At 43.8% G+C, this 122,444-nt stretch overlaps 11 protein-coding genes across 14 annotated transcripts; 7 read left to right on the top strand and 4 right to left on the bottom strand.

Moving 5' to 3' along the window:
* The first annotated feature begins 13,717 nt into the window (after window positions 1-13,717).
* On the top strand, window positions 13,718-16,592 carry nefmb (neurofilament medium chain b). The gene is made up of 3 exons (XM_028997162.1): window positions 13,718-14,814; window positions 14,928-15,052; window positions 15,141-16,592. Exons 1-3 carry the CDS (start codon window positions 13,810-13,812, stop codon window positions 16,159-16,161), a joined length of 2,151 nt encoding a protein of 716 aa, XP_028852995.1. The 5' UTR covers window positions 13,718-13,809; the 3' UTR covers window positions 16,162-16,592.
* A 2,281-nt stretch (window positions 16,593-18,873) lies between these two features.
* Window positions 18,874-21,559, bottom strand: neflb (neurofilament light chain b). Its single transcript, XM_028997163.1, has 4 exons — window positions 20,444-21,559; window positions 20,175-20,299; window positions 19,677-20,074; window positions 18,874-19,521 (listed from the first exon to the last, which is right to left on the bottom strand). The coding sequence occupies exons 1-4, from the start codon at window positions 21,551-21,553 to the stop codon at window positions 19,301-19,303; spliced, it is 1,854 nt and encodes a 617-aa protein (XP_028852996.1). The 5' UTR covers window positions 21,554-21,559; the 3' UTR covers window positions 18,874-19,300.
* Window positions 21,560-22,810: 1,251 nt separating this feature from the next.
* Window positions 22,811-44,938, bottom strand: asb6 (ankyrin repeat and SOCS box containing 6). 2 transcript variants are annotated; one of them, XM_028997164.1, is made up of 8 exons: window positions 44,863-44,938; window positions 26,289-26,434; window positions 25,763-25,899; window positions 25,503-25,675; window positions 25,223-25,329; window positions 25,038-25,146; window positions 24,866-24,952; window positions 22,811-24,470 (listed from the first exon to the last, which is right to left on the bottom strand). In XM_028997164.1, exons 3-8 carry the CDS (start codon window positions 25,864-25,866, stop codon window positions 23,722-23,724), a joined length of 1,329 nt encoding a protein of 442 aa, XP_028852997.1. In that variant the 5' UTR covers window positions 25,867-25,899; window positions 26,289-26,434; window positions 44,863-44,938; the 3' UTR covers window positions 22,811-23,721. The 2 variants fall into 2 exon arrangements, with proteins under 2 accessions (XP_028852997.1, XP_028852998.1); XM_028997165.1 differs by lacking the exon at window positions 44,863-44,938 and adding an exon at window positions 26,902-26,937 and having other exon boundaries at window positions 26,289-26,431.
* Window positions 27,321-64,571, top strand: LOC114800076 (breakpoint cluster region protein). Its single transcript, XM_028997161.1, has 24 exons — window positions 27,321-27,532; window positions 27,734-29,229; window positions 47,109-47,287; window positions 47,453-47,557; window positions 48,031-48,216; window positions 50,746-50,853; window positions 51,999-52,059; window positions 52,155-52,207; window positions 52,440-52,580; window positions 55,020-55,141; window positions 55,269-55,434; window positions 55,569-55,688; window positions 55,819-55,894; window positions 56,047-56,151; window positions 56,704-56,778; window positions 57,365-57,462; window positions 57,588-57,707; window positions 60,723-60,782; window positions 60,865-60,974; window positions 61,846-61,985; window positions 62,218-62,352; window positions 62,542-62,647; window positions 62,828-62,990; window positions 63,077-64,571. The coding sequence occupies exons 2-24, from the start codon at window positions 27,822-27,824 to the stop codon at window positions 63,164-63,166; spliced, it is 3,927 nt and encodes a 1,308-aa protein (XP_028852994.1). The 5' UTR covers window positions 27,321-27,532; window positions 27,734-27,821; the 3' UTR covers window positions 63,167-64,571.
* A 1,848-nt stretch (window positions 64,572-66,419) lies between these two features.
* specc1la (sperm antigen with calponin homology and coiled-coil domains 1-like a) lies at window positions 66,420-87,258 on the top strand. Its single transcript, XM_028996860.1, has 16 exons — window positions 66,420-66,579; window positions 73,320-73,488; window positions 74,890-75,025; window positions 75,141-76,762; window positions 76,861-77,068; window positions 77,612-77,685; window positions 78,051-78,226; window positions 78,333-78,496; window positions 79,026-79,180; window positions 81,078-81,168; window positions 81,402-81,491; window positions 81,582-81,741; window positions 81,831-81,933; window positions 83,147-83,263; window positions 83,921-83,980; window positions 84,722-87,258. Exons 2-16 carry the CDS (start codon window positions 73,357-73,359, stop codon window positions 84,809-84,811), a joined length of 3,378 nt encoding a protein of 1,125 aa, XP_028852693.1. The 5' UTR covers window positions 66,420-66,579; window positions 73,320-73,356; the 3' UTR covers window positions 84,812-87,258.
* Window positions 87,259-87,683: 425 nt separating this feature from the next.
* Window positions 87,684-95,835, top strand: adora2aa (adenosine A2a receptor a). Its single transcript, XM_028996186.1, has 3 exons — window positions 87,684-87,857; window positions 90,334-91,136; window positions 93,732-95,835. Exons 2-3 carry the CDS (start codon window positions 90,811-90,813, stop codon window positions 94,705-94,707), a joined length of 1,302 nt encoding a protein of 433 aa, XP_028852019.1. The 5' UTR covers window positions 87,684-87,857; window positions 90,334-90,810; the 3' UTR covers window positions 94,708-95,835.
* A 1,430-nt stretch (window positions 95,836-97,265) lies between these two features.
* c8h22orf15 (chromosome 8 C22orf15 homolog) lies at window positions 97,266-99,417 on the top strand. Of its 3 annotated transcripts, none has more exons than XM_028996938.1 (5): window positions 97,266-97,370; window positions 97,499-97,585; window positions 97,905-98,027; window positions 98,308-98,382; window positions 99,097-99,417. In XM_028996938.1, exons 1-5 carry the CDS (start codon window positions 97,346-97,348, stop codon window positions 99,222-99,224), a joined length of 438 nt encoding a protein of 145 aa, XP_028852771.1. In that variant the 5' UTR covers window positions 97,266-97,345; the 3' UTR covers window positions 99,225-99,417. The 3 variants fall into 3 exon arrangements, with proteins under 3 accessions (XP_028852771.1, XP_028852774.1, XP_028852772.1); XM_028996939.1 differs by having other exon boundaries at window positions 97,323-97,370; window positions 97,502-97,585; XM_028996941.1 differs by lacking the exon at window positions 97,499-97,585 and having other exon boundaries at window positions 97,271-97,370.
* Window positions 99,418-99,629: 212 nt separating this feature from the next.
* Window positions 99,630-107,895, top strand: upb1 (ureidopropionase, beta). The gene is made up of 10 exons (XM_028996021.1): window positions 99,630-99,778; window positions 100,147-100,318; window positions 100,452-100,539; window positions 103,708-103,802; window positions 104,479-104,640; window positions 105,300-105,469; window positions 106,394-106,475; window positions 107,086-107,128; window positions 107,502-107,656; window positions 107,737-107,895. The coding sequence occupies exons 1-10, from the start codon at window positions 99,675-99,677 to the stop codon at window positions 107,818-107,820; spliced, it is 1,155 nt and encodes a 384-aa protein (XP_028851854.1). The 5' UTR covers window positions 99,630-99,674; the 3' UTR covers window positions 107,821-107,895.
* gucd1 (guanylyl cyclase domain containing 1) lies at window positions 107,892-112,072 on the bottom strand. The gene is made up of 6 exons (XM_028996022.1): window positions 111,739-112,072; window positions 111,338-111,422; window positions 111,076-111,241; window positions 110,204-110,295; window positions 109,894-110,135; window positions 107,892-109,404 (listed from the first exon to the last, which is right to left on the bottom strand). Exons 1-6 carry the CDS (start codon window positions 111,743-111,745, stop codon window positions 109,313-109,315), a joined length of 684 nt encoding a protein of 227 aa, XP_028851855.1. The 5' UTR covers window positions 111,746-112,072; the 3' UTR covers window positions 107,892-109,312.
* Window positions 112,073-112,349: 277 nt separating this feature from the next.
* On the top strand, window positions 112,350-113,876 carry snrpd3 (small nuclear ribonucleoprotein D3 polypeptide). The gene is made up of 4 exons (XM_028996023.1): window positions 112,350-112,588; window positions 112,856-112,993; window positions 113,146-113,338; window positions 113,704-113,876. The coding sequence occupies exons 2-4, from the start codon at window positions 112,868-112,870 to the stop codon at window positions 113,766-113,768; spliced, it is 384 nt and encodes a 127-aa protein (XP_028851856.1). The 5' UTR covers window positions 112,350-112,588; window positions 112,856-112,867; the 3' UTR covers window positions 113,769-113,876.
* A 2,691-nt stretch (window positions 113,877-116,567) lies between these two features.
* p2rx7 (purinergic receptor P2X, ligand-gated ion channel, 7) lies at window positions 116,568-122,225 on the bottom strand. Its single transcript, XM_028996310.1, has 13 exons — window positions 121,866-122,225; window positions 121,134-121,278; window positions 120,850-120,921; window positions 120,688-120,760; window positions 120,490-120,586; window positions 119,781-119,861; window positions 119,548-119,689; window positions 118,791-118,927; window positions 118,621-118,711; window positions 118,462-118,527; window positions 118,194-118,298; window positions 117,968-118,075; window positions 116,568-117,215 (listed from the first exon to the last, which is right to left on the bottom strand). The coding sequence occupies exons 1-13, from the start codon at window positions 121,982-121,984 to the stop codon at window positions 116,706-116,708; spliced, it is 1,746 nt and encodes a 581-aa protein (XP_028852143.1). The 5' UTR covers window positions 121,985-122,225; the 3' UTR covers window positions 116,568-116,705.
* Between the last annotated feature and the right edge of the window lie 219 nt (window positions 122,226-122,444).

Here is a 122,444-nt window from a genome sequence, read left to right as displayed (position 1 = left end):
ATAGTTTCCTGAAAAAAGTAGAAATATGTTAAGAACTGTACACTCCAGAGACATGAGTCAATACTAAATTCTTTTATTTGTATGCGCGGCTCCGACTTTAGATTCATCACAGCTCACTTCTACCAAAGAAGCACGGGCGCATCAGATAATGAGCATCGGCATAGAAAACAAAACAGCAAATGTCCTAAAATTTCACATTCCTCTTTTGCAGTTTTCCCATGAACTGTAATCTGGTAGTTTTCTTGAGCTCAACGTATTTCCTGCTCCTCTTTTCCGGCTGTGACCCCTGCGCTGCAGCTGCTTTGTGGGGAGAGAAGTTATTATCCCCTTATCCCTATGTCATTCCTTCACCTCACCCAAACCTCACAGCAACCAAATACCACTGCACACAGGTGCCCCCATCAATCACCCTCAAAGCCACTTCTACTCTGGTGAAGTGGGACTTGGGACTGCTTTGGGGGTTTGTGATTTGTACAAATCACTACTCTGACACGCTATAATTTATGAATGTTTTAATATATGTACACACTCTCTCTAACACACACAGATCAGTTTTTACATGTACACGAATAATTATCTTGTCCTTTTTCCACACCGTTCTTGTGTTTTGTCCTGTATGACTGCATTGCTCATAATAATTTATCTGTTTTCGATTTCTTTAGCCTGAACTAGTTCATTACAGCAGTGCAGTGACTAGTATAGTATCTGTGCAGTCTTATATTCCACCATATCCTTTAAAAATCCAATTTAAATGCCTGCTGTAAATTGTGTCACCCCTCACCTCAAAAGAGCAAGATACATACTCAAATACCAAGGTTTTGTACAGTAATACCAAGGTCTTATTGTTCACCTTATGGACGGTAAGTCGCTCTGGATAAGGGCATCTGATAAATGCTGTAAATGTAAATGTTCAGAATGTACTTCACATAACTCCTGGCGGGGGGGGCAAAACTTTTATCCATCTCATAAAGAGATGAGCAGAAAGAGTATGTGCCGTGTCTAACAACATTGTGCTATTCTAAACAGTTCTTTGCTGTAACGTTTTGTGCCACGGTGTCTCAGGATTGTTTGCAAGAGTCTGAAGGATTAAAGGATTTGTGCCCTTGAGATTTTTTTCTACACCCTTGATTCTGAAATATATTTCAGATTAATATTTTTTTGAAAAATAATTGCTATATGTTATGCAAGGACACACATATAATGCACACTAAATGTATTTACATGACTTTATATCACTTTGTAAAACTCTTTTGAAAAAAGTTTTGTTTTTTTTTTTGCCTGGGATAGATTTCAGGGATATTTTGAATCACACTAACGCCACCCAGTGTTGAGTTTCAGCAACGACAAGTAAAACGTTTATTTACCTCTCTGCTGACACCATTTGCAATGATTTGCCACAGACAGTAGTGAAAAGTTGACCCCACGTCCTCACTGACCTCACGTGAGCAAACAAAGGCGTGCGACGCTTCCTGTTCTTTGACAGAAGAGCGCCATTTCATGCTCCACTGATGTGTAATCCCATTACCAGTTTAAATCTGGATGTTGCACAAGCTTGTTGAGTCAAGCTCTGATTAGCAGAAATCCCATCAACTCCTCTCAGAGCGAGGCGGTTTATGTTTCATCATCTACTCTGAATCAGTTCTTGGCCTTTTCTCCTTTTTGGCTTTGATTGGTTGCACGTTAATACGTCACAATGGAAGAGGTCAAAGGTCAACAATATTCTGCTGGGTGCCGACTAATTACTTTCAAATTCAACTTTTATTTGTCACATACACAGTCATACACGATATGATATGTAGTGAAATGCTACAGTGAAGTATACAGTGAACCAATATGCAAGTAGTACACTTTTATGTTTTTAACATAAAATATCTGTAACAGGTAGTATGAAGGTGTGCAATGTGTAAAGTAAAAAAAAATTGGAACAAGATTTTGGGGGGATAGAGTCCAGAAGTGATTGAAAGTGCTGGAGTGAATTAGTGTTTTGTCCTATGTATTGTTGTTGTTGAGAGCTCGTTTAGTCTGCGGGAAGAAGCTCCTCCTCATCCTCTTTGTGTTGGACTTCAGGGAGTGGAAGCGCTACCCTGATTGCAGCAGAGAGAACAGTCCATTGTTGGGGTGGCTGAGGTCCTTTAATATCTTCCATGCCTATGCACATGCCATGCCACTATGCCTCAATGCAGGCTGTGAGATGGCCAGCCCGGCCCACACCAGCCCTGTCCACTCATTCTTGATTGGACAAAAACTACCCTCTCTCAGATCCTGATTCCTTCACCATTTTCTCTACTTACTTCTGCGTGTTTTTACTCCATGAAGATGAATGCCTGTTTAGTGAAAGGAGAGAAACTGGAACAAGAGCGGCAGCAGAATAACACCAAAACCAGCAGCCAGGGTACTGTTGGTTATGCGGAAAGAGCCAATCAATTCAATCTGTTCTTTAATAGCTTTGACAGCAGGCTTGTTTCCAGTATCGCCATCTCCTGCATAACCCCCTCCATCACAGTCAAGCCAGACTGCAGCTCCCTGTCCCTGTGTTCCCACCATCACACCAGCAAGAGTCTACACCCCCTCCCTCTGAAAAGGGAAAGTGAAGTGATGGTCATTGTGAAACACAGAAAGCACAGCAGTCCATCACCCTTTGTGAGCAGTGGGCAGCCATGTCAGATGCCCAGGGAGCAGTGTGTGGTGACGGTGCTGTGCTCAGTGGCACCTCAGTGGCACCTTGGTGGTTTTGGATTCAAACCGGCAACCTTCTGATTACAGGTCCTCTTCTTTAACCATGGACCATGTGAGGAACTTTGCAGACTCCATCCTACTAAGGTGCCAGGTCCAGAGGGCTTAAAAACACAGGGACTAAAACTGTGCCCTCTCGGCTGTGTATCCCTCAGACTATAGGCCAGTAGCACTCACCTCACACTGCATGAAGGTTTTCGAGACACTGGTCCTGGACACCCTCCGCTGCCTGGTGAGGCCAGCGCAGGATGCCCTCCAGTTTACCTACCAGGCAAGAATTGTTCGACTTTTCTGGTGCCTTCATTCACCCAACTATCTGCTATGCAGGAGCATCTTCCCCTGGTTTGACACGGTGTTGTGTAGCATTGGAGCTCCTCAGGGAACTGTTCTGTCACCAGTCCTCTTCACCCTGTACACATCCAACTTCCAGTACAACACAGAGGGCTTCCATCTACAAAAATTCTCAGATGACTCAGCAATAGTTGGATGTATCAAGGATGGGGATGACTTGGAGTACAGGATGGCTATGGGCAGTTTTTTGGACTGGTGTGAGTTGAATCAACCTCAACTCAACATCCAAAAGACTAAAGAACTGGTAATGGACTTGCAAGATCACAATATCCTGTTGCTCCATTAGAGGGGATGATGTGGAGATTGTTAAGGACAACAAATACCTGGGTGTACACATTGGCAATAAAACTTGTCATTCAAAGGAGCTGTGAGACCCCTGCAAACCTCCTCGGCTACATTTATGACGAGGAGACAAAGAGATGGATGAGGAAGAGGACTTCATCGACAACATTAAGAGAAACTGAATTGGTAATAATATCCGCTTCTCAATACAGAGCGTATCAAGTTCAGCCTCCAGAGTCTGCTTTTGGGACAGTGACCGCTTCTGTTCTGCATGTTTTATCTGTACCCCTTAGATTTTCTTTTCTTTTGGTTTTTCACGTCAGCACACCTCCTTTTATAGGGACATACGTAAGACATATATAGTTATAACATATTGGAATTTATAAAATTGTCACACACACAATCACACAATATTGACACTGTGGTTGTGATGGCTGCTGGCTGATCCTTTTTCTCAGACACAGTTAATCCCATTAAATGTGGCTGCCCCTTCACACTCAAGATGACTGCCTGCCTGCTGCTGCCTGACATCACCGCTTTCCTGCCTGCCCCGCCCTCGAACAGAGCCCATTGTGGTCGGTTGCTGGAACTAAATCTACATTTACTTATCTGAGTTGAGTTCCCAATACGAACCTTCCAATGTTCTTTTGTCTTCTCAGATCCCATCAGAAAGATCCGGACTGGCAGCTCCCGTATACTACAGATTAAGGCAAGGAGTTTCCATGTGAAGAAGGGTGGATCGCTGTCATCCATTTGCCGAGTGGGTAGCCTGAAGAGCACAAAGCTGTCTCGTCAGAGAGCAAAGGAGGCATTGGTTAGTCCAATTTTCCATCCCACAGAGCTCATGCTTTATATACAATAACCCAATGTGTCCACCTTCAGTTCTGCCTTTCTATATACTACACTGAAGACTGAATTGGATAACTACCCTCAACTTTATTGCCTTCCTTTTCCCCAGTTACTAGACTGTAATGTAGTTAATCAGTAGCGATCACTTTGGTAAGAAAAATATCTTCTCTAGTCTTCGCCTCCTATTGCACCCTAAATAACAACAGCATCAAACTGTGAAACTTGTTTTACACAACGGTCAAATATTTGTCACCAATGATCGGAATTGTCAAGGCTTTCTCTATATTGAAAGAGTTCTTAATATAGTTTTTGAGAAATCTGTGTGTGTTGATACTGCCATTTTGTCGTTAGATGCTAAAAGAGTGGAGTTATAAGGGTACATTTCTTAGCTGGATTAGACTACTTTATACTTTTGAACTGTCTTCCTCACCTCTTCAGCTGCAACAGGGAACAAGGCAAGGATGTCTCCTTGTCTCCTTGTTGTATACCCTAGCCATTGAAACATGGCGAACAGATTTGCAGGAGAATATAACAGAGGGAAAATGGTCAGAGGCATGTGTGACAATATTTTACTTTCAAAATATGGCATCATAGTTTTGTATTTGACATTATATGCAGACTGTTCTTTGATACACTGGCAAACTATTTATTTGTAAAGTGTATAATCATACTACATTTACATTTGCAGTGGTGGCCTAGTTGTAAGGAAGCAAACCCGTAATCGGAATGTTGTGGGTTCCAATCACACATACGGCTTCCAAGCAAACCCGTTCAAGTGCTTCGCTGGAGAAAAAAGGGTTAGATGAGGTGTTGTCAGGTTTGATTCCAGCTGGGCTTATCACCTGTACCCAATACTGACAGCGCTTAAAAACCGCAGATGTCCGCCCCTTCGGGAGGGACGGCATTTTCGTGAACTTCACCTGACAACCGTGTGTATGTTTGTATTTTGAGTTCTGGCAATCGGCACACGCCTACGGGTTAGTTTTAGTTGTTCCCCTTTTATTTCCCGTTTCCGCGCCATTCTTTATTTGTGTTTATTGTTTATTTTATAATAAAACCCCTTTACCAGCAGGTCAAACCTCTGCGCTTCCTTTCCCCGTAAGTCCGTAGTCGTGACAGGTGTACGTATATTTTTAAACCAAAAACTTGTGCCGACAGCCAAAGTAAAGAAACACAAGCCTATAAGTAGAGGGCTGGTAGTAGCCTAGTGGGTAAAACAGACACCTATGAGCCAGAAGTTTCACAAATTCACAGGTTCAATGCCACTTATCCCATTACCCTGAGTGTCTTCAGGGGGGCTGTCCCTGTAACTACTGAATGTAAGTCACTCTGGACAAAGGCGTCTGATAAATGCTGTAAATGTAAGATGTAAATAGGCGGCTTTAACCTCTGGCTAGGGTCTGGCTTTAAGCTCTGTTGAAAGGTGTGTTCCCACACGGAAGCTGATGCATTCACTGCCTGATTTCGATTGGATAAAGACCCAAAAAATATGATGGTGAGAAATTCAGCTGTAGCAATTCTGGCCAGGTTTCCCATCTTCTATATCTAACAGACTAAATTGTACAGAGTACTCTGGTCCTTGTCTTTTTACTTTCTTTGAACAATTTTTTTCTCTTGAGCTTTTTTTCCTGCCTTAAAGATAATAACATCTTCAGTGAGAAGCTGGAGCTGAAGGTGCAGACCTTTTAGAGCAATTACAATCCCTTTTCTCGTTTTTTCAGGACACTTCTACAGATATGGTAATATGGTCAAATTATATCCAGTACAAAACAGGACTTTGTGTGCGGTTCAGTGGCTTGGTTGTAGGGTCATTTGGACCACATAGGCCACATGGGGATTCAGTGTAAGTGCTTAGCTGAGGGTTTCGGTGGCATTTAAAGAGATGGACAATAGATGGACCATAGATGGACCCAGGTCTTTCATTGCTTGACAGAAGTAGCTCCAATGATCATCCAGCAACAAGGCACTGGTGTTTTCACTGCATTGGCTTCCTAAGGAAAAATGCATTTAATCAATTTTGGAATAAGTCTGTAACTTAACCAATTTTTTTTTTGTTTATTGTCGTGTAAGTGTTAAATATTATCATATCAAGATTTTCATGAAATCAGTGGAACTTTCAACAAAGCAACATTTATCCACAAGGACCAACTTGTCTACATTTTTGTATGTATGTCAGGAGGCACAGGCCCATGACATGGAACAAAAACAAAACACAGTTCAATGGCTAGGAGCACACACAGAAAACAAGCACTTAGCATCACACCGGCCAACGAATGACAGGGGAATGAGGGGTACCACCAACACTTATCCACATGATATGGGTGACGTGCACGGTTGCCCAGGGCAGCATCATGGTAGGGGCATCACAGGCATCTGCAATATTTTTTTTGCGCAAGCGCCCATGTTGCCCCGATGTCATGCCAGCGCGCTTTTGGGATTATATGGACACTGATTGGTTTTCTATACCTCGTTTTTTGAGGTGCGTCTGCTGCTTGCTGCAGAGGGAGGAGTAGGGGGCGGGGCGGGAGATTCGCTGGCTGGACTGGCTGGTGTGGCGTCTAGTAATGACCTGCTCTCAAGATAAAACAAAATCACCAGACATTACGATATATACTTACAATTTGCACCGATGTGTTTTCTAAATTCTATCACACCCATATGGAAGTGGGCGTGAGGCATCGGTACAGCGCCTGCTTGCTGCTGCTGGTCTCACACACAACCTGTTGAAAGGGGAGAGGGGTGGGGCTTCCAAATAAAGCAGATTTCATTCATAATATTGTCAGTCCAAGCTCCTTATGTCACAATAAAATTTTCCTGGTTTGTGTGAAATTGTAGAAAAAAATACAAACCAAATCTGCGTACTAAAGTGTCTATTATTTTACATTCGCGTGATCCTCGGGTTGGTAGGGTGGATGCAAAATTTACACTAATGGAAGTTGGACAATACAAGATCTGATCGAATTCAGTATGGTTTTACAATAAAATATATTAATATCCAATTCTAAATATGTTTTATGTTTCTGTGTGTGTGTTTGGGGGGATGCAATGAGTGAGTAATCACGACATTACATGGTGAATGTAATTCACATGGTGCATCATTTATTTAAAGGTCACCTGACATTAATTTCACAAAGTGACATTTTTATGACAGTGGACCTTTAAGACTTAATAAAATGCACCCAAAGAATTTACGTTATGTCTAATGATGTGTATATTCAGTCCAAAAACTGGTTAAAACAAAGAATGAATGTTGATTGTCACACTATGATGTACTGTAGTGTAAAGTGGGCAGCCATGAAAGGTGCCCAGGGAGCAGTGTGTGGGGACAGTACCTTGCTGAAGGGCACCTCAGTGGCACCTTGTCATTTTGGGACATGAAATCTTTTAATTATGAGAGTCCATCTTTCCTAAAAGTTTCATTCATTTCAAAAGATAATACATTTTTATTTATTTCGATGCTTATATTTTAAATATTTACATATGTGTTGGTTCAGCTGTATGTACAGTGTGTTTCTGGGGTTGCATGTATATATGGAGAATGATTGAGGCCAATCTGTTGGCATCCCTCTGTATAAATCCAATATTTTGCATGTTCTGTTAAATACAAACCCTACAACACTTTTAATAGCATAAAGATCTTGATTTCTGTTGTTGATTTAATCCAACGGTGTAAATGTCCATCAGAAATGCATACAATTATTTTTATAGTTTAAATAATTCCAAATGAAATGTCTGCAAAAGTGCTGAATCATATCTCTTTAGGAGAATGTCGGGCCGATGCAATAAGGCATTTTAAATTTAAATGAAGACACAGCTAAATAAATCAAAACAAAGGTCCAGCCAGGGGATAACTTATTATTCCTCAGGCCACAACATTCCCTTTCTGTGCCAATTAAACACAATTGATCATCAGCAGAGCAGACTGCAAACCAATCAGTAAGTGCTGGTGTATCGAGAGCCAATGCATTTGGCCAAGGTTGAGCGTTTTCTGCTAAAATGTTTTTTTTTTTTTTTTTGCTGAAGCCAAAAAGCTCAGTACCGTGATCTTAAATCTTGTCAAGGAAACGCAAAGCCTCCCTGTCTGAACTGCTGATGGAGTCGATAAGGTTCCACAGACCAGCGACTGTCTTTTGTCTCACATCCTAAAAGCCCCCTTGGCAAACGGTGTTTCTCCTGAAACCTGCAACTGAACACAGTTTGAATACCATTTGGATTTATCTCTGGGACATTATAGAGTCAATCTGTCACTTTTAGTTCTGAAGAGGCATTTTTTTTGCTCATGCATCATTCTCCTGGATATGACAACGATCCTTCAGCTAATGGTTTCATCAGCGCTGTGTTTGTGAAGCACCTTCCCAGTGATTTAGGTTGAAGAACGTCGATCTAGTGACATGCTCAACTGTCCCCTTATCTCCAGTCAGAACTGAGATTTCCAGTCAGTCAATGAAACTAATAAACAAGTAATGGGAACAAGTCCTGCAGCGCTCTAATCTTGATCGAGTCCTAACGTCCATGCTCAGCCCTAATCTGCAGCCCAATGCTGCGTATTCAACATCCTAATCACTGTTAACTTCACACAATGATATTTTACTGCACGTCTGGCCCCTGCTATGCTAGTGGGCTGGGAGTGGGTGTGGCTTGGGTGCAGTGCCGCAGTGGGGTGTGGAGCATCAGCGATGAGCTGAGCTCCAGACCCTCGGTCGGCCGAAAGAGGGAGTGGAGTGAGGGAGGACAGAGGAAGGGCTGGGGTGGGGCGTGGCAGCTCCAGACCAAAACAGCAGTAATTTGAGGACGTGGAGGACTGGAGAGGGGGAAGCACTGCAGAATCGGGGCGTTGGCTGAGGTTAAAGGTCAGAGGAGAAACAGTAGATATGAAGGAAGTGAGAAGAATAAGGAGAAACAACGCAACTGTTGTTTTTTTTATGGGACGCACCGACCTAAATGTGATTAATTATTAGTACTTACGCATAAAGACTCCCACACAAACAAATAAAATGATCACATTACATCTTGTTAAATAATTACCTGTCACTTCTCTACTCTTAAACGCCATGCATTCATCATGCATTTTTAATTGCAGGTCCGCCTCTCACCTTCTGTCATTTTGAACAGAGTGAGATGAATGGCTCACAGACGCAAGTGTCACGTTGGTCCCTGTCAGGAAAAAGTGATGTATGGGGACAGTGATGGAGGTAAATGCTAATGCACGAGCCATTTTTCTTCTCAGACCAACACAGTGACATTGTGTTATGGAAGATGGGGGTGGGGATAGAGACGCTGCTGGCCACATGCAAAGGATTCATTTGTGCTGCAGTGATTAAGATGCACTTGCTCTGTCTTCATCAGGCAAAAATTATATATATATAAAAAAAAAAAGAGTAGTGTTAGTGGATACGGTATCACAGGGTAGCAGTACATCTATTTTTCTAAAAGAACGTAAATCCGAGAAATTAAATCAAATGGAAGTAAATAGAATGATGTAAACCTCATTTTATTTATAGAAAATTATGTAAATATAAATAATGTAAATTATAGTTGTGCCATATAGTATTTTAATAATTTTTGTTCATGTTGTATTAGAATTTACGCTTCTATTGTTGCTGGTTTATCAGTGATAAGCCCACAAGGTCATAATCTCCACAGCAGGCGTTTGGCATCATGGCCAGCAGAGGGCGGTTCACTGGCAGTGGCAGGGTGCTGCTGCACCAGCGTTTAACGGCTCCACCCTGCGCTGGTATTGAGATGCGGGCTGGTATTAAGATGTACTTCTATCCATCAGTCTAAACAATTTGTGCAGATCAGACCCTATGTTTGTGTTCCAAGTGTGTATATGTGTCATTCATCGTCATAGAGCAATGCAAAGAAGGGAGTGGTGTGCAGCAAATCAAAGTCCAGTTCACTATGTATATGTATGTTTGTGTGTAGACAGTAGTGCCTACAGAACCTGGGAAATCCTTTTCTGAAAGGCCACATACGTATTTCACTAGTGTGCACACTTTGGAAACACTTTATTTCCATCCCGAGCCTGGTTCTGCCGCTTGACGCCCTGCCAGGTCTTTTTGGTGCAGAGCTCCAGCATCGGCCATAAAGGCTTCAGCAGCTCCTGATTTACACTCAGTACCAGGGAGGGCCTGGAGAGGGAGGGACGTCTTTGGAGTGAGTCCGCAGAAGAAGAAAAAAAAAACAAAACAGTGATGTCAGCTTACTGATCGGCCAGCCTCAGCTCATGCTGCTGGACTGGGCTGAGAGAGAGGTGCTGACGAATTGGATAGGGGTGCGTGTAACGCATTGTAAAATGGCCACGGGGCAACCTAGTCTGAAATTTTTTTTTTGCTCGTGTATCACATTTTCAGTGGATTAAGCGGTAATTTATGCCTACATCTAACTTCACATTCTGATATGCCCATGTTATTGTTATTCCCATTCTGGAACAGCACCAGTAAAGCTGCAGGGGTTGTGCAGATATTTTGCCCTGCAGATTTGTTATCCACGTACCGGCCCTTTAGAGCCAAAGCATCCATCCAAACGGAATTAGTGTACACACGGGTAATCAGAACAAAGTCAAATCCTTCCAGGATGGATTTTGTAGGCTTTGGAGGGGATATGTCTGGTTACATGACAATTTACTCGCTCACTTTCTATCACTGCTTGGTTCTATTCAGGGTCGCGGCTGCCGGACGCCGTGCCAGGACACCGGCACTGGGTGGGGACTCAATCAGGGCGGGGCACCATCCCACTGCAGAGCGCACACACACCGTTCACTCACACACTCACACCTACAGACAATTCAGAGATTCCAATTCAGGGTGTATGGAAGGCGGGAGGAAAGCGACGAACTCAGAGGAAGCCCTCAGCAACATGCAAAGGCCACACACAACCTCGGGCCATGTCACTAATATAGCAACTTTTACATGTTCTTATAATACAATTTATGTTAGAATGCTTTTTGCTATATTTTTTCTATAGTGAAATTGTGTGAATAAGTGAAACTTTACAGAAATAGATTTCACAAAGAAAAGAAATCTCCTAACAAAATATGCTTTATTTGCAGGAAATGCACCTTTGGGGTATTCCACAAAGCGTCACTTTTCACCTTTCTTTATTGCTTTAACAGTCCTTGAGGAAGTGATACTGTTCATTTAAGTGAAAAAAATTGGGATATCTTGATTATAATCGTGCCATAGAGGGAAATTGGTTGAGAAGTTATCCTATTTAATACCATTAATTGTTGATGTGAAAGAATCATCATTTAACATGGACACATCAATTATTAATGTAATGCCTCATTAGAGACTGATATGCAGTCAGACATATTCATTTAATATGTATATTAATAACTCTATAATAACATGAATATCTCTCATCCACAAAAAAGTGTTTGTGCTTACTAGGCAAAAAAAAATTGAGATTAAAAGGCATTTTGCATTAAACATTTTAACGTGGTCGCTGAGGAAAGCCACTCTCTGACCGCCTGGTGCATTTCTTCTATGTGCTGGTGGTGGATTCTGCAGTTCTGCTGGCTGCACCTCACACAGAGAATCATTTATATTCTGCTCTGGTGGGCAAATTCTATTAGCAGGATTTTCATCTGGCTAATGGACCTTTCTGCTTCTCTCTATTAATCTGAAACCTGGAAATCACTGAAAAAAATTAGTAATTTCTCCCAAAGATTTCCCCTTTGTGTGCTTATTAATATATAATGGCATAAATTCCCACATGCGCAGGGTGGGGCCGGTGACCCTCTCGGACAGATTCTGGCCCCTGTGCTTCTGGAGTCCCGCTGGACCTGACTCAGCATCCCCACAGACCTGCTCTATTGGCTTTCTGCGTCAAATACTTCCTGACCCAACGCAACACGATGGGCCAAAGACATGATCATGCAGTTTCCAAGGCAACCGAGGTTACTGCTGCATAACCTTCACTTCAGCTACACCTCTTAACCTCTTCACATTAAAAAACAAAGCAGTGTGAGAGTTAAAAAAAATCATTTCACTGTGCTGATCCAGAATAAGTCGAGAATAAGACCATTCATAACCAAATGTATCAAACAATTATGATTTCCAGTCGTTTCGTTTAAGGCAGACAAGCCCGGCCAAATGCAAAGGGCTTTTTTGTTGTTGTTGATGATGATGATGCAAATGAAAAGTGGCTCTTGTACTTCACTCCCCGTAAATGTACATCAATGTTGCTTTATAGGCCACGTTTGTCTTAAACATCTTATTTAGCCTAGCGACCGACCTGACAGCACAGGGTTTACTGTAGCACATGCAGATAGGTCCATTACATAAATTACATGCCTCTGTGAGCTAAGTGCTATTGATCTGATCCTGCCTGTTTTATTTTTTTATTTTTTTGACTCTAGTCTTTGGATGAGAGAGTGATCCTCCAGTCAGACACTGTAGGAAATGGAGTAATAACACGCCGCTTAATGTTTCTATGAAGTATCATTTTGTCAGTAATCTAGTTCAAAATTATCTCATATCGTCTGCAATTTAGTAGCATTAAGTAGTTACAGACCCTGGCACTAGAATATATTATTCAGCATTTCATATATTCTTATTGAGTTTGATAATTTGATAATTATTGTGCTTTGGAAAATTTCTGCTAATTTTTTATGTAAAACATCTCTGAACTGACATTTCAGCAATGATGAAAGGACAGTATTTTGCTTTTGGCTTTGCTTCACCAGGTTTTGAATTAATATTAGTTAACATGACATTGTTTGGTAAAAAGATCAACACTCTGACCAGCTTGCTTTATTTCATTTTGGCCATCCATTGATGATGGATTTGTTTTCAATGAAGGTGATTGCTGGTCGAGGTCAATAAGTTCTATAAGATGAATAAGGTCATTAATATTCTTCTTTTTGTGCTTGCTGATGTTAATTGGAATATTATTCCTGTTATTATTAATACTATTACACGTATTACATCAAGACTCTTCACCAGGTTCGATTCTATGGGTGGAATGAGCTTCCACTATATGTTAGATCAGCTTGCGTCTTAAAATGCAAGATAAGAACCTTCCGTTTTAGAAAATACTTACATTAAAAAGATTCTTGTGCATATTTATTGAGATATTAAGCTAATGATGTTCTATGACTGACTTTTTAAAGTGCTTATGTGGGTGGTAGTAGCCTTGTGGGTAACACACACGCCTATGAACCAGAAGACCCAGGTTCAAATCCCACTTACTACCCCTGAGTAAGACTCATAAGCCTAAATTGCTCCAGGGGGGGACTGTCCCTGTAACTACTGATTGTAAATTGCTCTGGATTGGGGCGTCTGATAAATGCTGTAAATGCTGCGAATTTAAATATTACACATTGATATTATACGACATATTAATGCGTGCTCTCGTGCATGTCGTCAACTGAACCGTCTCCGTTGCGATTGTTTCGTGGTTTGGTTATGGTGTTAAATGCATCGCCCCCCCCCCCCCGCACACTGCTGTCTCCACACGGGTTAACGGTCCCTGCTGCCTCATCGATTGCTGGGCTGCGGGTATAAATAGAGCCGGGACCACCACGCCTTGTCTGTCCGCACCGCTGCTCCCCACCTCCTCCGAGAACATCGCCCTGCCGCGTAGGCTACGATGGAGACGATAGGGGACCTGTCCCGCAGGAGACTCTTCGGCGCTCAGACGCGCTCGTCCCACAGCAGCACCGCCAGGTCCCACTCCTGGAGCCAGAAGAAGCCCGGCGCCGCGACGTTCTCCCACAAAAGGACCACCAGCGTGCCGCTGAGCAGAGCCCACCCCGCCTCCCCGGACAGCCTGGAGCTCTCCGGCGCGCTTAGCGGCGCGCAGGCGCGGGCGAGCGAGAAGGAGCAGCTGCAGGGGCTGAACGACCGCTTCGCCAACTACATCGACAAAGTGCGCTTTCTGGAAGAGCAGAACAAGAGCCTGGAGGCCGAGATCCAAGCCCTGCGCCAGAAAAAGTTCTCCCAGTCCCAGTTCACCGATGCGTACAGCAAGGAGATGGAGGAGCTGCGCGCCGCGCTGGAGCAGCTGCACATGGAGAAGGCGCAGATCGTCCTGGACGCGGACAACGTCGAGGACGACATCCACCGGCTGCAGGACCGGTTCGAGCACGAGGCGCGCCTCCGGGAGCAGACCGAGGCCGGCATCCGCGAGATGAGGAAGGAGAGAGACGACTCGGCCCTGGTCAAGATGGACCTGGAGAAGAAGATCCAGGCCCTGCTGGACGAGGTGGACTTCCTGCGCAACAACCACGAGGAGGAGGTTGGCGAGCTCCTGGCGCAGATGCAGGCCGCGCAGGTGACCGTGGAGCGGAGGGACGCGCAGAAGACCGACATCACCGCCGCGCTGCGCGACATCCGCGCCCAGCTGGACGGCCTCTCCACGCAGAACCTGCAGCAGGCGGAGGAGGTGTTCAAGTGCAGCTACGCCAGGCTGAGCGAGGCGGCGGACCAGAACAGGGACGCGATCCGGACCATCCGCGACGAGATCGGCGACCACCGCCGCCAGCTGCAGGCCAAGAGCGTGGAGCTGGAGGCGCTGCGGGGCACCAAGGAGTCCCTGGAGAGGCAGCTGCACGACATCGAGGACCGACACAGCAACGACCTCGGCAGCTACCAGGTGAGCTTGTAACCCAGTCGACATTTTCACCGAATAACATGAATAATGCATTTTCTATTTAGTGTTGGGACATATCTCGACCAACTGCTGCATGCTTCTGCTTGTGTCTGCAGGAGATGATTCACCAGCTGGAGAATGAGTTGAAGGGGATGAAATGGGAGATGGCCCGTCACCTCAGGGAGTATCAGGATCTTCTGAATGTCAAGATGGCTCTGGATGCAGAAATTGCTGCCTACAGGTTCTTTTTCAGTTGTTGATAGACTCTGAAATTACAATTGGTAGATAATGATAGTTGATTTTTGTTTTTTATTTTTTTTAATGTCCAGGAAACTTCTGGAAGGCGAAGAGACTCGCTTCACGGATGCCTTGCCGAGCCCCTCCTTCCCCTACCAGCATCCTGTTCCTTCATCTAAAGCACCAAAGGCAAAGGCGGTCAGGGCCCCAAAAGCAAAGTCCGAAATTGATGAAGATCTGGCTGCCGTTGCAGAGGAACTGTCTGGCAACGTCGCTGAGGAAGAGGAGACCATAGAGGAGGGGATTGTCTCCTCAACTCAGGCCAAAATGAGTGGAAGTCCTCCTGAGGATGAAGAGGAAGGTGACAAAGGGGAGAAAGAAGAGGAGGAAGAGGAGAAAGAAACAGAAGAGGGTGCAGAGGAGGAGGAGGCAGGCGCAGAAGAGGATGAACAAGAGGAGGATAATGAGGAGGGAGGAGAGGAAGAGGAGGGAGAAGGACAGGAAGAGGAAGAGATTGAGGAGACAGAACTGTCCAGCTCTAAAGCTCCAAAAACTGAGAGTGAAGCCAAGGATGAAGAAGATGGCAGCACTAAAATGGAGGAAGCTGATGCCAAAGGAGAGGAGGAACAAGTAGATGAGAAGGAAAAGGCTGAAGTTGAGGATGCAGAGGAGGAAGCAGGGTCCGATAAGGGATCTAAAGACGAAGAAGAAACAGAGACGGGTGACGAGAAGAAGGATGAAGGTAAAGAAAAGAAGAGTGACTCAGAGGGTGAGGAGGACAAGAAAAGTGACAAAGACCCAAAAGATGACGCTAAGGAGAAAAAGCAAAAGAGCACAGAAGCCTCACCCACAAAGGCCGACAAGGACAAAGGTTCCAAGGACAAGAAGGAGGAAGAAAAGGAAGCCAAGGAAGATGTTGCGACCAATGGAGTTGAGAAGAGTTCCAGCAAGGATGAAGTTGTCCTTACAAGGACAGTGGAGACCATAACCAATGGAGAGAAGACTGTCACCAAGTCTGTCACCGTCACAAAGACCAAAGCAGGCGAGGAGAAAACAGAAACAACAGTGACCTCAAAGAAAGTGGAAGCCGTTCCCCCACAAGCAACAAAGTAAATCAAGTTTAGGTGAAGAATGATGGCAGGTGCTCATTATAATTTAGTATATTAAAAAACAGACTTTTGCATGTAAATGTTCAGAGGGGGAAGAAGGAGCGTATCTCAGATACTTGGGTGAAAGCAAACTTGCATGCAGCCAAGCAATGAAGGATCTTGCCAAGCGATTTGTGTAGTTGGAACAGAGCGTGGGTGAAGTGACAAAGTGGAATGCATGAAACAATAAAATGAACTTTTTTTTCTCCTCCAAATAGATGTGTGACTGTGGATGGAGAGAGTGAACATGTTTCTTTAAACTGGGGTCCTAAAGGTGCTAACCTAAACAATTCCGTTAATCATGCAATGCTGCACAGCTTTTTGCCTTAAAAGTGATTGTTAACCAATGGACGTTCAGAACAATTCCAGCAACTGAACACCTTACTCTTGATAGTGTGGGAGTACTCTGTTTGATGAACAAAAGCACTGCAGTTTGCCACAAAAACGCCAATTAGCAATACCATTGCCTCAATAAAAGCAATACAAATCGTTTTAGTGTACTGTACTTTCTGTTTGCTGCCATTTGTCCAACCAAATAACAGTAAAATCATGAGTTCTAAGTTCTCTTTATGGTCTTAAAAATTGCAGCCATGCCAAAAGGTTGCTGCATTCTAGATCACATATTATTTAACTAGCGCTGATATGAGGTTTTACAGGACTGAGCCAAACATTTTATTTAATTGGCCAAGGCTTTAAAGCTAAGGGCTAGAAGTATATTTACAGCATTTATCAGACGCCCTTATATAGAGCGACTTACAATCAGAAGTTACAGGGACAGTCCCCCCTGAAGCAACTTAGGGTTAAGTGTCTTGCTCAGGGACACAATGGAAGTAAGTAGGATTTGAACCTGGGTCTTTTGGTCCATTGGCAAGTGTGCTACCCACTAAGCTACTACCACCCATAATATTCACCCACAATATTCACATCTACAGCCATACTTTACATTTTCAGTCAAGCAATTCATAAAGTAATATGTTACTGTATGTACCAGGAAACATAATAATATAATTATATAATATGTATTTAAGATAAATAATATATAAAATATAATATAACACATTTGTGCAACAGATACAAGCCTCCCTTAGACCTACTACCATTGTGTCCCTGTCAAAGGGTTTCATCCCTGTAACTACTGATTGTAAGTAATTCTGGATAGGAACATCTACTAAATGGCAGAAATGTAAATGTAAATTTAATTGATACACATGCTAATATGCTAAAGTACCATCCCCACACACTGCTCCCCGGGCGCCTGTCACGGCTGCCCGCTGCTCACCAAGGGTGATGGTTAAATACAGAGGACACATTTCGTTGTGTCACGGTGTGCTGTGTTGCAGTGTTTTACAATGACAATCGCTTCGCAACCAATAGATTTGATCATTTTGCTATTGCTTGCTAATGCCAATTTATATAGATTAACAAGCTAGCTGGTGATCAGGTAATGGTACAATTGTTTTCAGATTTATAATATGGACCTACATAGACAAAGGTTTAGTCAAATAATGTCATCTTACATACATGGTCTAGACACATTAATTGTCATAAGAACATTATGTTTTGTAACAACTGTTTCTTAATTACTCTTGAAATAAGGGGGGGTTCTCTTATTTTCAGGGTCATCTCATATGTGCCATACGGTAATTTGCCTTTATTTCATCGGATAGAAGGTTAATGAAATAGGCAAGCATTAACATGCTGTAGCTGTTTTGCTGTCCTTCAGAAGACACACAGCGCAGTCTCCATAGGTGAGTGCCTACATATGCGGGAGAATATTGTGCCGCATCTCTGAAAGTGCCTGCATATGAGTATTGTGCAACAGTTGCACTACTGAAATTGATTTTGGAGTGGCTGCGGTTTCCATCGAGTCAGCGGACGAACGTTTCACTTTGTCCTCACTGGTACGACTGCTTGTGGTGATGTAAGCACCTTCAGAAAACTGCAGAAACCAATATTCGACCACTGCATGAAAAATTTAGCGTTTTTCAGGCACGTGGGACCAGGTGGAATTACGTCCCATGGTCAAAAAAAGGCCATGAACCCACATCTTGCCGAGTTTAATGTAAGACATTTTTAAAAAAGCTTTTTTGGCCATAAAGCTTAGATTGGGTCGAAGGGAGGTGAGCCATTAACCTGCAGCCCCCGTACTGGCAGAGATTCTGTTCCACTCAGAGATATTAATGTTTGCCTTCATTTGCTTGACCTGCAGATACATTTTTGTGACTTTTACAATATAAGAGGTTAATGGAACAGGATGTCTTATATCACTGCCAGTATCGTGGCTAATGTTCTATTGCATGACTTCAGAATCGATACACCTGCAAAGGAGAATGTAGAGATGTTGCTCTTTCAAGGTGCTTTATAGGAGTGAAGTCTTGTGAAATCCCTTTGTTTGGATTTTACTGGTTGCTGCAACTCGTCTATGTAGCCGATCTTCCTCCTCAGGCCATTCATCAGCAGCAAGACCAGTCGACAGCAGCATTTACCTACACTGAGTGCAGCAGCTAAGTGCTCTCCATTGATCAAAGCTGTCATGAATCAATGATCCAGGGCAGCGGCTTCAGACCTAGATGTTACCCGCCAGTCTGAGGTAGGAGAACTGCTGATAAGAACAATATCTCTCTTCTTGTCGCAATCAAAATTCAGCTTTCAACTGGACAAGTCAATGACAGGACAGTGAAGCAGAACAAATCTTTATTTTTAATCATCACAGATCCCCCCGAGAGGGTTCTGTCTAAGGCATTTTCATTCACATAGTAAGCACACTTGTGTTCGTCTCATAGGCAGGTTGTGGTTTCTGACTGGCTAGCAGGCTACACGGTCTTCATACGTGGACTAAATAAAAACTTGTGGCCACCAGGGGCTCATTGCAAAGCACACATCAAAGCCATTTCACCATGCACACCCCAGCATTGTTATAACAGAGCAGTATGTTGGAGAATTGAACCGGGCATATTGAAAGACTGAGACGGAGCACCATGGCAGAGAGGCTGATATGTGTGGATGCTGCTGTAATGTGTGTTTCATTCATTTTCTTTTTCTTTTTTTTTTTCACTTTTTAAATCGACTAGCACCTGGGATGGGGTTCCAAATTCTTGGCCTTTTTATTTCTTCTTTGGCTTGTCTTCTGCCCCCTTACTTTCTTTCTCCTCTCCGCCGTCTTCCTTTGCTCCCTCTTCGTCACCCCCTTCTTCCTCTGCGGCTGTGTCTCCCTCCTTCTCTCCTTCTTCTCCCTCCTGAGACCCACCCTCATCTCCTTCCTCTGCATCTTTGCCCTCCTCTTCTTCACCCGCCTTGTTGTCTCCTTCCTCTTCTTCAGCTTCTGCTGTTGATGAAGAAGGAAAAGTTAAAAAGGTATAAAAATTATTTTATCTATGGATTCCTATCAATTATGCAAATATTTATATTCATATTTGTATCGGTTATTAACAATATTTTCATTGCAAGAAAGTAACTACAGTACATTCATCCACCACTGACCTTCACCACCTTCTTCTTCTGCCTCCTCTTCATCACCTTTCTCTTCTTCTTCTTCACCTTCTCCCTCTTCCTCACCTTCCCCTTCTTCCCCACCTTCTGCTTCTTCTCCAGCCTCTTCTTCGGCCTCCTTTTCCTCCTCCTCTTCTTCCTCCTCTTCCTTTGGAGGGCTTGCTTCAGCTTGCTGAGACTGGCTGGCCATCACCACCTCATCGACGGAGAAGGACGAGCTAAGGAGCCGTGTGCCCAGCAGGTAAGGGGCGCCAGAGGTCAGGCTGGACTGCACAGAGAAAACGGGGCGTCCGAAAGAGGGGCTGGCCGAGATTGTGTGGGAGAAGACACTGGACATTCCCCCTACTCCTCCAACATTGAAGCGGGTCTCCTCACCTTCTAGAAGCTTCCTGAAAATGTCCAAATATAAAAAGAAACAACACATTACAGTAGTAAGAAGTAATGAGAAGACAATAAATGGTCTACTGCATTGTTTGCTGGAACGCTGACCTGTATGCTGCAATCTCAATGTCGAGCGCCATTTTGACGTTCAGAAGGTCCTGATATTCTTTCAGGTAACGTGCCATTTCATTCTTGATTGATCTCAAATCGTCCTCCAACTGGCCAATGGTGTCCTGTTCAGGGAGATAATCAAATGATTTTATTCTTTATTCTGTCCTAAAGTTCTCCGTTTTATTTATTGATTTGTTTTATTCCTGACTGTTCGATATGAAGGCAATTACTGGTCATTTTGGTCCAGCACTGTCACGGTCACTGACCTGTAGAGCGGCAACCTCAGAACTCTGCTTCTCTTCCACTTCTTGCAGTTGCCTCTCAAGAGCCTGAACCAGACCCTGGCAGGCCTCGATCTCCAGGTCTCGAGCTTTGAGGAGGCGTCTGAACTCCCCTGCTTCGTCTTTAGCGACGCGCACGTCGTCCGAGTGCCGGGCCGTGGTCTCCGCCATGGCGCTGACCTTGCCACGGAACCATTCCTCCGCCGACTGCAGGTTCTGCTGTGCCAGGCGCTCGTACTGGGAGCGGATGTCCCGCAGGGCAGCTGACAGGTCGGGTTTGGTGACCTCCATCTCCACGGACACCTGGGCGCTGTACTGCACCTGAACCTGCAACTCGGCGATCTCCCCCTCGTGGAGCCTCTTCAGGAAGGCCAGCTCGTCCAGGAGGAGGTCCACCCTCTTCTCCTCCTCCGCCCGGGCCAGCGCGGCCTCGTCCGCCCCCTTCCTGGCCTCGGCCAGGCGTCCCTCGGCGTCCATCCTGCCCTGGACCTCCTCTTCGTAGCGGCTCTCCAGCGCCCTCAGCGCATCCTCCAGCTGCTCCCGCCGGTTCTGGGCGGCCTGCCTCTGGTCGCGGGCGTCCTCCACGGCGGCCTGCAGCTCGCGCACCTCCTGCTCGTACAGCCCCTTGAGCCGGGACGGCTCTCCGTGCCTCTGCCTGAGCAGCAGCAGCTCGGTCTCCAGGGCGCGGTTCTGCAGCTCCAGGTGGTGCACGCGCTCGATGAAGCCGGCGAAGCGGTCGTTCAGGTCCCGCAGCTGGGCCTTCTCCTGCGTGCGCACCGCCTTGTACTCGGAACTCACCTGCGCCGCCTGGCTCAGGTCCAGCTCGGCCGCGGCGGCGGCGGACAGAGTGGAGGAGAAGCCCCGGGAGACGCCGCGGGACAGCGGGTGGGAGGACGCCGGCGGCGCAGAGTAAGAGGAGTAGACGACTCGGGACCGGGGGGCGTCGAATCCGTAGCTCCGCGCTGGCACTCTCCTCCGGTGGGAGGAGGGGTAGAACGGGTCGTAGCTGATGGAGCTCATGGCTTCAGGCGGGCAGACAAGTTGGACTTGTTGGATGGTTCCGCTGAGTGGACTCCTGTGAAAACGCATCTGCATCGCCGCTGCTTTATATACAGCCGGCGGAGACTCTGACGTGAGCAGTTTTCTCTGACAGGATCATTAACATCTCCGCCAATCTGGTGTAAGCTTACATCAGGGCGGTCAAGAGAGGCGGTCGAGAGAAAGAGAAAGGGATGGGAGGGGTTCGGAACGGAGGGAGGTCAGTCAGGACAAACAAATTAAGATTTCACATCGATGGAAAGCGTCATTATGGGGCGCTTTTTTTCTTCTTCTTTTTTTTACCCCCTCACGCCACCACTACAGTGGCTCATTGGGAGCAATCCAGAAACATTTTTGCCAGACATTAGATCCTGTAATGTTACCTCAGCACTGCTGGGGTGTTTCGGCACAGAGGCACTGCGGAGGCAGAGCAGACAGCTGCAGCGATGCGGCGAGGGGCTGCTAACGCGCCACAGTAATACTGCTGACTCACACAGGACCGGGCTGCAACGCTGCAATCACCATGGGCTCGCTGGTTGATGCAGCGTTTATATTTAACATTGAAATGATTCATTAGGAAATTGTTATTAACAGAAAATAACGTTGTTTGCAACGTTAGTTGATTTGGCATCAGCGAATTAATTTTGGGATATTTTCTTTTTTGGGATATGCATCCTATTGCACTAGAGCATCAGTATCAGTAGTTATTCAAATATTACCCAAAAAAGAATTCACATTCTAAAAATGTCCAACATTTGAAAAATAAATTTACATTTCTACGTTCAGTAAATGAGGCTGAATTGTTCCTTTTATTAAGCTATGAAAACAGATTACTCACTCACTCACTCAGTATTCTCTACTGCTTAATCCATAACAGGACTGCAGGTGCCAGAGCCCATCCTGGGTTACTGGGCGGAGAGCGGGGACCCACCCTGGGCAGGACGCCAGCCCACCAAAGACAAGAAATACTTGCACTTCTCAGATTCCATATCCCATTTAAATAAATGAACTGAAGTTCATGTATAATACATTTCTATTACATTTATGGAATTGAACCTGTGACCTAGGTTCAGAGGAGAGTGTGTTACATACCCTGTAATATTAACATCGACTTCACTACAAAAAGTATGCATTTACACTGTACTTCCTAATCTTAATAGAATTCAGAGTTTCAACAACATACTGAAATATGTCATTGTGATGGGCTGGAGCAAACCGGATGAGGACTAAGCGTTTATGGTAAATGAGGGAGTGAGAGTAAATCATTGCAAGCAACCACGTTTTATTCATACAAATCATCTTGCACAACAAAAATTAGACTTTCCCATTGTAATATGTTTATTTCAGTCAACATTAAAAGTCAAGTTTAAGTCACTTAGGGAAAAAAAATGGAGAACAGCAAATACGTTTACATTATTCTCTCACAAAATCTGCTGGTATCAATAATTTTAACTTATTATAACTCACAGTGACTGTTAATATCCAGAGACTATCCTACATGTATGTACAGTCACAAAACTACACAGACCTAGGCAAAACATCAAGGTACAATAACGTGTCTTCAGTCATGGTCATTTGACAGGCATCAAGCCAGACACAGGCAGCCGGCTCGATGCAATCAAGTGCAAGTAAGTAGGCGGTAAAACCATGGACTAGCTGGGCGATGTGATGTCCAGTGGCTGATTAAAAGCCGTAAAAGCGAGCATTATTACAAGTAATAGTATAGATGAGAGAATGTTCGGTGTGATCCACTTAAATTAGCATCGCCGAACAGCACAATTGACATCAAATTATCAAAAAACACTTAAATCTGTGTTGAAAAATGCCAAGAGTAAGCAAAACTCCTATTGTCTGTTTAATTTTAAGGCACAAATCATTAGTTCTTTTCTTGATTGACTAACAGAAAATAATTCTATACATATTGATATACATGTGTACACATATGGCATTTTACACCCAATAATTACTGAAAAGGCATTTTGTCCCATTCTCACACAGATATTTCAGATCACAATATCAACATTAAATATCCCAGAAGTGCAATGCAAGTGTGGCAGTGAAAATAAACGGTATTCTGGAGATCTGGTAAACACAAGTAAATTGTACAGAATAAACTGTTTTGAGGCATCTTTATGTTAGCACTACACCTACGGTGCTACAGATACTGGACCTAGGACAACGGTGCAGAATTCTGAGAGCCCATTGACAGGATGGCTAGTTGCTAATTAGCGCAGGGTGCGGTTGGGCTTGCAGCAGTCCCATCCTGGCCTGCTGAGCAGTTTCTGCTCCGGAAGCAGGTACTCCTTCAGCCTGTCAGGTAAGGGCAGGGCCCTGACTTTGTCCTCCAGGGGCCACGGCTGGAGGCAGTGACGGATGAAGGCCCTGCAGAGGCAGCGCAGGGGAAGGGGCTGCGCCTCCTGATCCTTCAGACGGCTGTGGAGGTCTTGCAAGACCTGGGCGTGAGGGTCCTGGCCTACCAGGGGAAGCTCGATATTTGAGGAGAGAGAAGGTAGGACGGGGCAGCAGACCAGCGCCAGATCCAGCAGCACCTCAGCTTTGGCCAAGAGGTCGGCCACCCCTGTTGCATCCAAGTTCTCTTTCAGGACTGATGCCAGTCGACCAAAAATCAACCGGTGTCCCGTCCAGCAGGACACTCCATGACGAGTGCAGAAGAAGGAGGCTCCCCTCTGGAGAACCAGGCAAGCCAAAGGAAAGAGGAGGTCGAAGTGCTCCAGACAAGTCTGAGTGAGGGAAGGCTCGCCCTCCTCCTCCTCCTCCTCCTCCACCTCGGCTCCTGCTGCCAGGCAGCAGCTGGGGTCGGCCCCGTGGGTCAGCAGCAGCTGTGCGGCGCGCACGCAGAACTGACCGATCTCGGCGGCGTCCTCTGGGCTGCCGTCAAGGGCCTCCTTCACCAGAAACACCAGCAAGGACATGGCGGTCTCGCCATCGTGCGTGGACGCGAATATGTCGGCACCTCCCGGGGGACAGAAGCCACAGATTAAACTACAGGGTGGGCCATTTATATGGACACACCTTAATAAAATGGGAATGGCTGGTGATATTAACGTCCTGTTTGCGGCACATTAGTATATGTGAGGGGGCAAACTTTTCAAGATGGGTGGTGACCATAGTGGCCATTTTGAAGTCGGCCACTTGGATCAAACTTTTGTTTTTTCAATAGGAAGAGGGTCATGTGACACATCAAACTTTTTCTTTCATGAGTTATTTACAAGTTTTTGACCACTTATAAAATGTGTTCAATGTCACCAACCATTCCCATTTTATTAAGGCGTATCCATATGAATGGCCCACCCTGTAGAAACAAACACCGGCCATTTCAAATTGAATAGAGAGTGGGGCGGCGCATACCTCTTTCCAGAAGAAGCTGAATGTTGTCTGTGTTGTTAACTATGAGCCCGTCACTGCTGGCCAGAGCGTGGAGCAAAGCGGTTTTACCTTTGGCAGAGAATAACAATGAGAGAATAATACAATTGCTGCAGTCACGATCATGGCGCGATCAACGTTTTAACCGTTACTCTACCATTCCGGTCTTTGGCATTGACGTCGGCTCCCAAATCTAAAAGTGTACGCAGGCAGGGCAGTCGCTCAGCCTCTTCACTGGCAAGGTCCAAAGGACTACTCTCATGGATCTGCAACAGAAGGAAAATGCGTTAGACACATGACAGCAGTTACATGACAATTTGTACTCAATTCGTGCGAACCTACTCTGTCTCGTTTATCAATGTCTGCTCCGTGTTCAACCAGCAGCCGTATCATATTTGGTCTGTTTCTTAGCACAGCAATGTGAAGTGCATTGTAATAAGAGACAGGATCTAGATAGGAAAGAAGGAAAAGTCTAGACCACCAGTGCCAGAAGCAACAAAGTCAATACGTCTCCGTTTAGGTCATTTCAGAGCATCTGCATTAATAATAAAGTTGTATTGCGCCGGCTGGGAAGGCTTTGAAATACTGCGTCCACTATGAGCAGCTCAACCCGTGGGCTCACCTTCAAAGTCCACTTCTGCCCCGTTGCGCAGAAGCACCTTAGCTGCGGTGAGATTCCCCCGCTCGGCCACTTTAAAGAGGGCACAGCTGATGCCCTTCACAAACACTGCCGACTGACACTCCCTGTCCAGCAGATCCTGCAGGGACCTGCACACCTCATCTTCACCAGCTGGCCTGTTCATTCACAAAACAGCAGCATTCAACTGGCATTAACTGTGGACCGATCTCTTGACAAGATTATCTCCAATGCGGCCAACTCACTGCTCATCTTCACTTTCCCCTTCCAGACCCACGAGACACATCACTTCATCCACAAGAGGCTGGTACTCGTAGACAATCCGCCTAAAGCCATGTAAGAAGGGCATGCTCGTGGATCTCTGCACAGCCAACTCTTCACGCTGCAAAGGGAACAAGGTGACACAACATGAGGCCACTGGTTTTATTTCAGAAAGCCTCCAGGAGAATTTATTATGTCAGCCCAAATTGATCATTAGATTATATAAACAGATGGAAACTGACAAATTGGAAGATGGAAAGCCTGAAATCATGCTCTACACTATTTCCTCCGGGGGGCAGATATGAGAGATGATGAAATAAAAATAACTGTTGTTGTCCCCAAGTCGTACGATTTACGTGACATCATCATGTATACATCGGCGGGGCGGGGCTACGTGAACCGCGTACAGAACATCTGTCGGCCCACGGAGCGTTACCGAGACAAAAAGCCCGCGCTCCGCTAGAGTGGAGCAGTGCGGCGTGGAGAACGACAACAACAACACCAACTCACCCAGTGCAGGACCGGAAGTAAACGCTTCCACGTCGCTCCTCCTTCTCCTTCTCCTTCTCCTTCTTCTTCTTCTTCTCCTTCTTCCCCTGCTCCGGCGCCCTCTGCAGCCAACAGCGACGCGGCCGACCACTCCGGGAGTGCAGCTGCTGCGCAACGATTAATATTTAATCAGTTTTTCAAAGGAACCCCACCTACGACAACATTATGGACAAAATAACAATGCTATTACAATTCAGAATGCTACTTCTACTACTGCTAAAAGTAACATAAATTATATTGTCAACAACAAAAATACAATCAGATTTATTATTACTATTTCAATAAAAAAAAAAGATTTTGTGTTTTTTCTTCTTTTTAATTTTAATTTTAATGACTGTTTTATGTCCCACGTCTGAACGTCCAGGCCAGGCTCGCCGCTCTCCGTGTGAACGCTAGGTGGAGCCAAAGAGCGTATTTTTATGTATATTTCTGGAGCCACACAGTTTAATGGTCTAAACTATATAAACCAGTATACAGTATATAATACATAGTACAGACAATAATAGCATTATATTGATCGTAATATGTGTTTTTCTCTTGGGCAGAATTGCCTGTCCACCATTCTTACTTTCACCTTTTTTATGTATGCTAGTCAATCTCTTAGAACAACCAAGTCATGAAGTGGTCTTTTATAACAACTCATCCATCAGACAAAGCACAACAAGAAGCTTTTCTTTGTGAATAGATTTCTGGAGTGACCAGCTGGGGGTGCTCAACAAAGCAAGATTTTTCATCCCATTGTTCTTCAGTTTGGACATTGTGAGTTAGTTAGAAAAGCGTGTGGAAGGAGTCAATCACCAGACCTAGAGAAATACGATATATGTCACGATACACACTAGAATCCAGGGTCAGTGCTGGTTAGCGCTTCGTGTTAGTAGTGGGGAGCACTAGGGGGGGAGATGCCGGTGCTGTGCCCCCTCGTCCTCCGACGCGCAGCGCGACGTGCGCTCCGCAGGACGCGCATGCGCACTGCGCCCCAGCCGCGCCGTGCGCCTGCTGCTTTAAACCCCGCCGAGCAGCCCGGCCGCCCACCGGAGCGGCTCCAGACCCTCCCTTTCCTGCAAGCGGCTCTCCGGAGCCGCCACACCAGGAGCGCGAATCGCGGCGTCGGCCCGGAGGACACGGCGAAGCGCGGAGGTACATGGCGATGTAGCGGCGCCGCCGAGAGCCGCCGGAGAGCTTCATCCATGAGGAGACACTTTCAAGTAGGTTGCGGGTTCGTCCCCATCGGGGCGACGTTACTGCTCAGGGGAGAAAAAGTGTTTGGTTAAAGTTGATCTAGGCTTTCTTCTGTCGAGAGGTTCCTCTTGGACCATCGATGAGATCTTGGCGCGTACAGAAATCTCAAGTATTTGTGGAGCAGATGCGCTAATACAAAAATTAAAATACATTTTATTGTTCAAAAGGATGATCCATAATATTCTCCGCTGGAAAGATTAAGGATACGTTGTTCTGTTTTATTTGACTCATATAAAAGAATAAAAAACCGCAAACATGGTGGAGTCTTTGGGCTTCGTGGAAGCCTGGAAAGCCCAGTTCCCAGACTCAGAACCCCCTGTCATGGAGTTAAACTCAGTCAGGGACATTGAGCAGGAACTGGAGCGATGCAAAAACTCCATCCGGAAGCTGGAGATGGAGGTGAACAAGGAGCGCTTCAGGATGATCTACTTGCAGACGCTCCTGGCGAAGGAGAAGAAGAGCTATGACCGCCAGCGGTGGGGGTTTAAAGGGTCGTCCCGGATTGAGGAAAGCCAGCATCCAGACACAGACCCTCAGTCTGTAGAGAACATGGGCACAGCAGATAAAATCCAGTCCAGGCAGTCCGGAAACAGAGGCCCGTTCCCTGACTATGGCGGTCCGCGTTTGCAGAATTCCGTGGAGGCTTTGGATGCAGACAGACCGAAGCAGAGACCGGTGGAGGTGGATGGGGTGTCTCTGTCCAAACCAAAGAGCACGAGATCCTCACGTAGGCCCATACCTGCCCCAGTTCGCGCCTCTCAAGAACCGGAGCTGCTTCAGGACTCTTCTCCGAAGCAGAGGAGTCTGGGAGTGGCGGCTCTGAGATCCAACTTTGAGCAGCTCAAGAGGGCCAACTCACAGACGGCTGATGGGAGAGCAGGAACGGACCGACCCTTCTATGTGAACATGGAGTACCATCATGAGAAGGGGCTGGTGAAGGTCAACGACAGGGAGGTATCAGATAAGATCAGCACCTTGGGGAGCCAGGCCATGCAGATGGAACGTAAACGATCCATGCATTCTGTACCGGGCAACCTGTCGAGGGCCACGGGGGAGGTCAGAAGACCCGTGCCCAGGGGAAGGTCCACAGAGGGGAACGGCAGCTTTGACCGGGAATATGAGGATGCTGAACTCAACCCGCAGTTTCTCAAAGACAACATCATTCCGCTTAACGGAGGGAAGCCCGAGCCACAGAAGCAGCCTCCTCAGCAGAGCTGGCCTCAGTCAGACTGCCAGCCTTACACCACGGTCTACGTCGGTGGCCTCATGGGAGACGGTGAGGACATGCACCTGACGTGGCCGAGGCGCTCCTATTCCCCCAGGAGCTTCGAGGACGGCTACACGCCGGACTGCAGCTCCAACGAGAACCTGACGTCCAGCGAAGAGGACTTCTCCTCCAGCCAGTCCAGCCACGTGTCTCCAAGCCCCACCACGTACAGGATGTTCAGGGAGAAGAGCCGGTCCCCCTCGCAGAACTCCCAGCAGTCGTTCGAAAGCAACAGCCCCCCCACGCCGCAGTCCCAAAAACGTCTCAAGCAGCAGGTGGTCCTGTCTGAAGCGGCCATCATGGGCATGCGCAAAGCTGGCCCGGCTTGGCCCAGCGATGGAAACTCCACTACATCCAGCCGGACGTCACATGACAACAGTTTCCATGGAGATCTGGGTAAGTCATTTACCTTTGTCCATTTACATTTACATTTACAGCATTTATCAGACACCCTTATCCAGAGCGACTTACAATCAGTAGTTACAGGGACAGTCCCCCCTGGAGCAAATTAGGGTTAAGTGTCTTGCTCAGGGACACAATGGTAGTAAGTGGGATTCGAACCCGGGTCTTCTGGTTCATAGGCAAGTGTGTTACCCACTAGGCTACTACCACCCTGTCCACGTGTTACCTTTTTGTAGGTCCGTGGCTTTTACAAGTACGGTTAAATTCAACCTCGCCATGAAAATAGTCCCGGCAGGGAATGGACAGGGTTGTTGGCCGGATCTCCCGTTTGACTAAATTATCCGATGGTGACTCTATTCTGTCCCCGAATTTTCTCCCCCAGTCGGTCTTTTGCCTCCTGCCATGAACGTATAACTTCAAATTCATTATTGACCCCGTTTGGATCTTTTTCAGCATCAGCCTTTGCCTTTCGCTTGTGACTTTTTCAAATCTTCACTTTATTTCTCACTTCATTTGCATTTATGTCTTGGGAACACCGGCCGACTCCTTTCTCGCGTGCACCCACTTCCAAAGCGGGGAGTCGAATGTTCTGCGTCGTCAGTTTCGGTTTCATGGAGCACTGAACCAACCAGAAGACATTCGTTTTTTGGAACCGAGTCCTTTCCCATGAGCTGGCTTTCATTTTGATTTTAATTTGGTCAAACCGCTGTTTATTTTCGACAACGAAGAGAGCCTGAGACTTTCGTAAGTGCGGCTGTCCCTCCCACACGCACCCCCTGCTCACGTTCTCATCGAACGCAGCTAACGTGGAGATGCTGGGTTGGAGGCCAGTGCTCCCCCGGGGCAGCTCGGTCGTTGGCTCTGTCCTCCCAGAGTGTTTTTGTGTCAGCGCACATCAGCGTTGTTGTCCTGGCACAGACTAATTAACTTAAAGGGGTCACGTAGCGTGACGAATTTAGGGAGGCTCTGTATTTGGGGGCGGGGGAACGGTGGGGCTGCCGACAGGCCTCACATTAAGAAGAGGGAAATGATCGGTCTGGCGATTCTCTGTGTCACATGGCTTTTCATCAAACCGACGGGCAATAATGTCCCCGTAGTCTCCCTGGTTGGTTCACACAGTGGTGAACATGCCGAACGTTCACTCACTCTGCAAAATATGGCATTTTTATGGGGCCGAATGGCGAACGACTAAATTTTGCAATCTGTAAAAAAAACTCTCCGATTGTTCGCTCTCATTGTTCACACATCACAATTTGTGCAGCGCTGCAATTGTGCGGCACTACTAACGCGTGGTTTCCAATAGACTAAACGGGCGGGTGGAGTCAGCATGGACGTTGCCTTTTTAATTCCAAGTGTATGGCTTCCGAGCCCACAGACCAAAGTAGGAGTCTGCCTAACATTCAAGCTACTTAATTCAGCCACCAGAACGGAACAATTCTATTCATGGCTGTAAGTGAAGTCCATCCAGACGGCGGGGAAGTGTGGTCGTCCTGGAAGAGGACGTTTAGAAATAAACACGGTTTCCTTTTTGAAAAATTCACAGGGCCACACTTGGCTATTATTTCTGAGTCACGTCCAGCATTGTGCTTCATTTTTAGACACTGATGTCTACATACGCATTATTATAAAGAGATGTGTTATAACATAAGTCCGCAAATGCTATATGTATCTTAGGGTCAGTATGATTCAATAGTTTGATTCATTTAAGTATATATGAGGGGAAAAAAGGGTAGTTCCCCAGAATAGCATAGCACTGTTCCTCTTTCTAACATGACTCAGGAGTCGAGTCTGGAGTCCTGGAGAAGACCTGACGGTGGTTCAGCCTGGGCCGTGGTTACGTAAGGTAATATGGGGTGGAGGACCGAGCTGTAAGCCCAACGTGCCACCAGCAAATCGCTGCTGGAAAATAATCAGCATAAAAGCAGTAAGCCGCTGAGGCACCCCATTCACGGGGACGTCCAAATCCGCATGATGCAGGCAAAACATGCGGCTCCGGCACACGGTGGGGTTCATGACTGAGCACGAAGTTCGGCGCATTACTGAGCGAAGCACCGGGACAACAAGCAAAGTCTTGCAGTGCTCTGGGTTTTATCCAGAATCCCTCTTTCCAGCTTTAAGGGGGATTTTGGGCAGAGATTTAAGTGGCGGGATTTTGTCTCCGGCACTTACAAAGGATTCTTTCCCGTGTTCAGAGGAAAAGAAAATATAGACGGTGGAGTGCTGGTTGAAGAACCTTGCTGTTTTTTTTTTTTTTTTGTTCCATTTGTGTATTTCTTAAAGACTTATCGCTTAACGGTGGAAGCGCTCTGGACAGGTCACCTTAAATAACCCCTGATGAATATCCGTGGAGGATGAAGTATTTAGATCAGAAGCTCAACTATCAGATTTTATCCAGATGTCATCTTTGCCACTTGTTAGCTAGATTGTACCACGTCTCAGCTGACATTGGAGACTGGAGACTGTCAAGTGCTCAGTCACAGGATCAACACGCAAGCCAGCAGATTATCGCTAAAAAGCCCAGCCAGGGGTTTATTCCTGAAATGACATTGAAATGTTATTGTGCTGCTGCAAGGCGAGTAGGGTCGGGCAATATGGCAAAAATACCATATCATATCACCGTTAAATCATGATTTTTACATTGATTTGAAGCTAAGACTGTTACTTCAGAACAAAGCCAGTTTTAAGCAATACCAATATAATAAAAAACTCCTATAGCAACTCTTATGAACTAATGCAATGCCTAAACTGTTACTGAAACAGTCATTTTAACATGACAGGACCATAAAGATGTTTTAAAAGGGTCAATAAAGGGTATAAATGTGAACTTAGAGGTTAAAATAAACTGCAATACTGTGGAATTGCTAACCCTCAGAAAGTTTCCCTTATGTAGTCTCCACCATTCAAGAGGATCCATCGCCGCTGGGGAACAATGGGATGCGATGTACTTATATATAGATTGAATGTAGTTTATATAGACAATACCACGATCGCTCTGCTTCAGCAGACCACAATCTTATATAGCAGCATCATATTGCCCACATCTAACGGCTAGACCCTGTTCTTCTGCAGTGTCTTTATTTGTTGAGGACAAGGCTTTTAAAAGTCTGTCGAGCCCTTCACTTGACGGTGTTTTGTGCCTACAAACCTTTTTTTTCTTCATATAGGCCATTAGACATTGTTTTTTAGATTATTGTTGTGTGCCAGTCCCCCTGTGTCCTGGTGTGAGGTCATATATTCGAACATTTTCACAATATATGCATAACTGAGCCTATAACATAACTGTTATAAAAATAATATTTATTATTGATATTCAAAGTATTCAACTGGTATTCACTTTTAATTTTATCTTATCAATATCATGCCCAGCCCTGAAAACGATGTTCCTGTAACTCTATTTAGCTCATGAACATGTGTTTATTACACATTAATACACATGAATGTACAGGACCACAACATAATGAATGGTGTAATAAGGCCTGGAGTGTTTTATGGCTTTGTTTCACAAACAGACATGAAAAGAAATTTTGCATAACATTGAAATTAGCTCTATCTATGATCTAGCAGTTGACATTTTGTCAGAGGTCAGATCCAAGTGGAATTTTTTTTATTTCATTAAAAAATAATTGGCATTCACTTCATCGTCAGGGAAGATTTAGGTAAAGTTTTCCTTTTACAAGAGCCACCCGTGTTTTTGTGGAAACATCGAACACCTTTCCCACTTCCCATTTCGTAGGAAGTGACGACCTAAACCGACTCGTGGAATAATGCTGAAGTGATTCACCCCGACTCCTCACGTAACAGGAGCAGGGGCCAGGCTGCCAGGAGGCTTTGGACTTCGCGTGGAAAGCTGACCCATAGAAGGACAAAGAATCGGCAGCCACCCTTCCCTATTGTCTGATGTCAGCACTGCGCTAATACTATTTTGTTCTCAATTTGCTTGCATTTGTTTGGTTCTATTCAGTAGGTGTAGCTGAATGGATCACAAATATTAAAGGAAAGGTTTGTGCATTATTAACCCTTTCACTTCCTCTGTTGTAATTGAAAGGAGTGCAATCAGTATTTTTTTTTTATCTCCTATTGGGACTGGTTTTCGTGACGTGCAGAGCAATTCAGTCCCGCCAAGGAGCTAAAAGAATGTCTGAATTCTTCAAATTATTCCTTCTGTGTGTACATTCCAATGAACTAAATCCACGTTTTGATCTGGAATGCATTGAGAATGGCACGGAGTGGTTGCTTTAGCTTCAGAGTAGAAACCAAATGAGCAATTGTTGCTCCCATTCCATTCCGTTTTTTTTTTTTTTTCGCCTTCCTGATCCGACTATGCTTCCTGCTCGTCTTCAGGCCTGTTGCAGCTGGCTCGCACCAGAGGCGTGTGTTGGTTCAGGAGTTCCATTTGGGGAACGCCACAGTGAAATGCTAAATGGCACCCAGCGCCTGCCTCCAGATAGGCCACGCCGCCCCAACGCGTGAGACTTTCATCTGCCCGACTGCCGTGGTCTTCAGCCATAAATACATGTTTGCACGGCCATGACGTGTTCCCCGCTTCATTATAGTCTCCTCCCTCTGCCTCTGACTCACGCGACCTTGCTCTACCTGTTGCCTCCCCTCTCCTGTTGTAAGGGGAAAGAAGGTGGTAGCCGGTTGTCGTGCCAACTGGCCATGGATCTGAGTGTCTGGCCGCCGCCAGATGCAGAGTTTAGGGGGTCTGCTGAGAATGCCCCACTCCACTGGGAGGATTTCTTAGATCTTACTCACACAGAAGGGTGTGTTGTTCTGGCCTGTCTGTATACTACATTCTGTGGCGTTCCCGCTTCTGTTCTTTTTCACATTTCCTTTAATTTATAAACTCAGTTTAGTCCATTTTTGCTCATTAGACTGCGTTAAAAAAATAAAAATGGAACATTTTCTTTCTATGGTGTCAGTGGCGTCAGGGAGCTGTGTTTCAAATGCATCGTAAACTGCTGTAATTTCACGACCGTCTGGTCCCGGTAGGCTCAGGGTGTCATTCTGCCTCCTAGAATGAGCAGGGGCTGCTGCTGGCGCAGCACGGTGTCACGTGAGGAGCGGGTGTGCTGTCTGCGGTGAAGTACACAGAATGTTGGAAAAAAAAAAGAAGCCCCCGCTGACTTCAAAGCCGAGTTCCGTCCGGAGCTCACGGCTATAAACACGCTCCATGCGGCAGCACTGTACACCAGGAGCCACATTTCGGATTTTATCCGGATTTAATAACATTTCTTAATAAATCAAACGTAAAGATATTTGTAAATATGTACCCTTATGAATACATTCTATGTATCTGTGTGTCCTAGATGCATGCTCACTTCATCACATGCTCACTTCAGGGAGGAATAAAGAGGTCGTGGGAATCTCACTATCATGCTCTACTGATGGCTTCGTTGTCATGTGTTTTGTTGCCCCAGACCCCCGAGGTTGTGTTCTGGCGAAATTGCAGCTCCTTTTCGCAACACCTCGTCATTTAAGAGTAATATTTTCCCAAAAAACTGTTCATCGCCGTTATTGAAATGTTTTTCTTAACGAAGAAACTGTTCTCTGCCGTATACCAGCCCCATGTACACGGCATCAGTTTCTTAGTGCTGATATAAGAATTTTTACTACGTCGAAGGGCCGTTAGGAGCAACGACAACAAAAAGCCAGGATGAAACAGCTTATCTGAGTCAGGCCTCATGTCTGAGGTCTTTTTGAGGTCAGAAACTGTTGGGAAAGATCTTTCTTCTGCAAAAAAAAAAAAAAATGAGACAATACATAGTGAGACAGCAGTCTGAGAATTCTGGAAACTCAGACCCAAGATCACTAGGCCAAAGACTGGTGACTGGTGTTTATTTAGAAACTCAATTAAATCTTCTTTTCCTTTGGATCAGTATCGATATCACAGTGACATGTGAAGCAAGTCTGATGATTAAATATATATGAAAGTGAAGTGATTGTCACACGTGATACACAGCACACAGTGCACACAGTGAAATTTGTCCTCTGCATTTAACCCATCACCCTGAGTGAGCAGTGGGCAGCCATGACAGGCGCCCGGGGAGCAGTGTGTGGGGACGGTGCTTTGCTCAGTGGCACCTCAGTGGCACCTTGGCAGATCGGGATTCGAACCGGCAACCTTCTGATTACGGGGCCGCTTCCTTAACCGCTAGGCCACCACTGCCCCATATTATGGTCAATGGTTGTTGGGGCCGCGGAGTGTGTACTTTTTCATTTATGGCATTTATCAGGCGCCCTAATGTAGAGTGACTTACAATCAGTAGTTACAGGGACACTCAGGGACAAAATGAACCTGTGACTTGGTGGTCTTCTGGTTCTCGAGTGTCTTACCTGCTACCCTCTAGCTACCTGCTACATCTGAATTCAGATGGCGCCATCAGAGGACAACATCTCCTTTGTGTCCCTTTGGAATACAGCAATAACCTCCGACCGTCCCGGTTTCCACAGGCACTGTGGATTCGATTCTGATGCACTCCAGCTCCTGCACACTTTGCTCTCGGTGGAACACGCCCATGCGCATACCTGCGCTCTACCTTCCCAGGCACCCAGCGACCTCGCCCCTCCTACTCCTCATCCTGTGCCAGCTGTGTAATTCCAGTCGAGTTTCCAGCTAAGCGCTTTTCACCCCTCCCCCTGCGCTACCCTCCACCCCCGAAGGCAACCACCTGCCACAGAACCGCCTTGGACTAATTTTTTGAGCAGCTTTTTCTAGCCTCTAGTAGTCCGCTTCATACTGCTCACCATGGACACACACACACACACACACACACACACACACACACACACACACACACACTGCAAGCCTCAGGGATCCTCCTCCCCTTTTTGGGCTGAAAGGGCCCTCTATGTGGCTGTGTGTGTGTGTGTGTGTGTGTGTGTGTGTGAGGAATGCCTCAGCTGCTTGAGGAGTGTGGTCGGGAACACGGCTAATGAAATGTGAAGTGCTTGCTGAGCTCCCGCCTCCACTGGAGGGGTGTGGACTCCGAGGGGTCATTCCGTTATCGCCTCGGTGAAGAACCCTGGTAAATATAGCCCTCAGGGGGGATCTTCGGCGACCAATGTGATTTGCGGTGTCTTGTCTTTTTACATCTCTGCAGAAGGGGTCAAAGTGCAGGTTTTATCTCTGTTAGTGATGTGTTGGTCCAAAAGTCACCCCATTTTACGTGAAGACAATTGAATCATGTTAATTGCCTTAATTGCCATATTGACCCAAATATATGATAACCCTGAATATGGCACGACACCCCCCCCCCTTCCCTTTCCAAATTAATTAAAAGGATTGTTACTAGTATTGTGGTTTTTGGTCCTGGTTCAACACGTTTTAATTTAAATTTGGGCCACCGTGGTACTTAGTTGAAGACGGTACAGTAGACGAGCGCTGTTGTAACGCTCTCTTTGTTGCTTTTTTAGTAGAGTTACACAGAATAGTTTAAGAGAGATCCCGTGAATTCATCAAACATCTGAGCTGTAGGCCCATGCGTCATGACACCTCTGGCCAACATACTGGTTTAACCATACATAACCACGGCCCAGGCTGAACCACCGTCAGATCTTCTCCTGAAACACACTGGTTTTGCTCAGCTGACGGGAATAAAACGCTGGAAATCCCAAACCAACCCTGTACTGTACAGGACGGAAACTAATCCTTCACTAATATTCTCGTCACTCAGCGGTGCTCACAGGAGCCCAAGTGCTCCAGTAGCAGTTTTAATGCATGTGGCTTGTGTGTGTGTGTGTGTGTGTGTGAGGGGGAAGAGAGAACAGACTGGAGCAATTATTGAGCTTTGATATCCCCTCCCGCACGCTGCGCCCCTGTGGCCGCTGTGCTATTTAAAGTGGCTAATGATTAGTTGCGCCGGCCGTCCTCGTCACCGACTCGCCTCACACTCGGCCGCCTGTGACAGCTCCCCTGATAGGATGGGGCCGCGCTTTAAAGCCCGTCTGCATGGGCTGGTCCAGATCCTCTCTCCCTCTCATCACCCTTAGAGTGATGTGACGCCGGAGGAGGCGTGTGCGGGGTTGTTTTGATGGGGGGGGGTCTCAGAGTGACTGTGATTTGCTTGACCGCCAGACGGCCCTGCCCGAACAGATGTGCTCCTTTCGTCTCGCGGGCCAGTTCAGGCCATTGTTTATGTTCTGCGGACCCGAGTATGGATAAGGTGGCGATATAATGAAGCGGACAAAATGCCTCTGCACAAGTGTGTCACTGAAAGGTCATGTCGCGGATTTTTTAGCGGGTGTTTATGTAGGATTAATGGATTTTCTCGTTTTCCCCTTTTAAGAGTGTTCTTTTTAGGTCATGAACTGCCTTAAGGGACACAAATGGAAATGCATATCCGAACAGTTGAGGTAGATCTTGCTTGCTTGATTTTAGGGTCCACACTAGAACACATATTAGATCACATTGGTCCATCATTGTTCAGAAACAGAAGCATAAGGATTATATTATATTATGCAAAATATTATATTATCTGGTTTAATTTGAAAGCTTCTTAAATATACGGATATCACATTTCTGGCGGTAAATGTGCTGCCCTACATAAACAGATGTTTATATGATCATGTTGAACATTTGTCCCGAAGCTCACACCATTTTTTTTCCTTGTCATATTTGATAAATTAGACGTAGGACTCAGCAGAAATCGGATTGTCATTGACTAAATGCATTTTAGCAGCCGTGCCCAGACAGGAAGGAGGGCCCTCAGCGGGCTCCGCTTGCTGATAAAAGCCATTACTGTCGGGATTTGTGTGACCGTCCCCCCCCCCGATGAGCACACTGGGCAGACTGGGATTGATCCAGTGGCACAAATCCTTTTAACACCGCACTGCCATCACCCCTCCTCCCCTTTTTTTTTTTTAGAGGGGTGAGATCGATGTCAGAGGTGACAGAGATCTTTTTCCTGAAGCCAGGCTACACATTTAAATGAAGGATTTTGGCACAGATTACAACTGATCATTAAACTAATTATTGCCCCAAATGTCCCCGTGACATCCTTGGTAGCAACCAGTGAGAGCAGTGATGCTATTCAGTGTGTCTGTGGTGTATGTGAGTGTCCAGATGGGCCGGAATCTGTGTGTGCTCTACCCCACACTCACAGTGAGTGCTCGCTCTGATTAATAAAGTTAAATATAATAAGCGCAGCACTTTCTCAGAGAGAGAAGCACACACTTGGCTCTAGGGTTGCGTAATAAATCATATTAATATTAATATTGTTGTCGCTGAAAATCATGACAAAGCAAAGACCATTTCCCATGTATTAGTCATGTACTGTCAGAATTATACCCTATTATAATTTCAAATTGTACACCAAGACCATCTGGCACAAAATAGGAGATCTTTTATAATCTGTGTGTGGAGTCCACAGTTACATAACTTATGTAAGGCAACTTTTAATATACACTCACTGCCACTTTATTAGAAACACCTACCCTCTTGTGTACTTTAGAGGTTTAGAAATCTACTGCCCATCACTAGTCTAGCCAGATCTTTCTCAGCACAGCAGGGACACTCACGTGGCAGTGCAATGTTGGTGTTGTGTCAGAGGGAGATTTTTTTTTTACACCGTTGGTATGACTACTGGCTAAAATGACGGCCAGAATATAAAGGCCTAGAATATGACAAACACAGTCTGTAGAAATGAAAAGCAGCTACAAAGTCTGTGTGTGTGTGTGTGTGTGTGGGTGTATAACGTGACCTGTGGAGGTGTGTTAGGTATCACATGTAAGGAAATCCCTGGTGCCGTGAGATCAGTGTTATGCTGTTTTGCCCGGATCGACCCGGCCTGACACAGACTGTACTCCCTCCCTCCCATTCAGCTGCCACTAATCTTAAATTCCTGTGAAAATAAAAGTGCACAAACGTGGCAGAGAAATGTGAGGGTCGCTCTGAAATCCCGCCAACGCAGTCGGTGTTTTGATAAGTAAAAAAATCAAGCTGAAGTGGATGAAATGTGGATGAAACAAATCAAACTTGTGCAGGGACCCTTTAACCTTCATATTGTCTTGATGGTGAAATGAAATGTGATCATTAATAGAGGTGTTAACCTTCTCTGGTCTCACTATTCGATTATGATTATCAATACCCCTATTATCGCTGCATCACGACACATCCCATTCATTCTTCGACATTACTTCACATGATGTCTTCAAATACAAGTGTCAAGGTCTCATTCATCCGTGTGGACGCTTTGATTTGCTGCAACGAGCAAAAAAACTGTCGCCGTACATCATTTACATTTACAGCATTTATCAGACGCCCTTATCCAGAGCGACTTACAATCAGTATTAGAGGGACAGTCTCCCTGGAGCAATTTTAGGGTTAAGTGTCTTGCTCAGGGACATAATGGTAGTAAGTGGGATTCGAACCCGGGCCTTCTGGTTCATAGGCGAGTGTGTTACCCTCTAGGCTACTACCACCCCTCGATAACCATGCCATAGGCGTGGTTATCAAAACTCCCAGTAACACTATAATGTCGTGTTGTAGATCTCTGTACACTCAGACACTGAGACACTCAAGAGATCAGCTTTGTGTGTTTCGAAGGGTCAGATCGAACACTCGCCGAGTGGCGCAAAACTCCTACCTGGACCGCCGCAGCAAGCAACCTCTTTATGATATAATCAGTTATGATCTGCACTGCATCGATGCAGAATTATCCACGTCTGCATCACGATGCAGCAATTTCAACAACCCTAATCACTGAAGAATCACGCTTAGAAATGTGCAGTATGATGTGCACTAGGATAAGATTGGTTTCTGCAAATGCAGATTTTGACCTGTTTTAATGTCGTCCTTGTGCCCATTGATTTCTGGGATATGATCCATTACGGCTGTAGGGGTACATGTATTCACACTGGACTGTCAATGTGCAGTCACTTGCAGAATGCACAATGAATGTATGAAGACCCAAGTGAGTGTCAAGAGTCAGCAATTTACAGGACCTTTACAGGACTTGAGCAGGAATGGTCGTAATATGTAACTGAGGCACCGTTACATCCCTGTCCCAAATATAACACAATGTCCCATTTTTTTTCGGCCCTACTCGACCAGTATTGTTTTTGAAAGAAAGTGAAGTGACTATCATTGTGAAACACAATGAAATGTGTCCTATGCTTTTAACCATCACCTTTAGTGAACAGTGGGCAGCTATGAAAGGCGCCCGGGGAGCAGTGTGTGGGGACGGTGCTTTGCTCAGTGGCACCTTTGCGGTTCGGGATTCGAAGCGGCAACCTTCTGATTATGTGTCCATTTACTTACCCGCTAGGCCACCACTGCCCCCTAGACAACTACATCTCATGTTTGGGCCAGTATACCCTAATGTGAGAAATGTGACACAGATTTGGTGACGTCACTTTCTTGCTTTGGTCAGATTCGCGCAGTTCTGTATTGATCATCAGTGACTGAGATGCATCATGTTGTCTGATCCTGGTAGAGATGTGCCAACACCAGAGTGCCTCTGCCAAGTGAGATTGATGGAGCCGTTGTGCTCATAAACAGGAAAGTCTTATCAGGAATAGAAACACTCAAGGTAGGGTGACTCAAGGTAGGGTGGTCAGGCCCAAGGACCTAAATACACACAAACTTTTCATCAGCTGATGCCGGGAAGTCGAGGATGTGTCCTCGCTGTCCCACAGATCAGAAATATTTCCTGTTGATATTCTGTCAACCGGCTGGTACTGGCGAAATTGTGTTGGCTTACTATAATGCTACACCCCATGTGCAGTTAAAAGCTATACTCTATGTGATTAGTATTATGTCCCCATAGTGAATGGGATGCACTGATTCACTGTATGGATGACCCTGCATAATTTCAGGATGAATGCCGGTGAGCCAATCCCTCACCATTTTGTAGTTGAGAAGTAGTATTTTTCATACTTTAACTTTTTGTTCTTGTAATCTGGTTTGACACCAGCAGTGGTGGCCTAGCAGACTCGTATCCGTATCCTGAAACATCAAGGTGCCACTGAGGCCAGGCTTTAGACTAACTTTTTGCCTCAGGTGCACCAGCATAAAAGTTGGTTGGACCAAATATTCGACAGAATTGCATTTAACAACACAGTTTTGCAGGTTCACTTTTTTTTTATTGTTGTACATATAGGCAATAATAACTTGTAAATGATAAACTAACCATCTGGTTAACATAAGGTTCATGTGACCTATAACCTGTACAATTCAAAGTATAGAAAAAGCCGGTTTCACGCCGGGAAAATAATTTGTTGAAGCAAAGCATTCAGTCTTCATGGGTTCAAACCTGCCAGCTTTTGAAGAGACTCGGATTAACCTGGAATAAAGGTCACTTGCCTAGTAAGATTTAAAGTTCCGCTGGTCATTTAGAATTTACAAACCAGAATACCACAAAGTCACAGGTTCAAATACCACTTACTACAATTATGTCCCTGAGCATGACACTTAACCCTGAGTGTCTCCAGAGGGACTGTCCCTGTAACCACTCATTATAGGCTCTGGATTAGGGCGTCTACTAAATGCCATAAATATAAATTGTTGAAAGGTATCAGTCAGGACAAGGGTACAAAAATCTCCACAGCATCGGATTTATCATGGAACACAGTGAAGACTTCTGTAAGTGGATTTCGATTGTATGTTTGGTACTTTCTCCCAACTCCGTATGATCCCCTCTCAAGCCACATGAGGTCACAGCTCATGTGAAGGCCACAGACTTTTTGTGCCATTGTGATTTTATTTTATAGTTTGTGGGCGTTTTCAGAGCTAACCTTTTGGCACATGTATAATGTATTATGTCTATACTATGTTTGGGGTTGAACACACTATTTTAATAAAAAAAAATTAATTCCTGAATAACACTTACGTACAGCCAAAGCACAATGGTTTAAAGTGACAGCGCAGCAAGATTCATTTCAACTCTGAGCACACTGGCGACCCCGCGTGAGTACAGCTGTTGCACTAAGTCTCATTATGCAATGTTATTAAGGTGCATTTAATCCAGCCCTGATTGCAAAATTAAAACAATGTTAAGCTCACAGTGCAGGGCTTGCGGTGGAGTTGTTTTAGTGAAAAGCCAGTGAGATCATGTGCCTTTGTGTGGAGTTGGGCTTCAACTCTGTTCATGGTCCTGTCTTAAAAGATTACAGCCTGCTGGATTATATGTGAATGCACAGTGTTAGAGTAAGAGTTATCACTGGAGGGATCAGTGGACTGTCGGGCCATGCAAAAGACGTTTTATAAAGAGCTCAGTTTTAAAGCATGTGAATCGTGCCTGCTTGGTTATCGTGAGCTCTGCTTGGGTTAGAGGGTGGGTTCACACTTGACTGTCCGTCTCTCGGAAAGTGACCTTGCACCGAGTATCTGTTTCCGTGTTCAGTTGATGGATAGCTGAATACTCTGTTAGGTCCTGCTGCACACTTCCTGAACACTAGATCTGGTTGTCAGGGAGTCAGGAGATCATGGTGACGGGCGGATTAAACCCGTAATAACACACACATAACACATAAAATGACTTATCTGGAAATAAGACTCAATAATCTATTGCTGTAGATGCCAGGCTTGCATGCATTAATGGTCAAAGTGTTTCCATAAAGAGAACTTTTTGGAGGGTTTCATTGAAGAGGGACTATTTCCCTCCCTCTCTCTGCAGATGTGACTCCCTCCCATTCAAAACGAAAAGCCTCTTCAGCCAGCTCATGTGCCTAGCCGACGTGAGAGGAAGTGTTTTTGCCTCCGCTCGGCGACTACTGGGCGATCTTGGAGGGGAAAAAAAAAAAAAACCCAGGCTGCCCTTTTGGCACCTCTTCCTCCTCTGCATTCACAGGCTGCCACGACCAGCTCTCTCTCTCTCTCCTAACCCAGCCCCGCTGGGTTTACTGAGCCTCTGTCTATTCTCCCGCCGGTGCCAGGCCATCCGCCAGGCCCGCTTCCGGAATCCTCTCTTTCCTGTTTCCCTAGGACAGGGCGATCTTGTAGGCTGCGCCCTCCCAACACCCACTTTTATTGTCCTGTTATTTCACAACCGGGATGTCGCAACTTAAAAGGAACTTTTTGGGTGATGTGATGTTTACTTAAACCACAACCACTGAAAAAATTTCCTTCTGAGCAAACATTAGTCATAGCAATTAAGAAAAAATACGTTTTGTGGAAAAGCCAAGACCCTTGGACATTTGGACATTTACTCTAATAAATAACCACCAGAACACTTCAAATATACTAAAGAGCATTTTAAAATGTTCGAGTTGGTTCCTCTTATTGCTGTGTGATATGTTTTTGGGCTAAAGTCAGATCATGTCAACGTGTAAAAAATTGCCGTGCTGCATCACATGACCGCGGCTGAATCGCGAGCCAGAAGCATCTAGATCAGATACGGCCAGAAAATGCCGGCACATGCCCATTCATTCAGATAGGTCAGCTGGGCTGGGAAGATTTCATACTTTTCCAAAAAGGCCTGTCGGGTGTAATGAATTACTTGTAATACATAGGTAGTCGTAAAAGTTTTTTTTTTTTTTTTTCTGACGCCTGTTTTTCCAGGAGAAGAAGAAGCCAAATTATAATAGGTCAATAAAGTCCTTTGCGTTGCACAAATGTTAATTTTGCAGCAGTTTACAAAGAGCAGACAAAGAATGTTTTTCACCTTTAGAGAGACTACATCTTAAGACTGGTGCAATGTGGAGCCTGCTGTAAAGACAGTTCAGATTTAGGGATAAAGGAGCTTTGCCTCCTGACACTTCTCTGTGTCTGACCTCTCTCTCACATACACGTTACTAGAAAAAATTTCTTCATCTAGCACTTAACAATTTATGAGCATGTTCTTTTTCTGACAAGTTAGGCCTTATCAGGGCTCTTAGTTTCATAAACTCAAAATCTATTGAAATCGAACGAGAATTGCTGGTGTCTTCCTCTTGTAAGTCACTTTGGATAAAAGCGTCTGCAAAATAAAGTAAAATAAAGTAAAGTAAAGAATATGCCAGTGGATTTAATCAATCAATCTGACAGGGCAGTGGTGTTCTAGCAGTTAAGGAAGCGACCCTGTTATCAGAAAGGTTGCCGGTTCGAATAATGATCCGCAAATGATCCGCAGACGACACATTTCATTGTGTCACAGTGTGCTGTGCTGCAGTGTTTCACAATGACAATCTCTTCACTTTTTGAAGTTTATAATGCTGAGACCAGATTACACAATTTCAGAAAGATTTGGCATAATTTTTCATGGCCCACACAGTTCCTTCACTCGGACCTATGAATGGCTCATGCAGTTTCTTATAATGTCAGATCAGTGAGAAATTGATGTTTTTATCACTAGTTTGACAAATCCTATGATGTTCCTTTATAGTCATAATGACAGTCAGTGATAGCCACCCCCTTTCCCATGACACGTGAATATATTAATTAACGTTGCAGTGTTGACAAGACATGTCAAGGATTTATGGCAAAAAATTGCATGGTCTAATTCAGGCAAATGTTTTATAATATTTGTACATCTTTTTTAACAGACTTGAATTACACTAATCTGATGTGTGTTCTACTGGAGCTGGCCTTACTAGGAGGGGGAGAAGGGAAATAGGAAACCGCTGTTTGGTCGAGGAATGAGGAAAATGTACTTGAAGGCTAAGAAGCAATATAGCAGAGCTGATAAGGTACGGGGTACGCAGACGTACGTGTGGCCAAAGCTTCATCCTCAGAGGAAGAAGAAATCTGGGATTTAATCCCCGTGTGTTGTCCCTCGCGATTCTTGAGACACGAGAAGATCCTTCCTGAGTGTCCTGATGGAAAGATAAGACAGAGTCATAGTTCGGATGCTTAAGCAATTCCTGTTCCCATCACTGTCTTCTGTTTCCTTCTGGATGGGTCAGTGTTATTACGCTGGATTGGGTGAAGTCGTGGAAGAAACAGAGCGAGGCTGTCGTACAAGTGAATGAACAATGACAGAGCTGTGCAATGAGATTTTTTTTTAACAATTTGAAAGAGAAAGTGACTCATTACATGCAGAAAAGATTAGTAAATAGTTGGAGAGGAGTAAAATGTGACCCAATTGTTCTGCTATTCACCAAATATGACTTTTTTTACAGTCTCACTTTTCTAAAGGTCTTTGCCTCTTTTTAGAAAATTGATTTGTTGATGGAGATGGAAACGTAGGTGTTGGGTTGTGTTAAGATCTGGTGACTGCAGGACACCATATCATGTGATTCTCATCACTTTCACAACATGCATCATCCACTCATCCAGTCATCAGAGCACATAATGATTTGCCTTGACCCTTATTAGACCAAAATGTTACTGAAGCCATATAAAAAAAAAAGTTAGTCAAAGTGAACATTATTGTCATCTCAGCTCTACACAAGCATAAGGAGAGATAAAATTGTTCAGATTTTGTTCAGATATGGACAAGAATGTATTAAAAATTGATCAAGACAGTGTGCTTAAAACCTATACAACAAAACAAATATAGCTATCAAGGCAGTAAACAGTACAGTAGACAACATGCCATTCAATTTAGACAGAAATGATTCTGAATAGGCAATATGTATTTACAGTTTGGCTGATGCCATCTACACATGTATTTGTATACTGACTGTACAATATCAGCATGGGTAAAGTAATTCTCCTGTCATAGAGGCAGGAAAGATGCAGTCTCTGTTTTGAGGACGTTGCTGCACAATGGAATCAGTGTTTCTTCTGGGACTTTCATAAATAAAGTATTGGATGCACTGGAAAGATTTACTTCTCTTATGTTCGCTGCTTTGGATGTGTGCCTCCTTGAGGAAGAGCTGGTTACTTCCATTCACCGAGGCCTAAAATCACAACTCAGCTGCAGCAAGCATTTTGCTGCATGCATTTTTTATCATTAAGCCAGTTTGTCATGAATTCATTATGAATAGGATGCATAATTGAGTCTGGGATTTCTAGAGATGGAAGATAATGCTCCAACAGTGTAAATTAAAATGGATGCTTCAATGACCCTGCCTTTCTTCACTTGGCAGATACGCAGCGTGCATTTTGCAATTACATGCCAAGGTCTATTTGGAGCAGTCATCGAGCTATTGCCTCATATGACAGCTTTGGTTTCATTTTTACAGAGAAGTGTTCGCTGGGTCAGAGGGGTTCCTCTCCTGTCGGTGTAGATTTTGTTAAGCAAGTGTCACTGAGATATTTAAAGCTGCTCCAGAGCTGTTGTTATCAGTCCAAAAGTCATAGATGGAAGTAAATGCAAGGGTGGTAGTAGCCAAGCAGGTAACACACTAATATTTATTGTCATAATCATACATACCACAATTTCAAATTAGCTTGAACAGTCTTATAGTTTTATACATTACTATTCCTTGATGTACATGATTCTCATGGATCACTATTCTTGTCGTTTCCCTATCTTGTTTACCTCATATCATGCTTGACTATTTGTTCTGATGAAGAACATCGTAGAAAACTTTTTCTGTTTGGTATTAATAGCTGCTTCATAATACAGTATTGTAGTTCCAGGGTGAAGAAAGGTGACAAAATCTATATCTCAGCCAACATTTGTCATATATGTCACAAATATGTTCCAGAAAAGTAATCATATGTTGTTAACGTGAATAAACTATATTTACAAGTACTAGGCCTATAGTGCAAGACTACCATCCATGTGTGCAGTTTACTTTGGGGATAATGATTGTGTGTGCAGTGTGTCAACGGTTCATATGCCTGATGGCTTGTGGGTAGTTATCAAGACCATAACGGTGTTATGCAGAAACAGTATCTCATAAAAGGGAGCACACCCCTGGAATACGATATTTACAAAAATGTGAGGGTTTACTCACTTTTGTATATTGATATATTGACCAAAGCCCCATATTGCTCATCTTTATCTCTGGTTCATGTCCAACATCAACTCTCATAATATATGTGCCAATCTATGCTTTTGCAGACATCCCATTTGGTGGCACACCGCCACCAGCATATTGCTACGATGGTGAGCGGGGAGAGGAAAACCGGCCGCACCACGAGCTGGTGCCTTATACTGATGACTCCCCTTCATCCTCACCACGTCTGCGATCCAAACCCCATGGGATGCCCTCCTCAAGCTCCATGGATTCCCCTAAATCGGTGAGAAGAAGTCATGTGGGCAGATCTGCTCTATTCAGTCTGTTCCTTACATTTTTATTTAGGATCCCAAATGGTTATTCTGTGCATTGTTTGAGATTTTAGGTCATTGTACTGACTGAGAATATGCCTCTCTGTTCTCTTCCCTGTCATCTTATACTTTCTCAGAATGACTTAGACATAGAGAAGGAGCTGGAGATGCGAAAATGGGTTCTGTCTGGGATCCTGGCCAGTGAGGAGACGTACCTCGGCCATTTGGAAGCCCTGCTGCTGGTGAGATGTGGCTCTGGAATGTCTTCTCTTTCATGCTCACGTACACTAAATCTCATCACACCATCTCTTATACACAGAGTGGTACAGTCAGTGTTACACATTCATTTGCAAACAGAACATGACAACTGTCTTGCACTCAGTGTTCTAATAATGTGGCCTAAAAAAGGTTATTTTTCTTTTATGACCACATAAGATGAAAACACAGCTCAAATATGCTTGGCATGTTAACCATTCATCATTGTGCGGATGCAGCATGAAGGAGTGAAAAGTACAGCATTTTTTATTATTTATGAAGAAAAAGCCCAGGTTTTCATCAACTGGCTTCATTATCATGATTTTATCATGAGGTACTTTTTGGGTGTGATCAGAGCAAAATAGTTTTTTTTTATGCAGTGTTGCAAGAAAAATATCATTTAAGGGCTGCGCTTGGTTTGGTTGAGTTTTTTCTAACAGCCATGTCTGCCCAACCCCAGCCCATGAAGCCTCTGAGAGCAGCAGCCACCACGTCTCAGCCTGTCCTCAGCCTGCAGCAGATCGAGACCATCTTCTTTAAGGTCCCTGAGCTCCACGAGATCCACAAAGACTTCTATGATGGCCTATTACCCAGAGTTCAACAGTGGAGCCATCACCAGAGAGTGGGAGATCTCTTTCAGAAGCTGGTGAGATTTTGGTTCACCAATAGAAATCTGATCTTTTTTAGTAGCCCCATGTGTGTGTGTGTGTGTGTGTGTGTGTGTGTGTGTGTGTGTGTGTATGTGTATATATATATATATATATGTATATGTATATATGTATATGTATTGTTTAGCCCCATAGGCTCAAACTATTGGATGTTGAACAAGACAAATCAGTTGTGTGTTTAGTGCGCTGGCATTTACTTTGCATGCTTGAATAATGTGCTGGTAGGTTTCAGTCACAAGTTATTTCCGAACTTCTTATTTTGATGAATCTCATGCATCTATTACATTAAAACATTTGATGCAAGAATTTATGAAGCATATCATTTATTTGTTAACAAATCAGAGGGTGGGGCCAAGCTTTAGTCCTTTAAGTACTTAGCCTGTGTATTTACATTTGAGGCACGCCTTTATCAAGAGCGGTCTTCTGGTTCATAGGTGCTTCCCACTAGGGTACTACCACCCTCATAGCTTGCTGTAACATGAGGAAATTTTAAAGGCCTATTTGTTCAAATAAACCTCAGAATTATCACACACAAGATACAGAAGATGAACTTTGACCCCCAAAATTTAGAGGATGGATAGCAGATATGTGTGTTGAAAGCACTGCTGCCACCTGATGGCCCATCTGGTGGCTCACAAACTGTGAGGCTCTCACTTTTAAGAGCTGTCCTCATGTCTTTGTTGTGAGGCAGCATGTCCTTCCCTCGTTGTAATTCCAGAATTCCAGATACTGTGATTTGCCTTTGACTGGAATCTTCTGTTGTGAAGATACTTTAGTGCAGCATGTTGGTGCACTGGGAACATCACATTTCTGCTGCATGTGTGTGCATGTTCCTGTCTTTGTTTTTCTGTCTGTCTCCCTCCCCCTTCTCTGATCTCCCTCACTTGCTCCGCCTGCATGTGCTTGTGCGTGTGTGTGTGTGAGAGAGGGAGGGGGAGTGTGCGTTATTATTCATACTTCGGCGTGTGTTCTTAACCCAGCTTGGGGTAGGTAAACAGGAAGTCTGGTGGGGTGTTTTGGTGACAGTGTAATGCCCGAGGACAGAGGCTCCAGTGTCTCCCGCAGCAGACGCAGGCCCATGATGTCATACAGCAGGACTGCCCCGGCTTTTCGCCGCAGGGTGTTCTCGTACACCGTCCATTAAAACGTGCCCTTGTAAACTGGGCACCCAGGGTATTCCAGTGAATGCCCATCACCCAAATGTGGCTCAGGCTTCTAGAAGTAGACGGAGTAGTTCCTGTTGTTTGCAGGTAGCATGTGCAGAGATGGTTGCTTAGCGCCTGTGCCCTGTTAATGCTGTCCCATGTGCATTACTGCCCTGTTAATTAACATCTTGTGTTATTCTACAGATATGCCACGCTGTTTAAAACCACATATCTGAAAAAGCGTTACTGAGATTCTCATGGCTTGAGTGTTCAGGATTTTTTCTGGGGGGGGTGGGGGGCATAAATCATTGCTCAGTCACATACTGGAGCCACCGCTTAGGGTGACCCTGCCTCTAATCCTTTATTGCTTTAAAAGCATCATTGGTTCTACCCTTCCATTGTGCTGGTGTACTGGTCCCCTCTCGAATTCTGGCTGTGACGGTTCAAAGATGAATGGCTGTATTGGTCCAATCTTTCAGCATCTGTCCTTCAGATCGTACTTGTAATAGACACTTGAAAAAGTTTCAATGCATTCGACCCATCATCTGATGGTTTTTAATAATCGTGGCTGAATGGATGAATTTCATGATGCTGTATGCACTGCTTTACAAGTACTTTTTTCCATCTTTTCTTTTCATTTGCCTTATAATCAACTCTCCTCCCCTGAGAGATTTTTATTAGCCTCAGTTTTGGCAGCAACTAACATGTTGCCTGGGAGAGAATGCCCGCTATCTCTGCCCAACGGGCAACTGCTTGCCTTGAATAGTGCTGATTCAAGAGAAAACAAATGCCCATTCACTGGGTGACTCAGTGAAACCGAACACAAGGCGCTGGCCTTTAATTTCCAAAACAGATAAAGGCATCTTAATTTAAGGTCCTTTAAATCCCCTTTGAAGCATGCAGTCATTTATAATGCGAAATGGCAAATCAATCTCGGCGCTGCGTCTTATCTCGGGAGTCTGAGTGGCTTAAATGAATTTACAAATTGTGGAGCTGCAGCTGCCCTGGAGGATGTTAGAGGGCCGCTGTTCAAAGCCTCTACTGTCCTGTTATTGAGAGGACTGGCCTGGGTCCAGAAATCTGGGCCCGCGCGGTACTGTTGCCGCTGGCCTGTCACTCAGCGTCATTACAGTGACAGCTGAGGGGATCTGTTATGGTTCCGTGGAAGAGCTGTCAGATGGTTATGTGGCATCTGTTCGGGCTCTGAGACGGGCCTGTTAAACCAGCCCTGTGTATTCTGGCAAGTATGTACAAGTGTGGCACTGCAGAATCATGTGCATTTTTTTTTTTTATTTGTTGGAGAATTAACGCTTTGCATTTTGTGTGTCTTTTCTCGTCGTCTCTCTCATTTTCTCGTTAAAGGCCAGCCAGCTTGGCGTGTACCGGGCCTTTGTGGACAACTACAAGGTTGCCGTGGAGACCGCAGAAAAATGCTGCCAGGCGCACCCGCAGTTTGCTGAGATCTCAGAGGTAGGGCCTGGGGCCGGACTTGTACGTGTGCTGCACTGCTCTGCCTCACCAATCCTGCCAACCCTGTTGTCAATTTGTTAAATAATTGCCAATATTATTTGTTTGTTTGTTGTGATCATGCACACAACAAAATATGTCCTCTGTATTAAACTCATCACCCTTACTGAGCAGTGGACAGTGGGAAAGGCTCCCGGGGAGTGTGGGGACGGTAATTTGCTCAGTGGCGCCTCAGTGGCGGGTTGGGATTTGAACCTGCAACCCTTCGTTTTCGAGTCTGCTTCCTTTACATGCTAGGCCCCCAGTGTCCCAATATGAAATAATTCTTACTTGTAAGATTTTGTGTGCTTTAGGAGCCATAAAATGCATATTCCTTTGATTTACATGGTAAAGGGACAAATGTATTTCTCAGCTCTGTAAAATTCTATTTTTCCTGTAAGACTTGCTATTTAGTGGCCATAAAGTCGAATTGCCCTAACTGAAACTCATTGCAATTTTGGATCATAAAGTACAGGACTTTAAAGGTCCCCTATCATGATAATTTCACTTGTGAGATTATTTAACATTAATAATTAATAATGTTAATGTAATTAATAATTAACATTAGAAATGGCGATAGGTGTATAGAGTGCTTTGGCCATTATGTTTCGCCGTTCAGAGAGCGGCAGCTCAGACAAATCTGGAATTTGTCCCCTTAAAAAAGTAACTCCACCGACTGTCATGGCTTCCAAATCATTGGAGTTGCTTGGTTTTTTTTTTTTTTTTTTTACTGGGTGTAAAAATTTATTTTTTTAGTTCCGTCACGTGAGACTCTGAAGAACCAATGGGTTAATTAAAAATGTTCTTGGTGAATGGTGTGGATGACATCATTTCCGCGAATGCCCCCTCACTACTATAGGCCGATCTCCTCCTCGCCCCGCATCTCTCCTCCTCATTAGCCTGTAGCATCCTGGGGAAATCTCATTTTGGGACTGGCTCAAAGTGGCTGTAATTCTGCACTGAGGCTGAATTTTGGAAAGAGACTTCAGATACATTATTAGTGGACCACTAAGCACGATATAAACATAAACATTTTCATGTCGGGACCTTTAACAACACAAAATTAACTCTTGGTTTTGAGTACGTGTACTGCTCTTCTCTACTCTCAGGACCTTAAAGTAAGAGGCAATAAGGAATGCAAAGACCAGAATGCCAAGAACTCACTGGAAGGTAACAGACAATGGTAACGGGATGGCATTTTTCTCCTGTTGTGTGGAGGAGTTCAGCATGTGGTAATGCATTTGTCTTCTCTCGCACCCCTACAGCACTTCTTTACAAGCCAGTAGACAGAATCACCAGGAGCACACTTGTGTTACATGTAAGTGAAAGGCCCATATAGTACAGTAGCCGGAAGTGCATACCTGGTTCATGACACAGTTTTGTTTTGTTTGCCATTTAAGGTGAAGTAGTAAAGCTCACAAAGCATCTCATGAATTAAATATGGCCCCTAAGTATTACATCCAAAAATAAAATATCTGTGGCCTAAAAGCATCATCTTTGCTGCTCAATGAAAGATTCACGCAGGAAAATGCTCTTCCTTTTTCAAACAGGATCTGTTAAAGCACACCCCCTCCTGTCACCCAGACTACCCACTGCTGCAGGATGCACTCAGGATCTCACAAAACTTCCTGTCCAGCATTAATGAGGAGATCACCCCCCGTCGCCAGTCCATGACAGTCAAAAAGGGAGAGGTGAGGAAAAGCTTAATCATAAAATCCCATAAAGGTTTGGGTGCATGCAGGTTTACATTATCTGTGTCACTTGAATGGAGACCTTCATCTAAGTTTTCGATCAATCAAGAACCAGGCTTAATCCATACTTTATAACACTGCCCTCAAACACAACAAGTGTCAGAAAGCAGTTAACAGTAGACCCATGAGTTGAAACTTGGGGTTTGGAGGGGTTGAAGTTTGATTGGAGCAGGCGGGGGGGTTGTAATTGATAGGTATTTTGCTACATCCTGGGCCCTACATGCTGAACAACACTAATGACACACACTAATGTCAGGCCGAATGCTGATGTGTGCGCTTCAGGCCTGAGAGGACCTGCCCTGCCATTTGCCCTCAAGAATGGGGGGTTAAAGGGTCACCTCAGCTGCAGACGGCTCGCTTTTTAGCACAGAATTGCAATGGGAATTGAATGGGACAGCTCATACATCTGGATGTGAATTCAATTACATACATATACCATACATATAACATGTAAAACACAAATATGTCAGTCAATCCCAACATATAAACTGTTCATATATTGACCATAGTTTGTGTGTGTGTGTGTGTGTGTTTGGTAGTGTCAGTTCCTCTGTATGTGCAGGAGGGATGTTGTAAGAACATTTCCAGTTGCATCCTCAGTGTAATGAATCAGGGTAATCATGAGTCGTATTTAAAATGAAAACAAAAGGACGCTCCAGACCACATTTCTCCCCTCTGGTATCAGCCATGAAAACAGGCCACACCCTCTTCCCCTGACCCTCCCGTCCATTTTATACCCCACCAGAGCTGTGAGTCATATGACCCCGGGTCACACTTCCTCCACAGTTACTGGAACTTGGTTCAAAAGTTCTGCTCGTCAGTGGGCCATCGACTCAGGCTACATTGTTTTTGCAATGAGTGGCAAGACCTATGAATGACCTCAGGAACATCATGATGATCTTTTGGTGTGTACTTTCAACTAATAGAGCCTGAGACCACTAATGAAAATGTCGCATTCTTTTCTAATTCAATGCAAATACGTAAACATGTATCTTAGTGTTAGAAATATAGATATGATGATAATATTTTTTTTTGTAACCCACAATGAAGTGGAAATACATTTATGAAGATATAGAAAAATGTATGCCATATAAAACAAGTATGATTGCTTCTGAGAGCTAAATAATGCTGTTCTGAGATCAGAATGGTTCTAAACATCCTACTTTTTGTGTACAATGGCTCTCAGTCTACAGGCTTATAATTACTGTCATATATGATGGATGCTCTTTCAACCCAGTGTTCTTTTTTTACAGGGTAAGCTTGTCTTTCTAGATGTTTCAGAGTAAACAGGAAACATGGCCAGGGCCGATACATAAGAGCCACAAACCCAGCAGGCCCTTGCTTGGCCAGAGCTTTAGTTGTTTGCGGATAGCTATGTTTGAAGCAGGTTAGTTAGTCTACCAAAGAGGGGGGGGTCAAGGGTCTTCATAAACATTGCGGCTGCCCACATTCCCACACCAGCCAAAGGAAAAACCAGATGTGGCATGAATGCATCCAATAAGATAGCCGTAGAGTCAAAGGGAAGTGCTCAGAATAAACGGCAGAATAGACAGACAGCAGGGGAAAGAATGAGATCTAGGCTTTACCCAAAGGCACCACTGGCTGCAATTATACAGACAAAATTAGCTCAAGTAGCTTGATCCATGCGGGAACGTTCTGGCACACAAGTGCTTCTTCGACATTGAAAATTCGGAGAGATTCTATATATATTGTCTAATTAAATTATATTCCTTGTTATATAATGCTAATCATTCAGTGACGCCATTTAGGCACCATATTAAATACAGTGCTTATTCGATGATGGTGGCAGCAACTGGTTCAATAAGGGTCTGTGGAAAAGAAACTGACGTCTGTGACCTGGCTGGTTTCTGTTCGATGTCATCTTCCCCTTCACCTACTTCACAAGTGACCTCATGCTGTTGGAGATGTAGTCCCCATCCACTTGGCCCTTTAATTGAATGGGGTATAAAATGGCATGTGAGCACCCCCTTCTGGAAATCCATCGACAGTGGCTAATGTCTACTGTTGTTGAATTTTTTTTTTTACACTACAGTACCCTTGTTATACCATTTAGGAACAGGGTCATATAGCGTTAAATAATATGTAGCACATAATATACTATGGTACCTAGACACATCTCTATGTTTATGGGACAGAAAAAAGTTTGACCCTGAAACAATGTACATTGTGGCATAGATGGGGACCCTATATTTTCAACAAACTTTTTAATACCATTAATAACATTTCAACTGTAATGCTCATTGTGATCAGGTGGTCTCACCTCAGCAAAGTTTGTACTGTTTCTGTTTTAGAGGCTGGTCTTGACATGATGCAAGGCCATTGTTGTAGTTGAAGCGTACGCGTGTCTCTCCCTCTCAGAATCGACAGCTTGTGAAGGACTGCTTCATGGTGGAGCTGGTAGAGTGTGCCCGGAAACTGCGTCATGTCTTCCTCTTCTCAGACCTGCTGCTCTGTGCCAAACTCAAGAAGCAAACTGGAGGGTAAGTTCTTCTGTGGCAGCACAGCTAGGGGGGGACCTGTGCTCTTTATTATATACGCTATCTTCTGGGACAAGATGTTTTTACACCCCCTCCTTAATGTTTGTTTTGCATAAATGTCTCATGACAGGAAGGGACAGCAGTATGACTGTAAGTGGTACATCCCACTGGCCGACGTCACTTTCCAGTCCATTGACGAATCAGAGTCCTCCCCCGTCCCACAGATCCCTGAAGAGGAAGTTGAGGCCTTGAAGATCAAGATCTCGCAGACAAAGAATGACATCCAGCGAGAAAAAGTAAGAGTGCAACAAAAAGGCAACATTTTCAGATTAGAGCCAGAGTGATGTCCATTCACCAAATACAGACCCCCTGATGCAAAGTAGGATTTATCAAACTGTGTCTGTGTGTGTCTGTTTGTGTGTGCACGTAGAGAGCCTGCAAAGGTGGCAAGGCTTTGGAGCGATTAAAGAAGAAGCTGTGTGAGCAGGAGTCCCTTCTTTTGCTCATGTCTCCCTGCATGGCTTTCAGAGTGAACAACAGAAATGGCAAGGTAAAAAAAAAAAAAACTCTTTTGGACAGAAGATCATCAGTTCTGCAAGACAACATAAAAGTCTTTAGGTGTTTCTTAACACTTTTTAGGTGTTTTCATCTTACATCTTCTGTATCACACACATTGTTAGGGTTACACCTTCCTGATCTCATCTGACTATGAGCGTGAGGAGTGGAGAGAGATCATCCGGGAGCATCAGAAAAAGTGTAAGTTCACAGCCTTTCAGGGAGTAGGATACATGAGGTAAAAACTGATCCTCTCTCTAGAAGAAAAACACAATGACTGCATCAAAATGTTGTTATTACATGGACTGCAGTTTTTAAATTGAGCAGATTAGTTCATTTTTTCTCTCATGCAGGTTTTAAGAGTTTTTCCTTGACATCGGTTGAGCTTCAGATGTTGACCAATTCGTGTGTGAAGCTCCAGACTGTCCATACAATTCCACTGACGATTAACAAAGAAGGTAGGAAATCCTTCTACTTCATCTGGGACTATGAAGACAAATAGTTTTTTTTTATTTATTATATTCTGTTGTTACATTGTTATTTAAAATGTTACATTATTATTATTATTATTATTATTTAAAGAAACATTGAATATATGCTTTATTTAAAATATATTCTTATATGTCTGTATATTTTCTTAATTAACACATTTTTTACACAAATATACATATATACTGATCCCAACATCCTTCCAGAAATCCACATTCCTTTAATAAAGGTCCTCTATAATGAAAATTTTACTGTGAGATTATTTAACATTAATACGTTGTCATAAGGGGAAAGGTTACCCCCTGTTTCTCATGCTTTGTTTGCATAGACAATTTCCTACCCCCACCTTAAAAGGGAGATATAAAAAAGATACAAAGATATTTTTAAAAATTAATAATATGGGACCTTTAATGAAAATCAAGGCAAATTAAATTAAATTCTAATATAGTTATCAACATTTTTGTTTTCAATATAACATAATTTTTGATTGTGAATGTAATATTTCCCCAATTCCCTGTCAGATGATGAGCCCCCTGGCCTATATGGTTTCCTCAACGTTATCGTTCACTCTGCATCAGGCCTCAAGCAGAGCTTAAGTAAGTCCTGTCACTCTAATTGACCTTATTATAATCATGCCACTCACCACTAGGCAGTGGGGATAGCTGTGTGTATTTTACAACCCCACCCCCAGCCTGTCTCTTTTTTTTTTTTTTTTTTTACTGCCCTGATTCTGTCTCACTGCATGTCACCTGGCAGACATTTTAAATTCCCACAGTGAGCAGCTGCTGGGAATGCAGCATTCACGTTTTGATGCGATGTGTCTGTCATTCCTTTGTTTTGAAGTGTCTTTTTTTTCCTCACTGGAGACGATTTCTTCTGTAGTCATGCAAAGATTGAACAAAACCCGGCATGCATACTGTACACAGATCACACATAATCATGATCATGATCCTTCATGTCATAGACACTTCCATGTAGCAGCATGTTCATCATTATCAGTACATAATATGCACTAAGCTGAACCCTGATCTTCTCCTTAGTGACCAACAATATATGTGTGAACTGTTCTCCTGATAATGAAATTAATATAACGAGACTATTTATTCATCCAAATTCACATTCCCTTTGAAGATCCTATTACTAAGATACCATTGACAAATGTTTGACCTCTTCCTGCCCCAGATCTTTACTGTACTCTGGAGGTGGACTCCTTCGGATATTTTGTGAACAAAGCAAAGACCCGTGTGTACAGAGACACCACCGAGCCCAACTGGAATGAGGTATGTGACAACGTGGCCCTATGCAAGTTTGGGGAGAGAGAGATTAAAAAATGCAGTAAATGGTTAATGTATGGATTCTTAAGTAATGTTTCATTCCTCTCCACTTTCTCTCCCTGTGTGCTCAGGAATTTGAGATTGAGCTGGAGGGCTCTCAGACGCTCAGGCTGCTGTGTTACAGTAAGTCAATGCTGTGCAGGGACGATGGGGAGAACACAGACAAGATGGTGGCTAAAGGACAGATCCAGGTAGTTTATTTAGGAAGCATTGTAATGTGACGGTATACATTTTGGAGGGGCTGCTTTTATTAACTGGTTGAAATCTTAAATATTCATTCAGGTAAGAGGAAGTGTTGTTAACCCTAACCTGAGGGAAAAGTGACACACAGTGTAGAGAGCGAATGGTATGTTGACCCAGAGCATTTCACAATTATGGATTATCCCACCCAGAGTTAAAGAGGAAAACTGCTGCAGGTCAGAGCCAGGTCACATCAGCAGTCCACTGATTGGCTGCTGTGACAGAAAGGGATTACGGCTGTTGTGAAGGGGGGGACGAGAAGGCAAAGCAGCTCCAGCCAATCAGAGAAACTGGGACATGACACACTGAGGGTCCCCTGTGGGCAGGTGGGACTCTTGTTTGTGCTGGATTTGTTAAGCCGGTGGCGGGCTGGTGATTATCATTAAAATAAGGCTGTTGTCCTGCATTCTGCATCAGAATGCAGGAGTTCCTGAATGGAGTCAGGCCTTAAAAAGAAACCTATTCACTACTATATCTCAAAAAAGGTAAAAATAAGGTAAATCAAATCAACTTTCCTGCACTTACATCCTCAATACATTATACAGTGAGGGCTTTATAAATTGCCTATTCTAATAACATTCTAGTAATATTAAAAAAAATTAAGCTGTTAGATGTCACATTCCAAAATATTTCACTTTACAAATAATGTATATGGCATCTGTGTAGGTATACCATATACATGTTCTCATTGTAATTCTGATTATTTGTCTATGTTTTACAAATATGACATGGACCTAGTTTAAAAGAAAATAGAGGTTGTTTCTGAGAAAAGTAGATTCACTTTCAATAATTTTTCCATTAATAACTTAATATTTGAAAAAGTATCAGTATTTTGCTGACAAATGCAGCAGTGCAGACTTCAAAACATTACATTAGGATTGGCACCATGACTTGGAGGGTGGAAAGGTGATCTGGATTACCAAGAAAAAGTAACTTAGGCTCCTTAAAGGATTTGTGTAAGGACACCTTTGTGCTCCACCTGTCATGAGTAAGCCTCACATGAGGAGAAATGTTGAAACCAGCAACTTGTGCATCGGCCGCTTCAGGGTGGCTTTCATTCAGCACAACTGGTGCTCAGCCGCTCTGTAATCAGGGTGGGAGGGGAATCCCTCGGTTTAATCCACTGCTCCATCTGGAGAGTGGGATGACTGGGACAGTTACTGTCGCGCTGGACAAAGGCGTCACTGGAAGGTTAAGACAAAAAAGCCGGAGTCCAGCAGAGAAGACACACTGGGACAAAGTCTTGCCAGGACCTCAGTAGGATGGATCCGGAATCGTTAACTCTTTGAGAAGCGTGGCTGGAACTCTGTGCCGTTAACAAGCTGCCGCACGCTCGCTGGCCGATGGCAGCGAGATTGACAGGAAGGATTACACATTTCAGCCCCCCCCCCCCCGGGTAGCCTTGGAAACCAGTGAGGGTGATTGAGAGCAGGGGGTAATCGAGCAGATCTGTCGAGGGGCAGGATGGGTGAGAGCGGCCGCAGAAACATGACCCTGGACCAGATCGGCAGCAGATGCTCCCTGCAGGAGGATGAGGAAGAGCCTGGTCTGAGTAAACAGCCCGGCACTGGGGCCCGGCTCTGGGGCCGGGTACGCAGTACACTTTTGAGGCAGAAGGTAAACAGATGTGGGGAAAGTAAAGATTGTTGTTTGATTGTCCTTTCTTTACTTAAATTTGAAATTTTAATTGAATTTACAAACTTAGGTATTTCCTGATACAATTGGTGATGATTACACTCACTATTATTATTGCTGTGTTTTTTGTTGTTATTTAAATAATGATGGTTTAATACAACTTTTTAGTGCATGACGAGACTGTGACAATGGCTCTATAATTGTGAAGTTGATTGTTATTAGTATGATTATTATAATTACTATTAATGATTTGATAGATATTACTGTTGTCGTTATTGTTATTTATTATTAATGACCCAAATACATGTACCTGATAATCCTGATAATGGGATGAAAAACTTAATGTTACTTTTGATGATTGAGTTTTGGTTAATGCCCAGAAACAATAGACAATCAGAATATTGTCTATTGGGGGAGGGGACATTTAATGAAGTTGGACATCCCTTGTGTCTGTAAGCAGGATGGGATGGAGTCACTTTTTAATATAGCAATATTTACACCAAAAGTGTGGGGATGTACTTTATGCACTCAAAAAAAGGATTTGTTGGGTTAACTTAATTCAAGTACGACACCTATTTCCACACATTTGAATTATGCTATTTGAAATTAAGACAGGCAAATAGGACCCTTCTATTTGTTTCTAGTTTCAAATAGCATAATTCAAATGTGTGGAAATAGGTGTCAATATTGAAGTAAGTTAACCCAACAAATCATTTTTTGAGTGTGGTGAGAGGACCGATTTCAGCCATTCTGCATTTTCAAAGTTCATCAGCTATTAACTCAGTTTTCCTTGTTTTATATTAATAGTACATTTATATTACATAATTACAATTAGAGTTGTCCATATTTTCTTTATTGTAGAAGCTAGAAAGAAATGCCATCTCTGAATTGGAAGAGGTTTTCTCCATAGGAAATTAAATCTTCTCTGGTTTGACACAAGAAGCATTCTTGCAGATTGCCTGCACACAATCTGTTGCAATTGTGCAGATTATCTTGTAAAATGTGACCTGTTTAAGGCATACTGCTGTTGATTCAGTTTTCCTGGATACACAATGCTTTCCTTTTTTTCATGCTTTCTCTTTCTGGCTGTTCTACAGTGTGCTGCATACATAAAACAATGCACTCTTCAATAATCGGCAGTGACAGACAACGCCTTCTAAATAACCGTACTGACATGAGTTTAAAATGACCCTGATTATTAGATCCCCTGACATATTTGAGATATATTACAATCCAGAATATCACAAACTAACACAAGACACGTCCATGGTATTACCATGAGCTTCTTTGTGAATCAGACTCAGATTATGATGTTTTTTCTTTGCCAACAGCTGGATCCACAGACACTTCAAGGAAAGGACTGGCAAAGGACTGTCATCACAATGAACGGGGTCAGTGCCACAATGATTTGGTCACTTTGACTTTTACTGTAAGGTTAAAGCCCTTGTGATCTATTTCTTTATTGTTGTTCAGATTGAGGTCAAACTGTCTATGAAGTTCACCAGCAGAGAGTTCAGTCTGAAGCGAATGCCGTCACGGAAGCAGTCCGGCGTGTTCGGGGTGAAAATCGGAGTGGTTACCAAGTGAGTGAAGGAAATGGCCGTGCAGGAATCCTTTAAACACTGGAAACACTTGGGATTGGTTTACTTTAAATAGGAGCTGACAGGCTTTTTCCTTCCCAGCCACTTCTCTCACCACTGGCCATGCTTTATACTCCAAATTCTTCCACATGTTGAAATGGTCAGCTAGGGTGTCACCTACAGACATGTTTTGCTAAATTTCAAACACGTCAGCAGTTTTTCCTCAGCATACAGAGATCCATCTTTAGCTCAGTGTTTAGGCTCTGATGAAGGGAGCCATAAAAAAAAATATCTGCAAATCCCTGTGGGGGGGAAAGTGCTGAGGACCATGGTTTGGTCCACAGTTTAGGTCTTTCAGTTTAGTTTAAAAGCAGAAAGAAAAACAGGAAGAGGAACAGGCAGAAGGGCCCGTCAAAGACGTTCTGTTCTGCCTTGGTTATATGGCCTGTAATATAAACAGCATGTGCAGAAATCTGACTCTGCATATGATTAGAAGGTTAGAAAAGGAAGTAATGAATGGCCCGTTACATGGCACATATAAAGTGAAAATATTTTCAGTGACTTCTCGGCTACTCAACACGCACCTGCCACTATATTAGAAACACCTGCCCTGTGGGCACTCCTATTTCTAGAGTCAGAGACCTGTAGGCCAGATGTTGCCATGTATAGTCTGTTCTGGGCATCTTCTAGTCATGCATTGAGTCATGCACTGCTATGAACTGACTGTTGGTGGATTGATGTTAACAATCACTTGTTTGTAATGGGAAGTGTATCAGTGAGGTTTACAAAGTCAATAAACTTGTATTGGGTAATCTAGTGCATTTGAAGGAGTTTAGGTATATTAGCATGATCCCATAAATACTATTTTTTGCAGGCGGGAGCACTCCAAGGTCCCACTCATCGTCAGGCAGTGTGTGGAGGAGATTGAGAGGCGGGGCATGGAGGAGGTGGGCATCTACCGAGTTTCAGGTGTGGCCACAGATATCCAGACTCTGAAGGCTGCTTTTGATGCCAGTGAGTTTTTCTCCTTACTATTCGTAACATATGTTGGATATCCCCACTTTATGATGACTTAGTATAATATACAGTGGCCTGACAAAAATGTTGCAATCTCAGTAATTAACCAGCCAGAGCTTCTTGCCTATTTGCTCGTTTGATGTTTTTGCAATGTAGTATCACATTTGGCTCTGTGTGACTGCAACATTCACCTAAGCTCTCGTGTTCTATGTTCCTCCGTGATCTACAGACAATAAAGATGTGTCAGTAATAATGAGTGAGATGGATGTAAACGCCATCGCTGGAACGCTGAAACTCTACTTCCGTGAGCTCCCAGAGCCGCTCTTCACAGATGAGCTGTACCCCAACTTCACTGGAGGCATCGGTTAGTCAAAAGATTGCAATCATGTGACAGAGAGTGCTTTGTGTCTTCAATTTGCTTATGAATATTGAGTCGATGAATATTGCTCCTGTATTTATGACCCAGTTATTATATGGTTGTAATGTCGCTCATGTGTGTACCACAAGAGTCCGTGATTAGAGAGTTTAACGGTGAGCCTGTTCTTCTCAATAGCGCTGTCTGACAGCGTGGCCAAAGAGAGCTGTATGCTGAACCTGCTGCTGTCACTGCCTGAGCCCAACCTCCTCACCTTCCTCTTCCTGCTGGATCATCTTAAGAGGTAACAGCTTCATTTTCTGCTCTATACATTACGTTTGTTAATTATCTGAGGGAGTCTGACTGTTAACTACTGCTGTCACTTATGTAGTAGATGTGTAGTGGTAGATATGCTGTGTCATTTGTAAATTGTTTGTCAGTTTGTCCTATGAAGTCATGATGTTTGTTCGATCGTTTTGGGAAGGGTTGCTGAAAATGAGATGTCAAATAAGATGTCCTTCCACAACCTGGCCACAGTGTTTGGCCCCACCCTCCTGCGTCCATCTGAGAAAGACAGCAAGATTCCAGCCAATCCAGCGCAGCCCCTCTCAATGTGTGACAGCTGGTCTCTTGAGGTCATGTCTCAGGTAATGGCTCATGCATTAAAATTTACGTCCTTTTCAGAGTCCTTAAATGTTAAAATCTTTCTATTTTGGTTTTTCTGTGCTTACAGGTGCAGGTGTTGCTGTATTTCCTGCAGCTGGAGACAATTCCCACCCCAGACAGCAAGCGACAGAGTATCCTCTTTTCCACAGAGGTATAGGGGAAGCACCGATTTGTTGGGAATGAGAAGGACTGAATGGAAGAAGAAATGCAATGGGATGGCTTCTTGATGTAATTTGACTGGAGCGCGTAATCCTGCGAAAGCGTCCAATTCCGGAACTCGACAGGAACTGTAAATGGTTAACCACTAGAGGGCGCTAGCTTCATACTGCAATCTCATGGTCGATGTGCTGAGCAGCGAACGCTTATAGCAGCCTTTATGTTGCAACTTCTGACCACCTGTACAGGCAAACATGCATTTGCACTTGAAAGTGATTTGCTACACTGACGATTCCATGTGAAAGGCTTTGCAGAAACCCTCGTCTTAGGAAATTTATAATGCCAAGTTAAAAGTGAGGGTTTGGAAAGCAAAATGTCTTTTCATGGAAAGACATTCCTGTTTACGTATGACCAAGGTTGAGTCGGACAGTGGGCCCACCAACAATTTATGTGCCCGGTGGCTTAAGGTAATGGAACATGTGAGACACACAAATCGCCGAAGCAGACGCATTTACACAGGCCCTCTGTAATGAGTAACACACGTTCACGGTGAAGGTGGAGGTGAGTTATCCAGCAGCGATCTGATGACTTATCGCTGGCAGATGTGTCTGCGCTGTGAGATTCCAAATTTCAGTTGTCTGCTACGCCCCGGCACTGGATGTTTAGTAGTAATCCTTTAGTTTGCTTGCGTAAGCGCACATTCCGCTTTATTCTATGGGCACGGTTAGTCTTGTGTTCACTTTATTCACATAGTACTTCATTCCAGAAAAATAATCAGAGAGAAAAAACAACTTTGCTGGCAGCGTTATTCAGCACTCTGATGGTTTTGTCATTTTGCAAGGCACATTCAGCGTTTCACATTGAGACTTGATTTTTTTTTTTTGTTTTTTTTGTACTCTGCCTCAAAAAGTCTTGTGTTGCATCCAATGCAACTGGATGTCATTTTCAGTGCTTAATTAATAGGACCTAATATCACTGTTACTGGACTGAACATTACTGTAGTATGAGTGTCTTTGCTCCCTCATGCTTTTAATGGGATATGATGTGCTACCTGACCTTATAAAGGTTGCTTTTTATTATTATTATTATTATTATTATTATGTGTTGCAATCCTTTGTTATGTTGCGTATAAGCAATATTTAGTACAGCACAATCAGCATATCTAACGATGCAATGTTTAGAAAATGTCTTTCATGAGTTAATTATTTCTTGTTTTAAAGTCAGTAGTTACTTCTTGAACCGTTTTAGGGACAGACTTCAGTTGTTCAATGTGCCAATGTTTTTTTTCTGTTTGAGTTTAAATGTAATATCCTCTTTTATTTGATTTAGATAAAAAAATGTAAAAATGATTAACCCTAGTTCACCATGTAACATGCAGGCATGTTGATTTAAAAGAGTTCTTACCATGTGTGTCCTGTACTATTTTTGTTGTCTACCTTGTCTTCCAAAACTCCTCAGACCAGATGGGTTTTTTTGTGAACAATATACTAATAATGTTAATATGTTTATTGTTTATTGTATTTTCCCCTGATCAGATTCATTTGAATCAGTTCAACCAGGTTCAGATTGGAAGAATAGGTCAAAAGGGCAGCTTGGCAGAGCCTTCAAATAACAAGTTTACTTCACAATGAGAGGAAATGTGATGTGAATGGAATGATGTGTGCGTGTGTGAGAGACAGAGAGAGAGAGAGAGAGAGAGAGATACAGGCACATCATGCTCTGTTCAAGTCTGGAGTGCAAAAGCAAAAAAGGTTTTAATGCCATAGTAAATGTCGACATACGACTGAACCATGAAGACAGCAGTTTAGAATTTAGAATTCTTGTTAAATATCCATGATACCATAGATTCATACTCCAGACCACAACAGTAAAAGGCTTTAAAAGTGAGACGTCATTACCAGAAATAGACCTTAGCTAATCATTTGGAAGCACACTTGAGGATTTTGTGGGGATTTTATTTCTTTCCCGGTTTATCAAAAATGGATTTTGCTCTGTAGTTAAAGACCTGCTGACATCTTATGTAACAATTTTTTAAGGTCAAGTTCTGTTCAAACTGAGTTATAAAGTGCTTTGGGTCGAGCTGTGGCTGAATATGATGCAAAGAAACTTCCCAAGAGGTAAATGACATTTTTAATCACATTATTTTCCATTCTAATGCATATACATTTAACCAGCTTTACAATAGACACATTTAAAATGTACAGTTACAGATAAGTGTAGCCTATGCACAACCAATCGTAAACAACGACAGCAGCTTTACCATTTCAAGAGATATTTACATTTACATTTACAGCATTTATCAGATGCCCTTATCCAGAGAGACTTACAATCAGTAGTTACAGAGACAGACCTCCTGGAGCAATTTAGGGTTAAGTGTCTTGCTCAGGGACACAATGGTAGTAAGTGGGATTTGAACCTGGGTCTTCTGTTTCATAGGCGAGTATGTTACACACTAGGCTACTACCACCTGGCTATTTGTCAATTGATATTAACACAAGTCTGTAAAATTGCTATAAGAGTTAACGATGAACTCTTCCAAGTGATTATAAGTCAGTACCAACAACAACATCAACAACAACAAAATCACATACGGTATGCTACTGGTCCATATGTTATGGTGGTGGTGGCTGTGGTGACCCTCTGGTTCGTCCTCGTTTAGTAGTTGTCAGGAACCAGGGTTTTATCTGCTGGTCTCTTCACTGGAGTCTGCCAGTAGTCTGTGGGCTTGATTCAGTGTCTCGGAGAAAAGTAAACAAGCGGCGGCAGACGGTAGCGTTGTACGACCGATTCTGAAATATTTCTGCAACAGTGGCCCGGTACCCTAACCAGGACAGCCTAACTCAGGTGAATTTAACAATGTCTGTGCTTAACAGGGTGACTGTGTGATAAAGTGGACTTCATAATTGACTTTGACAGAAGGCCAGAGAAAACAGATGTGTTTTAAGTTCACTGAACACTGAGCTCTGTAGAAGGATCAGCTTTGGTATTAACTATATTAATTGCTGCGAATAACGTTTGTATGATTGTATGAAGAGTCAGAGAATTGTCCGGTCGCCAATATTGCATATTATTATTGCATATTATACACATGCAGTGTGCATGTACTCTCACCGGCCTCTTTATTAGAAACACGCTATATCTTGTACTAAAGGACCACTGCAGACCAGCGTCGCTTGCGGAGAAAACACGGGGAAGAACGGGGTGGGGTGGGGAGGGGGTCTCTAATAAACGCCGAGCCCGAGTCCGCCCACGCGGCAGATACGTGACAACTGCAGTCGCCCAGCGCCGGGGAGCCCATGCAGCCTGCCGGGGAGTACCGCGTCCCCCGTCCGCCGAAAGAGCTCCGCAGCGTCCGGACTCCCGAGACCCTGCAGTCGCCGAGTTTACGGAAGAGGACAAAGGGCGGGACGCGAGGTAGGGAATGTGCTCCTCTGTGAGTAAAACGCGCTAATTAGCCCGCTAGGCTACTGGCGCTGCTAGCTGGCGGGGCTGAGAGGGTGACAGAAAACTGCGCTGCACCTTCTTTTCGCTTTTTTATTCTGAGCGTGTGTCTTTTTTTTTTTTTTTTTTTTAGAAATTATGTGTGACGAACGCCTCTTGCGTTGACATAGCATTAGCTGACACTTGCGCGTTAGCTATTAACGTTAGCGTTAGCGGCGTCAACTTTGTCGGCAACCTTTCAGTGCTAAATAGCTAGCCTCCTTCTCGTCGTGTAACCGGTAGCCCGCGGTGACACTTCACACAGCAATGTAGGCAAAACAGGTCGAAAATAATAAAACATTCAACCAAACATTAAGTTTTGGGTGACTGTAACCCTGGCCGTTCTGTCTGTCAAGCACACACACACGCCGACAACATCTGGCATTAGCGAGTCATCATATATTTAGAGCGATTACCTCGGCTGAGGTTTGCGTTACGTATATATATATATATATTTGTTTTTTGTTTGTTTCACTTAAGCAGAAATGATTTTGTTACTGCATGATCAGAATGGCTCACGGGTCCCCAAGTGTAATTACCGCATAATTTCACCTGTCAGGTATTGCGCCCTGTTATTACGCCAGACAGATGTGCTGCGTGTTGCCAGGTCCTGCTGTTTCACGCCACGTCACTGTCAGCACAGAGTGATGTTAACCGGTGCCTGCTCTGACGCCAACGCGCTTGAAAGTTAAAAGTTGACTTCTGTGTGCATTTATCCTACGATGACGGGCCATCTTAATATACAATTTATTTTATTTTTGTGCAGTGGATTTTCTTTTAAACCGGAGTCTATTTAGTCAGTGTTCTTCCAAAGATGGAATAATTTGAGCAACATTTCATAATGCTGCGATCTGTCCAAAGAATGTGACTTATGCAATAGGAATTTCAGCCTTCTTCTGCAGACCTCCTTTTAGTGGGGGTTGGGGGGGTCCTGTGAAAAAATATGCCGTTCTTGGAGCTCCTCATAGTCATAAAAATTGAGGCTTCCAAACAAAACACATTCTTGGAGCTGCTAGCAGCGGGAGGGCTTCCCGTGTGATGTGTGTGTGGATTCACGTGTACGGTTTGTGAAAATAGATCGGGTTTGAAGGTTGTATGAAAGAAAGAAATCATTTCTTCTGTTATTATTAGTTTTTATTATGTCCTTGTGAATATTTGATGTTTCATTTCAGATCTGCAATCACATACATATAGTATCTGTTTCATACACAGTCATTCGGAGTATATGACAGGCGCCGGGGAGCAGTGTGAAGGGACGTGCTTCTCTCAGTGGCACCTTGGCGGCTCGGGATTCGAACCGGCAACATTCTGATAACGTCTCCGCTTCCTTACCCTCTGGGCCACCATATACAGTTTGTGAAGTGAATAACTCTTAATTGAAATAGGACTATAGGTGAAATCACCACTATTTATGTCCTCTGTCCTGAACCTGTCCAGTCTGCATGTGTCTGAATTGGTTGGCCGGTCCAGGTGAAAGGTCTGCTCTCAGCTCTCTTAAAGTTCTCAATTGCTCACTTACAGAAAGCACACACACATACACACGTCCTATAACTGTTCCTAAAAGGGGGGGCAGCAGGACAGGAAGAGGCTGTTATGGAAAGGAAGCGACTCCTGCAGTCAAAGCAGGGTGGAAAAGGGAGGTGGCAGAGAGGACCTGGAGAAGTGAATGAGAAGTGGGTGATTCCCTCTGTCCTGCTCTCTCTGTCTATGTAGTTTTAGCTCTCTCTGTCAGCACGCCGTCTAATTTTTCTGACTTTTTTTTTTTTTTTTTTTTTAACCACACCGCCCCCTTTCCTCCCTCCATGCGTTTCCATGAGGTTACACAAACACAAAGGCTCACTAAGGCAGAGTGGACCTGCTGTGCCGGCTGGGCCCTGATCCAAAAGACCCCATGCTTCGATGAATGGGCCACTAAACAAACCGTGGCGAGTATGACCCAGTTGGAGCGCTGTTTGGTTGTTTGGACGGTGGGAAACAGGAGTCTACTGAACAACGTAAACAAGGCCTGTAGGCTGGGCATGTCTTTAGAGATGTATAGAGATATAGTATAACCTGAAACAATAATGGCACTATGTTTTCATGATCATGTGTGTTCTGATCATTAGAACGGTTCTCCATACATGCGAAATGCAGAAATAGGAGAGAAATCAAGCATGCTTGGGTTTACATACTAACATTTATTCCGTTGTGAACAGGGAAAATTATTTCAGTTCATAACAACTTGAAAGGGTCAGTTCACCCTGAAGGTACTGTAAATTATCGGACTTCACGCTTTAAGGAAACTGTTCGTGTGTCTTCTAGATGGTCTGGGTGGAGTAGGCCCGTTGTAACATCATACTTAGGGGTGGGTGTGTGAGCCTATGGGGAAAAGTATAATTCAGAGTTTCTGACAGCATGCCCTGGCTTGTCATTCATCAGAATATGCGTCACACCCCTCCCCTCACTGCTTCTACCCCTCTACTTGAATTATTTGTTAGTACGTATACCTCTCTGCTTCTGGTAAATGCACAGTACCTTTCTGAGCACATGGCAGCAGCTTTCTCTTGCACTTTTCTCCTGACATGCTGGGACCCGGGTCTGCTGTATGAATGTTGTTCCTTCTAATGTCAGGATTGTCTGTAACATAAACCGCTTACTGTTTGTGAAACATCTGGCAGAGTTGAATCTCGCAACCTACCTCAGTGTTTGATAGGATTTCGCCCATAGCAAACCTTTTCACATTGAGGCAAGGGGGCTAGGATGCACTTGCACACCTCAGCATAATGTGAGGTAATGCACGCCAGAAAAAGAGTTAAAACGACCCTGGACTGGGTTTGACCTCATCTGTGCACTTAGGTCATCTCCTCTGATCTTCGTATGAGCGTCTTTCAGGGCTTAGCATGAGAGTCTGGATCCCCACCATGCACAGCTTGCCCTGTTCTCCTCTGACTTGTGAACAGGGGTCACATGAGGGTGGCCATACACACGTGCTCTCTCATCCCTTCCAGATGAGCCCAAATACATCCTTCTTTACTACAGCTCTTGGTTGAACATAAATGGAACATGCAAAGTTGTTTAGCATAGATTAGAATTGTATTAAACATTATTACCTACTAGTGTACCTACTGCAAAAAGAGGGTATTTAGAGTTAATTGAGTTAAAGAGTTAATTGAACTTCAATCATGATCACGATTTTGGCTGCCATGATTAAATTAATATGATTGTCGGTGATATTTACATTTAAATAACCAACCACCAGGGAGGGGGAAGTGAACAAAAGCATAGACTGAACGGCAACCTTAAATTGTGACAGAGTGAGATGTGCACCTGCAATAAAGTGTCTCTCTTTTGGGGTTTAAAAACTATAACCCTAATTCATATAAACCAAATAGATGTCGCATTCAGCCTCTCAGCATGTGACAATAACGCCGTTGTATTTGGACATTCATTCTAGATAGACTTAGTTGCCTAGTGGAAGTAGCCTAGTGGGTAACACACTCGCCTATGAAACAGAAAACCCAGGTTCAAATCCCATAATGTATGAAGCTGGTTAGCTGGTGGTAGAGGGTGGTAGTAGCCTAGTGGGTAACACACTCGCCTGTGAACCAGAAGACCCAGGTTCAAACCCCACTTACTACCATTGTGTCCCTGATCAAGACACTTAACCCTAAGTGTCTCCATGGGGGGACTGTCCCTGTAAATACTGATTGTAAGTCGCTCTGGATAAGGGCGTCTGATAAATGCTGTAAATGTAAATCACGCTTCTCTAATGGTACAAGCGAAAATACCGGACTTTTGCTTCACGTACAGCTGTAATAACGAGCAAACGAAGAATCAATGCCTAACATTTTATTAGGTTATCATCTTGAATGTTACAAAATTTCGTGTTCAACAAATAACTTTATTCATGTTACAGACCAGAGCATCTGTCTTGCCACCCCCACCCCCACCTATATATATTGCATAGTTAGTTCATTGTTCATAGTTCTTGACAAATCTATACAAAATATTTTTTTCCAGATAAGCAGGTAAATGGATGTTCGTCTTTCATATTTAATATAAAGAAATAAAGTATTTTCAAAGTCAATTAGGTATTTTTGTCTCTTAAGTCAGAAAATATTTACAGGCTTTTTTTTTTATTGACAAAAATCTGAAAAATAATCAGGATTATCATTTTGGCCACAATCGTGCAGGCCTATTTAGAGATGCTTCTAGTAGTTGAATCAGTTCACCACATGGTGAACAAACACTCTTTACCTCACCTGCGTGTCTCTAGAATGTGGGTGGACAGTGTAGCCTCTAGGTAGATCAATATGTGGTGATACTGTGAAGCACAAAACAATCCACTGGTATCCAGCATGTCCGATGGTATCAATTTGAAATATTACCTTCAGTGGAAAATATATAATTAGTAGTGTAATTTAGTAATGTAATTAGTGATGCATCGGTCATACTTTCTTAGTTACAATACCAGGAATTTAGATATCGGCCGATCCCGAGTATTGTTCCAATACCAGAATTTAATGAATAAACTGTCTTATTGTGGGGAGGGGACTGTTATTCTGTTACGTTTAAGGAAACGCAAGACCTAAATAATCACTTAAAATCTCTTTTCAGTACTTGAAAGCCAATAGAAGAATTACACACACTTATATATGCTTATTAAATTTGCAAGTGCCACTTTGCAGCGTCACTGACCACTTTGCTGGGCACAGGGAAAGATCGTTCTTCAGTGGGTTTTACAGCGCAGCACTGCATTTGCCGTGTTCGTTCTGCAACCGGCTTTAACTGAGCTCCTGGGGAGTGTGGGGACGGTGCTTTGCTCAGTGGCACTTTGGTGGATCGGGATTGGGGGCAGCGTATAAGACTCTGTGACGTCCACCCGTGTGGAATGATTTCATCGCATAATGATTTTCAATTATGCTCCATTCAGTTAACATTCTTTGTTCAGTAATATTCTGCCATTTGGTTTCTTCACACCAGGCTCTTGACTATAACACCCAGGTTCCACGTTGGGGTGTAATCCTGTCCCAGCACTATGTCTCTGTTTACTGTTCTTGCTACATGGCTTGCTTTTCATGCTGATTTAGGGTTGGGCCATATTTGAAGATGTCTCTGCATGGGAGTGTTTGTACACTGGGCATATTTCAGTCGGGGGGTCTTTGCAAAAAGCAAATGCCTCTAAGCCCTGCAGTCATGGCGGTTTCAGCCATAGCGCAGCTGAAAGACATTAGGTCTTATTTTCTCTTTTCTTGAGCAGAAAGTAGGTTCTAAGGCGAACTACAAATGAGGCCAGATAGGACAATGGGGAGCAGTAAAAAACAAAGGTCTGGAAAGGACTCGTGCTTGACTTCCAAAACAAGTGCAGACGGTCAGGCGAACCTGAGTTTTCCGTTGTGCGCAGTGCTCTCCTGCGCTTTCATGGAAAATAGCTGCTTTACCTGCCAGTTTTTCACGTCTTGAGTCCAAGACTGAGCTTGGGCATTGTCAATCACCTCGACTGTAAATATGTCGGCTGATCATTTTGACTGCTTTTTCCGTCTCTAAACCATTTTTTTTTACCTGAAACTTACCTGTTTTTTTTTCTGAGAACGCCCCCATAATTTTTTGTGGAATAAATTGTCAGAAAAGGTCCAGAACTAATGTTGCTCAGCTGACAGCCCCAACACCCCCTCCCCTCTACAACAGAATTCCAACTATGCTGATCTCGGAAAATGCCTAGTCTTCCCTTGAAGTCTATCTAGAGCTTAATCAGGCCTGGACTTTTGGCCTTTCAGAGTAGGCGGCCTCTCCAGCTCTAAATGCCTTTTGTTCTTGACTGTCTAGGTTTGGGGAAGTTACGTCCTCTACTCATGTCTCAGCAGCCTTCATGTCCTCTTGAGTTTCCACACAGTCTTTTGAGGCAAAGCGCAAGAACTCCAAATGCAGAGCGGCGCCGAATGGACCGACTTCTATTAATCATTGTGACTTCCATAAGAGTGCATTTATCTGAGAGAAGCAGTGCACATCTCCATGAGCAAAGCTCAACCAGTTGAATGAACAGCATGCACAAGAAGAATCTAATGAGCTAAAGAGGATTGTTTACTGTCTTTAATTAAGTACTAATATGTTAATAGTTCTGCTATAATCATTTAACAAGTGATTGTTTATTGTAGATGCTGACATGACTTCTGGTGTGCTGTCGTTACTTTTATGCAATGAGAAGGGAGTTTTTTACACTTCTGTTTTTGCAGGCAATCATCCCAAATATATGAACATGTCTGCCATCTAGTGGACTTCAGAACTCAGGCTTGTATCTGAAGCATGTTATGTATAAATGGGAATATACTTCAGATCACAAAGAACCAGAGGGTTTAATCGTCTTATTGTCACGTAGCGTTGTTGTAACATGGCCAGATTCATGCCAGATAGTTTGTTTAATCAGTCAAGTAACTGAAGTGCTCAAACAACCCTCAGGGTCTCATGAACCAGCATCAGTTATAACAACTCTTACCAATACTACAAGTAACTAAGGCTGTAAACTGTGTCCTGTAAGAGTTGTTGGGGTGCAAAGGATGGCAGAAACGAGTGTTTTGTGCCCATGTCATAACAGCGTGACATCTGTTGTACTTCATCCCACCTGGCTTCGACTAAACTTTTTGCCAGGGTGCACCTTTCCTTACTTCCTTACACTGTTTATTGTTTCCCTTGCCCAGAGAGTGCTGTAAATGCATCGTCTATTGAGAACACACTATGAAGAAAGCGGGCAAGTCTGGGGCGAGTAAGGCTCCAGGAGGGGAGCGCGGCAAAACGGAAGCTGCTGCTGCTGCTAACATTGCAGGGAAAACCACAGCCAAGGCCTTGACCTCAGCTCCTCTAACCAAGGTAATGTATTTCTGTAACTAGATTAACATTAAAAAGCACTAGTTCCAAACTGGTGCTAAGCACAGCATTGTTCTCTAAACATGGGGCTTGTTCACTAGTGCAAGGTTATCTTCAGTATTATATAAATCGGTCATTACATAAATCAATAGATAATACAAGAAAACACTACAACGATGTTTACATGTGACGTATTGAAGGACGCGGCCTTAAAACATTCAGAATGAAGTAGCCTGTGTGAGAGCTGTCAATCATCAAATCAGTCACCTTGACATCTGTGGTCATTAAACCCTTTGAATGTCTGGTTTTCGCCCATCTAAAGAATGCTACAGGACACCAACTGGACCCCCAACAGTCTTCCTAGTCAGTGGATGATACAGTGAATATGGGCCTGCACTATCTGCTGCAACACATCCAGGGACTTATGCAAGGATCCTGTTTTAGGACTTTAGTTCTGCTTTCGACTCCATTGTGCCAAATCTCCTCTCCTCCAAACACCCCCAGCTCAACGTGTCACCTTGTCAGTGGACCAGTTTCCTGACAGACAGACAGAAACAGCAAGTAAGGTTGCGGCAGACCACTTCTGGAACACGGTCCCTCAATATTGGTGCCCCTCAAGGATGTGTTCTGTCTCCACTGCTCTTCTCCCTCTACATCAATTACTTCACCTCCAGAAACTCAGCTGTTAAACTCCTGAAGTTTGCAGAGGACACCATCATCATTGCACTCATTCAGGATGGTGACGAATCTGCATACTGATCGGAAGTTGAGCGGCTGGCACGCTGGTGCAGTCAGCACAAGCTTTGGACTGTAGCAATCACAGTGGACTTCAGGAGACGTCCAGCACTGCTCCCACTCTCCATATCAGACTCAATCTCGTCTATGGATATTTTCCAAGTTGTTGGGTACCACCATCTCCCAGGACCTGAACTGGGAAAACGTCATCTCTTCCATCCTCAAGAAGACATGTAGATTATGTACTTCCTGAGACAACTGAAGAAGTCCAGTCTTCCACAGGAGTGGCTGATCCAGCTATACACTGGAGTTATTGAGTCCATCCTGTGCACAAGAACATGAAGTATGAAGTATGGATGACAAAAAAGAAGAATCTGTGTCCCCTCCCGCCCTCCTGTCCCACTCAAGAACCAGAAAAAAGGCAGGGTCCAGATATAGAATTCTGCAAAATGAAAATATATCTTTAAACGTCATGAAATAATCACACACCAACAAAAAGGATAGTTTCTCTTCTTCAAGATACGATCTTTCACTAGCAAACAAGCCCTAAGATGCACTTGTTGCCATTTCAAAAATAGTATCTTCTATGACACAGACAGGAAATCAAAACCAGCGTTATTGAACTTTAACTTGTTCATGTAACCTTTATTCTACATTTGTCAATTCTAGGTCAAAAGCAATGATGATCTGTTGGCTGTAATGGCTGCGGGAGCTCCAGTGACTAACAGCACAGCTGTCAAGGGCAAGAAGAGCAGTTCTGGAGCAAGCTGCACTAACATGGAGAACAAGGCAAAGACCACTTCAGGTACATCATCACAACTACGGTATTTGAAAGAATGATTTTCATCAATTTGCTATTATATTATATGTAACTGCCAGTCAGTCTTAGAACTTTTAGTCTGAATTCACTTTGTTACTAGGCCCTTCAACCAGACGTGCATCATCTGCAACGACCAAGGAGTCTAGCTCATCTCGTGACCGTCTGAGACCAACTCGATCCAACACTGGGAAGAAGCTCTCATCTTGTGGATCAGATGGGGTTCTGCCCAAACGCTCCCGTGCTCCATCTCTGGCCACAGAATCAGAAAGCCGCATGAGCAAATCCAAGTCTGATGGGCAGCTGAGTGACAAAGTTGCCCTTGAGACCAAGGTGAAGGACCTTCTGGGAATGGCCAAGAGCAAAGATGTGGAGATCCTGCAGCTGCGTAGTGAGCTGAGAGACATGCGTGTTCAACTTGGTCTTCCAGAGGAAGAGGAGGAACAGGAGGAGAAGCCCCAGGAGAGGGAGGCTCAGGCAGTGATCACTGCAGCCGACGTGGAGTCCACCCTCCTCCTTCTGCAGGAGCAGAACCAGGCGATTCGTGGGGAGTTAAACCTCCTTAAGAACGAAAACCGCATGCTGAAGGACAGACTTAATGCTCTGGGTTTTTCTCTAGAGCAAAGGCTGGATGGGGTGGACAAGATATTTGGGTATCCTTCACTGAGCCCTGACCCAGCCTCATCAGGGGGTGGAATTGGCCACGTGGATGCAGGTGGGGCTCTAGCATCCTCAATGGCAGGGTCTGCTCCTGGCTCGATGGAGGACCTCCTTACTGGCCGCCAACATAGCGGCTCCATGGACAATCTGGACAGTGAATCCAGTGAGGTCTATCAGGCTGTGACCTCCAGCGACGATGCCTTAGATGCCCCATCAGGCTCCTCTTCCTCCTCCGAGTCCGAAGGCGCGCCAAGCTGCGAACGTTCCCGAAAGGGCAGTAGCGGGAATGCCAGTGAAGTGTCGGTAGCTTGCCTAACCGAGCGCATCCATCAGATGGAGGAGAACCAGCACAGCACAGCCGAGGAGCTGCAGGCTACGCTACAGGAGCTAGCTGACCTGCAACAGATCACGCAGGAGCTGAACGGCGAGAATGAACGGCTGGGCGAGGAGAAGGTCATACTCATGGACTCCCTGTGCCAGCAGAGCGACAAACTGGAACACTGCGGCCGGCAGATTGAGTACTTCCGATCGCTCCTGGACGAACACCACGTGGCCTACACGGTAGACGAGGACATTAAGAGTGGCCGCTACATGGAGCTGGAGCAACGCTACGTGGAGCTGGCTGAGAATGCGCGCTTCGAACGCGAACAGCTACTGGGTGTGCAGCAGCACCTCAGCAACACGCTGAAGATGGCAGAGCAGGACAACGCAGAAGCACAAGGCATGATCCAGGCACTGAAGGAGCGAAACCACCACATGGAGCGCCTGGTGGACTCCGAGCGGCAGGAGCGAGTCGCCATGGCCGCGGCCCTGGAGGAGTACAAGGTGGCGGTGAGCAACGACCAAGCGGAGCTGAGCCGCTGCAGGGCCCACCTAGAACAAGAACGGCAGAAGGTGGCTGAGCTCTACTCGCTTCACAACGCCGGAGACAAAAGCGACATCCGCCAGCTGCTGGAGAGTGTCCGGCTAGACAAAGAAGAGGCTGAGGCCAAAGCTGCCAAGCTGCAGGAGGACCTGGGGCACGCGCGCACTGAGGTCACTCGACTGCAGGACACACTCAGCAAGGTTCGTTACTGGATTTGCCCATCGTTTCTGTTCCATACTCTCTCCTCTGTCCACAACATTGTCCTCTTCTCGTGTGACACTCTCTCCGCCTCACTCAGCTGGACGGGGAGTACCGGGACTTCCAGGGGGAGGTGCAGAAAGAGCTGGCTGAGCAGAAACGTATGCTGGATAAGCAGCGTGGTGACCTGCAGGAGAAGGACACCGAGATCGAGGACATGAAGGAGACCATCTTTGAGCTGGAGGATGAGGTGGAGCAGCATCGTGCTGTCAAACTTCACGACAACCTCATCATAAGCGATCTGGAGAGTGAGTTTAAGTTATTTACCAATAATGGATTGATGGTGACGTGGTGGATAGCATTGGAAGATGAGACTGAGGTGTGGGGTCACCAGTTATGGAGTGTTTGTAAATGAGAAAGAAATGGTGTACATGGAGGACTACAATCTACCTGTGATGAAAGAAGGACTAGGGTGAGCAGTTGCCCTTGGTCTGCTCTCTGTGTAGTGCCCTTGTCTGGCCACTTGGGGGTGCAGTAGACCTAATACACCTGTATCTGCAAAGCAAGGCCATTTACCATTGAGATGTAATCAAGTACACTAGGCTGAGAAGCTATTTATTAGGTAAGGTTTCATTTCAGTCGTCAATAGCTTATCTTGATGCTAAACGCTGATTACCTTCAATGTTCTCAGTTTACATCGCAATTGAATTCCGCAGGAGCAGACCTTCTATTGCCTAATGAATTGTGCTCGATGGCACAGTTCTATCGCTCTCTCATCCTGTTGTTTGTGTGTACTCCTCTCTGCCTCTGTTCACATGGGCCTTTCTTCCGTGGGCCTGTTTCCTCCTCAGGCTCGGTGAAAAAGCTGCAGGACCAAAAGCATGACATGGAGCGGGAGATTAAGATTCTGCACCGGAGGCTGAGGGTGAGTGTGACAGGGTCATCTGAGGACAAGACCCTATTGTTTGCTCTCTTAAGACACAAGGGTCTCTATTCATTTCATAAGGGAGACTGATATTGAGACTGATTTTAGCCAAAATCATAAAATGTGTAATCTGTATAATCTATAACCTTCATAACTAATATTAAAAGGCACATCTTATTCTGATCAGTTTTGTACAGATTATTTCATAAAATTTAATTGCAATAAATATCATAACACAAACAGTTGAAGTAAATTATAAAAAACATGCATTGCAGTAAGAAATTGATGTCTGTTTGTATTATTATTATATTTTGTCTGGTCATGCGTCCGTGTTCAGTGATTTGTGTACATATACACGTTTTCAGGAGGAATCTGCAGAGTGGCGTCAGTTCCAGGCAGATCTGCAGACAGCCGTGGTCATTGCTAATGACATCAAGTCGGAAGCACAGGAGGAGATCGGGGACCTGCGGCGTCGCCTGCACGAGGCTCAGGAGAAGAACGAGAAGCTGAACAAAGACCTGGATGACGTCAAGAACCGCAAGTGTGTGTTTTTCTGTGCGGTTTGTGAAAGTTAGCGTAGTGAACTCTGTGTGGTTATAGAATGTGTGTGTAACAGTGTGTTGGGGGGGCTGCTGTGTGTGTAACAGGCAGGAGGAGGAGCGTGGACGTGTGTATAACTACATGAACGCAGTGGAGAGGGACCTGGCTGCATTGAGGCAGGGCATGGGCCTGAGCCGCCGCTCCTCCACGTCTTCTGAGCCCTCCCCCACCGTCAAAACCCTTATCAAGAGCTTTGACAGCGCCTCACAAGGTACACAAAGAGAATTCAGCTCTGTTTCTGTTTAAAATATCAAGGCTGCAGTACTATCTAGTTGGCGTATAATGGTTCAGCAATGGTTCTCTCTTTTATTTTCTCTGAGAGTATGACGTTAATTAAACCTCTGGATGTAAGACAGTCAAAAATGTTCTCATTTATTGTGTACTTGCTAAAACCATTCGCGTGTGAAATTGGTTTGGATGCAAAAATGTTTTTTAAATTCAATCCCTAATGTTTGTTGTGTGCCCTTCTTCTGTTTTAAAATGTATTACTATTACAGGAACTATGCCCAAGTCCCTTGTACTAAAGGCTGAGCTTCTTTATATTCATGGAAATACTATATAGCAAAGTGTCCACCAATATAACATTGTTTTATTTATTTATTTGTTTGTTTGTTTGTTTGTTTGTTTATTGTTGAAAACAATAAAGCCATGTATATGACCTTGGTAGCCTGTCTTTATCAATTAAGTAAATGCAGTTTTCTCATAAACAGATGCTTAAAGAGTTATCATTTGCCCTGTAGGTCCCGTGGTCAGTGCTGCTGCCGCTGCTGCTGCTGCTGTTGCTGCTGTAGCTGCTACCACAGCAACTGCTGCAACGTCTACCACACTACCCCGCACTCCGCTGAGTCCCAGCCCAATGAAGACCCCTCCTGCTGCTGCGGTTTCACCCATACAGGTAACACACACTCACGTGTGCACAGCAGCCCTTGCTCTTCACCAGCCCCAGACTGGAGATGATTGGTCCCTGTACGCTGCCCTTTTTTTAAACACTACACCTGTTTTCTTGGACAAATCATCACCAACCCTGCACTGACACCAATTGCAGGCTCATTCTACCTTCTCTGTATCACTCCTTTCCAAGGTTTTTTCCTTTCTTTTTTCCCCTTCTTAGAGTTTTTCCATGCGTGCAGAAGGGTCAAGTGTGGGGGGTGTCAACTGTAGGGTCTGTCAAAGCCTAGTGAGACACACTGTATGTCATTATGGGCTATATAAGAAATAACTGTTGTTGTTGCTGTATACATTTACTGTTCACTAATGAATCAAAGACCACCATAGTGCTGGCCAGGATTTTTTTTATATTTGGAAACACTTCCTGTGCACAGAATTTTCCTCCTGTGATTCAGTACTAAAGAGATAATTCTGCTTCCTGTTCCTGTGACACGGTTAGTAGCGGTAGTTCTGATATTATGATGAAAACATCCGCTATATATTTAAATATTTACTTACTTACTTTCATCCAGCAGGGCAGCCTTACTTCACCCCGCATTGCTTACAATGCTGCGCTTTCACCTCCCATCATGCACACTACAGCCTCGTGCTAGATATTAACTGAAGCTGGCTCTTCGAGCCACTGCTGAAGCAAGCCCGGAGGTGGTTTAAACACAAGAAGTGCACTTTTGTGCTTTTACTATCAGCATATAATAACAAACATTGATTTTAAACAAGTATTCAAATCTTTAGTGTTGACTTTCCCCACACTGAAACACATTCCTCTCAAATTAATGACAGATAACATTGTTTATAACAAATTACAAAAATGTCACGATGGCACAGCAGGGCAAGTTAAAAGTGCATGCAAACGGTCGACTACAACGAAAGGATTTTTAACAACAACAAAAAAAAAAACAGCACGTAGAGAGACCGGGAACAACCAATGACCCGACGAGGACATGGCACAGCAGGCATACATTTATACACAGAAACACAGATGTACACAATCAGAACATCTGGATTACATCATCTACAACAAGTCAGATCATGACGAAGAATGGTTCATGCTTAAATATAATATTCAACAATGTGCTGTTAGTTTGAATCGGGAACTGTCATGGTGCCACTGAGCAAAAAAGTAGTGTCCCCACACACTGCTCCCCAGGCACTTTTCATGGCTGCCCACTGTTCACTAAGGGTGATTGGTTAAAAGCAGAGGACTCGTTTTGTTGTGTGCACCATGTGCTGTGCTGCAGTGTATCACACTACGATAAAAGATTAACATAATTCACTAGAACAAAATCATCAAATAATTATTCAGAAGAACAAAATCATTAACCCAATAAACAATTTTGAGTTTTTTAATCATCTTTTTAATTATCTCAGTCAGTTAACACTATATTATTACATAGTGAACACTGGTGCTTCCACAATTTTTTTTATTACAAAAAATGTGTCTATTGTGTTCTTACATTTATATGTTATGTGTTATTACTAAAAAACGTGTCTCAGAGACTGAAGACTGCACCTCTGCTGTCCTTACCTCCAAGGCAAACACAGCCTTCTCAGAGGCTCACATTGTACATAAATGTCTTTCTGAACAAGCCATGACAGGTTGATGGTAGACAAGGAACGTCTCCCTGACTTATGAATGAATGGTCCAGCTTGAGAATATCTATTTTCCTCCCTGCCAGATCGGGTGCACCACTTTATTTCATCTGACAGTCTCCGGGCTTAAATGGATTTTGCTTCGAACTGTGCGTCCTTGAAACTCCCTTTCTGTCAGAGGACTTCTAGGGCCCTGAGTGCTGCCCATTGCTTTGGCTCTGTTAACATGATGACCGTCCTCTTCTCTTTTCCAGAGGCACTCCATCGCAGGCTCCATGGCTGCAGCCAAACCCCTGTCCTCTCTCACTGACAAGAGACCCAGTTATGCAGATATCAGCATGCCAGGTGAGTCTGCATACTGATGCCCACCAACCACCAACACTGCCAGTGAACGAGTTCCACTAAATAAAATCATCATTTCATGGATAGGGTGGGATGATTTTTCATAATTTTTCAAATTGTAGTCAAAATTCTTCAAAACTGGTTTTTACTTGGCTTTCATGAATGTCAGAAGTTTTATTCATTATAGAGGTGCATCAGTACTACCAGGGGTCTGAACACTCTCATGCCTCTCCTAGCTGAGCACCTCCTGCGTGCCGCCCCTGGGGGTCGTCCTGCCTCAGCACTACAAAGAGTCTCAAGCATGGACTCAGCAAAAGCTATTTCAGGTGAGCCTCAAACGTCCCAGATTTGCACTTTAATACATGATCTGATCTGATCTTTTTTTAATGTATGTTTGAATTATATATGTATTTCAGTCTCCCGCAGGGCCAATGAGGAAGTAAAGAGGGATATCTCGGCCACCGACAGCGGGCCTGCCTCCACTCTCATGACCATGGGCTCAACAGCATCATCCCTGTCTCTGTCCTCATCTTCCCCCACGGCATCAGTCACCCCCACTGCACGCAGCCGGCTCCGGTACCTACCCCCTTCCCAACTCTCTATAGACCACGGTACTTCCCTACCTACCTAATGACACGACAGTTGTTCTATATTCCCCTGTATAGAGAGGAGCGGAAGGACCCGCTGTCAGCATTGGCACGAGAATATGGGGGCTCCAAGAGGAACGCGCTCCTGAGGTGGTGCCAGAAGAAGACAGAAGGTTATCAGGTGAGTGCTACATGTGAATATTGGTTGCAGGGTATGTTTTTGTACAGATTAGGGGTAGCAGTGGTTCAGCAAGCCCACAGTTTGTTTGTATTATGTTCACATACCTGTTCATATTCTTTGCATTCTGAAATACTTTAAAAGCCGCATTCTTGGAGTCGACATTGGGGTGGACAAAATATTTTATGATGTTCTGATGGAGGACATATTTCAGCATCACATTTATGGCATTTAGCAACGCCATTATCCAGAGCAACTTACAATCAGTGGTTACAGGGACAGTCCCCCTGGACTGTCCCTCAGGGTTAAGTGTCTTACTCACACAATTAGGACACAATGATAGTAAGGGGAGTTTGAACGTGCGACTTTATGGTCTTCTGGCTTATAGGCGAGGGTGTTACCCACTAGGATACTACCGCGATACTACCGCTACCACTCCTCAATTTAAATTGTGCCGTTTTAAAGTGTTTGTTCATAGCTTTTATATAATAGAACCATTGTAACAAATGGTGGTTTTTATTTAACTCTTGAACAAAGTTTATTTACAGGAAAAGCTCTCTTTTTATGACCTCTCTGTGTGCAAAAGTGTTGGTTAATGCAGTGTTTACTACACCTGCTTTTTTATTGTTTTATTGTCATGGCACCATTAAAGTATTAAAGCCAGGATTTCTCTGATAACCCTGATCCATCCTGAAGGGCAATTACCGGTATTTACATGTTTGGATATTTATATTTTTATATTGAGTGGCCAGCTCATTTCAGGGTATTAATTTCATTGTTGTGCTCTAGTTTAAGGCCCAGCATTCTTGGCAGATTCATGAAGCCATTTACGTCTGTCAGGAAGCTAGCATATATCTTATTTTTTTACAGAATGTGACTGGCAAGGAGGGTTTTAATTGTCCTCTAACCTCACTATGAAACTTGAAACTGTAACTCCAGTTACAGTTTACATTTCAGTTTTATATCATGTAAATCATTGTCATCGCATCTTTGATGTAACTCTGTTAAGTTAATCCCATTTTCTTCTGTTTAGCTCTTTCTTTCAGTTTTCACAATCTTGTGTTTATAAGGGTCTAAACCTGTTTTGTTGGCACCGTAGGGAAACATCCAGTTCTATCATCCAGCATACCTCTCAGTATTGGTTAAAATTCTGCGTTAGAGACAGGAACAGTTTCAACCATTCTGCGTTACCCTGTCACATAATTCTACCTTCTAGAACATCGACATCACCAACTTCAGCAGCAGCTGGAACGATGGGCTGGCTTTCTGCGCGGTCCTCCACACCTACCTGCCTGCACACATTCCCTACCAGGAGCTCAACAGCCAAGACAAGGCAAGTGAAATGGGATTGAATGTTACGCAACATGTCTTAAGTGAACTTTGAAACACTTTGCAGATGATCTCATAAACAGATCGAGAGCTGAATGCACTATGTCAGTCATGATCCGCAGTTCGGACCGGAGTTTCATGTTGGTCCTGTGTTATTAGTGAAAGTGAAGTGATTGTCATTGTGAAACACTGCAGCACAGCACACAGTGCACAAAATGAAATGTGTCATCTGTGTCCTCTGCTTTTAACCCATAGTGTTTAACTATGATAGGCGTGTGGGAACGGTGCTTTTTTGCTCAGTGGCACCTTGGCAGATCGGGATTCGAACCGTAAACTTTCTGATTACGGGGCCGCTTCCTTAACCAAGGAAAAAAATGGTGAGACATGGCGAGGAAGAAGGATGCCCACACACACACATGAACAGGGCAGCTTTATACAAGCAAACACGGGTGAAAACAATCAGGAAACAAAATAGCACAGGACGAACATGAAACTCCAGTCCGAACTATGGATCCGGAGTAGCCCCTGCCAGACTGGATCATGAAAAATGTCAGTATTGTGCTGTTGCATGATAGTGAGCCACTGATTCTGAAATTGTGTTTGATCGATGGCTTTTCATGTCTTCTTATTTTATATACTTGTTTTATTCTGTTATGTGTAGAGGCGGAATTTTTCCCTGGCTTTCCAAGCTGCAGAAAGTGTGGGCATCAAATCCACTTTGGTAAGAATCCCTTGCCCTTCAGTTAGTTTATGTGGTGACTTTAATTAGACTGGTGTGCACAACCAAAAGCTTGTTATCTACATTATCACTGCATTTATATTGTATGATAATATACTTAGTTTATGCTGCAGCGGTAAAACATCCATCAAGGTCAGGAAGAAATGATGTGGAAATGCATATTTCGCCCAGCTGCATGCATACCTAGCTGCAGAGAATGCATTAATCATTTAAAGGGGAAGTTTCTGCTTTTTTTACTCCCATCCTGGGCGGAGCGAGAAAAAAACTGGAAACCCTGAGAACAACTTTATCGTTTAATGTGCCCTGAATGGGGTTTTTGTTCTCAGTCGCCACTATTTATATCCAATGCAACAATATGCAGCATTCCATTACTTAATGCCAGAACAGAAGTACCTTTGGTACTTCTAACTTTGAGCTCATGTTTACAGAGTGGCTATTCAAGCAACTGGCCAATGCTTTAAAGCCCATGTGAAGGAAATTCAGAGATTGATCTCTAAACACCTACAAATTAGAAAATGAAAAGCTGAAAAGGACTGTAAACTGCGTAGTACTTTGGTGTAAACAGTTTTTCATGATTTTTTGCATTTCAGGGTCATGCTAGGTTATTACTGAGAGGAACATGGTTGATCATCAGGTTGTTTTTCTGTGGTCAGATTCTGTGCTCTCATTGGTCAGGTCATATTTCTGACCTTTTATGTTCTCATGTCTGAAACCCTCATACAGGACATCAATGAGATGGTTCACACCGAGAGGCCGGACTGGCAGAGTGTCATGACCTATGTTACAGCCATCTACAAGTACTTTGAGACCTGAGCTCATCCTCGTGGGAAAAAAAGGACAATCCTGAGCTCACCGCGCCTTTCAAAACACCCCACCATTTGACTAAGCTCAGTATACTTTTAAATCCATTTTCATCATCATTCTTCAACCTGGCATGGTTTTATTGGTGGTGTGGTCACAATTTAGCTGGTCCCTGCACCACCACAGCACCAACACTGCAATTTCCCAAGAACAGCAACACTAACCTTTGTGCCTTTCTCCCTGCACTAAATCTCTGCTTTACAATGAAAGCTTGAGCCAAACAGTTGTGAATGTAAATAGAGATGGGAACGAGGTACATCTCTACATTGCTTTTGTGCCATGCCATCATGCAGTCATGGGTGGCTATGTAGATGCCTGATCCAGTGCCTGATTGAAACACAATGCGCATGAAAATCACATTTAAAGACAATAACGATCCTAATGAACCATGTTTATTGGGCTGGAAAGGATTCTCCAAGGCACTTGGGTATGCATCCAGTTATTGACAAGTTACCTATTAAGCATGCATCAATACCTTTTTTAAGCCTATTATAAGCTTTATTGCGACCCGTTGGACCAGCTGGCAGTGCCACTTTACCGGGGCCTGCTTTACTGGACAGGTCGAGCAAACAGGATGAAGTGGCCGTTGTTGTGAAACCGAGGTCCTGACATTCACTTGGATTTACTTGGTAAGCAGCTAGTCGCATTAAGGCGGCCGCATGATCCTTGCTGGTGTGGTATAAAAATTCCACAGGAATCAACCACTCGCCCCCTCATGCTGGCGCCAGTTCGTAATCTGCACACTATAGAAGTAACGTTGCAGGTCCAGTGACGAACCCTCGTTCCGTAGCGAGCATTTAGCTCCTGTTGTCTCGCATACCAAATAAGAGTATAAAAAACAGCGTAGCTTCGCACCGAGCTGTATTGTCACGTATGTCATGTAGCATTATTATAGGGTTTAGTGAAGCACATATAGTCTGCGGCAGTCATTTCTTTTTGGTTGGTATGTTTTTGTTGAAGCACAAAAACTGGGATTAACGAGATTTGAAGGACTGCCTCCAATCTTGACTACATTCCAATGCCTTATTCATCAAAGTCCACCAAAACCTTTGGACAATCTCAGCGCCGGTGGCTGACAGTGAGAGGGAATTTTAAATGGCAAATATCCGATTTACGTCAGATTTATTGAATGAACCTTTCCTTACTTTGAAACCATGCATGCAACCATCTACAACAACAAATGACAGATTTGTTTATGTACTATATTACCACAGTCATATTTAGTTTATGCTTTAAAATTTCATATGTTTAAGAGGCCATGTCATTTTGTGAAACTGAAAACAACAACCTGCATGTTAAAGGAAAAGTTGTGCAGGTGAGGAAAAAATATTATCCGGTTGTGATTTGTCTATTGTGGTTTTATGGTTTAGTTGTTATAACCTGTAAAAATATGCACTGGGAGGTGTGACTTCAGTAAGAACCAAAATGCACATTTCAGCCGCCTGATGTGACAAGATGTCACAGACTTCAGTGGACCAAACTGTGTTGCAGAGCTCAGTGGTTTTGGGTGCACAATGTGAATAAAAGCCACTCTCAGAGGTACCTGCACCTCAGTGCTTTACAAATGACACTTAGTGGAACACTTGCACAGTGTGTTTGCAAGGTAATAGTTACACATTACACATTGTTTGTTGCAATTTATGTTTCATGTCTGATCACTTTCATGTCTGAGACGCCTTCCCACCATCAAGCCTTTAATATTTATAAAAGTAATAATACATTTGAGTGTAAATGTTGGAAATATTTGGAAGTGGAGTGTTCCGAACAAAACTGAACGCTGTGCCGTCATGGCAAGTTGTGTTGTGTTGATTATGCATATTATGATTTTTTGTTTTGTTTTTCTGCTAGATATGTAATGTGGATGCCTTCAGTCTGAGAAGGGTTCCAACACTGTCAGACATGAAACATGAAGCTACACTACCAGTCCTCAAACTCAGAATGTCTTGACTGTGGCTTGAATGGTGTTTTCAATGCAGATCTGTTCACTGATGTTTGAATGTTACAGTTGTTTACTGGTACATTTTATGTCATTTTTCCTTTATTTTGCCAATCTGTCTGGAATAGACGTACAATTCAATTCACAGTGAATGTAAAAGGAAGCTTGAAATTTCTGTGTAATTTCCAGTTTGAATGTTTATTGCTTTCACCTGCTTGCATATTTATCACAATGCTGTCTGCCTTTTTTAAGCAAACTGAGTCATGTATTATTTTATATTGTTGTGTTGAGTTGAAATGGTAAAATATCAGTTTTTAAATCCGCATTGATGGTTCTTTGCAAGTGTGAAAGAGTAGCCTGTTAATGGTTCTGGAACCAGAGAAGTAATTATTCTGTTTTGAATAATTAGCAATGATTTTAGAGTGTGTGACTGTATTTATATTTAGTATTATTAAATAACTACACCACCAAATGGGTTTGTAATTATTTCTTGGGTTTAAATCATCGTTTAATGTTTAAGGTCTGTATAGACCTAATGGCAAATTTGTACATTTCTTAGTTCTAGGTTAATTATAGTTTTAAATATGTTTACATATTTAATTCAGTTTATATATTTTTTTAAAAAGGCAGAACGTTACATTTGAGGTGAATTACGTGTCATTCATTATGAAAACTTTATTTAAATTTTTTATTTTTATGTTTTATTGTAATTACATCTTAAATCAATTACCGATGGGAATTCCATCGGGGTCCGGCGAGGAAACATCACAGCTCAGCCGCCTTGACCGTGTCATGTGGTCCCGCCGCGGCCGCTCATTGGCCTGCTCGTCGGACGCTGGGGAGGGCCGGGAGCGCGCCTGCGTGCGCGCGCGGCGGGACTGAAAGCGCGCGGCTGTCGCGGGAACGTGCACATCTCAGCTCGGCATCGGTCGTAGCATCACGAGTTCTCAAAACTTTCATATTTAATATATATACATATTTTATTTTATTTTGCCAGTTTTTCGTTTTACAAAAACTTTTCTTTTTGCACTAAGAAAAAAGAATTATTTTTAACCATGCAAGGTAAGTTAAGCATTTCTGTTATTACGTCTGCATTTTGAAATATGAATATTTGTAAGAAGATATAATTAGGCTGACTTCCGGCATGCAAGTACGTGTTGTAATTTGAAAAATTCCGAAACTCATCAGGAGCTCATTAAAACCCTACTTGAATTACGCAGGAAGTTTTATATTAAATAAACTGTCTAATCGTGATCCTAATCACCCTTCGTCGTGACTGAGACTAATTAATTGTGGTAACAGTTTGCAAATGTTACGTGATTTCGGTCACGTGGCCTCCTTACCCGGCACATTAACCTTTGCGGATAAATTATTCTTGGAAATTGCACCCCCCCCTCTCCAAAAAAAAAAAAAAAAGGTGGCCCATGCCTCCAGGTTGAATTTTAATAAGCTGTGAAATTGCTGAGAAGACTCACCTGAGTTCTAACCTCGCCCTTGCCTTGACATTGTGCAGTTAATCACATGCACAGGCTGGGGTCAAGAACCAACAACAAAAAACCTGATCACTGTTGGCTTTGCTGTAATTCTCCTGTTTTCCACTCCATTAGACCATCCACCACCCCCCCACCCTTCCTTCTCAGCTCCATTACCTGTGTGGCTTGTAGATTTGCCAAAATGTTTACTACTGGCACTGGGCTATTTTAAGACGCCCATAAAAGCAGCGGATTCTTTGTGGGGTTTTGCCTCCAGAAACCGATGTGTTTTTCTGCCATTCAATGTGTGCGCTGAAGACCGGGGAACATTAAGCCGGCAATAAAACTATCAGTCTCCTGGACAGCTGAGAGGCAGCTGTTGGGTCCCTGACCACCACAGACGCTTTTTTTTTTTTTTTAAGCCGAAGGTCTCCGGTCTTCTTATTAATCTTGTGGGGATATTCAGAATATGGATACAACCACATGAACCTGGTGATTTAATGGGCTGACTTTCTTTCAGTCAATCATGCCAGCTGCATAGGTGCAATCCCATTTTACAAATCTACAAATGGCATTGCACCTATGCATCTGTATGATTTGCTGCCACGGGTGAGTATATCTCATCAGTATATCTCATGATCAAGCAGTTACACAAAGCATGTCTGATGAACTGGATAAGCAAATGAATAGCAATTAAAGAGCATTTTTCATGCAAGCCTGAGAGCCAAGACAATGTGGCAAACTGTTAATTAGTTAAGTGTGATTCATGAGAAATTAATCTTTCTCAAATTAATTCGTATTAGGATTGTGTTAGGGCTGTAGGCATGGATTAGCCTAAGTGCACATCTTCTTGCATCCTGTAAGCGCTGCATCCTTTTCCTGTGACCCATTTTCACACCTGCTGGCGACACCTGCCCTGTGTGTTTGGCCAGCATGAGTGCTTCGGGCCATTGTGGCAAAGAATCACTTCTTTTGCATTTTCTGGTGTAGAACAGTTCAAAAGGGAGCATTAAATACAGTGAAGTGATTGTCATTGTGAAACACTGCAGCACAGCACACGGTGACACAACAAAATGTGTCCTCTGCTTTTAACCATCACCCTTATTGAGCAGAGGGCAGCCATGACAGGCGCCCAGGGAGCAGTGGGCAAGAAAGGGACCCGGGGAGCAGTGTGTGGGGACGGTGCTTTGCTCAGTGGTGGTTCTGATTCGAACCGGCAACCTTCTGATTGCGGTTCCGTTTCCCTACCCATTTGGCCACCACTTAGGTGAAGAATCAGAAGTTCTAAATATAAAAAGAATTCACTCTACATGAGATTTACATTTAGATCAGTGGCCTGCTTAACATTCAATGAATAAGAAGGTTGCAATGCGCAAAAATGAAACATATTTGAGGGCAGACTCCGTTTGTTTGACTGCAGCTGCTTTCACCCGAAACTCTGAAGATCCTTAGGGATCATCTCCACTTGCACTATGGGAATTCATCTGAAGAAGAGGCATTTTAAGCAGCGCCATTTGAAATGCCTCCCCCACAAAGAAATGCTTGGAAATTCAGCACACATTTCTTAAATGCCGTCAGAGCGAAGGACGGAACAACTGAACAACGCACTTTCCTGCTTTTGTGTGTGAATCGTTCACAGTATACAAACAAGTAATCTTCTACCGGGCAGTCAGGGTTGAAAATTCCTTTTCTGGAAAGGCTCAACGTTCCACCTTCCTTATCAGCTGCTAAGCATTGAGAATTTCAGGCGGTCCCAGCGGGGACACAGTAGGTGGTGTTCACTGCAGAATTCCTGAATTGCCACGGTATTCTTCCATTAGACATGACTGAGTCGATAATGGGACTTGAGGTTTTTGTCAATAACTCCCGCTCATTGGTCAATAATCATCATTTTTTTTGTTGTATGTATTTCAGGGAAACGCGGTGGCAGTTGCTCAGCATCTCTAAGTGCTTCATCAATCATTCATTCCCATTGAAGAAGAAATTCCATAATTGGCAGATAAGATAGGGTGTGTTTTTTTGTTTAGCCTGACTCAGGTCTGTTCTTTGTCACTTTTTATCTACAGGAGTCACCTATGTGATAACTTTCTGTCACTGCGCCGGCCTTCTGGATTCTCTGGAATAGAGCGTGAAACGGAATTGTGGGAGAAGTAAGATATCCGGAATGAGGATGAGGAAGTTGAGACACAATACCAGTGATGTTGGACGTGGATGACTATAGTTTTCCATGAGATAAATGAAAGCAAAAGCCTGATGATTCTTTTTTTAAACGTGCCCGTACATTATCTGGAGGTTGTCAGATCATCACTGGAAGCACAGATGCCCTGAACATCTCAAATTAATGTGACTCTCCATCCTCCTTCACTTCTTAGTCAAGGAATTTATTTGTGTCCTGGTGTCACAAACTCATCTCCAGATCAACCTTCCGGTGTGTTTGGAGCACTTGGGGCTACCCAGTGCCCAGCAGGGCGAGGCAACCTCTGCTCAGCCGAAGCAATGGACGTTGAGGCAAGGTGTCATGCCTCCTCCCCCGTGGCCACACCATGTCGAGTGATGTCCTCTACATCGTGCTGGAGCTGCTGATCGCTTTGCTCTCCATTCTGGGTAACGTGCTGGTCTGCTGGGCGGTGGGCCTCAACAGCAACCTGCAGAGCATCACCAACTTCTTTGTGGTGTCTTTGGCTGTGGCGGACATCGCTGTGGGAGTACTGGCCATTCCCTTCTCCATTCTGATAAGTACGGGCTTCTGCGCCAACTTCTACGGGTGCCTGTTCATCGCCTGCTTCGTGCTGGTGCTCACTCAGAGCTCAATCTTCAGCCTGCTGGCTATCGCCATTGACCGCTACATCGCCATCAAGATCCCACTGAGGTGAGTCACGTGTAGACAAGGGCATTAACGACTTCGGACTTTTCAAATTGATTTATTCATCATGCACAATTCCAGCGGTCAATTTTGCATTTTAGATCCCCATCTCTAGCTGTCCTTCAAACCTCCCCTCAAAAAAAAAAAATTACACACACACACACACACACACATATATATATATATATATTTATTTTAAGAAAGTAGAATATAAACATGTTTTCAGTTATTTCACCTTTTTTTGTTAAGTACATAACTCCACATGTGTTCATTCATAGTTTTGATGCCTTCAGTGAGAATCTACCAACGTAAATGGTCATGAAAATAAAGAAAACACATTGAATGAGAAGGTGTGTCCAAACTTTTGGCCTGTACTGTATATGTGTGTATTACAGTATTAAAGTTTTAATATCTATAATATATTTTTTAACATTAAATCAATATTACTGTATTACACACACTTCATGTCATTTGCAAAAAAAAAAAGACATGACTTGTCGACTTCTCTCAGGGGTCATCGACAAACCGGCTTTTCTGTTAGTGTAGAAGTTGTTGGAATATGACCAATTTTAACCATTGTAGGTCACTGGTTAGTGGAGCAAACTTTTTCCCAAATTATGATTGTGTTTGGCAAAGTGCAGATGTCTCAATGTCTGACAATATTTCACAAAATGTCATACAATTGTGGTCTGCATATACCATGTAATAGAGGTGCTGTCATTACTGACCCTGATATATTGTATTTACCTTTTTAAATAACGTACTTATTTAAAAAGTACTTACCATTCCACGGATGTAAACCTTGACGTTAGATGGTAGGAGCTATTGATGTATTATATACTGTACAGGCCAAAAGTTTGGACACACCTTCTCATTCAATGTGTTTTCTTTATTTTCATGACCATTTACATTGGTAGATTCTCACTGAAGGCAACAAAAATATGAATGAACACATGTGGAGTTATGTACTTAACAAAAAAGGTGAAATAACTGAAAACATGTTTTATAATCTAGTTTCTTCTAAATAGCCGCCCTTTGCTCTGATTAATGCTTTGCACACTCTTGGCATTCTCTCGATGAGCTTCAAGGGGTCGTCAACTGAAATGCTTTTCCAACAGTCTTGAAGGAGTTCCCAGAGGTGTTTAGCACTTGTTGGGGTCCAGCTCACCCCAAACCATCTCGATTGGGTTCAGGTCTGGTGACTGTGGAGGCCAGGGTCTCTACTTTTTGTTTAGTACATAACTCCACATGTGTTCATTCATAGTTTTGATGCCTTCAGTGAGAATCTACCAACGTAAATGGTCATGAAAATAAAGAAAACACATTGAATGGTGGTAGTAGGGGGTGGTAGTAGCCTAGTGGTTAAGACGCTCGCCTGAGAACCAGAAGACCCAGGTTCAAATCCCGCTTACTACCATTGTGTCCCTGAGCAAGACACTTAACCCTAAGTTGCTCCAGGGAGACTGTCCCTGTAACTACTGATTGTAAGCCGGTCTGGATAAGGGCGTCTGATAAATGCTGTAAATGTAAATGTACATGAATGAGAAGGTGTGTCCAAACACTGCCATGTGTTTTATATTTGTTAGGGAGTCTTAGAACATCAGGTTTGCAGGAACAGCAAAGTCATCTGTTATGGACTGTCTCCTAGAATACATCTCCACTTTAAAGAGAAAATAATGAATTCAAGCTATTCCTGAATAAACGTCTAGTCCTATAAGTGAATGGGAAGATCTTGCCTTGATAGTAATTCCCAAGAGGTCAACTCACCCAGGAACGTTCAGGCTAATGGTTATGACATGCGACGTACCCATGAGACATCCCGTTCTGTTTTTAAGATTTTCCAGTTCTTCAAGCCCACTATGTCATCATTTATTCATTGAACATTTAGTTTTCTTTCCCTTTTTCAATTAATCATGAAGCTGTGCTCAGTCCACCATCTCCACCCACCCATCTTCTGAGTGCCGTTTAGCTCCGCGCTCTGTATCATGAGCTCGCACGCACGTTGTAATGTGACACAAAACAACACATCAGATTCTTACTCCCAGCTCATTTGATTGCCTAAAGCGGAGCGGCAGAATGTGTGAAACGCCGGAGAGCGCGATTGTACGCCCCGTCTGCATGACTGTCTGCCTGTCCCTGAGGCCTGAGGCTGTTTTCTCAGTCTTTCCTCTCTGAACTTTAACATCTCGAGAATGTGACAGAAGCAGGCCAAGGAACTCAGCTGTGCTCCCACACTGACAAAAAGGCCCTCTGAAAATAGATCCTTCCTCGAGCCGCTGACATTTTCATATAGCGTTTCTTAATTTTATTATCCCAACGAGAGCAATTCGCCACAGGATTTGCCGAATAAATTACAAGTTTGTTGGTGTTTTTTTTTTTTTTTTTTGGTAAAAAAGGAAGACATTTGACTTCCTGGCTTGATAGAATTTTCTCAGTCCTGTTTGTTTTTGCAGCCTGTGATAAATCTACTCCCGTCCTCGCGGCTGCGCCCTCGCAAGCTGTTTCCAGTCTCGGTGTGTGCTTTGGCATAATTAAAGTGGGTGATAGATGAGAGCCGAGTTTGGGAAGCGAGCTGAGTTCCTCTCGTCTCTCTCTCCTCAGGTATAACAGCCTGGTGACCGGACAGCGAGCCAAAGGGATCATTGCCTTCTGCTGGGTGCTGTCTGTGATCATTGGCCTGACCCCCATGCTGGGCTGGCACAGGTCAGCACGCAGGGCCCACGCGAACTCCAGCTGTCCCCAAGGCATGATGAAGTGCTTGTTCGAGGAGGTGGTGGTGATGGACTACATGGTGTATTTTAACTTTTTCGGCTGTGTCCTGGTGCCATTGCTGCTCATGCTGGCAATCTACTTGTGCATCTTCATGGCGGCGCGCTACCAACTCAAGTGCATCGAGCTCAAGGCCGTGCCAGGAGACCTGAGGTGTCGCTCCACCGTGCAGAAGGAGGTCCATGCGGCCAAATCGCTGGCCATCATCGTGGGACTGTTCGCAATCTGCTGGCTACCACTGCACATCATCAACTGCTTCACCCTCTTCTGCCCCGAGTGTGCCCGCCCTCCGTCCTGGATCATGTACAATCGCCATCATCCTTTCCATGCCAACTCGGTGGTGAACCCTTTCATATATGCGTACCGCATCCGCGAGTTCCGCAGCACTTTCCACAAGATCGTTCGCACACATATCCTGGGCCACCGGGACCCGTTGCCCACCAGCGGCAGCAACCGCACCTCAGTCCGCACCAGCGTGGCCGATTCCTGGAGCCTGAAGGTCAACGGGCTTTCACGGGACCTCTACGCTGAGTGCAGCAGCACCACCAGCAGCTGCGAGAGCTCAGAGCCCTGCCACAGCCACCGACCTACTGGGGACGGCTGCCGGGGGGACGCCGGGCCGTGTCCTGCGGCTTCGGTCCCTCACAGGCCGAGAGCTGGCGCCCTGCCGGAGTCTCCCCTGGCCGGACAGTGTCTCCAGCTCTCCCCCGACGTGCAGGACGGCGGGGATCTCAGGTCCTCCATGCAAGCAAATTCCCAACCACACACACTGTCCGCTCACTGCCCAGAACTCGCCAAAGTTTCCTAATAGACCTGAGAGCTTCACTAGTCACGTAGCTTCTGTGAGTGGAAACAAGAACACTGTGCATACTGAAGCCTACTGCTGCTTTCTTTGTCCGGGATTATTCCAGCGTTAGTCTTGTCCCTCTAAGGAACTGTACAAAGCAAGGTCCCTAAACCACTAGAGACATTTCAGCACAGCCCATCCCCCCCTGGACCCTGGTAATTGTCTTCAGTCAATTTTTGTATATCTGCATAGTGACCTTTTTTTGTTGTTTGGTATGTGTAACTTGATATATTATATTTTTTTCTAGTTTGGTGATTTGCACCTGGTTAGACTGCAACATTTGTTTTATATCTCTCTATTTGTCCTTAATTACATGACACTCGTTTCCTAAGATGCACATGTTGTCAGATGCTTTTATCGTATATCAATACATCCATTTTAATTGATGGCACCTAACTAAATGCCTGGTTTAAAGACACTTAAAATTAATTGCTTTTCAAAACAGTGGTGCGTGTGTTGGTGGTACGGTTTTCACAGTTGCATTCAGATCTGTCGATCTTCTCCATCCTTAAAAGTCAAGTTAAAAAAAAAACTGCACTCTGTATCAGTTTATGAATAAAATTCATAAATGGCCCAGTGATGAATCGTGTAGGTCCGGAGGAAGTGTTACCCATAGCTAAAGGACGCCACAGTTTACAGTGAGCTCTGTCTGTGGCCCTCATCCAAAAATGGTTGGAGTTTCTGCCCTGAGGGACACTTCCTCTCCAGGGTTTATGTCCACAATCACACGCTTTAGGGTCCTATGGACTTTTGGCCTCCTTTTCCCAGCCTTTCCCAAACCCCCAGAAGATTCCAGGTTACAGTGTACTGCATCTAGTCCCCATGGGCAAAGCGCGTGCATTAGTGAGTCAGGTTTTTATTTATTTATTCCTCTCGAGTAATCTGTTAATCCGGAAGCCCAGGGTCCCAAATATTTAACTAAAGAGCCTTATTCAGAGCCTATGAGATTACAGAGCTATAGTCCACATTCGTTTGTCACAAATAAAGCTTAAGATTTTATTGAATGTTAGCCAAAGCAGTATTTGTTTGTCTCGTTTTCCTGACAACAGTTTTAGTGCCTAATTCTGAATGTTTATTGCAATTACCGTTGGTTTTGTTGATATTAGGTTATGCTGTGATTAATGGGGATGGAAATTGCTCTCAATTTTATCTGAGAATGCAGGCCATTAAATGGCTAATGATATTCACAGAACATAAATAGATATTAATCCATTAAGGATTTTAACTGCCAACAAAAGCTAATTATATCTCAGCACAAATGATAGTTAACAGAACACGAGCCCGTGTCCCATGACAATCACAGCAATGCTTACAATGACGCAGATGCCACGGGGAACACACTCTCTCCCGGTTATGATTCTGCTGACCTGAAATGATCTTTTCATATCAGTTAAAGGTCATCATCAAAGGTCATCATCAACTGACCATATGTGTGTAAAACCCTGCATCATGAGAGCATAACACAGTCCAGTCAAGTGTAAAATGGGCAGAATATTCAGATCCTCCCGCACGTTTATGTCAAAATCATCAAAAAACAACCAATAAGAACACAAACAACACTGCGCTACTGAAATGGTTCAAATCTTTCCAAACATGAAGGATAGTGCATTTACATTTCCAGCATTTATCAGGCGCCGTTATCCAGAGCGTCACGGGGACAGCCCCCCCCAGGAGACGCTCAGGGTTGAGTGTCTTGCTCAGGGACACAATGGCAGTAAGTGGGGTTTGAGCCTGTGACTTTGGTGTCTTCTGCTTCACAGGCCAGTAGTGTGTTAGCCAGTAGGCTACTACTATTCTACCACCTTGCCTATGTCATTAATAGCCAAGGACAGGGGGAAAGGTTTTTTTTTTTTTTTTTTTATCCATCCTGATATTTAATACCATAAGTTTAGCATAAGAAGTAGCGATAATTCACGCTGTTACATTGCAGCCTGCTGCATGTCATCATTATGTCACCTCAGCTCAGACTATGACTTGTGTCACTCTGCTCTGTGAAATATGGCTAAATGTCAGTTAGCTTGTTGTATTTTTGTGAGCCACAGTTTCTCAAAAAAAAAACAAGCTATTAGCGTTAGCAATGAGCCAAGAGAAATACTGAAGCAAATTCAGCTTCTGTGTTTCTCATTTAACCAACGCGAGGGGCTCCTTCTTTCTTTTTTCCCTCACTATTTCCTTCGCTGGATTCACTATTGTGCAATGTTGTCTTCACCAAAAACATGCCAGAACTCACTGACAGTAAAACGAGCAACAAGGACCCATTCGCTTCCCAAACTCGACTCCATGGAGACAAACAGGCCTAGATTTTCCACACAAAGGAGAAATAAAGGACATTGCTCTGTGAAAAGGAAGTTTTTAAGCAACACGATGGCAAGCTAAGTAACATTCGCTTGTGCACGTACTACGCACAGTGTTGCCATTCATCGCAGAGGCTATTCAGAGTTAGCGGCTCTTTGTCGCTACGTGTGCTTGTAGTCAACAACACAGATTTAACATCTCCCCCATTGTGCCAATGTGTGCACAGAGAAGAAAACACACGGGAGCGCTGCTGTGAAGTCATTTCGTCTACGAGCGGCCACGTCGTAAATGACACGACGGGAAGATGTTTGTCGCTGTGCTGTTCGGGGGTGAGTGTAATGCTATTTTTTCAAGGAAATACGCTTCAGTGTTTATGCTTTAGGCTGTACTGGTGGATTTCAATGCTTCATTTATCACGCGTCAAATGAGTAAAGAAACGTTCTTGTTCATTTTGAAGCAGGTAGAATGGAGCTATTCAACGTCAACTGCAGGACTGTAGCCTTCGTCCATAATTTAAAAGAGAGGTGTGGTGTCGATTTGCAAGGTATGCATCATGTTTGCATCAACTGTAAAGAAAAGAAATACCCTCCTAACTAACTATCAAGTCGTGATGCACATGTCTCTGCTTCAGGTAGAGCATTATAACAGCTGTAAAAAAAATGCCTGCTGGTGATTTCTGACTAGGCACCATAAGCACCTCCAATACTGACCACTGCTTATAGTATTTTGGGACTGTGTAATTTGTATTGTTGAGAGTAGATCATTTAGGTCAAGTGCATGTTAGAATACTGTTTATAGATTGAAGCGATTCTTGTTTGTCCGGAAACAGACCCGTGAACCTCTGAGTGTTTTTTGTTCTGCAGACAGTGTCGATCTGATGGATAAAACTGGAAAGCTGATGAACCTGAACGAGAAAGGACAGAGCTCAGAGCCCATCGGCAGCATTCTGATGGAAAGGCAGACCTACATCCTCATACGAGTGTCTTGTGAGTCACACTCTCATATTTTCCTCGCATAAATCTCAGAGGAATCTCAGCGTCCATGTGTTTCTCATTCATTTGTGTGTCTACTGAGACAACTACCTCTTCCATGAATTGGAAGCGTTATTTCCCTTAGGAACATAAACTTTGCTTCCTCTTTTATTATTATTCCTCACTACTTGGATGTCTATGTCTCGTCTGGTCTGTGCATGGAGAGCTCATGTGTTTAACGTAAATGGCACTGCCAGTGGGTTTTATTCACTGAGAATTTCTTTCTTTGTACTAGGTGGCGATGGCCATGGAGATCTTAAGTATGAGCCACTTCTGAAGGACATGAATAAGAGCTATCCAGAGCTAGCAGGTGCGAAGTCATACGCGCATGTGCCTTGCGTAGTTCAAATTCTATATTAAATGAATGTGTTTTACATATACATTACACATATCTCCCGTGTTTTACATAAATAGGCACATTAACATTATTGATTAAGTAGGTCCCCCATTTTTGGGTGGTGGATCACTCTTCTCAGCGTTAGTGCCGCTGTATTGATGATGGCCTTCTACCTAAATAAATTTTGGTCTAATTTAAATACAGTGTTTATTTGGGAGAATTTATTACTGTAGGGTGCTAGTAGCCTAGTGGGTAACACACTCGCCTGTGAACAAGAACACCCAGGTTCAAATCCCACTTATTACCATTGTGTCCCTGAGCAAGACACTTAACCTTAAGTTGATCCAGGGGGGACTGTCCCTGTAACTACTGATTATAAGTTGCTCTGGATAAGGGTGTCTGATAAATGCTGTAAATGTAAATGTGTAATAGTCTACAAACAGGTGGCGCCACATATCCACTCATCTAGGAGAATTGAGAAATCTGTTTTACGTTATTTATGAGAATTGGCCACTGCTGTTTAGTGCACATACAGATATTGTAAGTGAAATGTGAGTGCAGTCAGTTTAACGTGCATCTAAAAGGTGCTTATAACTAAGAAAGTGGTCAAGTACGAGAGCAAAGTTCAAAGTAGGTGTTACATAACCACCAGTCTGTTATGTTAGATTTTGTTGCCTTTTGTTGCAGAGGTGCTGAGAAAACTGTCAAACCCCAGTAAGGAGCAGGACAGAAGAAGCGGTCCTCCCAAAAAGGGCTCCGTCAGTCTGAGCAAGAGCAAGCCCGGCGTCGGCTCCAAGAAGAGTCAGGAACACTGACAAGCAAACATCAGATATTTACACTTTATGGACGTCCAATGTCTTTTTTTTTTTTTTTTTTTATGCCTGTGGGTAGAATGGAGTTAATGAATTGTCACGATCCAAAACCATTTACATAAATCACACAATTGTACATTCCTTCTATTCCTTTAAATACACAGTGTTTATATACAGATTAAACAGCAGTATGTGTCCGGGGTGTCATTATTCCTTCATAACTCTTCAGTGTGCATTATCATTCATATGTTGCATATGTATCTGTATGCACTGTTATGATAGCTTGTTTTTACATTTGAATAAAAAGAACACTTGTTGCAGCAGTTGTTTGTGCGGTGCATCTGAAATGAGGTTACATATTGAGGGGTGGGTGGGGGAAACGCTGCAGTTTGTCTTTAACCGGCAAGTGCAGTCAAGACCACCCACTCACCCAGAAACCCGCAGCGAGGCACCATGTCGGCGTCCGAGTTCGAGTCCGTGGAGGCTTCACTCAGCAAGTACATTTCTCCGGGAGACCTGGACGAGGTCCGCCGCATCCTGTACGGGAAGCAGACCAGGTGAGGGAACCCACCATGACCGTGAAAAGCACCGCGCAGCGGGGCCTGAACACGCGGACTCGGCCATTGCATAATGAAGAGCGCGTTTGCATAACCGGACTTTGTCTCACGGTTCCCGAGGAAAAATGTCCCCTCTTAACATGGCTTCAGGTCTTCACCTCTCTGTTTCTTTCTCAGCCCCAGTTACCCCAAAAAGTCCATCTTAATACCTGTATTGTTAAAATTATGTTGATATTAGTCATATCTCACAGGCACCATTATATACTTCTTTTGTTGAAAAAGTATTATCGTGATTTGATTAAATGTAGAAGGTGTAAGAGCAGTGATGTTGGATTCTTTTCTATTCTTCGATCGCCCTCCAAAAACAGGAAGTTGGACTTTCCTCAAAGTGCCACAGATGCTGCAGCGGAGCGTGGTTTTGATCTGCAGGGCTGTGTTTTCGAGGCGTCCTCCGAACAGCTCAGACTGCCCAGGATCGTCCGTGTCGGACTCATTCAGAACAAGATTGTTCTTCCCACTGATGCTCCGGTGCTGGACCAGGTGATGTAGACCATGCATCCTGCGTTCAGTGCAGCCTTGCAGCACAGAGAAGGCTGTAAAATGCATCACATGACCAGTTTGCTGCGAAGAAAGTGTCGGGATGCATGTTAAAAGGTGCAAATCTCTCCCTCAGATCGCAGCGCTACACAAACGTGTGGGTGAGATTGTCGAGGTAGCTGCCATGTGCGGCGTCAACATTGTCTGTTTTCAAGAGGCATGGAGTAAGTCTAATCCATCTCTTTTGATGAATTACATCCCAAATATACCTAAAGGTCACCAATCAAGAAAATGTCACTTTGTGAGATTTAACATTAATACAAGTTCCCCTAGCCTGTCCCTGCAGTGGCTAGAAATGGTGTAAAGAGTGCTTTGGTCATTCTGTTTCACCATTCAGAGAGCGGCAGCTCAGGTAGTCAGATCTGAAATTTGTCCCCTTATGCTGTATTGTGCACTTTCTCAAGCTTTTCTCATTAGCAATTAAATCTAAAAAAAAATATGTAATGGGACCTTTAGCCATTTAAAGATTACAATGTGGTGCAAAATGTAATCAGTATTACAAGTGCATATTTTACTCACAATAGAATACAATAGAAAGAGGGACATTTTGTTATGTCATGAAAAAGATTAGTTAATTTGTAATTTGATTGCAGGTTAGGGGGGCAAAGGGCTGGAAAAGTAAGTGTCATGACTGGGTATAAAAAGTGCATTTTAGAGAGTCAGCGTCTCCCAGATCTAAAAAGGGGCAGAGGTTCTACAAATTGTGGAACAAATAATGATTGCTGACATTAAATTGCAAAGACTATGCTTGCATATCTGAAAAGGCACCATCAGTGCTGAAAGGTATATCACATTTGTCTTATTCAGAGAAGGCATCCATTTCAGATTTCCGTATTCTGTTGTGTATAAAATGTGGGTTAATGAGTGCATTGCATTCTGTTTTATTTGCATTTTATACATCTTTCTTTTTTAGAACTGGGATTGCCAACAATTACAATTATGACCATACAAGGCCAATAAATATGACAGTAATATTTACTGAATTTCTGCAGAAGTGTATTCACCCTTTTCCCACATTTAATGTGACACAAAACATGTTAAAAATAATAAATCTCTAAAAAAAAAAAACAAGTCTATTACTAGTAGCTCTAATGGCTGGTGAGTTGGGTTTGGAACGCTGCCATTTGAGCTGGGGTTGTGCAGTAGAGGAGTGATCACCAACCTCAGGTTAGTTGTACAGGAAGGAAGCTGGCTAGAATTGGGTTCGACGAGCTAGGGTGGAGATGAAGCATCAGAGGCGAGACAGGAAGTGGCGATAACATCAGAAGCAAAGTCATAAGGGAAATTCCAAAAGAGTCAAAGGCAGTCAGCTTGATCTTGATCTACCTCTTCGCCCCCCTTTCATACTGTCTGTCTTCTGGAGGAGGGATGCATCCAGGATGTCCCTCCAGGGAACCCAGAAATGTTCTGGCCCATGGTCAACACCCAGACCCACTCCCCAGGTCGGCTTGTCTCTTCATGGAGGCCACTGTCTGGTTCAGAGCCTAGTGGACCAATGTGCGGAGTAGTTGGCGTAGCCGCAGGTTATGTTCCTGCGGTCCCCAATACAACAGAAGATTAACAGGGGGACCATGGTGCCCCTCCCAGACGACGTGGGTAGCAGTCTCGATGGCCATGGGTGACCAGTACTGTTGTCTTGCCTTGGGATGGAGGCAGGCCGGTAATGAAGTCCAGAGACATGTGGGACAAGGGACGATGGGGTCAAGGCATGGGCAGCAGGAGGCCTTGAGGGTGTACCATGTTGACCATGTTGGCGGTGCAATTTTGGAAAGTTGCTACATTGTCTGTCACATCACTAGGGAGCCCCGGCCACCAGTTGAATCAGTTCTTGGGTTCACTGTTGGCCAGTGTGTCCCACCCTAGGGTCCCACCCTAGCTCGTCATGGTGGCCACAGTGTAGGACTTGAGGACAAAGCAGAATAAGTATGTATATGCACTCGGTGGCCTCTCGTGAAGATGTCTGGTGAGTACTTCCTGGTGAGTATATTGTATGGGGGCCAGGATGTGGGTCATTGGGACGATGGTGTCTGGGGTGGAGTTGCTGTCATTCTTGGCATGTAAACGGTATAGGGCGTGAGCCTTGGTATTTCGGGTGTCTGAGTGGTACAACAGGGTGTATTTAAAGCATGTAAACAACAGCCCACCTGGATTCTCTGGGAGTTCCTGGTTGTAGAATTCCGGGGGGGCTATGAATCGTTTGGACATTAACCTGTAATGGGTCTGGCTGGATCCCCACTGGTCTTCGGGCAGGTTCTCTTCCAGACCACACCCCTTCTGCTCCACACAAAACCAGACCATGAATCCCAGGCGGTGTTTTTCCTTGACTGCCACATGCAATGACTCTGTGGTGTTTCGTTACCCCTGACTCTCTACCCACGAACCTTGGATCCAGTTGACCTCTGGTACATCACAGGGTGGGGTTCCAACTGCAGAACCCACTGAAGACACCAGACCCAACACAAGATCACCTAAGTAAGAATAGGCCATGCCCCTTTACCCATGCCTCCAAGCAAAGCCACATGCCAAATGGCAAAAAGGTGGTCAGAAAGGAAATACCAAAAGAGTGGTTGGGTCGAAGGCCAATGTCTTTCCTGAAAACGGCTTACAACAAACATGATAGATATCAATGAATGAGTTCGCATTTGATTTACCACTTCACCCTCTTGGACCCTTCTGATTCAGCGGGGTCGGGGTGGCCTTGGTGCCCTCAGATGGCTGTTACCGCCCCAAATCGCATGCATTCTAATTGTTTAGTGGTAATGTGTTGTTATTATATGCAGCAAATTTGCTGTATATATTTCATGTATACTAGCTGACATGCATGTTTAGACCTGGGTATGCTGTATTGTACAAATAACATCTCAATGGTGAGGGAGTTGGAAATGTATTTATTTATTCTGCATGATTTTCATTATCAAGCTTGGGCTGCCTCACTTTCTATTTGTTTTGGCTGCTGCATGACATTTTGATGTGATCTGATGAAAGAAAGTCCCATGCTCTAACGGTACACCCTGTAGCATCACATCGGTCATGGATGTCCCTCAGCGGCCCTTTGCCAAGGAACAATCCATAGTCCCCTACATCCAGCGCCGGATAACCTCGCTTACTGCTGGGAAAATCAACAGCACACTTGGGGATTCTCTTTTCCTGATTTCCTTTGTCGCCATATAAATAAAAAAATACAGAAAACAAACAAAGAAATATTTCTGTTTAGGAATGTCCTTGTTGCAGGATGTCTGCTCCAAGGCCTGGAATTCATACAGAGTTCATAAACTGTTCTTCTGCGGTCTGTAGGAAGGCTGTGTCATTCAAATCTGTGGTCTGACCTACAGCGATGCCTTTTGCTTTCTGCACCCGTGAGAGGCAGCCTTGGACAGAGTTTGCAGAGTCTGCTGAAGATGGCTTCACCACACGCTTCTGCCAAGAGGTAAAATAGCTGTGGGATCAGCAATGATACATTTCTGACAGTATTGCGTGTGCTAGTGACCCATTTTACAGCCTGTTTAAAATATAATGCTAAATTCTAAACAGTAGAAATACATTTCTAATGTTAATTGTTTTTCTGCATCAGCTATTCCCAGCCAGCCTAAATTATTTTCCCCAATAGCCCCTAAAATTTTACAGACATTCTGTTTATCATCACCTGCCCTTGACCTTTTAGAGCCATTCATATTAAGTCATACTATATACTATTTATTTTAACAAACTGTACATATAATTGCAACAAAATCATATTTTTTCGACAATTTCCCTCCGGGGATCAATAAAGTACTACATCTGTCTGTCTGTCTGTCTGTCTGAATCCCAGTGATATACATGTTTTTGTACGTATTTCACACCATGTGGGGAAGGATCCTAATAACATTTTTATGCAGTAATGACGTCCATCCATGCACCCAAGCACATGAACTCAGAACACTGAGTTCACCTGCTTTAAATATTTCCCTTATGTAATAAATGTTGGAAATTGCAGGGTATTCTGATGGTTCTTTTTTTATTATTATTAATACAGTATATAAATGCAAATTACAGTCAATATTTCAGTTTATCAGCACACACAAGTCCTCACTCCTATTTGTGTATTTGGTCTGTATAATTTGTAGCTGGCCAAAAAGTACAACATGGTTGTGGTGTCCCCCATCTTGGAGCGAGATGAAATCCACGGCGGAACACTCTGGAACACGGCGGTTGTGGTGTCAAACTCTGGAAAAGTTCTTGGAAAAACCAGGAAGAACCACATTCCCCGTGTTGGAGACTTCAATGAGGTCAGTCTGAACCTCAGGATTTGCCAAAAAAGAAATATTGGGAGACAATCTCTCTCGCCGAGCCAAATTTCTTCTGACCTATCCCACATTGTTTGGTAACCATTTCTGACTGACTAATCTTCTCTCGAGAAACCCCATGGACCCTGCTGTCCAGGAACACAAGATGACTGTGTCTGGCAAAATATGATTACGCAAGAGCAACAAAAGCATTTTGTGTATTAGCTTCAGTGTGAGTTACAGTAATGCCCAAGCAAGGGGACGTCTGATGTTTCTGTAAATGTATCCCAGCCGGGATTCATTGTATCTCAATTTGATTTAGATCCTGGAGAGCATCTTCTGATATCTTGCTTAGTCGGTCCTGTAAATAGAACGTCCCGTGATCACATTTTCTCATCACTTCACTGTGGGTATTGATTGATCTTGATGATGCAGCTGGTTTTGTGTGTGTTGATGCCACCATTTTAAAAAATCCTGTTGACCACATACTACTATGTGTTCTAATGTTGTCAATTATGATTGCTTCAACTTTACATTTTCTTTAAGCAGCAAGATACGTGGTCTATTTTTGGGAGACTGCTGGATTAACGAATGGATGAAGACAGCTCACTGGAAACACACAAGAACAGGCCGCTAAAATTATTTTCTCTTTCCATGGGCAGTCCACTTATTACATGGAAGGAAACACGGGCCACCGTGTGTTTCAGACACAGTTTGGGAAAATTGCTGTGAACATTTGCTATGGACGCCACCATCCTCTCAACTGGTTCATGTACAGCATGAACGGTGCAGAAATCATCTTCAACCCTTCAGCCACGGTCGGAGAGCTGAGGTGTGTTGCCACGTTCTGCCAATTTTCATAATATGAAGCACTGATGGATAGTATCAATTATTTACATTTACTAATGCTCATTACTATTCACTAAGCGCGTTGCTGGTTCACTAGTGTACGTCTATGGCATTTAGCAAGACAAAATGGGGTTTGAACCTGCAACTTTGGTCCATAGGCAAGTGTGTTACCTATTAGGCTACTACCAAGATAAAACCATCCTTATGATTCACTTAAAGAGATTTAAAAAGACGGAGCCTCTTGGTAGTTATCTTGAACTAGAGAAACTAACCATCTTTTATTGTTGGTGTGCAATTGTTTATCAACCAGAACAAGATATTTAATGATGTTTTATAATCGTGCAGGAGTCATATGATTGACAGCTCTCACCCACGCATCCATCCTGGATGATTTAAACATGCTGTACTTTTTTGTGTGATCTAATAATTTATCTAAATCTTGAGGATGCCTTTGACAAAAGTCAAACTCTTCATCCAGAGCACTGCACTAAGCGCCAGTTTGAAAATAGTGCCCTATATGACGTCATTACATTACATTAACAACATTTATCAGACACTCTTATCCAGACCAACTTACATTAGTAGTTACAGGGACAGTCCTCATAGAGACACTCAGGGTTAAGTGTCTTGCTCAGCGACACAATGGTAGTAAGTGGGGATTGAACCTGGGTCTTCTTTTTCAGAGGCGAGTGTGTTACCACTGGGCTACTCATTATTATTAAAGTAATTGAATGTATTTATCCTTCAGAGGAAATTATAAATTTCATAATATAGTCAATACAGAGATAATGTTTTATTGTGAAAACGTAATATAATGTATATGCTTTGATACTCGTCTTTCTTGCATTCAGATTTAATCAAATCTGTGTGGCTATTTCATTTTTCCTGTTATGCTCCTGTGTTTCAGTGAGCCAATGTGGCCTATTGAAGCAAGAAATGCAGCCATTGCTAACCACTGTTTCACCTGTGCCATAAACCGAGTTGGAACGGTATGTAGGAAGAGAAATGTAACAACATACATTCAGAATACGGAGATGGAACATCATGTCAAATATGGCCCAGCAATTTCCCCAAAATCATATTTTTTTTGTTTTTTCTCTCATATTTGTTTTACATAAAATGCACATTGTCATGTCTCTAAGGACCACAAATGCACATTTGAAAAAAACATCACCTTATCAAGGATTCATTTCACTCAATAGAGGATTCTTTTCCCTGGACCGCATAATTTGAAATCTGCATTATTACCACCTTCTTTTGAAAACGTGCACCCTGAAACACAGAGGTTATTCTCGACTGTTTGTGAATGAAACATCACCATCATCGTTTTATGTGGCGTCGCTCAGAGCTGATGTCCTAATCAGTGCTGCCCTCTACTGCCTACACTATTTAACCTCAGTATTAATCTTGTTGCAAGTCCGCATCTGCAGACCACGCCCATGCCCTTGAGCCAACATCATCAGTATGTTTAAATCATAGCCCTGCACAGCCCTACATTCGTAACTCTTTCGTACGTGCACTGATTAGCCTAATGCAGTGTTTCTTTTAACTGACCTGTATAAAATTACCAAACGATTCTCCACATCCTCTCTACTGCAGGAGCATTTCAAGAATGAGTTCACCTCTGGGGATGGGAGGAAAGGTGAGTAAACTATTTCTAAATGAAAATGCAGAGCGTTGAGAACGCTTTATCCCATGGTGCACTGCACCAGCAGTGTGGTGGCAAGTGGTGACGTGCTGACCAGCGCGTGCTTCGGGAACAGGCCTGTTGACAGCAGCCGTTGTGAAGGGGTGTCAGGTTGCCAGAGAGCGTCTCCTTACATGCTGTTAACCACTCCATACCTCATTACCATCGTATTATGTAGCAGGGGGAACATGGGCCTCGTTCACTATAAGGTTACACGTGCACGTATCTGTAATCTGAACAGATCGGCTTGTGCAAACTTGGGTGATTTGTTCAGTAAGGAATTACAAGGTTATTCAAATTTGCATGATTTTAAACTGCCGTACTACAGCGCACCACGAATTTGGACACTTTTATGGCTCGAGCTACGTGGCCGCGCCAGATGGTAGCCGTTCCCCAGGCCTGTCCAGAATCCGTGATGGGCTCCTCATAGCAGAACTGGACCTCAACCTGACCCGCCAAATTGGAGACCAGTGGAACTTCAAGGTGCCCCATCAGTCTTTGCGTTTAAACCAGAGGTAATGCAGAGTTGGCTCACCCTACATATGGTGTGCATGTCTCTGCAGATGACGGGGAGGTATGAGATGTACGGCGAGGAGCTCACCAAAGCGGTCCAGAATGACTTCAAGCCAAATATCATCAAGGAGTAGAACATTGGAGAGGTGTTTGCTGATCATGTACAGCTATGATTTAATAAAGGGGAGGAAAAATACAATTAAACTACACAACAAGGTCTTCTTTATTGATCACATACTGAAAATGCAATGATAGTGTTTCATAAAAAAATTAACTCCGCAATTGAACATTCATTTTGCTCTTTTAAAAAAAAAAAAATTACAAATTAATCATAGCAGTTTGAGGCAGAAACAGAAGGGGGAGCCAAATATATTAAATAGTACATAATCATGGCTGGTACAATACCATAGTGCAAAAAAATGCATACATGAATCAAAAACACTCAGGGAGTGGGGGGGTAGAGGTCTTTCAACCTACAACCACCCACATTCCCATCTGAAATCTGCTGTACTGTAAGGTTTTTAAAAGAAAGCTAGCTGGTTCATTTAAACTAAACCAAACTTGCTCATCTATTTTGTAGATGTCAACATTGTGGATGAACCTTAGTACACATTAGGAATGAAGAAGCATGGATCACACATCCCGAAAAAGTGAAATAATGCTGGCAACGAGGAGGATGCCGATGTCTTAAACTCAAATACCTTCAAGGTTTCAGCTGAGAACACTTGAGTCGAATCAGTCGCATACAAATCAGAGAAGCCCTTAAACAGACTTTTATTTTCAATACTGTAAATCTTACTGTTATTAGAGAAGGTGTCTGTATAGTTAGATTAAGTGATTTTTTTAACTGTTCTTAGCAAGGCGGTTCACCTCTGACTTGAAGACATGGTTTAATGACTAGCAAGGATGCACTGAGAAGATGCTGTGTGGACAGGCTAGACATGGAGGAGCAACAGCACCAATCTCGTTTTCCGTCATTTTACACGTAGTGCCGACCTGGTGTATTGCACAGCTCTGGCTCACCTTGTCACTTTTTGACATTAGTTGTCGTAATCTTTACCTGAGATTTTTTTTTTCTTCTGAGCAAGCAAAACCTCTGTATTTTCTTGACTATTAAAAAAAAAAAAAAAAAGTTACGACGAACACACAATACGCTGAGGAGGTGACACACGAAAAGCTTAAAGGCTATGGAGATTACACCATAGATTTTGAAAAAGCATCGGTTCCATTGCGGCTTCAGTACATTTCATCCCCAAACGGCTGTGAAAATCCCAAACACTCATTCAGAGATGGACAAACTGACAGCTCACTATACCTGTTATCTAAAAAAGGATACTAAAAAGGCTATAAAAGTAGGCTGTGTTGTGTGGTTTTTCTATCATGTATCAACTACTGAATGTATTTGAGTGTTTACCATTGGCTAGCACCATAGCATATGGAGATGATACTGCGGCGGCATTTTCAGACGCATTTTAGCTCCGGACTGGACAGCTTGAGGTGAGGCCCGCTGCCTGCTTTCTACCAGGACCACAGGAGTCTTGTAGGAGAAACGACTACCAGGCTAGACAGCCAACCACGTAGTGAAAGGGCCTTGATTCTAGGACTGAGGCAATCACCCGGACGAGATCAGCTTTCTTTGAAGACGAACAAAATGTCCTCATCAGTCCCGTAGCTCCTCCTTGCCTCTTCAAAGTTACTGATGCTGGTGCAGCACACACCTGGCAAAAAAAAGAAGTGCTTGTGTCAAATATGATTTTTTATTATTTATTTATTTTTATTTTTTTTTTACAGCTAGCAGCTTAACCACTAAACACTCAAGTTGAACAAAGGGCAACAACAGGGGCAGTGGTGGCCTAGCGGTTAAGGAAGCGGTTTGAGCGAAGCACCGTCCCCACACACTGCTCCCCGGGCACCTGTCATGGCTGCCCACTGCTCACTCAGGGTGATGGGATAAATGCAGAGGACAAATTTCACTGTGTGCACCGTGTGCTGTGCTGCTGTGTATCATGTGTGACAATCACTTCACTTCTAAAGTTTTTTTTTTTTATCTAAACAAATAAACATTTCATTTCAAAATCTGAAAATAAGCAACAACAGAATTTGGTGTAAAAAGCATTGTTGCATCAGGTGAATAACAGAGTCTTATTATCGGTTTTATTGATTGTTAATTGCTGATGGAAGTCGTGCTGCGTAGAAAGAGCACTCACGGTCAGAGTACGCCGGGTTGTTGTAGAAGATGGAGCCCGTGGTGCGGTTGAAGCCGCACACCACCACAAAGTGACCCTGGTATTCCGGCTTCCTGCAGAAACACTTCTGGCCCACGGGAAGAAAGCAGCAATATTTGACCGGCGTCGAGCAGAGCTCACACACCAGCACCACAGCGTTGACCAGAACTATAGCCACATGGCCCTGGTCCAGATGGGCCTGAATTTCCTGGATGGTCACAGAGCTGAGGGAGGAGACCACCAAAGGTTACAAACTCCAACTTACATGTTACCACGACGATGAGTCACTTACCACTTTTTCACCACCACACCCTTGCTTTCAGCCTTCAAAAACAAATCATTCACTCTGTCCTCTTCAGTGTCAAAATGCTTTCTGTAGAAAGACTAGGGATGGAGAAGAAAGTTCAGTGCACATCCTCTCAGAGCGCTTTCACACCTTACTTTGTTTGCTTTGGTCCGAATCAGTCGGTGAGTTTTAAACATCGTATCATTTTCCTCTTGCTCTTGATTCCAATGAATCACTTGCATGGGGCAGTGGTGGCCGAGTGGTTATGGAAGTGGCCCCTTAATCAGAAGGTTGCCGGTTCGAATCCCGATCTGCCAAGGTGCCTCTGAGCAAAGCACCGTCCCCACACACTGCTCCCCGGGCGCCTGTCATGGCTGCCCACTGCTCACTCAGGGTGATGGGTTAAATGCAGAGGACAAATTTCACCATGTGCTGTGCTGCTGTGTATCACTGAAAGCTACATCAAAATGTACCCATAATTCACCAATCATGTCAAAGCATTTGGTCCTGTTTTGATTCAGTAAATGTTCACACTGGGCAAAAAAAAAAAGTGATTGTCATTGTGATACACTGCAACACAGCGCACGGTGACACAACGAAATGGGTCCTCTGCTTTTAACCATCACCTTTGGTGAGCAGTGGGCAGCCATGACAGGCGCCCGGGGAGCAGTGTGTGAGGTCGGTGTTTTGCTTAGTGGTACCTTGGCGGATCGGGATTCGAACCAGCAACCTTCTGATTACGGGGGCGCTTCCTTACCCGCTAGGCCACCACTGCCCCAGTGTGAAAGTAGGTGCCCATAACATTTCAAGACAGAATCAAGTCATACATTTGAAAGTGCAACTTTAGAGAACTCGCACTCAAAGTGTATAAGCGATACCTGATTTCTGAATCCCTTGTCTACTCCGAGTGTCTGTGTGCAGAAGCGATGTCTGACGCCCAAGTGGCACATCAGATAGGCCAAATCAATGGTCCACACACTCTCGGTCAGCTTCAGTTCCCAACAGGCACCCTGGAAGTCGTCTTCACTCACAGGGTGCAGATACCTGGGCAGGGGTTAAAAACAAACAAACAAATAAACATACAAATAATAACAATAATGAACCGGTTCGAAAAGACCTATTTGCAAACGTCTCACTTACTTGAGCACCATTCTTGAACAGGCCAGCCCACAGTCCCAGTGGTACTGCTGCCGGATGGCTGGTACTTTCAACAGAACGACATCATCTGCCAAGAGAATGTCGAATTAAAAAAAAAAAAAAAAAAGTCATACGCGTTCGAGGGCTGATACAGGAAGCCTGCGGCTGAGGAGCGATCGGGTAGCAACCCGGGCAAATTAGCATTAACACTCCCCTCGCGTTCAGATTAATAAATTATGCGCGTCTGGGATTAGAAAACCAAAATAAAAAGCACTCTTAAAACGTAAACTAGCCGGAGACGAATTGAGTTTACCCAGCTGGCGGTGCCGACATGAAGAAGTAACGCGGTCTCGCAAAGACGCTGACGGCTCGTAAATAATCGCCACTTTTCCCCCCTTTATTACCTGTCATTCTGTGCGTTTTTTCCTTCGCCAGGACTTCTTGGAGGAAGAACTTTCAGCCTCAAAGCGTGTCAACGAGACGCCAGCCCCGGAGCAGAACTGTCGCTGCTCGGTTTAACCGCGCACCGCGGCGGCGCGCCTCTCCCGGCTTCGCCGTATCCCGCGGCGGGAGCGTGGCGGACGGCGGCCTCGGAAAATGACACGGAAACGCGAGCAGAGAGGCTCATGCCAGCGCTACATATGTCCGGTGCGCCGCGCCACGCCTGGCCGCCGCCGTCGGGCGTGGAGTCGTGTTCTGGAAGCGGGTCCCAGCCCCGTCTTCTGCACGCTGCCGACTTCCGGGTCCGTGCCATGCTGCGCTCCCTTATAAGAATCCCCTACCTCTGTTGCAAATATCGCGAGAAAAGAGAGTGTTGGTTTTGACTAGACAGAAGACCACTGGAAACAACTCATCTCTTTTCGTAAGTGTTCAAAAGCCTAAATACTAGGGGTACGTGTATGTAGGAGTTGAGCAATAAAATTATAGATTTGTTCATTTATTATTAAATTCTATCGTTTATTTATTTAAAAGGTTAAACGCAGACTTTTTCTTCAATGGACAGCATATTACATACAATAGACTATGTATTTCATTTTGTGTCATTTTAGGGTTATCTGTCCAATCGTTTTTAAAACTCCAGGCTGAGTTTGAAAATCTCCGTTGTGGTTCGCCTCCTGTCCTTTAGGGGGCAGTGGAGGCGGCGGCTCGCTTTCCAACGGCGGGAGCTGAGTGTAGAAATAGAGGGGGGACGTACGTTTCGGAAACGCTTCAAGAGAAAGGCACCCGGAGTAGAAGTGCGGCCGAGAGTTTCAGGTGAGGAAGGCCTTTCGGCGTGTAAAGAATTCTGGCCAAAAAACGGGGAAGGCGGGATGTAACCATGTGTAACTAGGTGTGGCCAGAACGCCATTTAAGTCGGGACTATTTTAATCATTAGCGCTGAATTGTTAGCGCGCACTACTAATCACCTTTCATGCAGCGGTTCTCAGTAATATAGTCAATTACCTCCGTTTTGCCGTCGTTTTTAATATACCGAACGAATAGTCAGGCCTTCGTTCCTTCGTTTCTTGGTTTCTTGTACAGACGAGTTTGAAGATGTCCATCGGCGTCCCAATTAAAGTCCTCCACGAAGCCGAGGGGCACGTCGTCACCTGCGAGACCACCACGGGTGAAGTGTACCGAGGGAAGCTGATTGAAGCCGAGGACAACATGAACTGTCAGGTGAGAGACTAAACTAGTCTGACTGCAAGCTATTTGTCTTATTTTGGCTTCATCATGCTAGATGATTATACACACAACCACGTGTTTTACATTGATGCCCTCCTCTTTTTTTTATTTTATATATGTATGTGTATGTGTGTGTGTATAAGTAGATGGCTAATATCACCGTGACGTACAGAGATGGACGCGTCGCTCAGTTAGAGCAGGTCTACATTCGGGGAAGCAAGATCCGTTTTCTCATTCTGCCTGACATGCTGAAGAATGCGCCAATGTTGAAGAGTATGAAGAATAAAAACCCGGCGTCTGGAGCGGGACGAGGCAAAGCTGCCATCCTTAAAGCCCAAGGTATGTGCCACTCTGCTCAAGGCGCGCGCCGTCCACCGGTCTCTTGACTAATCGCTCTGTTGGCCACGATTCTAATTTCCCAAAAGTCGTACATGTTTGAAATCAGAATCTGTGGCATTGATAAGGTGTCTCCATTAGATCGTTCATTCCAACCAAGCCCAGTTCCATCCAGTTCATCTTTATGCCTCAACGTCCATGAGGGTTTTTCCATGCAACTTTCAGCTGAAAATGTAGTTTTGTTCCTTGGTCTGCTGTGGAGTTGGATGGGAATAAATATCTGTGTCTACCAAACGGCAGTATTTTTCAGTACTGTCCCTGGATGACATTGTGGATGACCATGGCATTTTCCTTTTGCCTTTGAACAGTGGCGGCAAGAGGTCGTGGAAGAGGTGGAATGGGAAGAGGGAATATTTTCCAGAAAAGACGATAAAGGTGCCTTCACACTGGATTTCTTTTTAATTTTTTTTTTTTTTTTTTAAATGTCACTTAATCTGAACGTTGCTGAATGTTGCAATAAAACAATTCCTTTTTTTTCTTATTTCTTTTGTCAATTTTTGGTATGATAGCTTGAGGTGACTCTAGGTGTCCTGTAAGTCCTTCCCAATGTGATCTTTAAAAGACAAAACGCATTAGTTACAAGAACGAATGCTAAGAAGCTCTTTCTTTTAAATAGCTATGCTGTGCATCTGCTGCATACTCACCGACACTTCTCCATCATTGTCTTGGTCAACATGGGTGCATTTCTAGTCTTGGTCGTACTCTCGTTTGTCCAAGCAGGTCAACATGAACCAGTAACTCATTGCATGCATCTGTCACAATTACATCATGTTAAAGTTAACGTTGCTTAAGCATTGCGTGACTGGAAAAATGTGTCCAGAATGTTGAAGTGTTCTCAGTGTGCAGCGTTCTCTATTTATAAAGTTTGTATTACCCCACCATTAGTTGGCAGTCATGACAGACACCCGGGGAGCAGTGTGTGGGGATGGTGCTTTATGAGGGGCCCCCTAGGCCATATATCAAGAAAACCTTGGATATACACCATCTTTCCTCACGCATCTACATACAAACCTCACATATGCAAACCTCATGCATGCACCATATATTCCTCACACATCTACATACAAACCTCACACATACACCATATATTCCTCACACATCTACATACAAACCTCACGCATGCACCATATATTCCTCACACATCTACATACAAACCTCACGCATACACCATATCAAGAAAACCTCGGATATACACCATCTTTCCTCACGCATCTACATACAAACCTCTTGCATACACCATATATTCCTCACACATACATACAAACCTCACGCATACACCATATACAGTGGAGGAAATAATTATTTGACCCCTTGCTGATTTTGTAAGTTTGTCAAATGACAAAGAAATGAAAAGTCTCAGAACAGTATCATTTTAATGGTAGGTTTATTTTAACAGTGACAGATAGCTCATCAAAAGGAAAATTAAAAAATAACTGCTCAAGAAGGCACATGTGCAGGCCCGTCTGAAGTTTGCAAATGACCTTTTCATTTCTTTGTCATTGGACAAACTTACAAAATCAGCGAGGGGTCAAATAATTATTTCCTCCACTGTATTCCTCATGCATCTACTGTACATACAAACCTCATGCATGCACCATATTTTCTTAAAAAATGTTGTGATGTGAACGAAAAACTATGAATGCGTGCATGGCAGAAGTAATATGTTTGAGAGGAAAAAGTGGTGAATGTGCGAGGTTAATATGTAGATGTGTGAGGTCCTGATGAAAAACAAATCTGTTGGTCAGAAGCTAAAATAATAATGAATGAAAAGTTTTAGTATATAATTGATCTCCATTTACCATGCCAGAGATAACTGATGCAATCGCAATATTTCTGTATTTAGTCAAAATTTTTGTCTAAGATTTAAGGATTTCAGATTTAAATATACACATAAACATGTTGAAAAGCACAAGAGCTTGTTTTGGTGTTCAAGTTGATCCAGTATCCTGGATTTAACAGAGCAAGGAATGTCCAGAAGTGTAAGATATGCAGCGGATCTACAACATTAGCAAGATTAGGCCTTTTCTCTTGCAACAGGCAACGCAGCTCCTCGTCCTGGCAATGGTCATCTCCAAACTCGACTATTGTAACTCTCTCCTGGCTGGAGCCTCTGCAGTCACCATAAAACCACTCCAGATGATCCAAAATACGGCATCCCGTCTCATCTTCAATCAGCCAAAATACACCCATGTAACGCCTCTTCTCACCTCTCTCCACTTGCTCCCGGTAGCTGCTCGCATTGAGTTCAAATCCTTGATGCTCGCCTATAGTCTATTGTATGTAATATGCTATTGTATGTATATGAAATTAGACTGAAAATTCCTTCCTCACGGGGTCTCCGATTCCAATCAACTCTGTTCTCCATTGTTGTCCCTGGCTGGTGGAACAACCTGCCCCCCTCCATACAACTAGCCGAGACTACTACCACCTTTAAGAAGCAGGTGAAAACCCGCTTATTCAAAAAGTATTTCAGACAAATACTTACACACGCACATGCGTGCACAAAATAATACAAAAATATCTATACATATTATATTTTTTTCTTCATCTAGCATTTAACAATCTCCGAGCATGCTCTTTGCTGACAAGTTAGGCCTTATCAGGGCTCTTAGTTTTGTAAACTCAAAATTCTATAGAAATCGAACGAGAATTGCTGGTGTCTTCATCTTGTAAGTCGCTTTAGATAAAAGCGTCTGCAAAGTAAAGTAAAGTAAGGATTATTTGCATTAAAAGCCCATAGGAGCGGGTTTTGAATATGGTAAGGTTCTGGGGAGCCTTATTTTAAACTAGTAGTGCAAACTGGGTGCTCTGAAGCACATTATCAGCACAGTTCATCATTTCTTTGCCTGTTATCTGTAGTCCTCCCATTGTAAAACAGCTCTGAAGGCCTGGAATTGAATTTTTAGTCATGATCACCATTGTAATTTTTGAATCTAGTCTGTCATCAATCATTATAGTGGATTATCATGTGCAAAGTCAGACACTTGATACATTCTGTCTGATTTAGCTACCAAAAGACATAATTAACACTGGATACAAAGACAAAGTCTGGATTCGAACTCACAACTTTGGATCATAAATATTAGACAAACCAAAATAAATGCATACAAATACACATATGTATTAATTTATTTATTACATTTGGGCAGTATGTAACATTTTATTTCCACATATTTAAACCATTGGCGAGAAGAACAGGTCCGAGTTCGGTATTAAACCCATGCCACCATGCTTCGATATTATATCATAGCTTTGAGATATTTCAGAAAAACATTTTGATTTGTAATGAAACCATACATACATACAATGGTCATGAAACTTGACCGCCATTCAGCCTCAGGCCACTATATTTCCCATCTTGGCTTGGGTATTCATCTCTGATTTGCCACACACAGCAACTAGGAATCACTGGTATGGCATCTCTGGGAGTGGTATCCCCAAATCGCCAGCTGATGTACTGAGCATAGGCCCAGTGGCGCAGTTGGGCCTCCTCGTGCAGCTCAGCAAGAGGATCCCTATAGAGCAGGGCGGTCTGCAGCACAGAGCGGTTCAGCACCAGTTTGGGGAATAGGACGGATGAGGTGAGGCAGCGCCCCCGGCCACATCTGCAGCAGAGCTGCTCGTGAGGGCTGCCGGAGGGTCGGCAGCAGCCACACTGGCACCAGGATGGGCTGCTGGTCTTTGGCTCTTCTCGCAGTGGCTCCGTTTGGCCTTTTTCAAGGTCTAAGTCGGCCTTACATCTGTTCTTTCCAGAACGATTCTGTGATTCTGCACCATTCTGCAACACCTTCATTACAGTTCTCAAGTTGGAAGAGACATCCTGTAAATTCACACAAACAAGTCTAGCTTAGAGTTGTCAACAAGATAATTATATAACAAGGGTAAACAAATGTCCTTCATTTTTCTTAATAGTTTTTTTTTTGCTGTAGTAAATTTACAATATATTCAGTCAAGTAATTGACTTGTCTTTTGAAAGTGAAAGTGAAGTGATTGTCACACGTGATACACAGCAGCATAGCACACAGTGCACACAGTGAAATTTGTCCTCTGCATTTAACCCATCACCCTGAGTGAGCAGTGGGCAGCCATGACAGGCGCCCGGGGAGCAGTGTGTGGGGACGGTGCTTTGCTCAGTGGCACCTCAGTGGCACCTTGGCGGATCAGGATTCGAACCGGCAACCTTCTGATTACCAGGCCGCTTCCTTAACCACTAGGCCACCACTGAATTAACTGCTGAATTAACTTTCATATTATCCATATGAGAGCTAACTGTCAGGTCATGTAAAATGATAAGGCTGTTGCATCTGACTGCAGTATTTATTGTGACCGTGAGGTGTTTGAAGGTCACAACCCATGATAAAAATCTAAACTTTTAAATTTAATATGTGACATTATTGACCAGACACTCTTTCACTCCGCTTTTATTCTGCCTCAGCCACAAAATGCAGATTTAATGCAGTCACTCTTCAATGCCCAGTCAGGCCTGGTCTGCAGATGTGTTTTTTAGTTCTGTAGCCATTTCTATCTGGGTCTTCCTCATTTTGCGGTTGTGTGAAATACTGATTATTATACCTTACGCGGGTGAAGTGAAAGGGGCTTCACTTCCTGTAAACTCTTCTTTTTGGACTGTTTGACCACCCTTATTTGGTTCTCATCCACAAACGAGACACCAACCAGACACTGGGGGAAGTACAACAATAGAGTCAGTGTTGTTCATGTTCATCCCTACTTTACATTAAACTAATAGTAATCCAGGATGCAAATGAAGGCTTGCATTGTGTGTGTGTGTGTGTTTCACCTCCTGCCGATCTTGTACAGACTCATACTTCCTCTCCGAATAGACCTGTTGAGACTCTTTAGAATAGCAACTGGTCCCAATCAGCCAGTCTATGAATACAGTCGTCTAAAAGGAAAAAAATAATAATAATAATAAAACAAATTATAAATTAGCCATTTTATACATTTTTTTTTACCTTTTTTTAGAATAGGCAGCAACCATACACACACACACACACACACAAATATATATATATATATATTAGTATTTAGTAGACTGTATCACTCACCAGTGCATAGTATGAGAGCGTTGATCCGATGTAGATAATCAGCTGTACTATGCTGAACTTACCAGCCTGACCAATAATATAATGTTAATGGATGTTTGCCATGACACCATTGTTGAAACCTCATCTTATATACATAATATCTTTTGGCTGCTCTCTCACCTTTCCAAATACCATGACATCAAACCTGATCCCAAAGGCTTTATAAAGAGTCCGAGACTCAACACCATTTTCTGTGTAGTACCTCGCAAACCTGACAAAGACAGCAATGTAAGGTTGTAATGTAATGTAAGGTTTTAAAACAATCATTCTGTGTGACTGTTGACGTCTACCTAAAATTTAGTCCTGGGTACAGTGTCCGATTGCTCTCTTTCTCATCCAGCCGGCGGAAAGAATATTTGGGTAGACAACTGTTGAAGAATCGGTTCAGGTCACAGTCCCAGTTTATCTGGATTCCAATGACACCACCCTGCAATGAAAAAAATTTAAACAATACAGTTAATGCAAAACACAGACTATTGTAAGTAATTGTTTTTGTCATTGTGATACCCAGCACAGCACATGGTGACACAACAAAGTGTGCCCTTTAACCCATCAACCTAAGTTATCAGTGGGCAGCCACGAAAGGCACCCGGGAATCTGTGTGTGGGGACAATACCTTGCTCAAGGGGACCTCAGTGGAACCTTGATGGTTAGGAATTTTAAACTGCAACCTTAAAGTTACAAGTCCGCTTCCTTAACCGCTAGACCATCACTGCTATTATACATGAATACAGATACAGACAGTTTAACCCCTTACGGGTCTATTAATAGACTTAAATGTAATGTCACAAGACTCCCAGTAAATTGTACTTGCTATTGAACTGTAACTATTTTGTTCTAAAGATTTGTTCTATAGCATACTGGCACAAAAATGCAACCCATATGGTCTGAAGAAATAAGTTGCTATTCAATCTTACTGAGACCAGAAAGGAGCATTAGCATACAGTAGTTTTAGCACACTCACAATGCATTCTTAAGCTAAATGAGAAATTGTAAAAACAAATGTAACCGAAATCACTTGTGAATAAATTATGAAGACTGAATGACCTCTACTGCTATATCAGCAAAGTTCTCTCTGGCCCCCTGTACAACATCTCCCAGGCGAAAGATAGGACAGTATGGGTCTGTGCGTTGGTTGTAGATACATTTCTTCAGGTAGTTGCCATCCACTTCTGGCAGAATATTCCTTCTGCATGCATTACAGAAAAGTAAGCTCAATTGGTTCTTTAATATTTTTTTTTCCCACATGCATGATCCAGACAAACAATGTAACTCTTTACCTTATGAAATTAAATGCTGGAAACCGTATGTTGTTCTTGATTAGGACTGTAAAATTTTCTGCTGATGTCAACAGAGCAGGTCTGTAATGAAAAAAATTAATTTGATCTGTGCACTCTAGATAATGTGACACTTATGAAATGTAAATTAACATTTCTTAATCTGTGGAAACTGCATGACACACTTCCTCATTCAGTAAAATAGGATTCGGAAAGTTCCCTAAATCGGCACTGCCGAAAACCATGCATCTGAAGTGTAAGCAGAGTCACCACTGGTACGTAGGCATGTAAGCACCACAGCAGCTTGCAAACATGCGTTTGGATGGAAAGCAACAGAGCACATAATGTATAGGAGTACTATGCATAAGAGCACCCATGATAACATTTACAATATCCATTTAAAAAAAAAAAAAAAAAAAAAAAGAGATTCAAATCTTCAAAACAACTGGATGAGTTCCTCTTGTGCTGCTTTAAATACATGGATGAGGTCATTTTCATTTTAAACATGCTCTTATAACGTACTTACTGAAAAGTAGCTGCACAAGCTCAGTTTCAAAATCATTATGTAATATAAATGCAATGATAGCAGAGATCAGCAAAGTAAGAACAGCCACTATGAATCTGTGCGGCCTGTCCCCTTAACATGATGACATCATAGGTTTTAACACGAAGGACGGGGCAGGTTTATTTTTATTTAATGGTCATACTGCACCTGGGAGGTTTTTTCGTGTTTTCAATGGGACACCAAGCAGACACTTCACATGTCTTTGTTGTCACATCAAACTTAACACAGACACCCGTCTGAACACCTGAAACAGGGGAAGGGGTTCAGTTTCATTACTCTCTTCACCAGAATTTTGAAGGCTTCAGCAGCGTGATCACACAGCATCGGCACACAAGATCACTATACCATGACTCCTGATGTCCCAGAGACCCTTCTTACAGTCATTATCGGTGCGGCACAGAGTCCCATAGTGAGGAACCTGAAGAACAGGCAAAGGTCATGTATTTCACAGGTCAGCGGCAAAACAAATCACTGTGCACTGGCTAAGGAAAACACTAGCAAACATACCTCTGGACATTTCCCCTGCTTTTGTTTCTTTGTCACTATGAAATTGGTGGCCACAAAAAAGGAGTTTTTCTCCTGCAAAGAGTTACGGCATGGCCGTCAAAACGGGAACAAACAAACAGAGCAGCATGGCTTGCTATACAACAAGTTAGACAATAAAAAAAAAATCACCCTTGTGTGTTAAAACCACACAAGTCATGTAAAGACACATTTGTAATAAATTGAGTTTTTGTGTAATTGTGTGCCCTCTGACACATCACGCCTCCGTATGCTTGTGAGGGAGTTACCTCATTGGGACTGTAATCCACCACATCCCACACTACCTCGCCGAAATCCGCCGTGTTGGTCTGGGCCACTCCCTTGACCTTTGTTGTGACAGAACTGACGACTAGGTCATACTCCTGGTACTCTTTATTCCACAGCAGCATGATGCTACCACACATCCAGGGTTCAAAGGTCATCATGGAACAAAAACAAATATTTAGTACTGCTTTAAGATAATGAATTCATATACATTTACAGCATTCACCAGACGCCCTTATCCAGAGCAACTTACAATCAGTAGTTACAGGGACAGTCCCCCCCTGGAGCAACTTAGGGTTAAGTGTCTTGTTCAGGGACATAGGTGAGTGTGTTAAACTCTAGGCTGTGTGTGTATACTCTATATATATATATATATATATATATATATATATATATATAGAGAGAGAGAGAGAGAGAGAGAGAGAGTATTGTATTTTTTAGTATAACGATTAAATGTCTGGGTGTGATAAAGGCAGAGTGTAGGACACAGAATTTGAAAAAAAAAAAAAAACAGTAATAACATCTGTAAATATGTACAACTCTGTTCGTGAACAGATAACTTAACACTGACAACGCCTCTGCGCATTAATACACCGAACGTCTAGAACGCTGTCTCGGCCAATCAGGTTTTTCAACCGGAACTACGTTTTGGATCGACGCCGCGCTTTGCCGCAGTGCAGCCGTCACCTTCCGCGAGATTTACAGGCGATACTCACCAAATAACCAGGAGAATGACGCCGTTCAGCGCCCATTTGAGCGAGCCGAGCTTCACGCTCTTTATCCGGACGAGTTTGCTCGTCTCGTACTCGCAGAGGTTCAGCGGGCTGCAGCGCATCGCGGGACCGCGGGGAAGGCTTCCGTTCCGGGCGAGGGTAGTCGAGGGAACAGTCCGCAGGAGGAAGCGCTCCTCCGGCGACGAGCCTGGTTCTCGCTGGCGCGAAAGGGGAAGGGGGCGAGTGGACGGTCGAGATCAGCGGCCGACAAGGGACCTTTGTTTCTTGCCCACGGTGCAGCCCACCACTGTTCTTCCAGACAGGGAGCGACGTGTCCCGCCGCAGGTCTCCCTGGTGTGGCTCGGATCAGAGTACCGAGCAAATATGTCAAGACATGGACAGGAGTGCAACAAAAAAAAAAAAATGTATACACTTTTTTTTTTTTTTTACAGCCCCTGGTTGAGAAAATAAATAGAAATTATCATATTAAAAGGTTCTGACACATGACTGTCAGCAATTTGAGCAACATTAACTCTTCTATCAGATCCCACCACCCAAACCAGCCTCGTTCCCAGCATGCAT

Source organism: Denticeps clupeoides, chromosome 11 (genome assembly GCF_900700375.1).
Source record: "Denticeps clupeoides chromosome 11, fDenClu1.1, whole genome shotgun sequence".
NCBI lineage: Eukaryota > Metazoa > Chordata > Actinopteri > Clupeiformes > Denticipitidae > Denticeps > Denticeps clupeoides.
The sequence above is the reverse complement of the archived record's forward strand: the minus strand, read 5'-3'. Positions and strand labels throughout refer to the sequence as shown.

Coding starts and splice junctions, on each gene's coding strand:
- p2rx7 (XM_028996310.1), bottom strand. CDS start 121,984: ATGCGCTGCAGCCCGCTGAACCTCTGCGAGTACGAGACGAGCAAACTC. Junction 118,928..119,547: donor TTGCTGATATAGCAGTAGAG/GTCATTCAGTCT, acceptor TTTTCATTGCAG/GGTGGTGTCATTGGAATCCA. Junction 118,712..118,790: donor TACCCAGGACTAAATTTTAG/GTAGACGTCAAC, acceptor TGTCTTTGTCAG/GTTTGCGAGGTACTACACAG.
- nefmb (XM_028997162.1), top strand. CDS start 13,810: ATGGAGACGATAGGGGACCTGTCCCGCAGGAGACTCTTCGGCGCTCAG. Junction 14,815..14,927: donor ACGACCTCGGCAGCTACCAG/GTGAGCTTGTAA, acceptor TTGTGTCTGCAG/GAGATGATTCACCAGCTGGA. Junction 15,053..15,140: donor GCAGAAATTGCTGCCTACAG/GTTCTTTTTCAG, acceptor TTTAATGTCCAG/GAAACTTCTGGAAGGCGAAG.
- gucd1 (XM_028996022.1), bottom strand. Junction 110,136..110,203: donor GGTGTGGTGGTGAAAAAGTG/GTAAGTGACTCA, acceptor CTCCTCCCTCAG/CTCTGTGACCATCCAGGAAA. Junction 109,405..109,893: donor CAACCCGGCGTACTCTGACC/GTGAGTGCTCTT, acceptor TTTTTTTGCCAG/GTGTGTGCTGCACCAGCATC.
- neflb (XM_028997163.1), bottom strand. CDS start 21,553: ATGCAGATGCGTTTTCACAGGAGTCCACTCAGCGGAACCATCCAACAA. Junction 20,300..20,443: donor CTGAGGTTGCCGCTCTACAG/GTCAGTGACCGT, acceptor CTCCCTGAACAG/GACACCATTGGCCAGTTGGA. Junction 20,075..20,174: donor ATTGAGATTGCAGCATACAG/GTCAGCGTTCCA, acceptor GGACATTTTCAG/GAAGCTTCTAGAAGGTGAGG.
- snrpd3 (XM_028996023.1), top strand. CDS start 112,868: ATGTCCATCGGCGTCCCAATTAAAGTCCTCCACGAAGCCGAGGGGCAC. Junction 112,994..113,145: donor AGGACAACATGAACTGTCAG/GTGAGAGACTAA, acceptor GTGTATAAGTAG/ATGGCTAATATCACCGTGAC. Junction 113,339..113,703: donor TGCCATCCTTAAAGCCCAAG/GTATGTGCCACT, acceptor GCCTTTGAACAG/TGGCGGCAAGAGGTCGTGGA.
- asb6 (XM_028997164.1), bottom strand. CDS start 25,866: ATGCCCTTCTTACATGGCTTTAGGCGGATTGTCTACGAGTACCAGCCT. Junction 25,676..25,762: donor GGGGAAAGTGAAGATGAGCA/GTGAGTTGGCCG, acceptor GTGAATGAACAG/GCCAGCTGGTGAAGATGAGG. Junction 25,147..25,222: donor ACATTGATAAACGAGACAGA/GTAGGTTCGCAC, acceptor CTTCTGTTGCAG/ATCCATGAGAGTAGTCCTTT.
- specc1la (XM_028996860.1), top strand. CDS start 73,357: ATGAAGAAAGCGGGCAAGTCTGGGGCGAGTAAGGCTCCAGGAGGGGAG. Junction 78,497..79,025: donor CTTTGACAGCGCCTCACAAG/GTACACAAAGAG, acceptor TTTGCCCTGTAG/GTCCCGTGGTCAGTGCTGCT. Junction 83,264..83,920: donor AGCTCAACAGCCAAGACAAG/GCAAGTGAAATG, acceptor TGTTATGTGTAG/AGGCGGAATTTTTCCCTGGC.
- adora2aa (XM_028996186.1), top strand. CDS start 90,811: ATGTCGAGTGATGTCCTCTACATCGTGCTGGAGCTGCTGATCGCTTTG. Junction 91,137..93,731: donor GCCATCAAGATCCCACTGAG/GTGAGTCACGTG, acceptor CTCTCTCCTCAG/GTATAACAGCCTGGTGACCG.
- c8h22orf15 (XM_028996938.1), top strand. CDS start 97,346: ATGTTTGTCGCTGTGCTGTTCGGGG. Junction 98,028..98,307: donor CATCCTCATACGAGTGTCTT/GTGAGTCACACT, acceptor TCTTTGTACTAG/GTGGCGATGGCCATGGAGAT. Junction 98,383..99,096: donor GAGCTATCCAGAGCTAGCAG/GTGCGAAGTCAT, acceptor CTTTTGTTGCAG/AGGTGCTGAGAAAACTGTCA.
- upb1 (XM_028996021.1), top strand. CDS start 99,675: ATGTCGGCGTCCGAGTTCGAGTCCGTGGAGGCTTCACTCAGCAAGTAC. Junction 100,319..100,451: donor ATGCTCCGGTGCTGGACCAG/GTGATGTAGACC, acceptor TCTCTCCCTCAG/ATCGCAGCGCTACACAAACG. Junction 100,540..103,707: donor CTGTTTTCAAGAGGCATGGA/GTAAGTCTAATC, acceptor TCTGACCTACAG/CGATGCCTTTTGCTTTCTGC.
- LOC114800076 (XM_028997161.1), top strand. CDS start 27,822: ATGGTGGAGTCTTTGGGCTTCGTGGAAGCCTGGAAAGCCCAGTTCCCA. Junction 61,986..62,217: donor GAAGGCTGCTTTTGATGCCA/GTGAGTTTTTCT, acceptor CGTGATCTACAG/ACAATAAAGATGTGTCAGTA. Junction 62,648..62,827: donor CTGCTGGATCATCTTAAGAG/GTAACAGCTTCA, acceptor CGTTTTGGGAAG/GGTTGCTGAAAATGAGATGT.